Below are 144,179 nucleotides of genomic sequence, written 5' to 3' on the forward strand. Positions count from 1 at the left end.
GCAACTGTGTGGCTCAGTCGGTTAAGTGTTTGCCTTGGGCTCAGGTTATGATCCCATGGTCCTGGGATCGAGCCCTCATCAGGCTCCCTGCCCAGTGGGGAGCCTGCTTCTCCCTCTCCCTCTGTTCCCCTCATGCTCTCTCTCTCTCTCAAATAGAGAAAATGTTTTTTAAAAAAGGACAACTAGGGAAAAGAAGATGTATGCGATGCTTGCTGGAAGGGCTTCAGTTGATTATTACTCAAAGTTGCAGATAAAATGAGCTCCATTTTCAAATCTTTAAGTTAGATGTTTTCCACATCTATTAACCTCTTCCTCTGTTCTCTGAGACTTATTAATATGGCTCTTTGTAAGATGCTTGGAACATTTCAAGGAGAAAAGGAGATGTTTGTTATTCGGCATTGCAAATACCGTGTCGCCTTTGCCCTACATTAGCTGAGTTCCCTCAGAAGACGCTCAGAATGCCAGACGTGATTCTCAAGGCCACTATGAATAATGCTGTGCCAGGCATGATACTTAGAGAAAGTGCTTTTTTTTTTTTTTTTTTTTGTAAACTGTGATTCATGTCTCTATTGGACTGCAGCAGACATAAAGCAAATGCTGTTGGTGTCTCATCTAATTCCTCTTCACGGGATAGGGGCCCTCCACTCGCAGCCTGTGTGCTCAGGGGGCACAGCTGACCCCAAGCTGAGGTCATACTCCATCCTATTGAGCAGTCAAAGGCCCAAGACTGACCGACAAAGAGCTATGAAAAGCAGGTCTCCTGGCCCCAGGGGAACCAACTCCTTAGTACACTTCGTATTCCAGATCTCCCCAGGGGATCAGGCAGAAGCTAAATCCCAGTGAAAAATTACCTCTTTGCTTAGATTTCTTCCCCTGATTTGTCCTGCTTCCTATACTGCCCTTCTCCAGAGAGGAGTCTCCAATAAGACACTTGCACAGAGATACCCACTGGGGCTCTGAGTCTAGGGAACATGGCCCAAAACACACGGGGTCAACAATTTCAAATGCAATGAATGTTATGTACTTTCTTCCCCACAGCAGCCTCCTTCTCGCTTTGCTCCATTCCTATTGTTCCTAGCCAGGAGGCTCACGGAGACCCCTGGGCGAGTTAGAGCTCAGAAAGATAACAGAGAGGAAGCTGAGTTCTGCCTACTGATCAAAGGACTGTCTCTCCAAACTCATCCTTTTCCCTGAGAGGAGCAGTTTGTTTCCTGGGCCTGAAACTAGGCCTCAGGGTAATCACAGTTTTGCCAGATGCCCAACTCCCATCAAAGTCAATGGGGAAGAATTCCTTTTCACCTTTCTTGTTGAATTTATTTGTTTAAGAATGTCAGCACAAGGGGCGCCTGGGTGGCTCAGTGGGTTAAGCCGCTGCCTTCGGCTCAGGTCATGATCTCAGGGTCCTGGGATCGAGTCCCGCATTGGGCTCTCTGCTCAGCAGGGAGCCTGCTTCCTCCTCTCTCTCTGCCTGCCTCTCTGCCTACTTGTAATCTCTCTCTGTCAAATAAATAAATAAAATCTTTAAAAAAAAAAAAAAGAATGTCAGCACAAAATAGCCCATCAAACTTTGCATCTCTTAAAAAGACTCTCAGGGATATCTCATGTGAATAGATCATTTTCTTCCCTGATTTCTGAAGTTTTTGAGAAATAGCTTGACTTATTTATACTACTTGGTCCACAAAAACTGATTATGGTGACCAAATAATTAACAATTAAGACTGTTTCCTAAGTCTTGTTTTCTAAGCAGTACTTGGTGAATTCAGGGTTGTTTGTTGTTGTTGTTTTTCCCAGCATTGTTAGGTTAAATATATATATATATATATATACACACATTTCTAAGTCTAATTTTCTAAGTCTAATTTTCTAAGCAGTCCTTGGTGAATTCAGGGTTGTTTGTTGTTGTTATTTTTCCCAGCATTGTTAGGTTAAATATATATATACACATACATACATATATATATGTATATATGTATATATGAGTATGTATATATATGTGTGTGTGTGTATATATATGTATGTACACACACACACACACACACACACACACAGCTGTCAGGGTGTCTGGGTGGCTCAGTGGGTTAAGCCTCTGCCTTCAGCTCAGGTCATGATCTCAGGGTCCCGGGATCGAGCTCCGCATCGGGCTCTCTGTTCATCAGGGAGCCTGCTTCCCCCCCTCTCTCTGCCTGCCTCTCTGCCTACTTGTGATCTCTCTCTCTGTCAAATAAATAAATAAAAATCTTTAAAAATATATATATATACAGGGCACCTGGGTGGCTCAGTGGCTAAAGCCTCTGCCTTCGGCTCAGGTCGTGATCCCAGCATCCTGGGATCGAGCCCCACATCAGGCTCTCTGCTCAGCAGGGAGCCTGCTTCCTCCTCTCTCTCTGCCTGCCTCTCTTCCTACTTGTGATCTCTGTCTGTCAAATAAGTAAATAAATAAAATCTTTAAAAAATATATATATTTATATACAACTGCCAAATTAAAGGAAAATTGAAGATTATTCTCTCTATTCTGATCACACATTTCCAGAGGGATAATTTTCAGGCTAAGTAAAGACATGCCTTCATTTATTCACTTCTCAGGCATTGTCTAATCCCTTCTGTGTGCCAGGTGCTGTTCTAGGCACTGCAGATACAAAGATGAGCAAAACCAACAAAAACCCCTCCCCTCTTGGACCCTGCTTTCTAAAGGAGAGACAGGTAAGAGACAGAATACACCAAAAAATACATGTTATAAAATAGCATCAGATACTGATAAATTAGAGGAGGAAACATTGGTTAAAATAGCACCTCACCTTAATGAAGACGATGCTAATTTAGGTAAGAGGGCAATATACTGTTTCTCTGATCAGATGGCAATTTAGCTGAGACCTGAATGAAGCGGGGGGGTGGGGGGGACAAGTCATTCCTCCAGATACGTGTAGCAGAGTTTTGGGGGCAGGGAGCAACCGGTGCCGGATCCCTGAGAATGAAACATGCCTGGCACTTTCAAGGAACACTAAATACATCGGCTGGAGCACAGAGAGCAAGTGGGAAAGCAGGGTGGTCTGTGAGGCCAACACACCCTATCAGAGTGATGAAGTTCTTGAACCTAGGTGAGGTTTGGTGGGGTGAGGTTCGGAACCGACGGCTGAGAAAGAATTCTTAAGACATCTTTGGTGCAAAAAGGTGGTTTATTAGAACACGGGGACAGGACCCGTGGACAGACGGAGATGCTGCGCCGGGTTGTGAGGGATGGCAGGTTATGTACCTTGCAGTTGGGGGAAGGTGAGGTAAAGGGGGTGATGTTAGTCTCTAAGGAATTTTGGAAGCAAGATCTCCAGGACCTTGAGGGACTAGCTATTGTTGGGAGAAAGGTTATTCATTACTAGTAGTAAAAATCTTCTTGGGAGACCCTTTAGATGTATATCAGTGGGCCATATTCTTGGGAATGATTCTCGACACTATCTTAGAGATCTAGAGATAAAGTTTCACATTTCTCCTATCAAGTGTCCTTGTTAGTGAGATTTGGGTTTAGAAGAAATTTAACTTTATTTACGGCTTGAGGAACTGAGTCATTTGCCTCTGGAAATTGTGCTATTGTTAGATAGCTTCTTTGTTGTAAATCTCTAGGACACTGGTAAACCAAAGGGAGACTCCTGTCTTGCAGGACTGTGATCTCTGCAAGTTAACTATTTGTTTTTCTTTTAGGGCAACCAGAGGTGCCTGAGGAATGTCACACATATTACTGAGGGGAGTGGGTGGAGAGGGGGTGCAAGGTGCCAGCTTTTGCTTAGTCCTCAGCCAGCCTCCTGCTCCCTCATCAAGAGGTCCTCACAACTTGGGTAAGTCAGTTCTTGACAATCCTTCCCATCACTGGGGGATACATTTCCTGATGCGTTTCCGCCACCCCCAGGTGATGAAGTTTTAGGACATAATCGAGGTTTGGTGAGGTGACTTCTGGAGCCGATGACCAAGAAAGAATTCTTGAGATGTCTTTGGTGCAAAATGGTGGTTTATGAAAGCACAGGGACAGGACCCGTGGGCAGAAAGAGCTGCTGCCCGGGGTTATGAGGAGCGACTGATTATATACGATGGGATTGGGAGAGGTAAGGAAAAGGAAGGGTTTGAAAGAACTTTCATGTATTAAAGAAGACACTCAGGATACCAAAAGCTTTGCTATTTGTCTAGTTAAGGTTGTTTTTTCTTTTAGTAAGGCACTAACCGTTAGATAGTTGAGAGCATCGTGGAGGAATATCACACTCCTGCTACCACACGTCCTTATCCATGAGCTTTAGGTTTGGAAGAAATTTAACTTTATTTACATTTCCCTGTGCCTCAGCCTCCTTCAGTTTTATGGAGGGGAAGATGATATTAGGGCTTCAGGAACTGAGTTATGGTTCTTTGGAAGTTAAGCTATTGATAAGAAAGCCTCTTCCCTGTAAATCACTAGGACATTTTAAACCGAGGGAGATTCAGGTCTTGCAGGATTGTGATCTCTACAAGTTAACAAGTTAACTATTTGTTTTTCCTTTAAGGCAGCCAGGAGTAATATAGTGACACTATATTACTTAGTGTCACATATATCCTGGGGTGGGGGGATGCGGGGTGTCAGGTTCTGCTGTGTCCTCAGCTTGCCTTCTGTTCCCTCATCATAGGTATTAAAGTCTAATAGCTCCCCACTTATTATGACAACCACAAATATGCCCTACTCATTTCCAACAGCAGGCTGGGATATGGGACTCGTCCCTGTGGAGCCAAAGCCTTATGCAAAGAAGGGACAGGATCAGGTTTACTTTGGGAAGATCACGGTGACTGCTGATAGAAAACATTGAACAGATGGAGAGTTGAAGATTAACCATTTAGAACGTTGCAGTGGTCCAGGAGAAAGAGAGTGATGGCCAGGGCTGGGACGTGTCTGTGGAAGTGGCCCAAAGCAGCTGTTTTGACCATATTATTTGAAAGAGGAGCTGACAGGGTGTGCTGATGCTGGAAGTGAAATGAGTAAAAGAGGAGTGTTATGGAAAACTTGAAGGTTTTTCTGTTGTCCTTACCATTGCCATTTTGCTTATAAACAAGTGTTAAACATCATGTAGCTATCTTATCTTCTTCTCGCCATTTTCATGTTTATGCGAGTGTGTGCACAGGCATGCATGTATGCAAATATCGTTTATATTTTTTTAAAGATTTTATTTATTTATTTGACAGAGAAAGACACAGTGAGAAAGGGAAGACAAACAAGGGGAGTGTGAGAGGGAGAAGCAGGCTTCCCGCTGAGTTCAAAGCCCAATGCAGGGCTCGATCCCAGAACTCTGGGATCATGACCTGAGCTGTAGGCAGATGCTTAACGGCTGAGCCACCCAGGCACCCCTGCAAATATCATTTAAATGCTACTTCTATTCCTGGGTTTCTTAGCCTCATCACTATTATGCCGAGGAACTGTTCTGTGCACTAAAGGATGTTTAGGCGCATTCCTGGCCCTGACTCATTAGCTGTAAGTAATACCTTTTTCCTAGTTTGACGACCAGAAATGTATCCAGATATTCTTCAGTGTCTCTTAGGGGGGCAAAATTACCACCAGTTGAGTATCACTGCTCTAATAAGGGTAATGAGGCTGTGGCCCTAGTTCTGCCTCTAATTGAGTGACCTTGGGCAAGCCACTTACTGCTCAGGGCTCTCTTCTTGCTGTGCGTTTATCATAAGTGTAAGTAAGATGTCTGTTAACTCAAATTGGAAACTCTATAAATTGGTTAACCAACTACTTTCTGGGGAATTAGCTTCTGCTGAATTCCAAATGAATAGTGTCTCAAAAAATCTTATTAATATAAACATAAAATTAGTTTCTCTTCTGGGAGTGAAAAAATGTCCCCAACAATTATAAGACTGATTTTCTCAATCTAGGCCATAATTTGAATAGGCAAAAATTTTCTAATAAGCATTCCCAGATTCTGAAATAGTTTCTGCAATTTTCCTATTTGCAAAGTCAATTGAGGACTTAAAACCACAGCTGTCCGTGTGTGGTGTTCTGCAGGCCTTATTGGGCAATTTGGTCCAATAAGGTTTAGCTTTCAGTTGACAATATTGAATTACGGCAGACACTGCTAGGGATTATTTTGCTACATCACGTCTGCTCCTTTGCCCAATTAGAGCTGTCAGTAAATAAATGAAATTGTTGAAACAGACAGAATTCAGTGCAACCTCTCCTAAATTATCTCATATAATTTCCATGAATTTTGTGAAACTATTTCCTGTAAATCAGTGTGTGGTTTTTCTGATCCACCCTAAAATTTGAGATTGAGGAGTGTTCTTAGTCAAAAGGATGGCCATTCATTTGAACAAACAGACTGGGATAAGCTCACCTCTCACTGTTAACCAGTGTGGAGTTGGGACCAGATCCTATCTCTTCAAGCCCTTGGGTTTTGCTCACCACACCTACAGTGCCTGCTGTTTTGCCAGACCCTGGGCGAGCAGAACAGCATGCAGACACATAGTGGGTTGTGAAGGTGTGTTTACAAAATCATGGATAAAACAGAAAGTCAAACCCCACTGCTATGTATTTGTGTCGGTGTTGTAAGATGACTAAACGTGTGTCTGTGTCCTCTATTTGGATGACCTATATGCAGGTTCCTACTTTACGAGATCTATCGATGCTTTTTATTAAATGAAAAAGATAAATCAACTTTCTATATTTATCCCCACATTCTAGCTTCTCCAAGCGTGGCCACTTCCAGAGCCTTCTAAGGAAAGCAGAGTAAGCTGAATGTGCCTGCCTCTTTTTTGGCTTTTCCTTGAATTCTGGATGGCCAGAAACTTCCTTCCTGGCCGTATTCAGTAGTCAATGCTTGCAGCAAATTGGTGAGTTAATTTGTGGCATTGATTACTTTAAATTAATCAGTATATGGGGGCACCTAAGTGGCTCTGGGGGTTAAGCCTCTGCCTTCAGCTCAGATCACGATTTCAGGGTCCTGGGATCGAGCCCTGTATTGGGCTCTCTGCTCTGCAGGGAGCCTGCTTCCCCCTCTCTCTCTGCCTGCCTCTCTGCCTACTTGTGATCTCTCTCTGTCTGTGTCAATAAATAATAAAATCTTTAAAAATTTTTTTAAAAAATTAATCAGTATATGGATAGAGTGGTCCCAAGAGGGCTGGATCTGGTGACTCAGACCAGGGCAACCCTGAGATGACTTTCATTATTCTGGTGACAATCAGGTAATTAAGCTTTAGGAAAATGGCAAGCATGTTACCCACCATGGAGAAGACCCAAGATTTATTGAGTGTTTTGCCTCTGAAAACCTCTGTTGAGCAACACTCTGCCTGGAAAAATGGTTGGATAAGAAAGCAGAATACATTTATTGCCCAAGGCAGATCAGGAGCATACCTTTGAGTCTATTATAGCTACCTATAAGAGGTTCTAAAATTCTCATTGGCCAGAGAAATTAAAAAATCAATTACTCCTTTTATGCTTTCATTCAACAAATATTTGAGTATTTGTTTTGGTGGAGCTTAATGCAGGGCAGGAAGGGGAATAGAAAGGTCAGTAGGGTGTTGGGCCTACTTTTAAGGAATTCATGAAGTTGTATGGGTTAGATTGCTACAGGTAGTTCTAACTATACTACATGTATGTGACAAAATAAACATATACCGTGATAGAGGGGTGGTCAAATGTTGTGGAATAACAGGAGAACGTACAATTCATTCTAGCTATAAAAGGAGCTGTATGTAGTGAGTATATTACTTAGGATGCCTCAAAGGAAGGTAACATAATACTCTTTTAAAAATGGCTTAAACTGAAGCTGGGGATTTTATTAAGATGCAGATTTTGAGTCAGATTTTCTGGAAGAGTGCCTAAGATTCTGCGGGGGGGGGAGTTTGTTTGTTTGTTTGTTTTAAAGATTTTATTTATTTATTTGACAGAGAGAGAGATCACAAGTAGGCAGAGAGGCAGGCAGAGAGAGAGGGGGAAGCAGGCTCCCCGCTGAGCAGAGAGCCTAATACAGGGCTCAATCCCAGGACCCTGAGATCAGGACCTGAGCTGAAGGCAGAGGCTTAATTCACTGAGCCACCCAGGCACCCCCCCAAGATTCTGCCGTTTTAACAAGTTCCAGTTTACGTTGATAGATCTGATCCACGACCACCCTTTGAGTAGCAAGAACTTTTAAAACAAGGCTTTGTAGTGTTTCATAGAACAAAAGTTTGGAGGTAGATGGTTTCAGGGTGGGTTTAAAAGCTCAGATGACATCACTAAGGAATCGAGTTCTTTCCATTCTTCTTCTCTGATCCTCAGCATAATGGCTTCTGTCTTCACACTTTTCTCTCATGGTCTCAAGATGGCTACCACGGTTCTAGGCATCACACATAGGCATGACAAGGGGCACGCCCCTTGTCATTTAATAAAAAGATAAATATAATTTAATCATTATTTAATGATTTATAATTAAAATTTAATAATTCTATTATAAATATTTCATAATAAAAATTTAATAATTTTAATTAAAGATCATTTAGTAAAAAACAAAGATAGTAGAAACAGAAGAAAGATACTGGTCCTCTTGTGACTCTGTATAAAGAGAAAGGCCTTTACTAAAAAAGTCCTGGCAGCAAGCTTCGCCTCAGTTTTCACTGATTGCAGTCATGTCTGATGCCCACCCTTCACTGTAAAGTCTGCTGGGAAAAGCAGGTTTTCAGCTTCTATAAAGAGGTAAGTCCTCCACTCTAAGAATGGTGGGGAAGAGAAGGGACATTTGGTTGGGCAGCCAACTGCATTTGTCAAAATGGGGCTGGGGTTCTATTGGCCATAGAAAACTTGATGGGCTAGGAATACCCCACTGAGTTAGCATGTGGAAGGGGAAATTGGAATCCATCATACAATGTGTCATGTAGAGAACATCAGATGCCCTAATTTACCTTAGAATTATCTATGTCTCCCCATCCACTCTCTTGTTGTCTCGATTCTAAGCACTAACATTTCTCACCTTGATTATTGTTCTAGAGTCCTAAATGCTCTCATTATCCCCCATCCAACTTGCATACAGCAGTCAGACTGCTGGCCTGCAAATGTGACTGTGAGATACTTGTTCACAACTCTTCACTGGTTCCTGATAAAATATTAACTTCATAGTATAGTCTCCAAGTCTTGATATAATTTTCTGTCTGCTACTTGTCTTGCTTCACCTCCCAACACGCCCCACTAAAAGTCAGTCTTCGATGCTAAGGAGAATAAGAGAATAATTTTGCTGGGAGCTATGATTAAATCCTATAGGTAAAGTCATCTACTTAAGAATTCCTTTTAATATCTCTACAGATCATGAGAAATGATTACGGTATTCCCATTTGGAGCATCTACATTTTCTGATCCACTCCAAATGCTAGATTCTTGATAATCACAGCAATCCTCAAATACGCCCGCAGGTTAATAGTGAGAACTCCAGGGCCCTTCCACTCACCGAAGGAGTGGGAGTCCTTTGGAGTCAAAGTACTTATTTCCTTAATAATACCCTTAATTTGTTTTTCCTTCCATGATTTATTAAATTTTACCCAAGACTCAAGGACTTTCAGGCTTATTGACTTTTCAATATGCATGATTTATTATTATTAATATCTCTGCCCATCCTCTCATTATTTTTATCACTCTCCCAGATGTAAATCAGAGGCTGCTTACTTTCTCTTCCTATCCTGCACTTCCCCAAAGTCAAACATGGAGCCTATCACATCTTAGGTGCTTAGAAAATAACTCTTTCCATTCTCATCCTAAAACATTTATTGAGCACTTCTTATCTGGTGTGGTGATAGGGAGTTGAAAGTCTACCACATGCTCTTAGTCTTTAGATGATCACACTTGAATTCTCCCTGAAAATGCTAAGTTTGTTTATAGCCATATTGAAAGTATGTACATGGAACATTGGAAATGAGAAGGAAGTAGTCCTTGGTGTGTTAGGACAGGCAATTTGGGGAGGATGTTGGTGAGAGACACATAAAAGGTAAGGAGAGCCTGGAAGCAGGAGATGGGAGATGCCAACCATAACCCACCGAGAGGTACACAAGTCTGGTGAATTTGGGAGAACCACGAAGAGCTAAATTTGGGTGGACCCTTGAAAAAAAGGAAGTGCCAGAGGGTGAGGCTAGTGAAATTGGCAGGCAGATTACAGTGAAACTTATAGGCTGTATGATGAAGTTCAGGTTTGATTGGGAACCATTGAAGAATTTTGAGCAAGGCATGTGACCAACACATTCGCAGGCTAGGGGATCACTCCTGTTGCTGAGCGGGGAGTGTAGGGAGGCTGGGAGCAGAGCTGAGGACAGTGATATCTTTAGGAGGGTAGTACAGTACCTGGGTGAGAAATGATAACGTTCTGAATCAAAACAGCACTGGAGGAGGGATTGATAGTGTGGTGTGGACCATTAGAGAGATATTTAGGGGGGACACGTAGCTCTCTTTGGTGATGCATAAGGAGGCTGAAGGTGAATATGTGGTGAGTAGACAGAAGAATAGGATTTTAGTTTTGAAAAGCTCCTCCATTCCCCTTGCTGGAATTGTTGCGTGACTCTTTCTTGATTTCTTTGATTTGATTTCTTTCTTTCTTGAACTCAATCTTGATTCCTGCTAAATGCTAGCAGCGTCTCTCTCCATGTAACTCTTGAGGAATTGAGTGCTGTGGCTCAAAGAACTTTGGCCGTGTGTGAATACTGCCCCTCTCCTCTTGGGTATGATCTCTATTTTTATTGAACAACTGTCAGTAGCCCATGCAGCATTACCAAAACACTCCAAAAATAGAATGAAGGCAATTACCTCAGCAAAGATTAATGCAGAAAGTAAAATTGTACTTATGTAATACTCCTTTTCCAGGCACTGGGACCAGCCTTCCATTGCTTTCTCTGTGTTTCGGAATAGTAACAGAAAACCACCATCCCCATTCATGTTGGAGGCATCCACTCTCCCCACAATTCCTTCTTCCTGTGCTCTGTAAATCTGTTCTCAGACCAGACACCAGAACAGAGGGCTGCTCCCAGGCATGATTTCCCATCAAGACGCTGCAAACAGATGAGAGATAATATTAGCTAACAACATATCAGCACTCGTCTAGTGTTTGGCAACTACTTGTCAGTAAACTTCAGGAAAATGGCTTGCGTTGTGGAGAATGTCAGTCCTAGGAGGAACTAATAGTTACAGAAGAGATGATTTAGGCCAATCCTCTCATATTATAAAGGAGACACTGATGCCTGGAGAATTAAATGGTTTGTCTGAGGCTTCCTTTGTCCCTTAAATCTAGAGAAAGGACAGAAACCCCAGCCTCCACTACAACAAGGGCATTCCCCCTGCGCCCTTGGCTTCTTACAAAGAAACAGGGACCATGGGGAAAGCTTCCTTGTCACATCCCTAACACCCCCAGTGGGTGGAGAAAACTTTAATACAAAAGAAGAAAATCAACCCCATAATTAGATACAGAACTGACTCCAGACCAGCCAGCAGAAATATTGTGCTGGCTTCCATAAGTGCTACAGAAGGAGGAAAGGAAAGCCTGCATCAGCAACTTGAGGTTTACATGTGGGTCTGATGGAATGATACCATTTCACAAAACACAAGTAACAACAAAAATAGCTATGACGGGAGGCAAAAGGAACAAGAACAACTAATTGCTAAGGCGGGCCACTTTGGCATCCATGGTCAATGTCACCCAGCTTCTCTGCTCCCCCCACCCCCAAATCTTTGGCAGTGCAAAATGAGTTGGCTCATTATACCTGTTAAGTTGTGGTAATGAGAATGTTAACCTCTGATCACACCTTGTCAGGCCAAACCTCTTATCTGAAAAGTAACAAGGAGATAGGAGGATAATGGGGATAGTGGGGGGAAATGGGATGCCTGTTACACACTGACCATCTGCCTTATGCTCCTAGGTCTTGATGTTAGTTAGAAAGAGAGAGACGTTATTTGCCAGATATAGTCGTGTTATAGACACTATCTCAGTTGATCTATGAGATGATTATCCAAGTACTGTTCTCCCTTAAGGTAGGGAAACTGAGTCGGAGAAGTTTTGGAACCTGTCCAAGTTTAGACCCAATTTTAAAAACTTTATTTTGAAATAGTTTTACTTCTATAAAAGAGTACAGGGATGCCTGGGTGGCTCAGTTTGGTAAGCGGCTGCCTTCGGCTCAGGTCATGATTCCAGCGTCCTGGGATCGAGTCCCACATCAGGCTCCTTGATCGGCGGGGAGCCTGCTTCTCCCTCTGCCTCTGCCTGCCACTCTGTCTGCCTGTGCTCGCTTGCTCTCTCTCCCTCCCTCTCTCTGATTTAAAAAAAAAAAAAAAAAAAGAGTAGAGAGCATTCTCATATACCTTTACCTAGTCTCCCCTCATGTCAGTAGTTTGCATAATGGTCTGGACCTAACTTTGAGAGCTTTGTTGAGATATAATTCATATACCAAACAATTCACCTATTTAAAGTGTACCTTTCAATGATTTTTAGTATATGAAGAGATAGGGCAACCACATCACTCTACTCAATTTTAGAACATTCTGATAGCCTCAGAAAGAAACACCCTTCAGCTGTCTCCTCCCTTCCCCACTCCCCTCCTCACACCCTAGACCTAAGCAACCACTAACCTATTTTATATCTCTGCGGAACTCCTAGCCATTGTATATGAGTGGAATCATACGATATATGATAATTTATGACTGTATTTTTTTACTTACCATAATGTTCTCAATATCTATCTATGTTGTAACAAGTATGACTATTTCATGCCTTTTAAAAGTCAAATAATACTCTGTTCTCTGGCTATAACATATTTTCTCTATCCATTCATCAGTTGATGTTTATTGGGTTGTTTCCACATGTTGCCTTTTATGAATCATGTGAGTCTAATCTTCATGGAATCAAAATGTCCACTATATTGCCAATAAAGCTGATTGGAGAACATGAGTCTAGGTCTGTAAGAACCTGAGGAGTGTCCTAATACATCACTCCTGAATTAAACTGACTCATCCATCCAGTTGCTAACTGAAGACCTTCCTGTGAAGGCAAGTCTTTTAAACCCATGGCAAAGAGTAGTCTAAACATGCAAGTCCTGTGAACTTGCCCTCTTCAAAAGAGTTGAAGTATCAGACAGTGCTCAGTTTCTTTTTTTGAACTCATCAATCACATAATTTGATTCTCTCCATTAGGGATGAAGATGAAAGAGTCAAAGAGATGACTTAGCTTAGGCTAGCCCAGAAGTAGAACCTTGAGATAAATGTAAGAGTTTGGGTAGTTTATTTGGAAAGTTCTGGGAGATGTCTAGGTAAGTGAGACATGGAAGAGAAGGAAAGCACTAAAGGATTTGCTTTTGAGCAAATTAGTATTATGGGTAATTGAGGCACAGTCACACTGAGGACCTCTCAGAGACAGTGTAGAATATTCTGGAGAGTCAAACCAGCAGAAGAGTAGTGTGTCGGGTATTTATCCATTATTCCCATTAGTCGTGGGGGTAAGGAATAAGGCCCCTAACACTTCCAGTGTTCCCCTTTTAGGGACCAGGAGTAGCAGGAGCTTGCAGTAAGAAGCTGTGGGATCAAGAACAGTGATGCCAAAAGGTTGCAGAGAAGCACCAGTAGCTATCAGGGATTGGGGGTGTAATGAAGTTCCCTTATGGGAAGACAGGGGAAATAAGAGGAGAGCCTCCATCCTGATCATGAGACTTTCTAAGGAGATTTGGGAGTACTGGAGGCAGCACTGTAGACATGTACTTATTCGTCTATTAAATGAGGACTTAGTCTGTGTTCACTAAATCCTTGATAATTAGAGCTGGAATTATATATAAAGCAATACTCCAGTCCAACACTATCCTTTTTAAGTTTATTGCTCCAGGAGAAATCTCTGCCCTATATGTTAATATGTGAGTGTGGTATGTTAGAGAGAGCACACATTTTGGAGACTTATGCTCCAGAGTTCAAATCCTGACCCTCAGCATATAGAATCTGCATGCAAACTGGACAAACTGTTTAATCTCAGAACAAGTTCTTTTCATCCCTAGTGGCCTCCCACTCCAAGGTCTGGTAATAAACTAAGTGATGGGTCTGATGAGAAAAGTGACTAGTTTATAGGGTGAATTCAATAAGTAATAGTTTTTCATATTTTTACTAGGAGTGAGGAAGAGATACAACAAATAAATGCATTAACTCATTCAAAAAATATATATCAAACCCCTAATATCTACAGAATTCTATTCTGGTTATAAGTGTACAGTAGTAAAAAATCTAAATTTCTACTCTCATGAAGTCTACATGCTAGTAAATCACAAACACTGGGATAGGGTTCTAATTCTATTATTCACTGGGCTTTTAACTTCTCAAAATATAAGCCTCATCTCAAAGTGTCCCCAAGTGCTCTCTCTCCAACCTTTTAATCAAACATACTCTGAGAAGCATTTCTCTTTGATGTTGTATTTGTTGGAATTTTTTTTTTTTTGGGTCCCAAGTGGTAGGAACTAAATTTGAACTAGTTTAAGCAAAAAGGTGATTTCTTGAAAAGAGAGGATGAATAAAAGAGAGGATGAATAAAGGCAGAGAAAAGCAGAGACATTCTGAATTACCAAATGGCTGGACCCAGGGACTCAGACCCTACAAAGACTCACTCTGCCTCTCACCTCTGTCCCCTTGTGGCAGCTTCATCACTCCCGAGGCAGTGTGGCCTTCTCCAAATGGCAGATGTCATGCTTGGTCATGGCTCTGATGGTTTGCTTCTTGCAGTGTTAGCCATCAGAGAGATGAGCCCCGTCTTCCCCATTTTCTTTCCCCAAATTCCCAGGAACAGACGGATAGCTCCATCTGCTAGGATTTCTCTATTGGATCACTCAGCTTTGTAGTTACCAGACATTTCCCACAGAAATTATATAGCTAGGGGACTAAGCGTGCATCCTAGAATTTCCTAAGTACCCATACTACATATCAAGATGTAGAACATCCACAAGTCTGATTGTCATATCATGGGTACCTTTCTGGCAGGAAGCTCATATAATAGCAGTTCCGAAAGCTACAGAAATGAACAAACAGCAGAGCCAAAAGAGGCCACATCTTATTCAGTCCACACAAGGTGTCCATTAATAGAAATAAGCCAACAGTACATTACTTCTTGCAAATTTGTTGAGCATATTCAAAACAAACACATTAAAATGGATTATTTGCCATTTATGTGTCAGAGAAGTAATAATAATGCCTTTATTACACATATTAATGTTCTTGAGTGCTTCCAAAGTACTGTGGAACTTCAAAACATTTTCTAGTTTCAGAGAATTAATTAGCTCCCCTGTGGAGCAGCTCACGAGCAATGTTGCCATTTTGGAGATAGAATGATTGAATTGGAAAGGCAAGGGGTGTTGAATTATTCATCTTTTCAATAAATACGTATAAGCACCCACTCCTTGCATGGCTCGGCTGACAGTTGTGGGGGCATATACTGATTGGAATAAAGTCTCTGCTCTCAAGGAACTTTAGTGCCCTACTATAAGTCTACTAAGAGGGGCGAACTTGTCAATAGCTAGCCCGAATATGAGTCAACATCAGGCCCAGATGAGATGGATAAACATAAGAAATTAGAGGAAGCTATGAGATAGAGCTAGAATGAAAGTTGAATTGCAGAGGCCCATGAAAATCATGATAGGGAAATTGGTCTTTATTATGTGGAACCATCATTAAATATACACACACACACAGACACACACATACACAGAAGTTATTATGAATTTATAAATGGCTAGTCCTCCAATTCCTTTATTTTTATTAAACAGTAAATCCATTTCTCTCATCTCCCCCAACCCCCAGCTCTGACAACCACCAATCTGTTCATTGTACCTAAGGTTTATTGGTTTTTGGTTTTTGGTTTTGTTTTGTTCCTTTAGATTCTACATAGAAGTGAAATCATACAGTGTTTGTCTTTCTCTGTCTCTGGTTTATTTCACCTAGCATAATACCTTCAAGTTCCACCCATGTTGTCACAAATGGCAGGATTTCTCTCTTTTTCATGGCTTAATAACATTCGTGTGTGTGTGTGTGTGTGTGTGTGTGTGTTTCTTTCTTCATTCATCCATCAGTAGACACTTAGGTTGTTTCCAAGTCTTGACTATTAGAAATAATGCTACAATAACATGAGGGTACAGGTATATTTTGAGATAGTGATTTTGTTTCCTTTGGGTAAATACCCAGAAGTAGAATTGGTAGATCATGCAATAGTTCTATTTTTAATTATTTTTAGTAATCTATATATCATTTTCCCATAGTGGGTGTACTAATTCACATTCCAAATGATCTCAGTAAATGGAAGAAAATTGATCCATTAACCTAAATCGTCCAAAGGATGAGTTAGAGTCACTGGTTTACACTGTCCAGTGAATTCTGGATTAATATTTATAATATTGTATAAAGACTAGATTGTTTGTGTAATAGGCAATGATTAACTGTTCAGGTTTTCACTATCCATGCAAGTTCTGATTCCTTTTGGGACTCTCTCTGTGAACTTTAATGCCACGAAGTGAGGAAATCTATGAGAAACTATGGAGAGATGTGCATGGAGTGACCATGTGTAAACCGAGGTCCTTGACCCTCAGCTCCTGTTGAACAGCAACAGCAGCAGAGACTGCTGGGCGTGTGAATGAGTCATTCGGGAATCGAATCATCTAGTTCTGAATCCAGTGGCCCTAAGCTGACACTGAGAGGGCCCAAACTTAGACTTCCTTCCTGAGCCTTGTCCAAATTCTGGATTCAGGCCAATAAAAGATCGTTGTTTTTTGAGCTAAGAAATTCTAGGGTGGTTTGTTATGAAGAATAGTTCACTGGAACATGTTCCACAAAGGATTCAGGATATTAATGTCTTCTTGCCTTGATCCCATTCATTTAAGGTGCTCCAACTACTCGGATTTCAGAAAATCAACTCAGGTGCTCAGAGAAATGCATTTTTAATTTCTCTAGAGAGTTTCAAATGGAGAATACAATTCAAAATACAAGGGATTTCCTTTATATGCAAACTTACTAGACTATGTTGATTTTAAAACAATGCTGGCTCCTATTTCTAATGATAGTTAAACTGAAAACACATGCAAATGATATTCTCCTGGACATTTTTGCAATATTTGTGACACACACAGTAAGTTTTACAAAAGCTCCACCTTTGGCCCAGAGGGGTCACTGCTATAGATGTGAAGGTTATTAAATCCCATGGCCCTTCAATGTTAGTTTTCCTTCTTAATTCACTAATTAAGTTACAAATATAGCTTCTGATACCTCCTCTCTTCTCTTCTTCTTCTTCTTCTTTTTTTTTTTTTAATGGGCTGTTAACACAAGTCAAGGATAATAACCAATCAGCTCCTGGTATTAAACAGCATATTTTGCTGAGCTGGATTTGACTCCTGGTTGCTACAAAACAAATCTAAGTTTATATCAGAGGTGACAAACTCCATGCCCTGTCGTTTATCCTTTTTATAGCATGGGCGACACCAATGGTGAGCAACTATTGTTGATGATTATGTGAGTCAACTAGAGCAGAAAGCATCCAAATTTAGAGGTTTCCTGTGTCAATAGTTAGAAATCATTTGTTTTTAATTAAAAGAAAATGGAATTAAAAACAAATTCCTCTGCTTTTGATTATCCTATATTATTTGAAAGATACCTGTAATGCCTGTATTAACAGGGATATGCACTGTTAATACTGGAATGTATATTGCCTTTGACAAGAGCCTAAATATATGTAGGTGTTTATATTATACATTTAATGATTTATATTATACATTTAATGATTGCAAAGAGAAAAGCATATTGAGATTTTACCATGTAGTAGGCACTGTAGTAAGTGTTTCACAAATACTATTTCTTGTAAAACACAACACCATGAGCTAAATAACATTAACCAGTCACACAGTTGAGGAATTCGAAGTTCAAGTCTAAGATCACATAACTATCAAGAAGAAACGTCTAGCTCCACACCTACATCTGTTGACTCCAGATATTAATTTTTATTATTGCATCTCTCATCCTGTGCATCTGATTTTTTTTCATCTAAAAGTGTAACTGTCATTGTTGACAATATTCACTCATTCACTTACAACTACGGTTTAATGTCTGACCAGTATCTCACTTATAGACTTACAATATATTTCACCATTCCTATCTTGTTAGACATTTCCATTTGGTTTTGTGTATTTTCAGTTTTTCACTAGAATAAACAACACCGCAATGAATAACCTTATAGAAAAATCTTACTGTAGACCCTTATTTATCCCTAATGATGAATTTCTAGGAGTAGAGTCTTAGGGACAGTGGCATGCAAAAATTTCATGCTTTCAAGAATAACATCATATTTCCCTTCAGAAAAATTATACCAAATTACATACCTGCCATCCATATGTACCTGAGTCTGGGTCCTAAAACTTAACTTAAAAAAACAATAAGCAAAACTTAAGCTACAAAAAACTACAAACTTTCCAATCACAGTATCATCTTAGAAACATAGCAGTCATTTTCTCTGATCTCCTACCCATTCTGGACCCTTTTCATAAAGCATCCCTGAACTAGGATATCCATCCTACAATGGTTAGGAAGTGGGCCTCCAAAATTAAAAACAATTTTAAATATCCCTAAACTCCACAGCATATTTCTCACCTCTCAACAATGAAATACTGTCCAAACTATTCTAAAATGCATCCACAAGGAGATCCTCATTGGAAATGAAGACACCTTGACAGGCTTTCAACATATTTGACACAGGTCTTGAAATGATCAAAGAGGTTTTGGTCATTCTACACCTGGAAGGGGTTTGCTCTAGGTGTTGGCAGCTGAGTACGAATCTCTTGCTCTATGCATTTGTCCAACAGCTTAGTTTCCCTTGCTTCTGGGAATTCAGCAGACAGAGGTGGGCTTGTAATTGGGAGAAGAAAATTATTTAGAAACACAAATGAATTACATAGTTTTACATTTCTAGGTCAGGAGAGCTGTGAGTAGAACTCTATATGTGTCCTCCCCTGCTCCAAACTCTTAAAAATTTCATCACCCAAGTTCCTTTAATTCTGGAGACACTGGGAGTTAGCTGTGTTTAGAGGAGAAAACAGCCTTCAATTGGTTAAGCTTTCCTTGAGTACCCATTAGCTACATACAAAACAAGGCTGGATGTTGCAGGGGAATCCTGAAAAAGGAGGAAAAAAAGGTGAGTAAAGCAATAGAAGTCTATAAAAAATCTGTACTGTGTGAATTCTGCTAGTGATTGGCAAGTAGGATAGTGACAGCGAAGAGAAGGGGAGAAGCAATTCTGCCTAGAGTAAGAGGTTAGGGCTGTGGAAACGGGCTGTCAGAGAAGATGGTATCTGTAGATGCTGGAAAACAGATTTCATCTGGCCCAAATTTGTTTGTTTGTTTGTTTATTCATTTCTTTATTTAGGAGCAAATCTGATGAATAATTTAAATCATGACATAAAACTTCTAAAAGCAGTAATTTGCTTTAATCTTAACAAACACACACACACACACACACATACTTTCTTAGGGTCTATATACACTATACACTCCATTTTGGCTGTACATTCAGAGTCATCCCTGCTATGGGAAGGCAAATTCAATTCTCCTAGCACCTTCTGCTTTAAGAAACTGGACTGGTTGGGGGTGGGGATGAGGGGCCACAACTCATCCCCAAAACTTTGGGCTTCAGGAGCTGCAGGGGATCATTCTAGTATTCCATTATAGAGCCTTGGAGGGGTATATCTCACTTTATTCATCTTACCCCAGAACAGCCTAGTACAGTACTTGGCACCCAGTAGACATTCTTTTGTCAAATAGATTTTAAGCATCCGCCTTTTCTCCATTAGAGGACAATCAACCCATCACCATGTTACGCTGCCTCTGCCAGTTTTATTCAGCTTTGATCTCAGTAGTTATAAAAACAGGAGAAAGAATGGGGCCATAGCTTCCTGAGAGTGGAGCTATGCACCGGCGGGGCGGGCGGGAGGTGGTGGTGGGGGGGAGGGTGTTGGTTGCGAGGAAGGCAGGCATCGGAGGCGGAGGGAGCGAATACTCCCACCTCAACTCATCTCCTCCAGCAGTAAACGCTCAGCCCCCGCCCTCCCTCTCCATTCCGGACCCTCCACCCGGGTGGCGACAGGGCAGCGCGGGCGAGGCGGCGGCAGGTCTCCGACTGTCACGTTCTTTCCCTGCTGCTTTTCCAGTCCCCTGCCTCCTCGCCCCTCCTCCCTCATCCCCAGCCCGGGTTTGGAGGCGATTCCCCTTTAGTGACTGAGACGATCGCATCTGGGCGAGCGGCGCTTCGCCTCCCTCGCGTCTTTGTCTCCTCCTCCTGCGAGGCTCCGGGGCCGGGCGCAGGGTCTGCAGCAGCCGCCGCAGAAGCGGGAGCCCAGCGGTACTCTGCACGGCCGCCCGGGGCCGCACCCTCGCTCGGCGGAGGCGCGGGGGGACGCCAGCTAGCCACGCACTGCCCGCGTCCCGCGCTCCAGCCGCCGCGCACTAACGCCGCCGCCGCGACCCGGAACGAGCCCTCCCGGCCGGCCGGGTTCGGGGTGGGCAGCCCGGCTCACAGCGAGGTGGGAAGAGCGGCCGCTGCAGTTCTGGCAGCGCACACCCCCAGGCATACGCATCCAACGCCTCCTCCCTGCGCCACGAGGATGGAGCAGCCACCCCGGCCCGGGACTGGCGCAAGGTAAGGTGCAGCCGCCTGTTGCTTTTCGCAAAGCGCGGTGTCGTCCCTCTGCCCGGGTGCCTAGGCCCTCCCTTCCGTAACAAGTAGAGGAGAACTATCACTCTAGGTCAGAGCCATGTCCAAACCCCCGGTCCCCTTGGCGCCGACCCTGGAAGAGACCCCTCCTGGCGAGGGGGAGTCGACCCTCTGTTCGCGTGCAGTCGGCTGCGGTGCAATAGTCTGTAAACTTTTGTGCCCCCCTCCCTGCGCGGTGCTCACCCCGTGCTGTGCAAGTTGCACGTCTAGTTCTCGCGTGCGCCCTTCCCCCAGTCCTCCCCCACTACCACCCCCTGACGTTTGCATCTGCCCATTTCTCTCTCGGTGTTCTTGCTATTCGACTTTTCACTCTCTGCAGCTCCCGCTAGAGAGGCGAGTGTTTGGGACCCAGCAGTGCCCATCCTGCCTGTGGGGGTTGGATAGGACCAGAGATAATAAAATAGGAGGGGTGGGAAGTGGGGGTAGGAGGAAGGCTGCGGTTATCCTTGGGGCTCAGTCTAGCACGGCAGGAGCCGGTCCATCCTTGCGAATGCCATCCCCAACTCGGTAATGAAACCCTTGGAGTGGCTTGCGGCTGTGTGCCGCGGGAACGGCAAGTGCAGATCCGGGTGGGTTGAAGTAAGTCATCTGGGGAGGGAAATGTTGCTGGAGCGGTGGGGGAAGAAACCAAGGGTCGGGGGTAGATCGGGTTGAAAGGCTACCAAAGGGCTCTGCTTTTAAAGTGGGCGAGGGGCCAGCCCCGAGCCGTCACCTGACGTGCAGGAAAAGGGATTTGAGTCTGGAGGGCTCTGGCTCCGGTGTGTAAATACAGATGGGGGAGGAGCTGGGCACCTGGGGAGGCGCAGAGAGCCAGAATGGAGCCCTAGAATGCCAGGGCCCGAGGGGGACTTGGGAAGGCAGGCTTCTGGGTGCCTGGGATGGGGCGATCTTCCTTTCCAGGAGAAACAAACCTCCAGGCGAGATTCTGAATGCGTTGGCATCTTAGGCGGTGACTGAGTGGTCGGATCATGGACCAGGGATGCCTTTCCTGGCTCTAAGAGGACTGTCGTCCCCTCCTTTCTCCGGCACCCAGTTATACACCCTTCCACCTCCGCAGTCGGGTCCGTAGACCCACGCCCATCTTCCCTGCCAGGCGCTCGGAGTCAAAGAGGTCTGCACAGCCGCAGCGTGGGAAGGGGATTCCTGGCCCCCAGGGGAGGCGTGTGTGCTGGGTAGGGGGAAGTCCCCAGCGCCTGGCGAGTATACTGGGGTACGAACCGTTAGGAGGAGAGCGCAGGGGCGGAGGCTGCAGTGAGAGCCACCTCCCCCCGCCCCGCCCCTCCGCAAATCGCACCTGGGCGGAGCGAGGGAGTGGGGGAGTCCCACGCTGCTCCCGGAGGTTCCAGAGCGCAGAGCTGGAGGGCGTGCGGGGCAGGCAAGGGGGTGTGGGCATCAGGTGAGGGAAGACTTGGCTTCAGGGTCGGGGCCCTCGGGCCGAGGTGGGTCTGTCCACCTTTGGACACTACGTAGATCCTTCTGGTTGTTCCAGACGCTTTGGTGGATGCGGGAAAGCGAAGCTCATTTCCTCCTTTGCACCCCAGCAATCTGGAATGGAAGACCATCTGCGGGAGGGGACCTAGATTGCGGTTGCAAAGAACGGGCAGTCCCTGGGCTCCGTTTGTCCAGCTGGGGAACAGACTGGGCTACCAAAGGCCTGCAAGCACCTCTTTTAACCCTTCTCTCTCTGGGGGAGGTGCACGCCCCTCTCCAAGCAGCGTCTTTGGCTGAGAGTCTGGTTCCCGGTTCCTACTGGCCCATAGAAGAATTTGGAGGTTGCGTGGGTTCTGGAGCTGTTGAAAACCCTCTGGCCCTGCCTGCTCGGGCCTCCCACGTGCAGGCGTTTAGGGGCACAGCCATCTCTGCGGTCGCCCCGTAGAAGTCTGCTGCTCTCCTGTAACCAGCGGGGAGAGAGCAGAGCTCAGCGCAGTCCCTTTTTCCGGGCCCCGCGCCTTGGCCAGACCCTTCCGGAAGAGACGTCGACTCCTCAGGGCTCCGCGGAGGAGTCCTGAGGTCGGTCACTCCCCTCCTGGGGCACCCCTGGAGCAGTGAGCTCCCAGTCTCCCCGCGGCAAGCTTCGGAGCCCCAAGGAGCGGGACGGGGATTCCCTCAGCGCAGACTCCGGGTGCAGCTCCTGAGCACAAAGGCCACACCCTCACAGGCCAGGCATCGCGGGGGATAGAGCATTGGCTTCTGCCGAATTACCTGGATACCTGAGGTAGGATCCCAGAACTAAGTCCCTCATCCCGGGAAAGTTAGCTTCGGACACCCCAGGCTCCATTTCTTTCCGGATGCTTATTACCTGGGTTTGTGCTCAGACCACTTCCCTTTGCCCATAGAAACAGGTTGGAGCAGGTCCTTGTAACTCTTGAAGGGAGACTTGGACTCCTCACCAAAGTGTCCCTGCTCGCCCCCTCCACTGCTGCTGCGCTACCCGAGACAGGTAGCAGTCATAATCAGCGCTAAATTTATTGAGCTCTTACTCTGAGCCAGGCACGACTTGTGATATTTTGCGTGAAACTGTTTTTGGTTTTACTCTTAAAACAACCCTGAACGGCAAAGTCCAGGGTTTTTTCCCGTTTTGTGGGAAAGAAAACTAAGCTACGGAGAAATTAACTTATTTGCTCCTTGTCCAGCCAATAAGTGGTGAAACTGGTTAGTTCTTGTGGGTAGAGAACACTGGGTGAGCCCCCCAAGCTCTCAGCCCCATTTGGTACTAAAGTTCTTTTGTCCATGAGAGAGTATGGGTGAGGGCTCCAGCTCTTTACTCCAAACCCCAGGGGCATACTGTGTAAGTGTCTATCCTTGCCTGTGACGATGGGGAGCCTGATGGTGCATATTTGATCCTCTGGAGTCTGTTGAAGTGCATCTTGGTAGGATGAGATCCTGGTACTGGAAGTAAATTAGGGAATTGTCTACTGGCAATGGACTTCTTTTCTGGAACTTTTGGTAGACATTCCCTTTTTAAATATGAAGAGAAATGGCAAGATGGGGGAGATTCAGAGTTGTGGGGAGATTCTGTAGTCACAAACAGTAGGCATTTTTGGGGGGGGCAAATGAGTCCCTTTTTAGTTATTGAATGACAGAATATTAGAGCTAACAGGACCTCAGAGAGCACTGCTCTCAGTCTTGAGGCAGGAGATTCAGTGATGTGCTCAAGGCTACCAGTGTGTTCCCAGCATAACTAGTACTAGAAGCATTGTCTTCTGATTCTTGGTCAAAATAAACTATATTAATGCAAAAATAGATTATATTCACTGCTGTTGTTTTTCATTATCTTAAAATTAATTAGGGAAAAACCTGTCTATTAAAAAAAAGTTCACTTCTCTATTTTTCATTAATGCCTCAGTCTGCATAAGCAGGAAAAGTAAGGATCATATAATGGATAAACCATCACAAATATGCCGCATTTGCAAAAAATTGTAACCCAATACGTATACACCTTCAGATTAACAGAATCTAACTAACCATGCAAACCTTTAGATGACTCTAAATAAAATTAAATGGATTTTCAATCATTATAGCAGTCTTTTCGTCAAGTTGAATAGCTCGGTCTGGCCTCATGCCCAAGTATTTGAGAAAACAAGAGAAATCCTCCTGAATACAATGAAATGATTCGGGATTATCTTTTCTGGATTTCTGACTCTCAGGTCAAACCTCAGGTTGATGCAAATCTGAGGCAAAACAGTATCTTTCTGGTAGATATATTTGGGGCTCAGAAAGGGGAAAAATAGTTCATTGCTGCTTCCTACACTGAGCCCGTATAACAAAGGGATCCTCTCCAACAGCGTGAGGGTTCCATATACCTCTAGGCATTCTTGTAGGACAGAATTGTGGTTTCTAAGAACAACCCCTGTTTTTTTCTCTGTAGTAATAGTATCAGGATGCCCTGCCCCTGGAGACAAATCAAGAAAAAGTCAGCTGGAGTAAACAGAGAGGGGGACTGGGAAAAGCCTGTTTCTCAGAATCACATGAGGGGTAAGAGTTATAGGCAGACAGATGGTGGAAACTTGGTGCCTTTTATGTCGCCTGGAATAGGATTTCCATCCCTGATGTTGTGGCAAGCCAAGACAGAAGCCCAAAGGCAGGGAATGGGGGTGGAGGAGGAAAAGCTGGAGGTGGGGGAACAGTGCTGTCAAGAACCTGGGGTGGGGGTCTACGGAGGTTTGGCTGTTAATGGGCTTTGGGTTGACGGAATGGCCATGGACAGCCTGCACTGATGCTCTTCTGCCCTCTTCCCCGCCTACCCATCACTTAGTTTGCCATCTGTGTTGGGTTGACCGATCTAAATCCCAGAATCCCCAGTTATCTCAAGCGAAGCATTCACTTTCTAGAGAATTTATTAGAAATGAATATTGTTTTATGTAAGTCAGAAAAAAAATATGCATAGTTACCCTAAGCTTCAGGGAGAACCATGAAAAATCAAATTATCCCAGAAGAGTAGCCTTCTGAAAGTAGAGATGCTGGTTTAGTTAGATTACAGCAATGTGAGAGAGAAAAAGATAGAACTTTGAAATCAGGTATGACAAAATCCAAAAGAAATGCTCTCTCTTTTAGGAACCACAGGAAGAAGAATCCTTTTTGATCCAGGCAGACATCCTGGTTCCCAAATCACAGCTTTTCAGGGATGATAGGAGACTTAGCTGGAGTCTCATCCTGTTTATGTGTGGGCACTGCAGGCATCCTCCCTACCCAGTTTACTGTGGCTTCTGTGCGGTGTGGTTTTAAAGGGTCCACGCAGCATTTCTGCTGGGACAATTCCTTCTGCATGTATTTATCTTAAATCGTATAAACTGATGTCAGTTGGCAAAATCACAATTACGTGTTAAACAACATGTTCTGGGGGAAAGTTTATGAAAAAAACAAAGCTCTTTTATTCAGAACACAACGAATACACTCATTGATGCGATACATAGCATGCATTAAAATTCTCAGTCTGGGTTAGATATTTGAAAATAAGAACATAATCAAGGACCAGAGAATCTGAACTTGACCTAGTTTTAGTAACAAGAGAAGCCACATAATGAGTTTCTGTAGAGTTTGGAAAAAGATGTTGGCAGGGGGAAAAAAAGTATCTCTAAGAAGAACCTGAGAAGTTTTACCCTCATAGATTTTATTTTAAATAAATATCTGAAATCTTAATTTATATTTAAGTTTGAATATTCCATATGAGCAATAAATTTAATATTTTATCTTCAGATTGTGGCTTTGAGGAGCTTTATTCTACAAGTGGTTCGGAATTATGAGAAACTAAGAGCTAACAGGTTTGGAACAGATGATTCTCTCAAAAGGGATGAGTTCCATCGTAAGGGTGGTATAATTCATTTAAAATAAATAAATGAACAAATATTGAAAAAGAACCACCCTGATAAAAATAGATTTTCTTTCTTTAAGAGGATCAAAGAACAGATCAGTGAAGTTTATAAAATTTGTGGTTTCAATTTATCCTAAATTCTCTGAGCTGCTTTTTATGTTAGCAACTGTCCGATGAAGCGTCACTACACTCTCAGTTTTTAGGTTTTTTTTTTTTAAGATTTGTGTCTTTTCTTAGAAACAAATAAAAAAAAATATTGTGAGCCTGGTTCAAACACAAAGTAATAATAAGTATAAGTAATAAATAATAATAAATAAATAAACAGAATAACAATAAGTAATAAAAATAAGCATATTTTCAAATGCATAGGTTCTTTGTTTCTTTCCTTTATTTCTTTCCATTTTTTTTTCTTTCTTCCTTTCTTTTTTAGGCCATTGGTAGGATTTTCAGCCTACATGTGACATGTGAGTATTCAATACCTTGCTGGGAGAGTTGGCTATTTCAGGACAAATATTTCCCCTGGTGAGGGCTAGGAGGAGGTACAGTGCGCTTGTATGTTTGTCCAAAGCTAAAGCACAAAGGTCATGAAGTCATCCTGGCTTTTCCCCTGGTCTAACCGCATCACTTCTGATTTTGGAAAAGCGATGCTGGTCTAGGCCTGCTTACAGAGGGCTCACCCTGGTAGCAGTGACTAAGCAGTATACTTTCCTTTTGCTACTCTGGGAATTTATGCCCTGAGAAGACTCCTTGTCCAGTCTGCTGATCTTCCTTAGGCATATGGTCATCAGGGATTATCAAACATCCTCCTACAAATTATATTTAAGCTTGGGTTGGCAAAGATAGGATACCCCCTTACCATGGAATGTTTTGTTGCCCTTTGCCCAGGTGGTCAGTTTGTTTTTTGGTTGTATCTTAGAAACACACCCTGTAGACAAAATTAATTCCCTTCCCTAATGCAAGGAATAGTGTAGACTCTAAGTGCCCAAAGCATGTACTGCAGAACCCAAGAAGGAGGGATGACTGATAGCCAGCCAGGTCGGGAGGGCCAAAGAGAGAGGTAACCAAAATGCGGCAGAGAGTAGGCAGAGGAGAGAAAGAGGGGAAGGGAGGAAGACCAAGAGGGAAAAGAGACCACCTAAAGGAAGAGAACGCAGCCATTGGACAGAAAGACTAAATGAGATTTGATAGTAAGCCAAACCTAAAGGATAAGATTAAAAGGGCATAGCAATCAGGGGCTAAAGAAAGTGAATGGGAGTGATAAAGAGCTAAAGAAGTGTACAAGGAAAAATAATATGCCGAAATAATTCCTCAAGGTCTAGGTCAACACAAAGGCAGGCCGGCTAACTGCTTAGACAGAGGGCATGGTCTCGTACTCACATTCCCCTGTCCCTTGTTAATGTGGCTCCTCACTTACCAGGCCAAGGGCTCTTCATCTCGTTGATGCCTTGCAGCCCTTTGGCAGTCTGCCAAGCTTAGGGACCCAGGAATGATGTGTTTAAATGCTTAAAAAGCAATGCCGACGATTATAACACACATACACACCCCCCACTGTGACCTGCTAATGCATGTGTAACAACTTTTGATGGGATGGACAGCTACCATCTCTCCTAAGTAGGGAGCAGCAGCAAAGCTGCCTCGAGTTATCGGCAACAGCTGTGTTCTGATATGAAAATATCTGATTTATATCAGTGGCGAAATCGCTGGTACTGCTACTACATGTCAGGTTTGCAGCCTGCATTCGTAATGGAATGAAATACTAAATTGTAGTTCAATGTTAGTAAACAAAGTTGTGACTTTTTTCCCATTCAAGTTTGTAGATTGTTGGAATTATATTGATAGATGCCCCAGACATCTGTGACCCCCAAGTACCCCGAACCCATATGCTTCAACGTCTGCAACTAATACTGTACATGTGCATTGGAACAGATGTGGGCAAAGTGTAACAGGGTCCTCCTAGCTCCTTTTACCTCTCTGGACTAATTTTCACTTTTCTGGCCCAGGAAACTGACTTTACCTGCCCTATTCCGAGGGATGTGGTTGCATGGCTATTGGCAAGTAAGAACACCTTTAGCAGAAAGTCATAGGTCTGGGGCACAGGCAGGCTATGGGATGGCTTTGTAAGAACTAGAAAACGAGCTTCCTTGGAGCAGCAGCAGCCTCTGGCTCCTGGCTAGATGAATACTGGCCTGGATTTCAGTTTCCAATGGCTGCCTTGGCTCCATGCCCTGTAGCCTTGGCTACTTTCACCTGAAGTGAGGTTGAATTATCAGACTGCATTGCATTTCAGCTGAAAGTTTTAAGTTCTCCCCTCCGACGATTTTTTTTCCCCCCAAAGCAGAGCTGCCGCAATGGCTTTGAAAGGTTCACTTCCTTTCCCTGCCGGTTTTCTGATTATCAGGAAATGGCCTCAGTGCAGGCAGGTAGATGGAGATACACGGAAAAGGTCCAGATCTGGAGAATTCTTAAGCTGGATGATAAGGCTGGGGGTGATAGAGAGGGGACTGTGGTCATAGAGTGTTTTCTAAACAGATGGTTCATGTTGTCCTACGTGGTGAGAAGATGACAGGATGTCCCTGATCTTGGAGATCACCCTGTTTCTGCCTGTTCTCTTTGGTGAAGTAGAACATGCTCATGGAAAAAGCTCTCCTAAAAAAACCTTTGACTGTGCAGGGGGCAGCAACATTTCAGAAAACATCCTCTTGATATGCAGGTAGAGTATGTAACTGGGAACCAGGAAACATCATTCTGCTTCTAGCTTTGACCTTAACCAGCCTGATGTCTTTGGTCTGGTTATGTTGACTGTCCTCAGCTTTACTTGCCCAGTAAACTCGAGGCTTTCTAGAGCCCCTACCGGCTCTGTGGTCTTTAATGTCAAGGGCACATCCGACATGGTTTTATTTATACTCCCCATGATGGCTTTCCTGTTCACCTGGTTCAGGCTCACTTCTTTGCTTAGGCCTTCCGGCCCTGACATGCCACAGAACCCGTAGTGATAGGTAGACACTCTGCAATCTGAGAGACTGGTGACACTCAGAGCACTTCTAGGAGCCCAGAAGAAGGGGATGATGGTGGTTGTCAGGAGTAGTAGTAAAAGGAAGAGTAGCTGATGCGAAGTAGAACAGAGTAAGGAAAAGGGTAGCATAGTTGATAAGTTTCCTTGCGGCCATAACTGTCAGGAAAGTTGTAGGAAAGATGAAGGAGGGGTTCCTGAAGTTTTGAATGTGTGCCCATCTTCATAACCATGTGATATGTGTCACTTCCTGCTTAAAACTTGAGAATTACTCCTTGTTGCCCGGAGAAAGTTACATTCTTAGTATGGTTTAATAGCTTCTGCCTCACCTGGTCCAGGCTGTCTCATCCTTGGTTACTTTCCTAGGCATGTCCTGTCCCCTCGTGTGTTCCAGCTGAAGGGCTGGCACTGGGGAGTTCCACAACTGGTCACATTTCCTCCTTCCACCTCTACATTCAGTGATATCATGTTGGTAGCCCGAAATCCCCTCTGGTAGGATTACTGACACCACAGAAACTCACAGACACTACAACGCAGGGCTTTTTATTGCCAGAGAACCTGTTGTTAAAATTTGTCAGCACACCAGCTGCCCCTGCCCCCGGCAGCCTTGTAGCTCCTGCCACAGAATGTTCACCTGCCTGGTTCTCCCTCCTTCCCTCTCTTTCTTTTCTTCTGTCTCTCCCTTCCTTCCGGCTTTCCATCCACCCATCTGTCCAGAGGTAGCCAGACTTGGTTCCAATTCCTCTTCTGCCACTTAACAGCAAGCTGAGGGACTCCGAGAAAATGCCTCAAACTTTCAGAGGCCTCCATTTTCTCCATGTGAAAGCGTTGTGAGGCCTAAATGAGTTCCGATGTCTAAGGGGCTCGGAACAACGTCTGGCACATGGTAGGTACTACTTACTTCTTTGCTTTTATTATTGATCAACACATTGTTGTTTGCCTACCATGGTCCAGTACTGAATATGTACCGATGAAAACAGGTGTAATCAAATAAACAAAAGAAAATATTCAAGAGCCCTGAACAAAGGCCAGTGAGCTCTTCCAGGGATAGAAGGAACTGACCTTATGGAGCCAGAGGCCTTTGAATTGAATTCAGAAAGATGGCTCACCTACACCCCCCCAAACTGGCGAGACAGACAGATGAATACCGAAAGAGGGAAGTCACATGAGCACAGGCATGGACATGGGAATAGCACAACAGGCTAGCGGGAGCAGCTAAGCGGGAGCCCATAGAGGGGAGATGGAGTCTTTGATCATGTTTTGGTCATGGGTTTTCCACAGGGAACTGAGCTATGGTCTCCGCTTAGCTCCACTCCTCTGTTGCCTATGTTGAGGATAGATATGAGCTTTGATTTTCCCAAAAAAGTCAGAAATCCCAATTGTTAGGTGAAAGCTTCTGATGTTTAATGGTTGAACTAATTCAATTAAAAACAGGACAAAACAAAACAAAACAAAATGCAGAACACATCCGCAGACTGTAGCCAGCCTCCTGCAGAAGAATGGAGTTCTAGTTCCCAAGCTTGTGTGACAATGATAAAATCTGCACTTGGAATTCCTGATTTTGTATATGTGCTGCCGAAGCGAGCACTGGAATTCCTGATTTTGAATAGGATTCTGCCAGTAACTGTGTGACCAAAGGCGAGAGTCCCTTCAACTCTCGGAGCCCCATGTTTCTACGAAATGGCTGTCATATTTCTCGCCCCATGTAACTTGCTGTGAGGATGCTTCTGGACTATGGAGATAAAAGCCCCTGCAAAGAACCAGACATGCATTAGAATTATTCCCAGACCCTGAATGTGTGGCAGAGCCATACATTTGCACAGCCCCAAGCGTGGGTTAAGTCACCCAAAGATCCCTGAATGTCCTCACCTGCCTTTTAATTTTGACACTAGTTGAGGAAAGAGAAATGTGGGAGTGCTTTTCCCCCTTCTTTCTGTGAAAAACATGAAGGAGCTTGACATTCCATTCTGGAAGTCTGTATGTCAGAGACCCAGCTGAAAGTTATTGATTGCTTCTGCATAGAATCAGGACCCTGGGGAAAGGCACGTTCAACCTCTGTGGTTTGTTCTGGTTGTTTCTTTGAGGCGCAGAGGATCGTCGGAAAGGAAGTCAGCTGCACAAAGTTTTAGTCAGAGTCAAAACTGGCACTTGGATTTCTGGAATTTCTCCTCTTTGATCTTGTCTGTTCCAGGCTGGGTTTGATCATATGGGCCTTTAAGGAAATGATCCAGGCTTGGAAGAGTCAAAGCATTTCTAGTCGAGGGGCCGGGCTGGGTGGATGTTGGCTTTCCCTTAGCGGAGGGGTGAGTATGCAGCTGGCCGACTTCCTCAGGCCTGCTTAAAAGGGCTCTGGAATGGCAGCTTTATGAAAACCTCAGGCCTAGTATCATACATTGAATCTTGTCTTTACTCTGATTTTGTGTTATTTTCATTTGTTTTGCTGTATTGCCTGATTGAACTCAGCCATGGGGAGCTTCAAAGAGGCAGGCAGGCCTTGAAGTAAGGACACCTGATTTTCAGAAGCCTATCATTTCTGGATTTTTGACCTGACTGCAAGAGATCTTATGTTTTCTGCTTTAGATGCTGACCTGAGTTTGTGTCACCCTCCTCTAAACCCCAAAACACCTGGGTCCTCAGGACTGAGGTGTCTGGCGCTGCTGTGGCTTTCACCCTTTGTTGGTGTCTGGGTCCTCACCCCTCACCACAGTGACAGCCAAATCGTAGAAGAACCACAGTCCTGCTCTTCTGAGATGGATTTGAAACCGCTGTCTACTGAATTGACCTTGTAGGTGACAGCACATTTGATATTAAAGAGGTATTGAAGCCCTAACCCCTGACATGACTGTATTTGGAGATGGGGCATCTGAGAGGTAATTAGGTTTAGGTGAGGTCATGAGGGTGGCCCCATCATCATGAGTTAGTGCCCTTATAGGAAGAGATACCAGAAAGGTGGCCTCCTCTCTTTCCACCCACACCCACTGAGGAATGGTCTTGTGAGGATACAGTATTCATAATGTATACATACAGCATACATAATGTATCTGTATACAGAAACATTAAGAACAAGGCCATCTACAGCCCAAGGAGGGATCCTTCAAAAGACATTGGCCATGCTGTTCCCTTAGCTATAGTATTTTGTTACTGCAGCCAGAGATGATTAATACGGGGGGTTACTCTAGATTAGTCCGGGCACCTACCTACCTTGTGAAGCATTTCTTTGAGTCAAGACATGCCTGTGTTTAGACCTCTGAATGTGATGTTCTCTACCAGTCAGACACACAGTAGGCCTTCATTAATAGCTTGTCGAATTAATGAACTTTAATGAATGGACTGACCAGCATCCATTTTAGAAACAAACATTTGGAAGAAAATTCATTTGAGTATTGGGGATTTTCTGCAGTCATGGTTTGAGATGAAGGAAAAATAAACTCTTTTAGCGTATAATGTGTGTGGGGTGTGTGTGTATGTATATACCAAGCTGTTAACAGCTTGCGCTTTTTTACTAGCCCACCCCATGGAGGCATAATGATAGTAAAATAAATATAGTCAGCATGCTTTCCTATTTACCCAGCATGCAAGCAAGTGACTATTTCCAAGCATTTCCAATTTCATCAAGGTCTCCTCGAACCATTCTCCATAAAGAAATACTGAGTTGGGCTGCTGACCGACCAAAACCTAATTACCCAAAATTTAGTTTAAAAAAAAAAAAAAAAGACATTTAAAGAAAAGTCACAGAACCTCAATATTAGAAAGGACTTCTGAGATCCCTTTGGATTTCAAATCCCCGGTGGGCAAGTTGCCATGGAAGGATATGATTTTCCTGACAATATGGTGGCTTCAGGGTTCTTTCTTGTTCCCCTGAGAAATCCCTCAGATACTGTGAGGTGTTTGCTCTATGGCTTTTGCCATTGGAGTATGGAGAAGCTATTTCCTCAAGATGCTGTTCATCTTTATTCATATCTGGGTGCAGATGAGTTCAGAATGTGTGGGTGTGGGATTTGAAGAGTGAAGTGCTTAGGTAACAGTCGGTGTGCCAGTTGTGTAATGAAGAAAATGTATTGACAATATTAAATTGTGGGCTGAAGCTGGCTTTTGGTGTTATAAAAAAAAAAAAAAAAAGAAGAAGAACAAAATTTCCAAAAGTGGACAGCATTGTTTTTATGCCAGGGGTTTCTAAACGTTGGGACAACAGTGCTGAGAAATATGGGTCTTCAACGTACGTCACTTTCCTCTGCCTCGCCTGGTTTTACCCTCTAAGCCCCACATCGCTTTCTTTTAAACTGGAAGGTGTTGCAGTGTTTCTAAATATACATTCATATTGTACTTAACTGAGGGAAGTAGATTCAGTAATAACAGGCAAGGTTTTAATTCACTTTGCATATTGCTGGTGGAAGAGCCAACTGGTTTCTAGAAAAATTAATGGTAATTTATTGAGTCACTAAGAAGTTACTGTTCACTTCCCAAGCTCCAAAACCTCTAACACATCTTAAACTTTTAGGGTTTTAACAGGTGAAATTGTGCATCTTTACTTCTTTTTAAAAAATCGTGTTCTTTTCTCTACTTTACCTTTTTTTGGTGCTGATAATAGTAGAGACTAATACAGAGAAATCTTTCTTCTCAGTGTGGGTGGAGTGGGCAGGGGGAGGTGAATATGACTGTGACCAGTGCCAGCTAACATTTGTGGATTCCACCTGTAGCAGATATTTATAATAAATACACATGGGTGTTCAGGATCCTGGATTAGTCATGCAATGCCTAGTTCATGGGGTTTTAACCATTTTTTCTAGTTATGTATCCTTTTGGAAGTCTGGTTAAACCTATGTACTCTTTTTTATTTTTTTTAATGTAAAATTAACATTTTTTGTTTGTTTAAATTAAATTTAAAAATATTTTTTTTCTGTTCATATATCATATGTTTTATTAAACTTTTTATTTTGAAAAAAATTACAGATTTACATGCAGTTGTAAGAAATTTAACAGAGAGGTTCCATGTACCCTTCACTAGTTTCCCAGTAGTAACCCCATACAAAACCATGGTAACATTATATCATAATCTGGTTATCGATATCAATACAGTCAAAGCATAGAATAGTTCCATCATCAAAAGTATTTCTTTCACTGCTCTTTTATAGCCAAACACATCCCCTCTCCTACCCCCTGCCCATTTCTATAATTTGGTCATTTAAATTTAAAAATATTTTAAATGTAAAAATTAAAATATGTAAGATTACAACGAACCATAACAACAACAAAAATACCCATAAAACACTGATTCTCAGGGATTCTTGAAATTTCTGTCAGACTGAACTTATAATACTATGCATGACCTATATCACTGCCAAATCTGTCATTACTATTAAAAAAAATAACACTTCAGGAGTCCGCTTCACCATCAGATATGTTTGAACTTGCCTGGTCTAGACTTGTAGCCCACATACCTGTCATATTCAGAAGACAGTGCTAACTTATGAAGAATTAAACATTCTCATTTAGACTGTCCAGTTTTGCAAAACTATAACAAATAAATTAAATGGTTGACTTCTTTCTATTTATCCATGAAGAATAAATAAGTATAGATAGGGACAGCCATTAAGCAACCTAGGTGTCTGGATCACTGAGTGAGGAGATGCTCCTTTCCCTTTTGTGGCAGCGTGACTACCAGGTGAGAAGTTGACCAATAATTGTCTCTCTATATTAGGAGGCACTTTGGTCAGGAGAAATTAATTATTATGACTTTGAAGTTGTGATATGCATAAATGATATTTCAAGATTTCTGAACAACTGTGTTGCTATATATAAAAAAACAAAAGCTGTGATTTTTAGTGGTGATGTCACAGGCCCTGGTGACAGTCGTGTAGTCTGTTGCTTTTCTTTAAAACTGAAGAAAATACCAAATTTTGGTTGTTGATCAGTGGAGGAAATAAAAGTCAGAAAAGTCAGAAAAGGAATCCCACAGTTGTGAATTCCCTGCACTATAGTCATGACCTCTCAATGGGGGACCGTGGATCCCTGGAGACAGAGGACCTCATCCTCTGTCTCAACGTGCAAGTCAATGCCTGATAACATGGGAAATAACAATGAGAGCAGTTTTCAGACAGATGAAACCCACAGAAGGGGTTTGTAAAGAATGTCATTGTCTGGTAATTTGTTTAACAAGCATGCTAGAATTCGACCTAAAGAGTATGGTTGGCTTACTCATTAGTCTCTCTGCAGAGAGATGCTGTTGCCTTTATGCAGTAGAGCATTGGGTCTTCTTTGAGAGCCGGTGGCATAATGTTGTGAATAGTCTCATCAGAGAGAATTCTTAGACTATTTAAAGGTGGGTCTGGTGTTTTGAAATAAGCCAAAGTCATTTGAAGTAAAGCTGCTAAAGGCAGAGGGTGATCAGGTGTGTAAACAACAGCCTGGACCTTGAAAATTCTGAGGGTTCTTTTCAGCAGGGACTCATTAGTTGTCCTGGAAGACACTCCACCATCAGGGAGGCAGGAGGGATGAGATCTGGAAAAGATTGAGTTTCCAAAATGATAGCAGTCCCCGTGGTGACTAATTTATAAAGGAACAGTCATTTCCCTCTATAAAGTAATGTTCCAAGATGGTTTCATAATAGTTAATGACAATATTCAATAGTCACATTCTATACCATCTTGAATGGAATTGTGTTCTCCAACAGAAATATAATGCTATCTACTTACAGAATTTAAAAATTTCCAGTAGCCATATGAAATGTAAAAAGAAAAAGGTAAAATTGAGTTTAATAACATTTTTTACTTAACCCAGTATATCCAAATTGTCATTTTGACATATGCTTGAGTTAAACTTTATTGAATTTTTTTTTCATAGTGAGTACGAAACTAGTAGGTATTTTATACAGCACATTGCACTTTGGACACAGAATTTTCATCAGAAACATCTGACCTATGTTCAGATTTCACGAAACTGACAATTGAAAAAGCAGGTTCACATATCCATGTTGTTTCAAATATACTTGAATGTTCTCCAATAACTGACATATTGGGTTTTAAATATAAATTAATCACAAATAAAATTAAACATTTAGCTCCTCAATTATGGGAGCCACACTTCAGGTGCTCAGTAGCCACGGCAACTAGTGGTTGCTGTATTGAGTGGTATGGGTCTAGATTACATAGGGAGACAATGGGAGCAGGATCCGTAAGCATCGTGTGGATACTGCAGTTCTGGAAAACTTGGGAGATGCTCATCCTTCCAGTTTTTTGGTCCTTTCTATGAAACAGTTCTTTTGGTCTTTTTGTTAATCTAGTATTTTCCCAAAAGGTCCCCATCTTCTCTGTAGAATCCATTTATACGACCCTCCAAAGGTCTTTCCTTATGAGTATTTACCATTACATCCTGGGGCACCATATGGTCTGTGCATCATAGATGGAGGCTCAGGAAGGAATGGCAATGATTGAATGAATATAAGAAGTTAACACCCCCGCTCCAGTTCTTATGACTAAGCACTTTAACCACAGGAGTAAATGTTCCTGACTCTAAGCCCCACAGGATGCACCTCTGATTCTGATGATTCTGATTCTGATTCTGATTCTGAAGACTTGGGGCAAGGCTCAGGAAACCACATTTTTATCAAGACTTCCTTACTCTCCCTACCTCCCCCTCCCAGGTGATTCAGCCCAGCCTAATCTAGTAACCACTCCCCTGAGTGCCCCTCTCCCCAGTCTATTACTTTTGCTAGTGGTTCATAAAGTGTGTTCCAAGGACCCCCCCATCATCAGAATTCACCCTGTGTTTTGTTGAACCGAAGCGTTCTAGGCCTGCCCCAAACAAGCAAAGTCGGAATTGCTGCATCTGTAGAACTAACAATTTGCATTTTTAACAAGCTCCTTAAGTTATCCCTGTGCCTAGTGACTTTAAAAATTGCTGCTTCATGCAGACCCCTCCCCAGCTTGGACATATGATATTCTTTGATCCCACCGTTTCTCATTCATTCTCTTTGCCCTTGTCTGATGTTTTAAAATCCATTGTCACATTTATTCCACCTCCCCTGTGTTCAGGTCATTTAACAAATACGTATTTGTTCCAGGGACCAGGGATACAAAGATATAGATTGTGAGATTCTGTCTTTGACCCTTGAGGACTTGTGGATTTAAGAGGGAGAGAGAGATCTATGGAGAACTGAGCTCATAAAGAAAGCATTACAGGCAGAGTACGACATGTATGTGCTGGGAGCAATGAGGTCAGAGAGAAAAGAGTCATATTTTCTTGGGCCGCGAGTTGGTGAGAATGGCTTCAAAGGGGCTTTAGAGACCCTGGATGGATTGAGGGAAAGATCAAACTGATAATTGCACCTGACAGAGAAGAGAGGCAGAAGACCTAGAGATCTAATATGAATTAGGATATGAACAGGGAAGCAGAGCTATCATGAATGAGGGACTTACTGTATTTATTCTATACTGTATGGAGCATTAGTTTTTATGTGGATTATATTATCCTTATTTACCATATTAGAAATTAAAACAAAATTGATAAAATTTTTACCATTTCATTAAAATAATAATAAACCCATTACCTATTAACATAAAAGCACATATTTATGAAAAATAATTTATTTTCCAGAATGAAAATTCAATTAGAATAGTGACATCCTTATACATTTCTATACATCTCTAACATCTTGCTTAATAAAAGACAGTCTGATTCTCATGTCTGCTCCTGGTTTCACTCTGTTGTGATATCCCATGTCAGAAAACCTTTGGAAAACTCCCCAGTATACTCTTGATAGAATAAGCTTAGAAAAGGCAAGTCATATCTTTGATATTATATCTGTAGTATTATGGAAATAGTCTACATAGTGTCTATAGTCAAACCATGTCTACAGTATCACAGAAAGAGCCGTGTCTTCATGTAAGGTCTCGGGACCCCCGGAGTCTCTGGACCACACTGTGAGAGCCATTGGTGTAGAAGGCAGCTTGGTGGGCAGGCAGTGGGCAGGGATACCGGGGTGGTGGGGGTACTTCTGATAGCTTAGGAGAGGAAGATAAGGGCATGCACCAAGGTGTATCAGTAGGGAAGGAGAAGAGCGAATGGAGGAGACAGACTCTGGGGAGAACTTAGTAACCAATCGGATGTTGGGATGAAAGAGAGGGGAGAGCCCCTGAAAGCATCCAGGGCCAATGGATATGGTCATCTACCAGCTGCCAGTACAGGTGTGGGCTTTTCCCCAACCTATCCCTGAGCCACCCAGACCTTCTGCTCCACAAGGCCTTGACGTGAGGTAGAAAGCAGGTGGAAGGTCTAGAGCCCTAGAATATTTTTCTGGAGGTCTAATGCTGAGTTTCATAGTATGATTATACATTGGACAAATTTAGGATGGGTAGAACTACTAGAAGCATTTGAGTGTGGGCTGGCCTAGGCTACATGTTTCACATATGAAAGGCCACAGGGAAAGATGATTATTTTGTGAGTAGCCAAGATGACCGGGGTGAGGTTCAGAGAACGGCCTTTTCATGGGGGCTGGGAACATTTGTGGTTAGAAGAACTCTTAGGAGGGATTCAGGAAGCAAGAATGTGTGTGTGTGTGTGTGTGTTTATATATGTGTGTATATATATGTATATGCATGAATAAATATGGTTTTATATATGTAATGGTGTATATAGGTATGATTTTTATATATTTAACAACAACAACAACAACAAAACTATATTGGCTCAGGCCTCAACATGAGGTATGGAATGAACAGGCCCAGGGGATCTGAAGTTGTAGATGAAGTTCCTTATTTGCCATCAACGGCAATGTGACCTTGGACAATCCACCACCCAGCATCTCTGGGCCTCAGTCTCCTTCTGGGAGGCACAGAGGGGTATGTAACATCAGGAATTCTGCGATCCACTATGCATATTTCACGGGCCACAGAGAGTGATCTTCTGGAGGACACAGTGATTCCTTCCTTAGTGTCTAAATTTGCCTGAGTAGCATTTTCCTGAGCCTGTTTTCGATCTTGCCTATTGAGGGCCTGGGAAATGAATAGAGAAGCAATCAATCTGGTGTCAGGGGACTGGAGATAGCAGCTGTGCCTCTCAGGAACTGCAGGACTTGTCATTTATTTGGATGTTGTTCCTGGCTTGGCCTGACAGCCTTGGCATCTTCCTGTTTCCTTAGTTCTTGAGAAGGCCTTTTATGCCAACTCTGTCTACACACACACGCACACAACACACACAGCAATATGACTACACTCTACTCAGTATTTCCCCAAGAAGCCCACTGTGGGACAGGAAGTCATTTTAGATGTGCATAAGTTTGCTTTGGGTATTTTTGTGTACTTTGATAGGTATTAGAAAAATAGAGCATGCATAGCAAAACCATTTTTATGGATATTATTCCTTAGGATGATAGTTTAAATAAATAGACTAAATTAAAGCAAAAGATAGCACACATGCTAACACACATCAAACCTGGGCATAAAAAAATTCTTGAAGGTGGTATGTGTGAGAATGATATGTGGGAAGTACTAACTTGATTGCATTTATGAGACTTTTAACAGATGGAGAAGGCTTTTCTAACAGGTGAGATCTGGTACCTATGTCACAAGTGTTCTTATTCTTCATTGCTTTGGTGTTTCAGCCTAAATATTCCTTTTGGGAACCATAATTATTTCACATCTGCTTTATATTGGTCACATTAGGTTCTTCCAACAAGAGACTTTAACCTGGATATAATTAGAGGAAACAATCAGGTTATTTTAAAATGAAAGAAAATTCTGGAAAACAGCTGGCCCAGGACTCTACACAAATGTCAGTGTCGTCAAGGGCCCGAAATAAACAAGCAAACATGGCTGGGGAAGCATTCCAGATTAAAGGAGACTCCAGCAAGAGGACAACTAAATATAATGGGTGACACATGATTGGACCCTGAATCCAAAATAAGTTATAAGGGACATTTTGGGACATTTACGGGATTTGAAAACCAACTCCTTATTAGAAAACCATATAGTTATAAATTTTACATTTCCTGAGTGTGATAATTGCAATAGAGATGACTATTCTTGGTCTAAGGAGATTTATGCTGAAATATTTAGGAATGAAGTACATCAATGTCTGCGATGAAGTCTCAAATAATTCAAGCCAAATATACATTGATACTCACATATGCACCTAATGCCCGTGTATATGTAGACAAATATGTATTCACACACCACACACGTGTATGTGTGTGCCCATAGACACACATGCACACATCCACACAAGCAGATTCACATATGTACAAGAAGAAAGAAAATAAATGTGACAGAATATGGTGGCTCAGTTGGTTGGACAACTGCCTTCGGCTCAGGTCATGATCCCTGAGTCCTGGGATCGAGCCCCACATCGGGCTCCCAGCTCCACGGGGAGTCTGCTTCTCTCTCTGCCCTTCTCCTCACTCATGCTCTCTCTCCGTGTCGCTCTCTCAAATAAATAAATAAAATCTTTAAAAATATTTATTTATTTATTTATTTAGGGGAGAGAAAGAAAGAGAGAGCAGGGAAGGGACAGAGGGAGAGGGACAATCTGAAGCAGACTCTCTGCTGCATGTGCAGTCCAATGCAGGGCTTGATCTCCTGACCCTGAGCAGAAATCAAGAGTCCATTGCTTAACCAACTGAGACCCCAGGCGCTCCGAGACAGAGTATTTAACAGCTGGCCAGTCTACAGTGTTCATTGTGCAATTCTTGCACCCATTCTAAAGGCTTCGACCTTTAGATTTTTCAAGATAAAAAGTTGCAGAAAGATCTTAGACTTTGAGGTAGAGAAGTCTCAGAGATAATGGACGATTTTCATTGTCCAGCTCAAGAAGTAGGTGTTGAAGAGTTGGATGACATTTTCCTTGAGCTTACTTGGGTGTGGAGAACCAATACAGCCCTGCAGCTGTACCACAACGAAGGATCCCTCCCCCAAGGAACTGTCAGACATGCAGCCAATCTCTCATCTGCAGATGGTTCACGGTGACTGCCTGGATTCTTGCTTGCATAGGCTTCATGGTTACAGCTGATAAAACAACATGCTTGCACATAGAACAGCCTCTGCTTTTGTATAATGAGGTTTGTGTGAAGTCCACAGTCTTTCAGTTCATATTATTGAGTGCCTACTATGCTCCAGGCATTATTCTTAGAGGCTGGGGGAGGGTGGTTAAAATTCTACTTCTCGTAGAGATCATGTCCCATCTTGTAGGATGGGAGGGATGGAAGTAGCCAGTCAAGTAATGAAAATTAACTGGGCAGTTTCAAAACTTGTTTCATCTTATAAAGAAAAAGAAAATTATGAGGGTAACATGACAGGGAGTGGTGAAGCAGGGGTGGGGGTGGAGGAAATAGGATGGTCCTGGAAGACTTCTCTGAAGGGATGGCCTATCATTAAGATCATGAGGGAGAGTACTTTACTTTAATGTCTATGCTATTTATTCCTAATTATCCTGGCCTTTTAGTTGGCTGTCAAGGTCAAGGGTCTTTTGAAACCCTATTGTCCCTCCCCTGCGCACCCCCCCCCCCAGCTGCCACAGGGTCTGTGGTCCATGCCAAGTGACCAGAATGGAGCCAACACATGGATGTGCCATTGCTCTCACATGTGTCCTCATTCTCTGGTCAGTGAGTGCAGATGTTCTCTGTGCACTTTTCATCTGTATGGTGGGCTTTTGAACGGGGTGAATCCAAAAGCCACAGGGAGCCCATCGTTGGCTCACGCTGACACATGGTGATGAAAGTGAATTATTATCCCCAAATAATCCTGCAGAGGAAGCCTTCCATCCAACAATTTTCAATAATGCCACATTGGCACCCCTCTGAATTACTATCTTCTTTTGCTAATTCAATATGACAGGTTTCTAAAGCAATTTGAGCTCAGGTAAAAGCAGTGTCAGAGAGAGTATTCAAACTTGCTTAAAAGAAGGTGGTAGAAATAACTTATATTGGATCCTCCTCGCAACACTAATCAAAATCCATTTGGATTCATTTCCTAGAGGCATTAAATATGTTTTTTTTTTCTTTTCCAGTCACCTTTTTAGTTTCATCTGATAACTGTACTCTATCTTCAGTGCTTGAATTTGCCTCAGAGTGTAGAGACAGTCAGCTGATTCTTTTTTTTTTTTTAAAGATTTTATTCATTTATCTGACAGACAGAGATCACAAGTAGGCAGAGAGGCAGGCAGAGAGTCAGTGGAGGGGGGGAAGCAGGCTCCCCGCTGAGCAGAGAGCCAGATGCGGTGCGGGGCCCCATCCCAGGACTCTGAGATCATGACCTGAGCTGAAGGCACAGGCTTAACCCACTGAGCCACCTAGGCGCCCCACAGTCAGCTGATTCTTTAGACCAGAGGCTGCCGAAGATAGGAAGTGAAGACAGTATTCTTTTGCATTTCGATAAATTGCAACTTTTGAAAATTTGGGCCAGAATTATGCCCCTCCTAGGAAATCACTCAGGACATAGGCCAGCAGGTACAAAGGATCCTGTGTGGGATTCAGAATATTATTTTTTTTTTCCTTCCCTTTCTTGTTTCCACCTGAGTGAACCAAAGCTGGCCTTCCAGATGGCAGGGTGTGGGCCAGGGAGCATGGTGTGGTACAAGACATACAGGATTTGGCCTCAGGGAACCTGGTGTGAGTCCCAGCCCCCAACACTTACGACTGTGAACTGGGCTCAAAGCCTAGCCCGTAGTAAACAGTCAATAAATAGGAGCCCCGTTTCTTCCCCCTCCTCCATCTTGTTTCTTTATACATGGTCATGTACTTCCGAGGAGGGAGACCCTTCCCACCTCCCCAAACCACCTCTTACCATTCTCTCCAAAGCTCCTATCCATCGTGCTGGCCTTTCTGCTGTTTGCAGGACATGCCAAGCAGGTCCCTGCTTCAAAGTTGCTGCACTTCCTTCCGCTTGACACAACCCTCCCTCAGATCACCCCATCGCTTGCTACTCCCTTCTTTCAGTTCTCAACTTGAGCATCACCCCCGAGAACGGTCTCCTTATCTCTAACACATGGCCCTCCTGGATTCTCTTCATGGCTTCTCTCACTATCTTCCGTTATCTAGGTGATTCATTTGTGTTTGGTGTTGATTTATCTGCCTCTCACACTCAGCCCTGAGCTCCAGGGGAGCAAAGGCCTTGACTCTCACGGGCCTACCAGCACCTGGTACGCACTGGTGGCTCAATACGTGTTTATTTCATGAAACTCACTGGAGACTCCCTGAGAGGTGGAACGGCCTCACAGGGTTATTCTGCAGATCGGATGGTCCAGGTTTCTGAGAGTCCTTTAGAAACTTAACCCGATGCAAATAACATTGTGAGAATAGTAAGCCTTCTCTACCTCATCCATGAAGTAACCCTTCCAGTGCCCCAGCCTGAAGTACCCTTTTCATAGTCTCAGTAGCCTTCTCTCTTAAGATCTCGTGTTTGTGACATTGGCAGGAGTTTTGCATAAAACCTAGAGGAATTCAAAGCAAGAGAAAAAAAAAATTCCTCCAGCTTGGAAATTGGTACTCAGTGAACAGTTTACAGGTGTAAGCTTCGATCCTCTAGAGTGCACGGAGTGTGCCGCATTCAAACAATGGCCAGCTTCAGAGCGAGACTGTATCAGGAATTCTAGTTCCACACAGCTTCCTGGGCCAAGTTCAGCTTCAAGAAAATGGCATCCTACATCTGGTTCTGAGAAGTCAGGATAATGCAGAGGATTCAGCTTGGAGGCAAGCACAGTGGGGTCCCAGACCCTCTTTGTTCCTTGCATTCTTTCACAATGTCAGTGCAGTGGTGGAGGACAGTGTTGACAATGAGCTGCTGAGTACATCTTGCCTGTGTATTGATGGTATTAGGAGATTTTTGTTGTTGTTCATCTACCTACCTTTGTGGAAAATTTTCAACCTTTACTATTTATAACCTTTACAGGCTTCAATCAAGATGTAGTATGTTGGCTTTGAAAGAGCTTGATTTAAATTGTGGAGGGAAAGGAGGGGTTTCAGAAATCTCCATCCATTATTCATGATGTTTAGAAAGATGGGTTTTTTAAGTGTGAAAACCATCCTGATGGAGACTGAATCAGGCGGGGAACCATGCTGATTTCACGGTAAAAACCCCTCTTTCTCTGCCACCTTGTAGACACCGTTTATAGGGCTGCTTGCCTTTTCCCCTCCCGACTCTCTCTGCATTTCCCCAGGAAATTAAAAGGGCTTCTTTAAGTTTCAGTGGAAATTGAAATCTCTAGTTTAAGAAACTGAAACCAAATCTTTAAAAATGTTGGGAAAAATGACTTCACCTGTGGCTCTCAAAATGGGTATTCTACTCGCTGTTTCTCAAAGTGCAAGGATTTTGATAAACCGACTCAGAAAAGAAGATTGAATATCCAGTCTGTTTCTTCCTCTCCCTTCCCCAGAAGGTCAGAATCCTGCCCTCATCTCCTAGGATATGAGCAATTTTTCTCCCAAGAGAAACCCTCACACAAATGCTCATGTCTACTGAAAAAAAAAATTTTTTTGGTAGCACAAGGACTTTGATGCTTGATGCATAATATTTCAATTATATTATTTTGAATTCGAGTGACTTGAAAAATGGACATGAAATTTGTAATATGGACCATACCTTAAATTCAGAAAATTATTTATAATGAAAACCAAGATACCAACTGTCTATTCTCTCTTAAATTTACATCTCTCCCTTAAGACAGCTCACAAATGAAGAGCTGAAGATTTCTTGTAGGGAGCTTTATTTAAAGAGGAGAGGTGGATTAGCACAGGAGAAATCGCAAATTAAATGCAGCCCTGAAATAGAGCTCATTTGGAGGATTAATTTTGGTGTGTGTGTGTGTTTATGTGTGTGTATGTGTTTATAATTGAAGCCACTTATGTTTTCAAGAAAAGAATTAGAAATAGAAGGTAGATCTTACATTTCTGAAGGGTTTCATATTATATCAGCTGACTTAAGGCTGGGCTGTCCCAAGTGGGGCCAACCACCAGACAGAATTTTATTGGAGTTTCATGCGAGTGATTCTTTTGTTTGTTTGCTTGTGTTTGAGGATGGAAAGCTTCTGCTCATTTTTGTGGAGAAACTAGCGTTTGAGCTCTAGTGTTCAAAAAGAACTCTTTGCCCCTCTGACTTTTCTATATTGTTCCTGTGGGAATGTAGTTCAGGATCTTTAGCTCCGATAACCATGTCAGCAAATATAAGGGAATTTGACTAGATGCCAATTGTGTGACTATTTTCCCCAGACCCGTATCTTCATGTTCCTCAAATTAAAATTTAATACAAACTCTGAGTTTTCATTTTGTGATGTTTGACTCTTTGTCTAATGTCATATATTCCATTATATTTGAAGGAGAATTTCCACAAATTCTTTTATCACTTCATGTCTGTATCCAAATTTGCTCCTTCTTTACCCCCTTCTTTTACCTCAGCCCTTCATATTACTTCATATCGCCGCCAGATTCATTTTTCTAAAATACCACTTTGATGAGGTTACTGCCTTGCTTAAAGCATGTGGTGACCCTTGGCTGTCAATAAAGTCAAACTCCTTAACCTGACTTTCAAGGTCACCCTTGGCCCCACTCTATTTCCCCTAATAAATTTCATGGTGCATCTCAACGCTCATGTTGGAGATCATCAAAACTGTTGCTTGACTGTTTAACACACTGCATTTTCTACACCCCGATATAGTCTTCACTGAAGATTTCCTCTCTCCTCTTCCTTTTACTCATCCATGTCATTGCATCCTTTGTTTTAAAAGGATTTTATTTATTTACTGCAGATTGAAAGAGAGACAGAGAGTGAGAGAGAGTGGAGAGGCAGAGGGGCAGGGAGAGGGACAAGCAGACTTTGAGTTGAGTGCAAGCCCAACATGGGGTTGAAATCAAGAGTCAGACACTCAACCGGCTGAGCCATCTAGGCTCCCCTCATTGCCTCCTTTTGAGGCTTGGGTCAAACCTTAATGCAGATGTTTGCCTTGACCACCCCTAATTAAAGTAGTCCCTCCTTTTTAATAAGCTTCTGTTTCTTGAATTTTTTTGGTCTATGTTTTTTGCCTTTTCTAAACCATGTCCGATCTATGTCTTAGGTTCCAAGACCATGTCTCATAACTTTGTGAATCCCTATTTACTGCTTAGCTTGCCATCTTACATATTATAAATATTCAGTCAATATCTGTTGCCTGCTCTCAAGAGGGAGGTAATGCTCTTTCTGATAAACACAAAGACTGAGTGGCTTCATTTATATAGTCATCAAGCAGGCTTTCCTGCTGAGCCTCGGTAACTCTCTCATTTCACTCTACTTGCAAGATATGGACTGTTGTATTCCAGAGCCTGTAAGGCATCCATGAAGGAGTGTGTGAAACATATTTTGAAGGCAGAGTCACACTTAGATCTGGAAATGAGGAGAGAGGGATTACACGGCTCATCCCATCCGTGGCATGTCCAGAGTGGGACAGAGAAAGTAACACACCCTGGGGACAGGCATAAGCAGGTGCACAGAGGATTTGAAACTGTCATAAAAGCCACTGAGTTCTGCTTATTATTATCACCAAACACTAGCACGTCTAAACAACGTCAGTGATAAAATACTCTTTCTTCCCCAAAATATGTGTTGCTATGGCTACTGTTAAATGTTAGTAATATATGTAAACTTCAAATTAGCATATTATTATTATTATCTAATAAATGCTGAATTATACATGGATGTACATTTGGAGAAGTCCCAATATGCTGACTAGCACACATGGCCTCAGGGGTCCACTTAATAAAAAGAACTTAACAGATCTGGGATCCTTCCCTTGCTTCAGACAGACTTGTGTCCCCAGCCCCTATGGTATCATGTATTCCATATTTAAATCATAGATTCAGAATAAGCAGTAGAGAACAATGATCATAAGAATGAATAGATCTTAAGTTACCATAATTCTTTCTTCCTCTGTGAGCACTTGTGGTTTTTATTTGTTGTTTGTTGGTAACATTTGATACTTCAGAGTACATGGTTTTGTTTGGCCCGTGCCTATTTTAATACAGATTTACATGACACAAATATATTTGTCCCATTTCATAATTATCATTGAAAATCATTTTTCATGTAGAGAAGGAGTATGATAAGAATGGTGTAATCCCAGAGTCATATATACTGAGAATTCTTACGTGTCACATGTGTTTGTTTTACTGAAGAACAATTTCCTAGGAGGTCCCCAGAGAAGGTTCTACTCAATGTCACCTTATTAGATAAGATTCCTCTGAGCAAACATCTGCAATGAGCAGTCACTCCCCCGCCCCACTCTCTATCAGCTTACCCCAGATTGTTTTTCTCCATAGCACTCATCATCCCCTGACATATTATATGTGAGCATATTATATTTGTGTGTGTGTGTGTGTGTGTGTGTGTGTTAACTCACTTCTTTAGTATTTGTCTTCTCTGTTACTCTCAATTTCCAAGGGGCCAGGAAATTTGCTTTATCAGTGCTGTATCCTAGCCATCACGAAGATAGTCTGACATATAGTCAATGTTCAGTAAATATTTGTTAACTGAATGAATGAACAAAGTGTCATCATACACCCCACAGAGACCTTTCATTTATTTTCTTCTCTCTGGAGCTCATCTGAGTGGGGAGAATGAGCAGACCTTCAGATGGGTTACAGAAGTGCCTTTTTGCCCAGACTTGCTGTCAATGAAAATTGCCCCCAAATTTTCTACCCATTGATTCAGCCTAGAGGCCTAACTCAGAAGGGGGTATATAATAAAAATTAACATTTGTTGAAAATTTACTATGGTTAGGACCTTCAATATGTATTAGCTCAATGAATCCTTTAAAAAAAAAAAAGGCAATTTAATAGGTGAGAAAATGATAATACCAGTGTGACTCTCTGGTCCTGCCTTGTTCCTGGAGCCAGGGAGGAAGGACAGCTGGGCCCGGTGAGGCAAAGCCCGACCCTTCACGGGGTCCTCTCCGTTTCTCACAGACGCCACGGCTTTGGCACCTGCTCCTTCCAGCACATGCTGCGGGGAAGTGTTAGATGTCACTGCACAGCTGTGAAGCAGGGTGGAAGACAGAAGCAGAAGGAGGCGCACAGAAGAGCTGGGGAATTAAATGCAGGGCTTCAGAGGGTTCAGAGAAGAGCGTCAGCGCAAATCCCTTGAGAATGAAAGAGATGGTCCTTGGGGGAAGGAAGATGTAGAAACACGTTAGTTCATGGAGTCAAGTGTGCACAAGGAGGATGGGCGAGTTTTCTACGTCCACATACTAAGAATGCACTATTAGTGCAAAGATACGCACTATTTCCTGTCTCATTCTTTGAATTACCCACCCCCCGACCCCACTTTTTTTTTTTTTCAAACAACTCATGGACGTTTTAAAGACTTGAAGTCAACACTTTAAAAAGTGCATACTTCTTTATTTGAAACTTCAAATTTCTACTATAAAATACTGCCATGACAAAGTTACCACAACTCTAGGGAAGTAAACAAAGCATCTCCTGAAATTTCACCATGCCAAACAGTATTTTCAGGTTTTTTTCTGGGTTTTTCCCTTCCCAGTTTTTGTCCCTCTTTATGCACAATTTTATTTTGGCATAAGCCTGTATCTGGAATGTACTGGAATCTGCTTCTGGAGAGGGTTGCTGTTTCCATTGCCACTAGAGCAGGACATGGCCAAGGTCAAGGAGGACATGAAGGGATGAGAGCATTCCCACAGATTCACACATAAAGAGAGATCACCTCAAAACCAGAGGCTGAGCTTGTGAGATTAAAAAAAAAAAAAAAGAATGAGATGTCAGGGAATAGACTAAGGAAGAGAGAACAAAAATGCTTAACAGAATGTATTAAAAAAATAAACAAATACAGGTGGGGAAGGGAAAAATGAGCTAGGAAGAAGATATTGAGAATTAATGAAAGGAAAATGACTTGCACCTCCCTGACACTCAGTTCAGCCAATTTCTGTTAGCCACAGCCTGTATCTGGGCAGTTTCTCCATGAAATCTAGAATTCCTGTCATTTTTCTTCAGGTAGAGTAACAAAGACAGTGGAAAGACTGATTTGAAATATTCTTAAAGATGGGCTTGGATATACATGTGAGTTCAGATGTTGCAGAAATTGGCCTGTCATTAATAATGTTTTAGGAGAAACTGACATGCCATTTCTCACTGATTTAAGCCTCTGGGAGGATGAGAGAGATGGAGTATAAAACAAAACATGTAAACTGTCAGGAAGAAGAACTCACAGAGAAGAAAGCTGACAGTGTCCTTTAAACAACAGTAAGATAACCTGAGGTCTAGCAGAGATTTTGAGAGCTGTTGATCGTGCTGAGTGTTTTAGACCATTAAATCATTTATTTGATTACTGCTCTGAGCCAGGTGTTAGATTTTACTATAAATTATAATATAACCCACTCTGAGCTGTTTGTTTTTGAGCCAGGTGCGTGTCATGAAATAGTTACATGCGGCCATACTGAAAGCCACCATATTGAAAACAACAGTTCATCTCCTGGGTGGCATTTAGTTCATTAAAAGGCAAATTATATCATGTGGATATCGGAGAAAAAGTTTGTAGTGTCCATACTTGGTGGCACCAGATGGCTATTTTTTCCATGTCTAATTAAGAACCTAAAATAGCCTGTATGATACATTTCCTAGATGCAGAAGCATCCACAGCCTGGCTGAATTGCGATGCCTTCCTACTTCTGGTGGTCTGTTTTCCAATAATCTGCACAATAGTATCATAGGATCAGACCGAAAATCCGTCAGAAATGTAGAGGTTCTGGAACGAGACCAGTGTAGGCTTTTAGCCTAGGCCAGATCCATTCAGAATGTTGAAACGGAGGCTTGCCATCCCTCTGTACCAAGGTGGGCAAACATAAGAAGCTCACGGTCCAATAGCAGAGGCCTGGAGAAGACTGTCAGTATGTATATCAGTGGTTCTCAAACTTCACTATATGCCAGAAACTTCTGGAGAGGTTCTAAAATCCTCCAAGTTCCACCTACACTCTGCACACGTTAAATCAGAATTGCTAAGGCTAGGGCTAAGCCATCAGTAGTTTCTCTGCCAGGTGGTTCTGATACACAGCTATACGATAAGATTAGTGTAATACATGCTGCCGAGAAATGTGGATATCCTCTGGAAGTACTTCAGAGGAAAGTGAAATAGCAAAGACGTCCCCAGCAGGGAGAAAGGACGATGTTCCAGAGAGCAGGATCAGGGTAGGCAAATACAGAAATGAGAAAGCCTGTAGTGGGAAAGTGCAAAGATTGTTGTTGTTGTTGCTGTGTTTGGTTTTTTTGCTGTGGCCTGGAGGCATTCATGGAATAAATAACAGGAGATAATATCACTGAGGGTCATTATATGCTATAAAGGGGCTTGGCTACCAGGTGGATGAAATCTTAGATGTAGTTTCCTAGGTAAAGGTAACCATTGCAGACAAGTCTTTGTTTGTTTTCATTCATTTTTTGGATGCTTTATTTTATAGTCTCCCCCCAGATACCATTTCCCCCCGCTGAGAACCACAAGCATTGTAAAGATATCATCTAAATATTTCTTACAATAATAACCCTTTGATGTTCGGTTCACATAAAAGAACTCCATTTTATGGGAGACAGAATTGAGGTGATTATCCAGGTCATATGTTTCTTAAACTGTTGAGAAGTGGCATTTGGTTCACAAGTCCTCCTCTGGCTGGAAGAACTAATTTTTGTTGAAAAATGGGACCATTTTGTTATATTTTAACCTCCCCTCGACTATGGTAAAAGAGAGAAGAAAACTCTTTTCTTTCCCAGAGTCCTGTTGGGTGCCTTGTCCCCTAAGTATTTGCCTATGAGCCCAATTTCTTCCTGATGAGAGTGGGGTCCCAGGACAGGGACCAAGACTCTAGCAGGAGAGTGAGGAATACAGGGATAGTAGACCTGAAGTTGTCATTTGCAACTTGGCTGAGTGAGTGGTATGTGCACTGCCTTGCTGTCCAGGGAACCATTTTAGAGAGAAAAGAAAACAACCATCACCACCAAACCTATTATTTTTGACCTCTTAAAAAAAATTGCTCCAGGGCGCCTGGGTGGCTCAGTGGGTTAAAGCCTCTGCCTTCGGGTCTGGTCATGAACCATGGGTCCTGGGATCGAGCCCCGCGTCGGGCTCTCTGCTCCGTGGGGATCCTGCTTCCTACTCTCTCTCTGCCTGCCTCTCTGCCTACTTGTGATCTCTGTCTGTCAAATAAATAAAATCTTTTAAAAAAAGTTTGCTCCACATTCAATAATGCACATTATTGAATGGAAAAAAGCACATTTTCCTTGGACAAAGCAGCTGCCATTTCCTTTTTTTTTTTTCAACACTTAATTTATTTATTCAACAAAGAGAGACATAATGAGAAAGAGAACACAAGCAGGGGAAGTGGGAGAGGGAGAAACAGACTCCCCACCGAGCAGGGAGCCTGATGCAGGACTCTATTTCAGGATCCCGGGATCACAACCTGAGCCAAAGGCAGATGCTTAATAACTGAACCAACCAGGTGCCCTACAGCTGCCATTTCTTGCAGGATACCTGCCCTGCCCTTGAAGAGGGGCTACAGCCCCTGTGGCCATGGAGGCCATGTGGTGGCAGGTGAGCCTGGGCAGATGTGAGCCCTGGGCAGGTGCAGCTTGCCTTCCAGCCACTGTGGTTCTGCTGAAAAAGAAATGAGAGCTTGCACTTCAGGACTCACTTATCTCCAAAAGGCTGCTTCCTAAAACTGCCAATTGTGTATGTTAAACAGAAATCAGAGGCTCCCAGCAGCCTCTCCAACTCCTCTTTGCAGATGTTTTATTCTACTGTTTTTTTAATGAACATAGCACTGGTGGGCACCAAGTGCCCACAGGAAAGCAGAAACCACGACCCTCCATCACATTGGGAGGCTCATGTTGCCATTCATTTCCTAACTTTAGTCAGTCATTAGCTTATATCTTCATGATTTTTGAGTATAATTTCCTAATATATTTCTTTAAATGGACTTATTTTTTCATAGGTTTTATTTATTTGGAAGAAAGAGTATAAAAGAAAGAAAGAGCACAGAAGCATGGAGGAGGGGCAGAGGGAGAAGCAGGCTCCCCGATGAATAGAGAGCCCCATGAGGGTCTTGATCCCAGGACCTGGGATCATGACCTGAACCAAAGGTAGACACTTAACCAACTGAGCCACCCAGGTGCCCTAAATGGACTTATTTTTTACTTAAATATATCTATAAAGAATATATGTCCGTATGTATCTCTATCAATACTTACACAACTCCCTTAATGGAAAACGAGTAGTACTTCTCATAAATAGAAGTTTAACCTTAGGATCCAATACTATAGAAATAAAACAAAGTCATTCTTGTTAGTTACTTTCACCCTCTGATGATTCTGACTTTGAGGCCTGGACTTTCAGTGAAGAGGGAAGATTTGGTAGAGGTGTTAAAGACAGAACAGCACCAGGCCTGGCGGTGGCCATGAGTCTGGAGAAGAGGGGATGGAAATAAGACCACTCAGAAGCAGAGGCATCCAGTCTTTAGCCAGTGGCCCTTGTTGGCTCTGCTCTGGGGCAGTGGGCATTTTGTCAGTGTTGCCCCAAAGAATTCTCTCACAGCCGGCCATGTGTCAGTTTGAATGCACAAATTCCTACAAGGGACGTGGCTGAGAAACATGGTAAAAATGACAGCAACAAATCTTTGAGGATTCCTTGAGATCTAATCATTCCGTTTTATTCTGCGGGCAGGAAAGGCAACTCCCGATGGTTTGACAATCCCAAGAAGAATGTACTTGCTGTCAGTGTGAATGAACCTAACCGGTAACGTATAGTATCACTAGATACATTTGGATTTAGTGATTGTCATTTTTTTATAGATTTATTTATTTATTTTAGAGAGAGAGAGTGCGCACATGAGTGGGGGGAGGGAAAGAAGGAGAGAGAGAGAGGGAGAGAGAAAATCCTCAAGCAGACTCCCTGCTGATCACAGAGCCCTGGGAGGGGCTCAGTCCCACAACCCCGAGTTACGACCTGAACCTAAACCAAGAGCCAGCCACTTAATTGACTGAGCCACTCAGGCACCCCACGATTGTCATTTTTAAAATGCAGTACCAAATAAGAGAATAATGAGAATTTGGAATGCAATGGAACTTGAAAATCGCTTACTGCATGGCTGTAGTTTTATACGGGCACATTTTATTTTTGCGAAGGATCGATCAGGGTTGAAGTAATGGTATCACTGTGGTACCCATCTAGTGTCTGTGTGTCTGTGTTTTATATTCACTAAACATTATGGTAAATGGAAACTTTCCAAAGTAGTTTCAAAATTACTAGGCAGAGAAAGTAATGAGAGAAATAAGCCTGTAGTCATAGAGCAAACATTATGACCCTATCTTTAAAGCCAGTGACCAATGGAGAAGGAATTGTAATTCTTGCTAACCCTCTGGAGTTCTCTTAAAGCCTTTGAGAGGCATAATAATGTCCTTATCTTGAGCTACATGCTGCTTTGTTTATGAAGACTATTAGTAGAATCCAATCTAGAGCCTGCTACAATTGCATGACTCAGGCATTCTGCTGATAAATATATTTTTTTTTTTTTTTTTTTTTTTTTTTTTTTTTTTTTTTTTTTTTTTTTTTTTTTTCCCAATTTATTTATTTTCAGAAAAACAGTATTCATTATTTTTTCACCACACCCAGTGCTCCATGCAAGCTGTGCCCTCTATAATACCCACCACCTGGTACCCCAACCTCCCACCCCCCCGCCACTTCAAACCCCTCAGACTGTTTTTCAGAGTCCATAGTCTCTCATGGTTCACCTCCCCTTCCAATTTACCCAAATTCCCTACTACTCTCTAACGCCCCTTGTCCTCCATGCTATTGGTTATGCTCCACAAATGAGTGAAACCATATGATAATTGACTCTCTCTGCTTGACTGATTTCACTCAGCATAATCTCTTCCAGTCCCGTCCATGTTGCTACAAAAGTTGGATATTCGTCCTTTCTGATGGAGGCATAATACTCCATAGTGTATATGGACCACATCTTCCTTATCCATTCATCCGTTGAAGGGCATCTTGGTTCTTTCCATAGTTTGGCGACTGTGGCCATTGCTGCTATAAACATTGGGGTACAGATGGCCCTTCTTTTCACGACATCTGTATCTTTGGGGTAAATACCCAGGAGTGCAATTGCAGGGTCGTAGGGAAGCTCTATTTTTAATTTCTTGAGGAATCTCCACACTGTTCTCCAAAGAGGCTGCACCAACTTGCATTCCCACCAACAGTGTAAGAGGGTTCCCCTTTCTCCACATCCTCTCCAACACATGTTGTTTCCTGTTTTGTTAATTTTGGCCATTCTAACTGGTGTAAGGTGATATCTCAATGTGGTTTTAATTTGAATCTCCCTGAGGGCTAATGATGATGAGCATTTTTTCATGTGTCTGATAGCCATTTGTATTTCTTGATTGGAGAAGTGTCTGTTCATATCTTCTGCCCATTTTTTGATGTGTTTGTCTGTTTCATGTGGGTTGAGTTTGAGGAGTTCATTATAGATCCTGGATATCAACCTTTTGTCTGTACTGTCATTTGCAAATATCTTCTCCCATTCCGTGGGTTGCCTCTTTGTTTTTTTGACTGTTTCCTTTGCTGTGCAGAAGCTTTTGATTTTGATGAAGTCCCAGAAGTCTATTTTCGCTTTTGTTTCCTTTGCCTTTGGAGACGTATCTTGAAAGAAGTTGCTGTGGCTGATATCGAAGAGATTACTGCCTATGTTCTCCTCTAAGATTCTGATAGATTCCTGTCTCACGTTGAGGTCTTTTATCCATTTTGAGTTGATCTTTGTGTACGGTGTAAGAGAATGGTCGAGTTTCATTCTTCTACATATAGCTGTCCAGTTTTCCCAGCACCATTTATTGAAGAGACTGTCTTTTTTCCACTGTATATTTTTTCCTGTTTTGTCGAAGATTAATTGACCATAGAGTTGAGGGTCCATATCAGGGCTCTCTACTCTGTTCCACTGGTCTATGTGTCTGTTTTTATGCCAGTACCATGCTGTCTTGGTGATCACAGCTTTGTAATAAAGCTTGAAATCAGGTAAGGTGATGCCGCCAGCTTTATTTTTGTTTTTCAATGTTTCCTTAGCGATTCGGGGTCTCTTCTGATTCCATACAAATTTTTGGATTATTTGCTCCAGCTCTTTGAAGAATGCCGGTGGAATTTTGATCGGAATGGCATTAAAAGTATAGATTGCTCTAGGCAGTATAGACATTTTAACGATGTTTATTCTTCCGATCCAAGAGCATGGAATGGTCTTCCATCTTTTTGTGTCTTCTTCAATTTCTTTCATGAGTGTTCTATAGTTCCTCAAGTATAGGTCCTTTACCTCTTTAGTTAGGTTTATTCCCAGGTATCTTATGGTTCTTGGTGCTATAGTAAATGGAATCGATTCTCTAATTTCCCTTTCTGTATTTTCCTTGTTAGTGTATAAGAAAGCCACTGATTTCTGCACATTGACTTTGTATCCTGCCACGCTGCTGAATTGCTGTATGAGTTCTAGTAGTTTGGGGGTGGAGTCTTTTGGGTTTTCCATATAAAGAATCATGTCATCTGCGAAGAGAGAGAGTTTGACTTCTTCATTACCAATTTGGATACCTTTTATTTCTCTCTGTTGTCTGATTGCTGTTGCTAGGACTTCTAATACTATGTTGAACAAGAGTGGTGAAAGTGGGCATCCTTGTCTTGTTCCTGATCTCAACGGGAAGGCTGCAAGCTTTTTCCCATTGAGGATGATATTTGCTGTGGGTCTTTCATAGATAGATTTGATGAGGTTCAGGAATGTTCCCTCTATCCCTATACTTTGAAGCGTTTTAATCAGGAACGGATGTTGGATTTTGTCAAATGCTTTTTCTGCATCAATTGAGAGGACCATGTGGTTCTTCTCTCGTCTCCTATTAATTTGTTGTATCACATTGATTGATTTACGAATGTTGAACCATCCTTGTAGCCCAGGGATGAATCCCACCTGATCATGGTGGATAATCTTTTTAATGTGTTGTTGGATCCTGTTGGCTAGGATCTTGTTGAGAATCTTAGCATCCATATTCATCAGTGATATTGGTCTGAAATTCTCCTTTTTGGTATGGTCCTTGCCTGGTTTGGGGATCAGGGTAATGCTGGCTTCATAGAAAGAGTCTGGAAGTTTTCCTTCTGCTTCAATTTTTTGAAACAGCTTCAGGAGAATAGGTGTTATTTCTTCTTGGAAGGTTTGGTAGAATTCCCCAGGGAATCCGTCAGGTCCTGGGCTCTTGTTTTTTGGGAGATTTTTGATCACTGCTTCAATCTCGTTATTAGATATCGGTCTATTCAGGTTGTCGATTTCTTCCTGGTTCAATTTTGGTAGTTTATATTTTTCCAGGAATGCATCCATTTCATCAAGGTTGCTAAGCTTATTGGCATATAACTGTTCGTAGTAACTTCTGATGATTGTTTCTACTTCCTTGGTGTTAGTTGTGATCTCTCCCCTTTCATTCATAATTTTATGAATTTGGGATTTCTCTCTTTTCTTTTGGATTAGTGTAGCCAGTGGCTTATCGATCTTATTGATTCTTTCAAAAAACCAGCTTCTAGTTTCATTGATACGTTCTACTGTATCTCTGGTTTCTCCCTCATTGATCTCAGCTCTAATCTTGATGATTTCCCTTCTTATGTGTGGAGTTGGTTTGATTTGTTGTTGATCCTCCAGTTCTTTAAGGTGTAGAGACAGCTGGTGTGTTCTGGATTTTTCAATTTTTTTGAGCAAGGCTTGGATGGCTATATATTTTCCCCTTAGGACCGCCTTTGCTGTATCCCATAGGTTTTGGACCGAAGTGTCTTCATTCTCATTGGTTTCCATTAATTGTTTCAGTTCTTCTTTGATCTCCTGGTTGATCCAAGCATTCTTAAGCAAGGTGGTCTTTAGCTTCCAGGTGTTTGAGTTCCTTCGGAACTTTTCCTTGTGATTGAGCTCCAGTTTCAAAGCATTGTGATCTGAGAATATGCAGGGAATAATCTCAGTCTTTTGGTATCGGCTGAGTCCTGATTTGTGACCCAGTATGTGGTCTATTCTGGAGAAGGTTCCGTGTGCACTTGAGAAGAATGAGTATTCTGCTGTTTTAGGGTGGAATGTTCTGTATATATCTATGAGGTCCATCTGGTCCAATGTGTCGTTCAATGCTCTTGTTTCTTTATTGATTTTCTGCTTCGATGATCTGTCTAATTCTGAAAGAGGCGTGTTAAGATCACCTACGATTAGTGTATTCATATCAATATGACTCTTTATCTTGATTAACAGTTTTCTTAAGTAATTGGCTGCTCCCATATTGGGAGCATAGATATTTACAATTGTTAGATCATCTTGGTGGATAGTCCCTTTAAGGATTATGTAGTGTCCTTCTGTATCTCTGACTACAGTCTTTAGTTTGAAGTCTAATTTATCTGATATGAGAATCGCTACCCCAGCCTTCTTTTGAGTCCCATTGGCATGAAAGATGCTTCTCCACCCCTTCACTTTCAGTCTGCGTGTATCTTTAGGTTCAAAATGGGTCTCTTGTAGACAGCATATGGATGGGTCCTGTCGTTTTATCCAATCTGCAACCCTGTGCCGTTTTATGGGTGCATTGAGGCCATTCACATTGAGAGTGATTATTGATAGATACGTTTTTATTGACATCGAGTTACCTTTGAAGTCTTTCTTTCTGTAGACTGTCTCTATATTTCTGTTCAATGCTATTCTTGGGATTTTTCCTCTTTTATAGAACCCCCCTTAATATTTCCTGCAGTATCGGCTTGGTGGTTGCATAGTCTTTTAAGTCTTGCCGGTCTTGGAAACTCTTTATCTGTCCATCCATTTTGAATGTCAGTCTTGCTGGATAAAGTATTCTTGGCTGCATGTTCTTCTCATTTAGTGCCCTGAATATATCTTGCCAGCCTCTTCTGGCTTGCCAGGTCTCTGTGGACAGGTCTGACGTTATTCTGATGGGCTTCCCTCTGTAAGTAAGGAGCCTCTTTGCCCTGGCAGCTTTCAAGAGATTATACCTACAATTATAATTTCTCAATTTGACTATCAGGTGTCGTGATGTTTTTTTGGAGTGTATAATCTTGGGTGGAGACCGTTCAGCCTCTAGTACATGAACGCTGGTTTCATTCGCGAGATTCGGAAAGTTTTCATGAAGGACTTGTTCCACGACATCTTCTAGACTTCTTTCTTTCTCCTCCCCTTCAGGAATTCCAATAATTCTGACGTTGGAACGCTTCATGGCATCACTTATTTCCCTAATTCTGCTTTCGTGGGATCTAAGCTGTTTGTTCCAGGCTTCCTCCTGATCCTTTCTCTCTATCTGTTTGTCTTCCAGATCACTAATTCTATCTTCTGTCTCAGTTACCCTAGCTTTGAGAGAGTTTAGATTGGATTGGAACTCATTGAGAGCATTGTGGACCTCCTCCCTGGTAGCTTTAAGCTCCGCCCTAACATTGTGAACATCCTGTCTGGTCGCTTTCAGTTCGGCTCTAATCAATTCTGTTTGGTCATCCATGGCTTTCTCCAACCTAGCTATTGCCTGGATAATTGTTAGCCTGAATTCTCTTTCCGACATATTGTCTATGTTGATAGCCGTTAGCTCTGTTGCGGAAGGTCCATCCTCTGTATTTTTCTTCTGTTGGGCATTCCTCCTCCTAGTCATTTTGGTGGGAGAAGACTGAACAGATGTAGCTGGATGTATCAACTCTGGTGCAGTCAAGGTGCACCCTGGAACACTTCCTGATCTCCGTCTCAGAAGCCTCAGTCTGGGTGCAGAAGCTGAATAAATTCCCCCTTGGATGCTGGCAGTGCAGGTTCCAAGTTAAAGACCCTGAGGGCGCAGGATCTTTTGCTCGTCCCCAAAGCCAAGGCAGTGGCGGCTGTCTGGGAGCTCCTGACCGCCGGAGAGGTTCCAAGCAGCGATCGCACACTGAGATTTTGCCGCTGGCCGGGGCTGGGAGTGCCCGGCTTGCGCGCACCTCTTTTCAGAGGCGGCTGTGGGTCGGGCGCGCGTCTGGGGCACTGAGAACGGGGCGCTGGTCCGTAAGCCGCAGGCTGGGCTTTTGCGCGCCTCTGTCCGGGGAAGAGTTTCGCGGGCGCGAGGCTTAGACTTTGAAACAATGGCCCGGGTCAAGAAGCGCCCCAGGGCCTTAGAAACCCAGGAGAGCTGGAGCGACGTGCACGCGCATCTCAAGCTTTGTGGTAGGGCTAGCGCGCGTTCTGCAGACCGGCTCCCATCCCCTCACAGGAGCCGGAACCCCGCGCTCTGGGGCACGCTGGCGGCTTAGGGACCAGGAGCCGGTTTCTCCGCCGCACTCTCTCTGCCTCCGCGCCGGGGAGGCCGTCTGGGACCGGGGACTCAAGCCCCTGTCCCTAGCCGCCCCGATTCCCACAGTTTGCCCCCGCGATCCTTTGCTCTTTTGGAGTGCTTTCAACCAGTCTCCGAGTTAATGCTGGTCCCCAGACGCAGGGCACTCTCGCTCGTATCGGGGTATTACTTTCGCACCGGTCGCCTCTGGTGGCTCCCTCCCCCTTTTGTTTATCTTCCGATATCAGTCCGCTGTTCCCATTCCGCTTTACCTGCTCACTGGCGTCTTCTGCCCCTGTAGAGATCCAGACGTGTATAATTCTGATCTCAGGCTGATTTCATGGGTGATCAGAGTTCTTTGGTAGGTAATCAGCTCACTTTGGGGTACCAGCTGAAAAGACGCCTCTTCCTAGTACCCCGCCATCTTGTCCCCCCCTGATAAATAGATTTACTTGACAAGTTGACCTAGGATTATGAGTAAAACCCAGTAGTTCTGGAGACAAATATACTTGGGTTCATTTCACTAACTCATCTGCCCTGTTTGCATCAACAGCAGCTACCTGTATCTTTTAATGGTTTTAACTGTCCTTTGTAGCTGTGTCCTCTTGAGAATACCAAATGAAGCAGAACCCATATCTCTGCCTTTTTATTACTAATTACCCATGTTACCTTCAGCTGCACTTCTAGTTATGTTGTGGGGACAGAGAAGCCCAACAGTGCATGCACAAAATGTTCATGATGACTACTAGTTACTGGGCTTCCTGTATGGGCCAGGGTCTATGCCAAGCATATAAGTTAAATTGTGACATGGCTTAAAATTCACCATCACATCATCGTTGCATATCATCAGCATTTTATAGATGATGAAACCAAGACTCAGAAACTGAGGGACCAGCCAGAGCTTGCACAGCTAATGAATCATAGAGTGAGCCCGAGACTAAGGATTGCTCTTAGAGTTACTCTCCTCTGCTTCTCTATACTGCCTCCAAATGGCTGTGCCTGGTTGCCCATCTCCCCACGTTATTTTGGTTCTGTGATTTATGAGCACTCTGAACAATCACTTCAGGGGAGGATTTGATCGTCCCTGTGAAACACAGCAAGACTCACCCTGCTGCTGTTGCTGCTGCCCCAAATGAGCTGACATTCAGAGAGGCTGGTTGTGTATCATAGCCATGATAATCTCACCATTTGAACAAATTGGCCTAAACATGTCATGACTCAACACAACCCAAGTTTTATTTCTTAATCACATGTTGTCCAGGGAAGGTGGGAGAGAAAGGTAACTTGCCACGAGGAGTCGTTCAGGGACCTCAGGCGACTATGGCTCTATTACCACCAACACATGGCTTCCGTGTTTGCTACGGTTCACCCTTCCAGCCAGCCAGGAGCAAAGAGGTTTAGAGGAGTGTGCATGGGATACTTTTGTAGGCCGAGCTTTACGAGGGGCACGTATTCTTTGCATACCCATTCCACTTGGCCAGAATTCAATCAAATGGCTACCCCTCATTACGGGGAAAGCTGTGGAATATAGTCAACCCAGGTTTCCAAGAAGAGGAGGAAATAAATTGCCGAGAATACTCACATCAAGCAAGTAGAGGAGAAAGCTCCCCAGTCGGGGAACCCAAAGACTGGGTTTTCAGTCCTGGTGACCCATTACTGAGAGCCACTGGACAAGTTTCCCATCTGAAAATCAGAATCAATCACCCCTGCTGCTTTCTCCACAGGGTAACTAAAGATCAAAATTAGAGCGAGGTAAGTTATGTGGATATGCTTTGTATGCAACTTAGCACTTAGCATGGGATAGTAGACAAAGACCTAGATTGAGTTAACAGAATTGAGTTAACAGAATCCAAGTTCACATTCTTTTTCTTTTGCCAGTTCCAAGCTATGGAAGCATGACTCACTCATTTGAAGGCTCTGAGCTGCAGAGCTTTTTCTCTTCAGTTAGGAGGAAAAGCACCTCCTTACCTTCTTTGTAGGCTTCCAGAACATGCACAGATCAGTAGCTTATGTGAAAGTGATTGAAAAAACTTAAATGTCAAGGAGATAATTAAAGCATTTAATATTTCATTTTTTGTATCATAGGGGACTTCTCCTTAAGGGTCCATTACCTGACGAGTGCTTTCTGAACCCCAAACTCCATGCTTTGCCCTTTCCCCGCTGACTGAAGTAGGGCATTGATGCATGAAAATATTGGTTTTTTTCCCCCCAAAATTGTAATAGATGCTTGCCATAAACGCACACCATGAGCTCCTGAGGGAACAGAAGGAATCACCTCCATGGCTGAAATTCCCACCATCCACGTACATAATCACAGCCCAATTGGTGCTTACTGAATTACATTCAATTTTAAAACACATTTTCTGGCCCAAAACAGAGTGACCAGAGGGCTGGTACAATAGTAGTGACTGACTCCCCTGAGATACAACGTGTGTTCTTGCCGCTCCCATTTCTCTCTTTGAGAGTAATTTATCCTCAGGGATCCCATTCCAACTTTTTTATTCGCTAAATCGTTTTTCAGAATTGACAGTATCAGTCAATTAAACAGACCTGGACTTTCTTTTCTGCATTGAGTATTGCCACAACTAGATGGATTCAATAAGTTATTTTCCTCCTCCTCTTTTTTTTTTCTGTCTTTATTTCTTCTTCTTCTTCTTTTGCTGTTGTTGTTGGAATCTCTAGACACTTTTTTTTTTTTTAAGATTTTATTTGTTTGACAGACACACAGTGAGAGAGGGAACACAAGCAGGGGGAGTGGGAGAGGGAGAAGCAGGCTCCCCACTGAGCAGGGAGCCCGATGCGGGGCTCGATCCCAGGACCCTGAGATCATGACCTGAGCCAAAGGCAAATTGCTTTATGACTGAGCCACCCAGGCACCCCATCTCTAGACACTTCTTAATTTTGTCCAAGGAGCTCATGACATTAGAGTTTGCTTTCTAAGCCCGATTTCACAGAGGGGCTGATTGACCTGGGCCTTTCATTCATTCCTGGGCTCACCCAGCTTGAATCAAGGAGCAATGCAGCTCTTCAAACTGTGGAAACGGGATGACTCACTCTTTTATGGTTCTGAGTGGTGGCAGGTGAGGCCGCATCTGCTTTTTCAAGCTTTCATAAGTAAATAACAAGAGACAGTAGGGCAAATCAGGGAGAGACTGGCTGTCTTTAGTTCTAGAATGGTTGCTGACGTGGATCCTAGTTCTGACTATCAAATTTGGCCTAATCTTGACCTTACCTGCCCACTAGACAGCTAGGAGGTGTCATTCCTTCAATGGTCCCTCCAGTAAAGGAGAAAATTGCAAATAAATGTCCCACAGAGATGTCGCCCTGGGCCTCTCAAACTTTCACATGCATGGGAATCACCTGGAATCATTTTAAAATGCAGAGTCTAATCCAGGTGCTGTGAAGTGGGGCCTTTGGCATTTCTAACAAGCTCCCCAGAGCTGCTACTGGTCCAGCCACCACACTTTGAGGAGGAGGGAGGAGTTGATGCAGCTGAGACCGTTCTTACCAGGCCTTTGAGTGTGTATGTGGGGGGTGACAAGCAGTGAAGGGGAAGGAATACGCATTTATTGAGCATTTTCACTGACTGGCTGTAAGCTAGGAACATCACATAACACCTCATTAATACTTAATGCCTACAACTATTGTTATCTGTATCTTAAACCTCTGGCAAATGAAGTTATGATAATTCTAAAAGCAAACTCTAAGCTTCAGTTTTTTCAAAAGTATGTTGTTCATGTAGCACATTTCATTAGCTCATACAGTATGGCTATTTCCTCTGAATGTATTAAAATTTAAAGAGAATAATGACCATTCATCAGAAATAGCAAGTGACAACGAGCTCTCCAAGGAATATTTTGTTTCCAACGCTTAGTTTCTGGGAGTTGAAATTCAGTGTGATTAAGATGACCAAACTGGTAGGTTTTGCAAGGCCTCATTCTTTATAGAAAATATTTTCAGATGATATGGTCTCTGCAATAAAGAGTAATAACTAGGTTGCACTTGTGACAGTAGATAAAAACTGCGATCAGGAGGAAAGGGGAATTTTTATTTATTTTTTTTAAATCTACAGTATTCTGCAAAGTGCCTCTTCTGGGTCCGGATGAGTTGGCATAATTCAGGCAGCTCTTGCTCTAAGATTATGTCTACACTCTCAGTGAATGGGAAGGTAATGGAGCCCATTCCATCCGAGTGGTACTATAAGCATGACTACAACCCATTACCCAACAGAAGGGATGGTGAACTGTAAGAACAGGGGTATATCGGCATCACAGAGCATTGAGAATCTGACTTGGGATCAGATGCTAACTTGCTAATGATGTTGCATACATAGTACATTGGGAGTTTGGAGATATAAATATTGGGGACATAATTTCATAAAAACATTTTTATGTTTAAAAGGGGAGATGGAACTAAATATCTGTACATAGTTAATGATAGGACTTACTGGGCACCAGGCACTTTGGACATATTAAATCACTTTATCCTCACGACAGCCCTGTCCTTGTCTCCACTTTATAGGTAAAGTAACTGAGTCACAGAGAGATGAGGTACAGTCTCCAGTTCAGAAGAGCTCAGATTTTAAATCTGAGCAAACTGACTGCCGAGCAAACTCATCATGCTTGTCCTGGGCTCACGTATGGCAAGGACATGGGTGTTCAAGTTCAGATTCTGCCATTTGCAGTTAGCCTTTGAGTAAGTCCTTTGGTCTCTCTGTGTCAGTTCCATCATCCATGAAATGGGTCTAATGAGATCCTGCAACCTCCCAGGATTGCTGGGAAGTTGAAATAAGATAATACATCAAAATTGTGCAGATCCTACACGACCGTACGGACAGTTCAAAGATTAGATGGACACGTTTGAATTACCATTGGTAGATTTTAAACACTATTGTGTAAAGACCCAACTTATGTTTCCCGAGTCTTTCTTTTTGTATTTTTGCTGCTTCCTCAGGAAGAACTAGTTTTACCTGGACACTTAAACAGAAAACAACAAAGAGAAGTCTTTTTGGACTTAGTTTCTTTAGGTTTTCTGAAAATAGATTATTTTGCAGAGGCGAAAAACCAATAGAAACCCCATAAGCTGCTTTCATTCATTCCTATTTTGTGAAATATTTTTCCCTGTAGGTTCTTCTTTGAAGTGTCATCCCATCTGGATTGCAGTGATTCTCCAAGGCATCTAGAATTTAGCTCTTCCTTTGGAAAGGTGTTTTGTGATGAAATCCATTTCACCATAGAATTTTGCACTCAGATTTTGTCCATGATTTTTCGTGTTGCCTTGTCTTGTGCCAGCATATTTCTCATTCTGCAAAAGCCGTCACTTAGAGTTTTAGCGTTCCAGCTGCACACATTTTTTCTCCCTCTGAATTTTGTTAAGAGATAATGTAGGGCTCCCCTCATAATTGCATTACTATATCCCTCCTCCACCCAAGAATTCAGTGGACTTGAGAATCGAGATCACAGGGGCTTTGCTTGTGTTGCTGGGGTCAGGATATCTACGACTCTGGTTCCTGGATGAGCGTGGTGGAGGTGCCTCCTGATTATTAAGTTATAAAAATTATAATTAGAAATTAATTTTCTTTTCCTTTCTTTTTTTTCTTTTCTTTTTTTTTTTTTAGGTCAGAAAGCCACGGAAGTTAAGCAAGTGAATTTTAAACCAGAACATTATTCTATTCCATTTAATTTTTCCAGATCAGAATGTGTTTCCTTTTGGGCAGCAAGTCATGTTAAGTCTTTCAGAGTAGATGTTAGAGTTAGATATGATTAGCTCTCTTAAATAAATTAGCAAATTTGAAACAGAACAAGGATGGAGTGAATTTTATGTGTGCAAGGAGGTGACATTTTAAAGCTGATTTAATCAAAAGAGAGATATCAGACAATGATATCATCATTTTCTTTTACCTGTAGCTTCTACGATAGGGTTCATTTAGGTATCTGAAGTGACCAGTATAAGAAACTGCACTAGAGGGCGCCTGGGTGGCTCAGTGGGTTAAGCTGCTGCCTTCGGCTCGGGTCATGATCCCGGGGTCCTGGGATCGAGTCCCGCGTGGGGCTCTCTGCTCAGCGGGGAGCCTGCTTCCCTCTCTCTCTCTCTGCCTGCCTCTCCGTCTACTTGTGGTTTCTCTCTGTTAAATAAATAAATAAAATCTTTAAAAAAAAAAAAAAAAAAAGAAACTGCACTAGTTAATCTGTGTCTGGGTGTTCCTGAAAATGGCTTGACTTCTCTGGTATTGGTCTAGAGCAAACATTGACAGAGAAATTTGGTCTGTGAGGACTACTGACTTCCAAGGTATCTAGGTGTATATTTCTCCTGTCCAAAAATGCAGACAGTACAGGACATGGTCAAAGACACAGACCTTGATGTCAGAGAGCACACAGTTCAGATCCTGCTTTTTTTCCTTTCTTAATTGCATGGCCCTGAAAGAATTACTTATCTTGCCCAAGCCTCTGCCTCACCCTTACATGGAGTGAAAATATTTTCCACCTCAGTGATGCTATACCAACGTGTTGTGTGGATTACCATGTATTTCTTATAAAAAAGAATAAAACTTAGCAAGGTAAAAGTCAATTTTGAGATAATATTATCTTTGGCTTGCTATTAATCCATGTGGGACCCTAATAGCTGCCATGATTCGTCTTAGACTTTTGAAGAATCTCAAAAACACCCTGAATGAATCATGAGTGCCTTTTTAAACCAGTCCATGGAGATGCCACCCAGAAATGTGTGCATTTTTAAGAGAAGCCCCCTCACTACACAACACACACACATGCACATGCACACACACACACATTAACATTGGCCTTTTTTAAGGGAAAGTCTAAGAACAGAATACAAAGTATCATGACTTCTAATTTGAAGCCAAAGGGTAATTCGTCTCCGGAGACCACATTTACTACCTATAGAATCCATGTAAGTATGTGTATTTCATCCAAGACACATTATTGTTTTTAATTCATTATGTTAATACATGCTTATTTAAAGTAAATTGGGAAAATACTAATAAATAGGAGAGTGAAGGAATGCCACACCCAGATATTATTAATGTTTTGGTGGTTTTTATGACTGTAGGTGTTTTGTTGTTGTTAGTTGCCATCATACTGTACAGGTAATTTTATATCCTCCTATTCCATTATATTAAAAAATTACAGTGTCTTTACAAAGATTATCTTAGTGGCTGTGTACATCACGCTGAATGGACATGCTGTTGATTGTCCAGCCGCCTTCGTAGAGTAAAACACTTATGCTTTCCCAGTTCTTCGCTGTCATACTGACCCTTCAGTGTTTGTAACAATGGTCATGTGCATCCTGCATAGGCCAGATCTGTCAAGTCATGAGAGCTGGAACTTGGTTGATTCAGCTGCCATCAATGTCCCACACTGTATTTCCTGATGGTCTTAGATTCCTCCAGCTCAAGATCAAAGACCAAAGTCAGTCTCTGACATTTCTGTGTCTTTTAAGGCTAGAAAGTCAGCAAAGTGCAGAAAGGTCTGGAATGGAGAGAGGTTTCTCATCTTGCTCAGATAGACATGTTCTCCAGGTTACAGATTGTGATCTCTGTGACCCCTCAGAAACCTTTAGTAAATATCTGAGGATCCTGATGCTCTTCTGAGTGCTGCTGCCATTGACCTACTACCCTAGCATTCTGTTACAAGTCCCAGAAAACCAGGTATATTAACTCTTTACAGGAATATGAATTTCAGATCTTCTAGCCAAACCTCTTCTTTTTCCTTCTCTTGAGTTAAGATAATTGAAGTAATTTCTTCTAGCTATTAAAGCTAGCCTGCCTTATCTTCCCCCCCTTGATCATTATAGTCAGTTTAATTAATTACTGTCCTTAAATTCTCTGGCATGCCCTACCTGTGCTCCACATTTTGGAATTTAGAGAGTTTAATACAAGAAAACTGTTCTTGTAGCAACCTGGGTGGCTCAGTGGGTTAAAGCCTCTGCCTTCAGCTCAGGTCATGGTCCCGGGGTCCTGGGATCAAGCCCCGCATCAGGCTCTCTGCTCAGCGGGGAGCCTGCTTCTTCCTCTTTCTCTGCCTGCTTCTCTGCCTACTTGTGATCTCTGTCAAATAAAAAAAGAAAAGAAAGGAAAAGAAAAGGAAAGAGAGAGAAAGAAAGGAAGAAAGAAAAAAAAAGAAAAGAAAGGAAGGAAGGAAGAAAACTGTTCTGGGGCACTTGGGTGGCTCAGTGGGTTGAGCCGCTGCCTTCAGCTCAGGTTGTGATCTCAGGGTCCTGAGATCGAGTTCCGCATCAGGCTCTCTGCTCAGCAGGGAGCCTGCTTCCTCCTCTCTCTCTGCCTGCCTCTCTGCCTACTTGTGACCTCTCTCTGTCAAATAAATAAATAAAATCTTAAAAAAAAAAAAAAAACAAAAAACTGTTCTTGTTTGCTAGGACTGATACTCATCTGATCCACAAGGTACCAGCACTGCCGTCATTGAGTTATTGAATGCATTAGTACTGAGTAATAAATAGTTTCTACCGCTGTGTCCTCTGAAAGGGCCTCCTCTCACTCCTTAATTTTCTCTCTCCTCTGCTCTACCCCAGTACCCCCTCGGAAATATCTGTGCTATGTAGCTTCTCAGTTCTGCTATAGCTGTGGCACTGTCCACGCTGACAGGTTCGAAATCTTGCCATTTGCGACAACATGGATGGAACTAGAGCGTATCATGCTTAGCGAAATAAGTCAAGCGGAGAAAGACAAATATCATATGATCTCCCTGATATGAGGAAGTGGTTTCTGCTTGTATCTTAAGACAGACAGATGACTTCGCTTTATTCAAATTGGGTTTGGAGTCTTTATGAATTTCTTGGAAAGATGCAGCTACTTTGGTGTTAAGGACAGCCCTTGATTCCCCCCACTGCCTCTCACTCTTGCCGAACTCGACTGCTTCTTTAAAGGAAGCCTTTTCTAAGGTTGACTGAGGGGATGGTGAAGCTAACTGACATCTCCATTATTTCTACGGAAGCCTGAAGGTGGTGTTTCTTATTGCTATTTCTCTTATTGTGCATACGATGGAGTTGAAGTCAAAGGTTGTAGAGAGGAAGGAGAGGTGTGAATCTGTGCATCTGTATTACCCAGGGTCCTTTCTAAGAGCCCCAACACTTGGGCAGAAGGGGAGCTGGGTTCTTGTGCTGGCTTGGCCATTCCATCACTTTGGTCCTGATGAATCATGTGCAAAAGGATGGAGCTATACTGGGTTACTCAGTAGGCCCTCCCAGGTACACTGGCCTCAGTAAAAAAAAAAAAAAAAAACTCTTCCAAGTCAGTTCTACCAACTCCTTCCTTTTGCGGGCAGCAAGTTCTGGCTTTGAGAAAAGGGGCACATGTAATGGGAATATTTATGTACCAGTGTTAGGTGTTGTGTTTGTTTCTGTCCAAGTAGTAATTTGAAGGATTTCATTTTGCAGATTACTTTGTTGTCGGCTCACATTGATTATGTTTTTGCTTCCCACACCCCAACACACACACGTACATCTTCATTTGACTGTTGGTTCTCTAGAAAATTTTGCTCTACATCTAATTCTCTCCAGACTTAGAATTTTATTAATTACTTAAAAAATCCTGGGTAATTTCATAAACTTTCCATTTAAATAATCATGCCTAAATTGCATTTAACTGAAAGGGCTTGTGTATTAATTGTGCCCTGTGTTTTTGTTGATTAGGCAATTCTGTATTTGTGCTAATCAGAGTTGCCTTGTGTCTGTCGACACTGATGAAGTCTTCCGTCAACTGTGTTGATTTAAAATATTGTTGTATCTTGCTTTTCCAAGGTAGGGGAGCAGCTCTCAGCATGACTGTTTTAGTCCTCACTCTGAACTCACAAAATGGAAATGATTATGACTTGAAGTTAATTGCATCACTTAAACCAGAAACCTGGATTTGTCCTTGCCTCCTTGTTCCCCGCCCCCATCATTCAACACAACATTTATGCAGTCAAAATCCTTCCAATTTCCCCCCTTAAATATTTCTTGGGTTACATATTCACTTCTAGCTCAGAACCGTGGTACATCTTGCTTGGACTATCTATTTCTAGAGTCTTTGGCTTGGTCTCCTGATGATCGAATAGCTCCTCCTAATTCATCCAGGAGGATCTTTCTATGCACTTCTGAACAAGTTACTCTCATACTTAAAAGTTACCAGCAGATACCTACCATCTACAGAGAAAGGTAGTATTACTTTGCAGGGCACAGAAGTCTACTTGTGCTTCAGGACTTTCCCATTTTTTTCAGCTTCATCACCTGGCCCTTTCCAATTTGAACTTGACACTACATGAACACCAAATCTCATGCTTTTTTTTTCTCTGTTTCTCATTTTCATGTTTTGGTCCATGGCTTGTGATAGAATATTTTGTTCACTTTGCATATCTAGATTCACAAGTCCTCCCCCACACTTCAGCAGCAAGCTTGGCCTATTGCCTCTTTCAGGAATTTGGGGTTTTCCTAGCACTCTTGAATTTCAGTTTTGATATATTGATGATATCCATCCATGTGTCTGCTTCCCACCACTACTATCAGTAGGCCTACATTCTCTGAAGGCAGAAAGGGCTTTATTCTTCTTGTTATCCCCAACTTCTAGGACTCTAGTAACAATGACAATGTCATGCTGGACCACCACGCTATAACCAATGAAGTTGAAGTGTTTTTTCACTACAAGACATATTTTTGTATAGATCTGTAGAATCAGACTCTGAGATGAAGACTCATGTGAAAATGATTTATTACAAACTGGTCCTAGGAAAAAACTAGTAAAGGAGTAGGGCAGTGAGGCAGGGAAGTAAAGGAAAGGAAGCCAATATGGGAGTGCTACCAGGAGAGAATCACAGAGGGTAATTTTGAATCAGTTCTGCAGGAAACTGAACTTTGATTTGTCTCCACCAGGGTGGGGCATGTGGGGTGTTGGATACACTCATGTCTACCAACATTGGCCAAAGCTTGCCTCTCCCCAAAAATATAAACTCCCAGTCATTTGGCTTTCAATGTATACAGGTAGGTCCATGGAGCTCAAAACTGCACACAGGTTGAAATCATCTAGAAGTCTTATTAAAATACAGATTGCTGAGCCCTCCCCACAGTGGATCTGCAGTTGGGCTTAAGAACTTGCAGTTTCAACAAGTTCTCAAGTGATGCTGATGCTCCTGATTTGCAGTTCATACTTTGAGAAGCACTGATTGATGCAAAGTGAGCTATAGCAGCCCAAGGCCTGAGAGTCCTCCTACAATAAAGTCATGAGTACAGGCTGCCAGGAATGAAAACACACCAGAACCATCAAGGGATCCAAGGGAATATGGATAGAGCATCAGCAACATCTGCTTCCAGGGACTGGGCCCTGACTTATGCCCAAGACGATTTGAGCTGCCCAGAGCAGAGTGTTGCTGGCCCCATTTCTACTCCAAAGCCAGAACCCAATTTGAGGGACTACCGAACATGAGTATTTCAGTTCTAAATCAAATTTCACTTGGCTGTAATTGAAGATCACACTTCCTAAACTATTTCTTCATATCATCTTTGGTTCTCTTATCTTCCTCATTAATATCTGCTAAAAGTACTTTCTGGAAGCACTGTTGGACATTGTCTTGTTAACATGTCTTTCCAGTTGACTTCTTTGTGTGTTCTTTTTTATTATAATTTACCAAGACAAACTTCAAAGTACTATCTAATCAGAAAAGAGTAGAGTGTACTAATCTAGAAGAGAGTTGAGGCAACAAACTAAAAATACAGTGGTAGAAAAAAAGTATAGTGTAAGAAATGAGTAACTGGACACTAAAATAGGCTAAATCAGCAAGAAAGGACCTAGAATTAAAAAAAAAAAAGTAGAAATTAGTTTGTTGACTTGTCAGATGCTCTTTGGAAATAAGTGGAATCTTGGCAATTGTGGGAATTTGGGGACCCTTAGGCATGATACTATTTTACTAAAAGAGGATTTCCTTCACTGTTTTTATCCTGGTTGTTTGAAGGAGTTCATGGATCTCCCAGAGGCATCTGATTTTCACAGGAGTAGCTCATGATGTACTAGAAAATTTGTCTAACTTATTGTTTTGAAATAAATATAAGAGAGCTAAAAGTTTAGTGTTGTAATTAAATCTGACATCATGCTGGAATCTTTGCAAAGGTAATAAATCACTCAGGAAGCATGAAATGGTCCTTTCACTATACTCTTTGTTTATTAATTTAAATCAATTTAACAGAGACATACTGAGAACCTACTCTTTGTAAAATCCCAGGGAGAGAGAGGAGGGGGAGAACCATGGAGAAGGAGGCATTTGCCCTTATAAAGCTTATTGTTGGATGCCTTTGTGAGAGCACTTCGTGTGGCTTGACTCCTAAATTTACTCATATGTGTAAAACTTAGAAAGACTACGAAGAAAAAAGACTTTAGGGAAGAAAGAAATATAAAAGGAAAAGCTGATGACAAATAGGTAATTGACGGTGAAGAAAATGATCAAAAAAACCATCTTCAAATTTATGTAAGTTTATGATAAGAGAATAATTTTTTCAGGTATGCCTAGAGGGATGAGGTACATATCAAATAATTTGTCTATAATGAAAGGATTTCATTGATGGGATTTCAAGGGTTTCCTTGGAAGGAAGGATATTCCTACTTATTGGATCCCTTCTGTAAATCCATGGTTTTATACCAATTATTACAACCAATCTACCAGACTATTGAACAATAGATATTGCCATTTTTTAAGTAAAATTTTAAAATTTAGAATGATTTTAGATGAAAAAAAAGTAAAGGTAGAACAGAGTTCCTGTATGTCACAATGAAAACTCCAGTATTTGGTGCATCACTATCAACCAAGCTCTGGACTTGAGTTGGATGTCACCACAGTGCTTTTCTTTTCCAGGATCCAATTCAAGATCCACACTACCCTTATCAGCTTCTCTGGTACATGACAGTTTCTCAGTCATTCCTTATTTTCCATGATCTTGACAGTTTTGAAGAGTACTAGTGAGGTATTTTGTAAAATTGAGATCGCTATTTTTTAATGGAAGTTTATCAACTGTAACATTTTCATCAAAGAGATTTGGTTTGAAAAGAAAGGTATCAGTAATAACTTCTGCCAGCAGCAACATTAAAAACTAAGAATGCACTGTTTTCTAGAAATGCCTGGGCTCCTTAAATTCTAGGAATGCTCTCTTTGTGATTTTTTTCACTGTTACTAATGGCCCCTTTTTGAGAAAAAAGAAACATACTTTCATTTAGACCAGTATACCCAATCTCCTGGCCTTTCAGCTCCTGGAAGATTTGATAAGGATGCTAACCTTCTAAGTGAATACTTAAGGATCACTAACACTTTACTATTCACTAACTGAATGTAGTGCATTAGTAAGTTTATTAAGAGTTCTAATTCTTCATTCTGCTAAAATGTCTTATTGTCATACAAAGCTTCATATATCCTTTAATATTAGGTAGGGCTGTAAAGGCAGAGATTTGGAAAAAAATCACTAGTAAGTATAGAAACTTAAAGAAGGCAAACATTTATTTTTTTCTCTCACCTAGAAACAATTCAGAGTAGACAATTTAGAACTAGAATCAGAGGTATAGAAATTATCCACTCAGGGTTACATAGGCTTCCTTTGGCTCACTATTCTGTCATCCCTAGAGTGTGCTCCCATTCTTCTGGTCCAGAAGGACTGGTAAAACTCTGTTCATCACATCCACATTACATGCAAATGGATGGAGCAAGAAAAGAGTGTGCCTTCTCCCTTACAAGAAGATTTATAGAAGTACAACAGAATGCTTCCTCTTTATATTTCCTTGACCAAAACTTAGTCACTTGAATACTCCTTAACTACAAAGGAGACTGGGTATATGACCTATATTGTAGGGCATCATGTACCTAGCAAAAACTGAATATCTCTTATCAAAGAAGAAAGTGACACTGGAAATTGGGAAATAAATAGTGGCCAACACCACACTTGGCAATGATGTACCATCCCTCCCACATATGTAGACACAGATCACTGGGTTACTAACAATTTTCAGCGCACCATAATGGTTGAGTTTTCAGACTTAACATTGAACCTATCATTAATTTTTATGCAAACAGTCTTTTGGACTTGTATTTTTCAAATTACTAGATAATGGGAATGTATCTGGATTGTGGTTAAATCCTAAAGAAAATGGATTTGCTGTCTTGGTAATCTCATTTAGGAATGAATAGAATAGTGGAGCTGTCTTTTTCCCTCCATAAATGAATTGGAGAGGCTTCGTTCCAGAGTATGTGCTCTGGGAAATGACTAAACTCTTTCAAGAAGTAGCAAGCAAGATGGCTCTGGAAGACCATGACTGAGCCAAATTTGGTTACTCAACAGAGTGGTTAGGCATAATGCTGGAGAGGTTAGGGGGGCAGGATCAGAAAGTTCTGAGAACTTTGAAATTTTCCTCCAGGTCAATGTGGGAGCCATTGAAGGATGTAAGCAGAAGCACAGCAGGATTATTTTTGTGCTGAAGATGCAGTTGTTCTTGCCAGAAACTCAGTTTTTGTGGGATATGTTGTGGTAGTAGAATGCACATTTACATTCTCATAGCTTCCACATTGCTTTACAGGTCTGGCTATTAGGGACATTTTCCAAGAATCTGGGTGTTTTTTGTTTTTGTTTGTTTTTTTTTAAGATTTTATTTATCTGTTTGAGAAAGAGAAGAGAGAGAGCATGAGAAAAGGAGGGTCAGAAGGAGAAGCAAACTCCCCCTGAGCAGGGAGCCTGACACAGGACTCGATCCCCAGACTCCATGATCATGACCTGAGCTGAAGGCAGTTGCTTGGCCAACTGAGCCACCCAAACGCCCGCAAAATGCAGATTTTAAAGTTTATAGAGGATTGCTAGGGTCTTCTAATATCATAGCATGGGGACATTCTGTTAAGTTTTCCTTGGCTTTTTTGTTGTTTGTTTTTACTACAAAAGGGGTAAATAATTGCTGTTGAAAATTTGGAAAATACAGAAAAGCAAATAAACCTCCCTAAACTATCATAGCCAGCGATGAATACTGTTACCATTTTAGTGTATGATACTCTGGCTCTTTTTCAATGCAGATAGACTGCAAATTTTTGCAAGATAACATGCTGGAATGCCTTCTAAAAGTCTATTTTTAGTCCATGGAGTCTTTAGTAGAAGAGAAAGTGTTTAGTAGTTCCCATCTGGCAGCTGAGGAATCCGGGGGAGACACAAATTACTCATAAGGGTCCTCAAATCCGTTTATCAACGTTTATCAAACATTGTCTGTAGATTGAACAAATTAATATGTCACACACACATGTACAACCATTGGGTAAACATTCGAAGATGCTCTTCATTGAGATTAATAAATGGAAATTCATTCAAAAGCACTACTGAATTTAGAGTAGCTTACTGTCATTAGTTATTTTTTTCAGTCAATGAATATTAAATAAATTCAACTATCTTAGAGTAGGCCCACAGATGTACTGAAGTCCCAAAGGGGTCTTTGTGCTCGTGTTGAGGGGTGGGTGACTTGTGGAGCCATCGTTGTTTCCGCCATGTCCTACTTCAGTCCATGTGAGTCACACGCTTCCAGAACACCTCCTTTGCCTTTACTTTTCTTACTTTGCTCCTTTCATCAAGAAGAAGTGAATTGCTCACATTGTTGAAAGGTCCTTCTTCCTTAGTTTCATTAAGAAACCTGTACTGGGGGTAGGGTTATGGACATTGGGGAGGGTATGTGCTTTTGGGTAAATTGGAAGGGGAGGTGAACCATGAGAGACTATGGACTCTGAAAAACAATCTGAGGGGTTTGAAGTGGCGGGGGGGGTGGGAGGTTGGGGTACCAGGTGGTGGGTATTATAGAGGGCACAGCTTGCATGGAGCACTGTGTGTGGTGAAAAAATAATGAATACTGTTTTTCTGAAAATAAATAAATTGGAAAAAAAAAAAAGAAACCTGTACTGGCTTAAGTAGAAAATTAAAGCTTTGATTGTTGAAGCAAAAATACTGTCAAAATGTACCAACATTGGTAAAATAAGGAGATTTTTGCTCTTTTACCTCTGATGACTCCAAGATTCATGAACCCCAACTTTGACTAATTGCTTGATTCTCATTCCTTATGATTCACTCTCTTAGTGAAATCTGCCCTATTTGAAAAGAGTAAACCACTAATTTGGAAAATAAAGGAGGTTTCTTATTTGCCATTTTGATGAAAAAACTGTTTCATGCTTGATTACTTTACTCTGGCCAAAGTTGAATCTTACTCAAGGTCCTACGGTTGCTGGTGAAAGATGATTTCTTGGATTTTCCATAAGCAGTATGTGTTAACAGATGCTTTTTCCAAGCCAATTATTTCAGTTTGGTTTTGTTTGTTTGGGCTTGGTTCTGTTACTTGGGGGTGCACACTGGCTCCCACGCAAAATTTGAAGTCCTCCTCACCCGTTTCAGTGCATTCCAAATGTAATCACTTTTCCCAGAGCTTATTAAAATGCTTTTCCCCCACTCCACCCCACTTAGACTTCTCTTTTTAGGTGGTTCGAATTAATATTCCTGTCCTTTCTGCACCTGATTGAATTTGCCATCCGTTTAGCACTTTGTTCTAATCATTTCTATCCTTTGTCCTGTTCATTTTTATCCGTGGGTGCTGTTAATTAATCTATTTTTTTCATCACAGATAAAGGGAGGGTGGTTTAGGGAAGGAGCTGCATTTCCAGGTGGATGTTCAGTTCTGAAGAGAAATCATTTCATTACTTTGCCTTTCACAAGTGAGAAATGTGAAACAGTCTTCTAGAATATGGAGAGAAACAAGAGTGCCATGTTTCCCAAAATAACCAAAGGGATTAGTGTGGAGTCCCTTCTCTCCCACCCCATGGCTTGATAAAAGGTCTTGGTGGGTGATACAGGGGAATGTTTGTTGTATTATTATTCCGGAGGCTTGGATTCTGTCCACTATGCCAATTAGATCCTTGGGCAAATCATTTCTTCTTTCTGAGCTTTGGGCCTTCTAATCTATCAAATAAAGTTCCTGCTATTCCAAGGTTTTCTGGGATTCCCATGAAATACCATATATGCTATAAAAATATCAGGAATCACAGGTTTTATTAACAAGCTGAAGGCAAAAGTCATTTTGTTTTTTATTTTTTTATTGAGTCCAAAGAGATAATACACCTGGGTGAGAATTTCTAGTCCTACTCATGTGTCACCTTGAGCAAGTTACTTGACTGCTTTGTGTCTCAGTTTCCCCGAGCATAAAATAGAGTTGATCATAACTATTTACCTCATTAGATTAGGCAAGTGGAAAGCAATAGTTCACAGAAAGAGCTCATTGCGGTACTGGGCACATCGTAAAAACTCAGTAACAATTAATGTCTTTATCAGCACATACAAAGAACTAGCAAGGAGAATTCTGATATTTCAGTTCTTTCATTCAGAGTGTGTTCATCACATCCTATACCAGGGGCATCATAGTGACTCTGCATTGAGAGAGGTGAACTGAGTCCTTTTCTCATGTATCTTACAAAAAAGAATATCTCTATTTAAAGGACCAAAACTAGCTCCATTTTACTGACAGAGGAAACAAGGCTCAGGGATGTGAAGCAGATTATTTTAACCAGGTCCATTGTCTAGGTCTTCAGATTGTGTCCTAGAATTCTTTCTTCTGTATTTGCCAACCGGATATTGATATCCTTCCCTAACACAGAACTCTCCTGAAAGGCCAGGATATAAATGTAACTGAGCTGTTCATCTCCCCAAAAAAACCTTTGCTTTCTGGTTACACAACTGTGTCATTCTGTATATATTTTTAGATTTACAGGAAAAATATTGAATATAATTGTATCCAATATATATATATTCACATTGATAAGGCAATGTCAGTCTTTTTAAATGGAATCCTTAAATTTAAAATTGAGTAAGTTTTTTATAAGACAAAATGTATTTTGAAGAGAATATTCTTGATTTTTCAAAAGGCAAAGCTGAAGATATATCAAGGGAAAGGGAACACGGCTTTTAATGATATGATATCCTGGCAATCACAGTCAGTAATTTCGAGGGAGAAAGGTGGTGATAAGTCATTTGCAATATGGCATGCAGTTGTCAGCTGATTTCTTCTTTTCATTGTTCAGTCACAAAGTGAGTTCTTAACTCTTCGATGAAAGTTGTGATACAAGCATATGGAAATGTCTTCCCATAATGTCCAGTTAACTGTGAAGAATCAAAAAAGAAGAAGAAGAAGAAGAAGATCTGTGTCACCAGGTGACTCAGTTGGTGACGCGTCTGCCTTCTGCTCAGGTCATGATCTCAGAGTCCCATGTTGGGCTCTTTGCTCAGTGAGGAGTTTGTTTCTCCCTCTGCGTATCACCACACTCATGCTCTTTCTCTCTCGTGCACTCTCTTTCTCTCAAATAAATAATTAAAATCTTAATAAAAAAAAAAAAAGGAGAAGACTCTACTTGGGTGGTTACATTGGGATGACCACCCACCTTTTGAAAAAAAGAACATTAGATTTGTCATGCATTTCCTAGATGGGCAACTCATACTCAGTCTCTGCTCCCAAACTCCAACCTTGTCAGCCTGGTTTTAACATTTTTATTATTAGACATAAAATCTCAAATTGATTACCCAGTTTCCTTCAGAGGCTGAAACCTCGGCCTCAAGTCTGTTGTTCAAATTACTGTAGCAGTACTAGTAGTTACTTAAGATTTTTGCAGTCAATATATTTGATATTTTCTCCTTTATCATGTCTTTGAAATCAATCCATTTTGAATATCCACATTGTCTTTGAACATCTGAATTCAGAAAAAGCTTCATAGCATACTATTTTTAGGGGCCACCCTTTGAAAACATAGCAATATTCTTTATCATGTTTCACCTCAGTAACTGTACAAGGTGACTGTGAGGAACAGCAAGGCTGCTCATGAGATGAGAATGCTGGTTGCCAGGCTAGGTTTACTCGCTTTTCTAAAGTTTCACTCCATTTGCCCAGCTTCAAAGCATTTGGAATTCCAGTACTAGCTTCAGCAAATGTAAACGTTACCACAAGAAATGAATCTTAGAGATCGCTCTTGAATAGCTGGAAAGCAACTTTCTGTTGCAGTATTTTTTTGCACAATTGTCAAAATCAAGAAAAATTAAAGCATTCAAGGATGACTTTTTTGTAGCAATCATATCCTTAAAAACTCAGAACACAAAGGATCTGAAACTAAGTTTACGCTGTCTTTTATTTCTCTTATGCTAAGGTTTTCAGTTCAAGCAGCAACTATGGTTCTACATCTTTAGATAGTCCTTGAGTGAGATGAAACCCGGATGATATTGAAGGGGTAATTGCAAAATATGTAGATACGGAGAGAAAAATGGCAACAGAGTTGAGCCGCAGTAGAATGAAATTGTACTTCTATTAAAGTTTTCTCAGCTGTGTAGGGAGATTTTGAGGGACAGTTTTAGAAAATGGGACAGTGAAGGGGGGCTAGGGGTTGGATAGAGACACTTACTAGTGGTTGCCTGTTCCACACCTATTCCCAGCGTGTAATCCAGACAGAAGAGAATTCCAGTGGAGCTAGTCCCCTGGCACAGGATGGGGTAGAAGCTATGCCCTCAGTCTTGCTTCCTGGCATGGATATATCTGGCTGCTTTGCCTTCTACTGTGTCTATGGCATACTAGACACCTGGATAGGTAGATAGATACCATACAGGTAGAAATTTAAGCCATTTTGTTAAAATAAAAGAGAAACATGCTGGTGTAGTACATTCCTGAAAATGAACCATGGATTATGCACCACCTTGGAAAGCTGGCAGGCTGCAGGGGACCCAATCTCATCTTCTGGCATAGTGGAGATTATAAATAACAAATAATAAATAAGTAACAAGGAAATAAATAGGTTTGCTGCTGATGACATTTTGGACTAAGTCAATTCCATGATTTAATAGAAATTCATTTAAACCCCTTGAAGTTTTGAAACAAGCATACTCAGCATTTTACAAGAGAGGTTTGTGTTGGGATAGTTTGTGGATTCATGATGAAACCCTATCATAAATGTGGCTATGGGGCACCGGGGTGGCTCAGTCAGTTAAGCATCTGGCTCTTCATGATCTCATGGTCATGGAACTGAGCTCTGTGTCAGGCTCCGTGCTGAGCACAGAGTCTGCTTGAGATTCTCTCTCTTCCTCTCTGTCTTCCCTTCCCCTTGCTTGATCTCTCTCTCTCTAAATAAGTAAATAAATAAAATATTTAAAAAAAATAAATATGGTTGTGACTCTCAGCCTAAAGTTAATTTATGGAGGTATTTTTGAAGCCTGTGGGAGGTTGCACCACCCAATTCAACAGGTTACTATGAATGTTTGGTAAATATATTTTGTCATAGTGTCATAGGACAAAAGCAAACACATATACTCATGAATGTGAAAAATATTAAGATAAAATTAAATGAACTGAAATAAAATGTAGGCTCTTGACTAATTTAGCCAGATCAAAATAACAAAAGTAAAATGTTAAGATTATGCAAATGTTACAGTACTTGATTTCTATTCCTTTTTTCTTATTAAAAAAAAATGGAAGAAGAAAATAAGGCACATGGCTGGCTCAGTCAATAGAGTGTACAATTCTTGATCTTGGAGTTGTGAGTTCGATCCCTGCATTGGGTGTACAGATTACTTTAAAAAAAAAATGTTCTTTAAATTTTCCAAATAAATTATGTATTTAAAAACAAGATTTTTCGAAGAGTAAAAGCATTTAATCAGTTATTCCAGAAATTGTTCCTATTAAAATGTAGATTCTCGCACCGCCTGGGAGGCTCAGTGGGTCAAAGCCTCTGCCTTCGGCTCAGGTCATGCTCTCAGGGTCCTGGGATCGAGCCCCACATTTGGCTCTCTGCTTGGCAGGAAGCCTGCTTGCCCCTCTCTCTGTCTCTGCCTACTTGTGATCTCTGTCTGTCAAATAAATAAATAAAATCTTTTGAAAAAAAAAATGTAGGTTCTCTGTGGAAGCAGAGCCCATGTTCTTGTTTTAGTCCCTAGAACCTAGGGCATGGTTTGCCAGTCATTAATCACACAGTTGACCCTTGAACAACATGGATTTGAACTGCACAGTTCCAATTATATATTAATCTTTGCGGCAAATACTGCACAGTATTGTAAATGTACAAAAATGTACATTTGCATTCAATATATTTGATATTTTCTCCTTTATCATGTCTTTGAAATCAATCCATTTTGAATAGAATATATCCACATTGTCTTTGAACATCTTAATTCAGATGAATTACAGCTTAATTGAAGCCAAGGAATCTTCCTTATGATTTTCTTAGCATTTTTTCCTCTAACTTAGTTTGTTATAAGAATTCAGTATATAATACATAGAACATATGTATGTGTTAATCAACTGATTATATTCTCAGGGTTTTGGTCAACATAGGATATTCATAAAGCTTTTGAGGAGTTGAAAGTTACACACAGATTTTCAATTATAAGGGGCTGGTAGCCCTAAACCCTGTGTTGTTCAAGGATCACCTGTATTTAACAAATGGTTTTAGATGATTAAATAGATTATAAGGACATATGAGATCGCACAACCTGGAAGTCCCACAAGTACATCAAACTGAGCATTCCTAGAGGGGAGTTCAAATTTACCCCTTCCTTACCTGCTCTAACCTACAAATTACTCCTCTCATATTTTCTTTCTTAGTGAAGAGTCACCAGGTTCAACCTGTGACCTGTGACCTGTGACCTGAAACATGTTGACTGTCAACATATTTGACATCCTATTCATCATCCCTTCTGATTGTCTCTCAAAAAGCATGTGCTTAAATATAATCTGAAATGGATTTAGGGGCACCTGGTGGCTCAGTCAGTTACCTTCTGCTCAGGTCATGATCCCGGGCTCCTGGATCCAGCCCTGCGTTGGGCTCCCTGCTCAGCGGGAAGCCTGCTTCTCCCTCTCTCTCTGCCTGCTGCTCTGCCTACTTGTACTCCCTATCTCTCTATCAAATAAATAAATAAAATATTTTTAAAAATAAAATGGATTTAACATCATTTTATATTGGACTCTTGTGTTGGCATTCCATGACTTGACTTGAAGTCATTGGAAACACCCTAGGGTATCACAAGCAGAAAGGCCCAGAAACCCTTCTCTTAATGTTTTCTAGTCTTTGACTTACGTTTTCTCTATACTCTTATAGAATGTCTTCCCTATGGAGTTTTCCCACCTAATTTCTATTGCATATAGGAAGATACCCATGTAGGTAGATAAACACCATACAGGTAGAAATGTATGTCATTTTCTTAAAATAAAATTGAGACATTCAGGAATACCATGTAAACACAGCCAGTGATTCTTAAAATCAGATTGGCAGTGCAAGTGCCTGCAATACCCAAGTCAGATGATTTGGAGCAGGCAGGGTTTTGAGTCAGGCTTGTGCCTTTGGATCTGGGACTCAGCAGTGGCTCCAGGTGCCACAGCCCCCTTCCTGCGGTGCTTGCTACCTTCAGCCAGATGCACACCCTGTCAACTACCTCCCACTGTCTTCCTGGAGTTCCAGGGGGAGAAAGAGTCAGAAAAGCAGCTAGTGGCATAAAAACAATTAATTCTCATCTTCTTTCAGTTTGCCCAAAAATATTCCAAGCTGTGTGAAGAAGCCCTAGTGAGTGTCATTTCCATTTTTACCAAATAGTATGTGAAACTGGAGGTTTGATAATATTGATAGAAATGAAGTTAATTGAAATAACTGGTTTTCCTTCTAGTGCTGAATATATCTTGAGAGAGACACACTTGGATTGACAAACTGTGTCAATTAATAATTTCGTATAAAGTATAGTTAAAGGAAAATTGTTTTCATTTTTTCTGCATTTTAAATATGAAAATATAATCATATTTTTAAAAATAGAGTGGAGTCAAATAAAACAATTTAATGGTTGTTTTTTAGGCAAGACTAGCTCTTGTTCTAAAATGTTTTCCTTTCTATTTTTGTGGTGAACATGTCACTTCTTTTATGAAATAGTGGTGGTAGCTGGCATGATAAAATGTGACGGCACTATATCAATCCTTGATTTGTTTCATGCTTATGTTTTGCACATCCATGAGCATTGGTTTAGAAGCATGGTTTTGGAAGGTGGGAATCTTGGCTTCAGTGCAGGCACTGAGTAGATGTGCATATGGAATGGAGATGTTTGTGCTTCAGAATCACAACCTAAAGTAGGACTTGGGGGCAGCGTCATGGTGGAACCAAAAGGGCACTAGTCCAGGGGTCAGAGAGCAGGCTTCTCAGTCTAGCTCCATCACTGACTCGTCATGAAGATGAGCCATTAATCTCATCTGCAAAATGAAGATAGAAACTATGTCTACCTTACCCACAGGGATGTTGAATGATCAAAGAAAATAATGTGTATGAAGGATTTTGAAAATTTTATGGGACTGTACAATAATGAGGCATCATTCAGGGAAGCCATATATTCCTCTGGGGAAGTGGGAATGTGTCTAAGTTGATTTTGAGACTACTTAACCCCCAGTGTTGTGTTCTGCAGAGACTGCCCTTCCTGTCAGCTTCCACATGAGGGCAAATATGAGGGAGGTTGGGCCAGTGATGGGCAATTGTCACAGTGGGGGGGTGGTTGGGGGAGGTCGGGGGTGGGCAATGGGCCTATCATGGAGCTAGCACTGCTGCCAGGAGACAGGCTTCTCCACCGTGGTCCTAGCCCACTCTGGAGGAGCTCATGGGCTTATATGTGAATAAGAGATAGTCTATATGAGTCAAAGCAGATTAGCTAGTGGGCCTTCTACCAACCCCTACCTGAAATAACCCCTTTGCACTGCAACATGTTTTTCTTATCCTGCTTTTTTATTACTCAGAGTTACTCCCTGACGTGGTTTATGTTTGCCTCCTGTCCATTTTATTCTCCTCCACCCTCACTGAAGCTTTATGAAGGTAGGGACCTGGTCGGCCATATTCAGCGCTATACCCTCAATGCAGTCAGGGACAGTGCCTGACACCTAGGAGTCTTTTAGAAAAGTAGGCGCTTTGTTGCTTTGTTGAATGAGCATATATGCATGAATGAAAGTGAGTGACAGAAGGTCAGAGGTGGCGAAAAAGCCAAGGAATGCCACTTTCAGGAGAGAGGAGGGTCTCTGGACTTCATTTCTTCCATGGGCCACTACCTGCCCCTCTGCTGTGCTCATGTGCTCTCCATCAGTCTGCAGGCGAGGCTGAGGCAGGGTGAGTCACACCACCAAGGGCAAGAGAATCACCTGGACCTTGTGAAGGGTAGATCCTTATGCAGGAAGTCTGGGTTGGGGTCCGAGATTCTGTGTTTCTAAGAATCTCACAGGTGCTGCCAGGGTTGCCAGTCCATAGGCCGGGGAGGCCAAGGGTCATCAAAGCTGTCTCCTCCACACCACGGCACAGGTCCTACTGACCTGCCACCACCCACCCCCTTTCCCCACCCTTGGGTTTCCAGTGAGGTGGAGTCTTGTGCAGTAAAAGACAAAAGGGAGAACCTGAGGATGGTCGGAATCTGCTTCTCACACCAGGGCAGTTAAGGTAAAATCCCTCCAAGTGAGTTCTCCGGAAGATCTCATTCCATGCTCTTTTTTATTTTTAAGGAAGTTATTAAAGGTCAAGGAAACTATAAAATAACAAAACTCAAACTAGCCGGATTTGTGGGATTTACATTTTCTTAACTCTATGTGTTTTAAAAAAAATAAACCTTGTTTTCCCACGTGTTGTTTTGCATTTCAAGGGGGAAAAAAGCTCTTTTGCTTGTCCTAAATCCTCCTCCTCTTCCCTTATAAATTGCATAATTTCAATTTCTCTGTATCTCATCTTTGCTGAAGAGTCAAAATAACCTAAGTGCTTTTTAGTTCTTTAATGCATTTTTATAACAATTTATAAAGAGTTATTTATCTTTTTTACTCTGTTTCCACTGATCGTGGAAATGATGCCCACTGTGACAGACTGGTTACACATTTGATTTCATGCTAACATGACTAGATAATTTCTTTAACTGTTCAGAGTCCTGGGGTAGCCAGTGAAATACAGTGGTGGTTAATCTCCTCTAAGAAATGATGGCTGAGTGCTGGATAGTATTAAGAATTCTATATTGACAGTCCTCCTGAAGATTTTCTTCTCAGAGCAAGAATGTCACTTCTCTCTGCATTTCTTTTAAAATTAACAGGTAGAGACTAAAGAAGATACACTAGAGGCCATATGGTTTTACATTCATTTGAAAATAAATTCATAGAATTTTAGAAAGGTTAAGTCATCTGCCCAGAATCATACAGCTAACCCTGGACTCAAACTCTTTCTTCCTCCCCATGGCCCCTGTTGTCACTAAGATTGAGACATAGGAAGTCATGGTTAAATAGGGAGGTGTGTCCATCTCACTCTCATGGTGTCTGTAGTCCTTCTTGTGAGGTTAGGGGCTCCTTCTGTTGTCTTAATGTCTGCATCCATGGCCCTTTAATCAGGGTCTGGGACATAACAGACCCCCAGGAAATGGCTGTTGAATGACTGCATGCCATTACCTTTGTTAAGGCAAGAAGTCCATTTTGCGGAGACTTGTCTGGACTCCCAGGATGTGGTGACATCTGTGCTAATGAGAGAGCGGATGTTTCCCTAGTCACCTTCTTTCCCCCCAGGAGGATTTTACTCTCTCCTTGTCCTCTATGGGTTTATTCTCCTCTCCACTCCCAACTCAAGAGGCACAAGGTTGTGCCCGGCATCCTCATCCAGGACCCCTTACTTGAAATCTCTGGCCCTTTCTTGACCACCACCCTCCCCAATCAGATGCATGGAAGAAGCAAGGCATACCTTATGAATGATTTAGAGACTGGAATTTAGGAACCAGACACCAGTCTACCACCTATCCCTCACAATCCAGCAGGAAAGTCCATATTTATGTAACATTAAGGATGTATTACATCAGTACAGGTAATGATCGTGCTGTATTTGGCAAGCTGCAGAAGAGAACAGCTGCCCTGAAGATTCATTTCATTGTGAGTTTTATTTTGTTTTGTTTTTTAAGATTTTATTTATTTGACAGAGAGATCACAAGTAGGCAGAGAGGCATGCAGAGAGAGGGAGAAGCAGGCTCTTCGCTGAGCAGAGAGCCGGATGTGGGACTCGATCCCAGGACCCTGAGATCATGACCTGAGCCGAAGGCAGCTTTAACCCACTGAGCCACCAGGCGCCCCACAAGGTTTTTTTTGTTTTGTTTTGAAAGATTTTATTTATTTATTTGAGAGAGAGCAAGCGAGTGAGAGAGCACAAGCAGGGGAAGTGACAGAAGGAGAGAGAAAAGCAGGCTCCCCACTGAACACAGAGCCTGACTTAGGGCTTGACCTCAGGACCCTGGGATCCTGACCTGAACTGAAGGCAGATCTTAACCGACTGAGTCCCCCAGGCACCCCTCATTGCAAGTTTTGTTTTTTTTTTTTTCTTTTTTTTCCATTTTGGGAGAAGGGTGTTACGAACACTATCTTTGCCAGATTATCAAATGTTACTTGGTCAGCATGACATTCTCTTCTGTTTCACCTGCGGGCCTGGATCACCTGTCCTTACTGTTCCACCGAAGAGTCAGATGGAGAAGAGTAGAATGAGACTATGGAAGCAGATAAACCAGTCCTGAGGCAGGAACAAACAGTGTCCCCATTTTATAGATAAGGAAACTGAGTTACAGAGAGGTTAAAGCAACTTGATGAAAATTACAGTAGATAATCAGCTTTGTTTTTATACAACTTTGTACAAAACAACTTTTTAAACTTTGTTTTTATAGAAGAAATGTCAAATGTGCTTGATAGTTAAGCCTATCTTTTTCTTTTTTTTTTAATTGAGAAATAAACACACAGGGCTTTAGTATTAACTGTAATTGGTGGGAGATCCTTGGAAAAATTTCCATAAAAAGCTGAATCTCCTACTTCTTGCCATATCAAAGATTTTCCTACTTATGTTAATCCAAAGTTGCCAATAAATTGTGACGATTGTCCCAAAGTTTCAAGAACTTTCCCAGTAAAAATATTCTCTGAGAGAGAAAAAAAAATTATACGATAAACTCTCTTGAAGTTTCTAGGTTTAGGAATCCCGCTAAGTTGAACTTTTGAAATATAGGCCTTGTTAATCTACTTAGGAATGGACCATGTCTTTCTTTCACAACAGAAACAAAAGAAGATTTTAATAGGATTTCCCCTGGATGAAGTCTAATGCCATGGTCAGAAACTACAAATTTCCCAATGACCCAGAAATAGGATTTTCTGTCTTATCCAGTTGTTGGAAGATTATCCCAGAGATGTCATGCATAAGACACTTTTGTAGTTCCTGAACCCCAACTCACAAATGTGCAGTTTCTACCCTGGAGCCCAGAATTGCTCCAACAATTGATTTCTCCCACCTTCAAACAAGGCAGACAGCCTGTGGGTAATATGCAAAAATTGTTTGGGCTTGGGATTTGTAGAGGAAATGGTAGCTGTCTTCTCCCTCTTGGGCTCAACATCTTTTGTTTTACTGTGGTTAAAAGAATCAAAGTAGAGTCCAGCCCAGAGAGGGGTTCTATCTTGGTATGTCTTAAAACACAGATTTCCAAATATTTCAGACAAGTATCCTAATCCAGAAAGATGGTTTTATCTTTCCTATTTCATTATTAATCATAGGATTTACTTTTGGAAGCTAAAACCCAAAGGCTCTATTGGACAGAGAAATAAAAAACTGTTTTTTTTCTCTCCCAGATGTGTATTTTTGTCACATACATAATACACAAGACAGTTTAAATACTGTGATCTAGGTCAGGCTTTTTAAAAAATAGCTTTTGACAGAGCAAGAAAGCAGTAGGGAAAGTTTGGAAAGTGAGATAATTAATATATAGTTTCTGTTTCCATTGGCATTTACTTGTCCTTTTGTTATTGTTGTTCTTTTGTGCTCATATAAGTTCTTTTTGCCTTAGGTAATCTAATACCAATCCTTTTGGTTCCCACTAAACTGTGTTAATAAATGCAATTGTAGGTGTTGATTTTATGATTAATGAAAGGGTAATGTTAAATATGTAGCTGGAGGAGGGAACTTTTTTGAAAACTAAAGCTGAATTAAATATATGTATGAGAACATATTTGTGGCACATGAAACCCTTCCTCACAGTGTACAGTAGGAAGGAAGGAATAGATATAAACCCCATCAGTTCTGCCCAGCAAGAAATGAGGTCCCGTAATGTTGATGAGCTCAGGCTCTTGAACTGGCAGACCTGGGTCAAAATCCAACTGTGCCCGCCCCTGACTCAGGCATGCTTCTCAGAGCCTTGATTTCCTCCTCTGTAAAAGGGAACCATAGCGGCTCCCACATTTCCAGGTAGCGTGGCATATGAAATAAGATGATATGATGTATGCAAAGCATATAGCCCCAAGTAAAGGCTAGCGAAGTGTCAGCTACTCCAACTACAATCATCATTCTTATCACCATATTTTCATTAACGTCAATCACTGTCAGACACTAGAGTAGCAACCAGATGGTTGATGAACTTGGTATGACTTAAAGTATTTCTGCAACGGGCAAAGGCTCTTGAACTGAAAACTTACCAATGAAGTAATTCATATAATAAATCACCATGTGCAGTGTATTCACCAGATTTAGCCGTTAACCAGATCCATCTCACACTATAGCCAATTCAAACAGGGACCGCCCCCCCAAACCCTTCTCACTCAGGACTCACCGAGCACAGTGTTAGCCAGAATCTGCTCTTTGTCCAAGCCACTTATTTCACACTGACTTTGTTCTTCTTGCACACTGCCTAAGATTGAGACCCGTGCACATATAATGTGTGTTCCCTTACTGTCACCCTTTCTTCTCAAGTTTGCTCTCTCTTTCTGCTCCTATGCTCCAAACCCGCCAAGCACACACACATTGTACCCTGCAGAAGAGACGTCTTCGGTTGCTCTCGTCATCTGGTTTACTCTTTTACTATGTTTCATTTTCTTTTGTTCCTGGTGGGCAGAGCTATTTCTTTACCCCCAGGTAGTCCTGTCATTGAGACGGGAAAACATGTTTCTTGGCTGAGTGCCACTGGAAAGACAGTCCCCAGCCTAGAGAAAAATCAAACACTCCTTTTGGTGGTGACCTTGTTCACTTCAAAGCACTGCTGGACCTCTGAGCAGCCCCCACATTGGGACTCTCACCCCAGGGCATTATGACTGAAGTGGGATGGTGCTTCCCCTTCCCCCTTGTGCACCCACAGAACAATAGCATCAAAAGATTGCTGTTTTTCCTTCTTCTACATCAATTAGCTCTGTATTTCCTATTTCACTTTCCCATTGTGTTTACCCCAAACAATGCAACATCTGAGATTTCCTAATTTACACCCTGTATTTCTCTGCACAGGCATTCTGCAGCGTGTATTAAGAATGACACACAAAAACAATTCTGTCTGCATTTTTTAATACCAGTTAAACCCGTACAGCTAAACTCTGAGGTCTTTTGTATTCTAGTCATGCTTAGTTCCCAGGCCTGTGGGAACTACGGAAACATCATGTGGATACGGGAGGAGGGAGGAAAGGTCGGGATCCGGGAAAGCGAAGCTAAAGCAGCGATGGGGCTTCCCACACCCCATATGGGAAGGGGACAGGCGTTCAAATCACACTTCCACGGGCATGGTAAAAACTGGCTTGGTATAGATGGCACCAGCACCCAGCTGGCATCTCTAATCATCGGCAAAGCCAGATTTCAGTTGCGGTATTAGAGTTCCTGGGGGCCCACCAGTTTAGACTAAGCAGAAGCTCTAGCAAGGTCTAGAGAAATGAAGAAGGATTTGGCAAGGATATGCATGGAGCTGGGTCCCCCAGGAGCAGAGAGGTTCATGGCAGGGTCCCACCAGGGATTGTAGGATGCAGATCAGGAATGAAAGCTCAGCAGTTTTCGAGGGCCTGATCCAACATGGAAGGGCAGTGATCGTGTGGACACACATGTGACTGCAGCTCAGCAGTGAAACCAATCCCAGATTCCATCCCTGAAATACTGCCTTCTCAGAGCAGACAACTTCCACTAGTCTGTCTGTCAAGCCCAGAAGTTATCTGTTCTTCTGGCTCAAGAGAGCAGCCTCTCTGCATTTCCATGTTGTACCCCTCTGCTTCTCTGTGCAGAGCTGCTCACTTTTGCTGAGACACCTGTGGCAGAATTTCTTGTGAATAAACCTCTTCTGAATTCAAATCATGGTGCCTGCTCTTTGGGCACTTCCCTGAGTATAAGACATGCTGATGTCTGACAGAAGCCGACCCTCAGTCCTCGGAGCTTGTCTCTCTCAGTATTTCCTCAAGATCCTTCTGGCTGCATTGTCCACTGTGGCCTTGTCTAGTTCCTGCTGGTGCATCAGCCAGTTTGGAGGGTTTGGTTTGTTCATTATTCAGGCAGGATCACAGCTAGATGAACAATTCCCCTGGAAGCTTCCCCCACTTAAAAACAAAGTCAGGGGACACCTGGGTGGCTCAGTGGTTAAAGCCTCTGCCTTCGGCTCAGGTCATGATCCCAGGGTCCTGGGATAGAGCCTCATATCAGGCTCTCTGCTCGGCAGGGAGCCTGCCTCCTCCTCCTCTCTCTCTCTCTGCCTGCTTCTCTGCCTACTTGTGATCTGTCTGTCAAATAAATAAAAATCTTAAAAAAAAAAAAACAACAAAACAAAACAAACAACAAAACAAAGTCAGGAAAGTTCCAACTCTCTCTATGAAGGCTTTGCATTTTCTGATGGCAGCAGAGGGACCAAAGGTGAAAGCTGATTGCACAGAACTGGTGGGTCCAGCTGGTTCCCAGGAAATCAAGTCAGAATCTCAGTGCACGTGGCATTGAAAGGACCATGCAGTATCAGGAACTGGGCTATCTAATATGTTCGAAATGAACTCATTATTCAAATGATAATCGGAACTCTGACTTTTACTTTTCCTCCAGTCAGAATCTCTCTCTGTTCAAAAAAAAAAGGAATACTTGTAGTTGTTCAAATATACTTTTTTACCTTCTTGACTTCGCTAACATTGCTTTTCCTTTCTGAAATGATACTGGCTCTCATTCTCTGTTTGTCAAAGTGCTTCCAATCTTCCTGGTATGTAACTGTGCATGAGGTATGAGACTTCTCCGAGCCTTCGTTTCTTTATCTGTGGAAGGGGGATAAGCAGCCATAATAAACCCATATCTCAGTGGGGTAAAAAGACAGAAGTTTATTTCTCATTCACACCACGTGTCTAGCGTGGGTCAGGTAGGGGGTTTGCACTGACCCCAGAAGACAGAATTGGAGGTAGGGAGGCCTGAAAACTCACCTAAGTTCTGCTCAGAATTTATTAGTCAAAGTGATCGCATGGTCACAGCTAACCTCAGGATGGAGAAGTACAGTGCTACCACTTTCCAGAAGAAGGAGCCCTGAAAGTTTTGTGAAGCTCTGATAAGGCAGCCACATCTACAGAAAGCCCGTGATGAACCCATACAGATGATATCATTATACTTCCTCTCGGCAAGGTCCAGCTTCAGTTAGGTCCAGCTTCTCTCTCTCAGTGAGAGAGAGAGATATTTTTTAAACTAACCCCTAGTTAACCCCTAAACCCTTTATTTATGCAGGTCTGATAAATGAGAGAAAGCCTAACGTAGTGGTTAACATAGATTTTGGTTCAAATCCTGGTTTTATCCATTACCAACTTTGTGACCTTGGGCAAATGAATTAACTTTGCTGTTATTCAACTTCTTCGCCTGGTAAATGTGGACAATAATTGTACATTCCTCAAAAAGTGTTATGCCTGTTAAGTGAACTAGTAATTATGAAATTGCCAGATGTAGTATCTGGTGCCATAAAAGGATTTGGTGATTCAAAAGGAATTACACCATCACACACACTGTTCTATTACTGGCTTTAGAAATATATATATATATAGACATATTGACTTGACTCTATGAGTGTGCACATGTGCATGTGTATGTATGTGTATATCCACCGTGTTTTTAAAAAAATAGTTACATATTAGGGCACCTGGGTAGCTCAGTTGGTTAAGTGGCTGCCTTCGGCTCAGGTCATGATTCTAGGATCCTGGGATCCAGGCCCACATTGGGCTCCCTGCTCAGCAGAGCCTCCTTCTCTCTCTCTCCCTCTGCCTGCTGCTCTGCTTATTTGTGCTCTCTCTGTATCTCTCTGTCAAATAAATAAATAAATAAATAAATAAAATCTTAAAAAAAAAAGTTACTTTTTTCACTCAGGCAGTTCAAGTGGTGAAAAATTCCTATGAGACAATTCGGGAAGACCTTGTTTCATGAATCTCTACTCACTAAGCTGTTTCCTGCTTTATTCCTCTCAGATGGAGGGTCCAAAGACTGTGTCTAATGTCATTCAGTGGGAAAGTATGTTCAGATCTGTCAGTCATTTAGTCCAGACTCTCCATTATGGTCTTGTCTGGTGGCAAGCATGTTCTGAGACTGTACTGCCAATAATTCTCCCAAATAAAAGGTACCATGTTCTTAGGCTTCGGGGGAAAAAAAAGGTGAGTCTCCCATTAATGGACTCAGCTATGGTACAGGATTCATTCATGCAGACCCTGCCCTTTGCCTTGCTCAGGTAAGCTCAGGCTGTCCCCTTCCCTGTTCTCTCCCCGGGGATCCCCTGGTATGGATATGCCGTACACATTTCTTAAATAATGTTGTTGTGACTCCTTGGTGCCCAATATTTTGTATGGTTAATTCAAACCTGCTTCTTAAAACATTGAATCCAAAGCCCAGTCTCTTTATTCTACTCCCACTGGCTCATTCGTAGTCTTGTTCTCTCTGACATCCCCTACCTCCCCAACCTGGGTCTCTTCTTTGAGTGTTTCATGGCTTCTCTTCCTGTACATCCCGATCTCATACATAAGAGTAACTCTTAAGCTCAGAGAAGCGATCCTGCCACGTAGGATGAGGAATAGTAGTGAGCATTACACGCTGCGCTTCACAGGTAGAAGTCTCTGGAGGGAGGATTCTGTATAGGAGAGGTCCTTGGGAAGTACCCCGAAGAGCCACACTTGTGAATGGGATGGAATGGACTAGAGAGAGAACCTGAGGGGTGTGTTCACCCAACAGCAACCTCAGCCAACTCCTCAGGCAGCGCTGAGTCTAGAATGGCCCTTCAGAGCTGCCCCAGATAGAGCTGAGAAGGCCAGGCCTTTGTCCTCCTACATTGCTCAGTCACTGGATGTGGGCTGTCCCTGGAGGGCAGAGTGACCCTCTGCCACAGAGATGAGCCCCCAAGGGGCTTACCATGGGGAGTTCTCTGCCACCAGCACTCTCAGCAGGTGGGACAAGCCCTCCATTAGGGGAACATCAGGGTGGCACCTCCTAGTGCCCACCACGGACCAGGACAGGGCTGCTCCTTCCTATTCCTGAAGCTTAGAGAGGAGGGCATTGCCTTCTGCAACAGAGTTCCATCCTCTTCCTGCCATCCTCATTGTGTTGGGGAGAGTGGGTTTAAAGGTCTTACTGTGGTTTTCTTCCCTTTCAGTATCCATTAAGGTTTTCATACAGTCCTTGCTTGCTTCTGCCTTTGCTGTCCTTGGTATCATCTTTCAAGAATACTTTCTCATTTTCTTTTTGCTGCTATGACAATCAGTGCATCCTCAGCATTATAATTGCTCTAAATACGGTCTCAGCATCCCGTTTCCTCCAGTTCTGAGCGGATAAGATGCTTCCAAACATGAGTTTGTTTAATAAAATTTGGGCTACTCTGGGTGGCAGGCTGCCACTGAGCATATAATTCCTTTCCCTCTTATTTGAAGAAGCTACTGCTGGAGGCAGCTTCCCCCCCCCCTCCTTTCTTCTTTCATCCCACAAATCATTTCCATACAGCCCACTCGATATTGCCTGGCAGCACCAGGGACCAGAATAGCACAGAGGATTTGAAACCCTCCTCCCCCTTGTATACTTGCGAGCTAAGCTATTCCCAAGTGGCGGGATCGATTCATTTGAATTTCATCTCCCTTCATTTCCTTTGCCTTCTCTCTGGTGCTTGTGATAATGAGCAGTGAAAATGACCCAGAACCTAGGAGACAGATGGAAGTGGGTGAGAATCCAGGGCTTGAAGACTCAAGAGTTAGCTTTGGTTCCTTCTCCTCCCACAGCTTTATCTCAGATGGCCACTGAACAGAGCCACTGAACAAGGATCCGCTCCACAAGTGGCCTCTGGAGAGATTTCTGTCCGATCCTCCTTTTTGTTGACACTGCAAAGACACCTCCTTGAAGCTTTCATCTCAGTCATCTCACAAAGAGGCTCAGGTACCATGAGTGCACTTGGGGAGACATAACATGCGAGTTTTACAATCACAGGTTAATAGAAAAGGGATGATGCTTCAAAAATCTGTCCACAGCCCTTTCCAGACTCCTAGGCATCTGTCCTTCTCTGGTCAGCAGATAAGGAGTAAAGCACTCACCTGCAGAGGAGAACAGGGAGAAAAGATGGTACTTGCTGCGCCTTTGTGGGGGATGGGGAGAAGTTCAGCTTAGTTAGGGAGTGTCTGTCAGCACCAGCGGAGGATAATGACTCTTTCCATCCCTCCCGCACAATCCCTGCCCGGAATACACTTTTCTAGGACTCCCTTCTAGCTCTGACTATCACAGGGCAAGAATGGCATACCTCTGTGACGCTGCGGGGTCAGTGCCAGACCAAGGCAATAAAGCGAGGCAGATGACTTTTTTGGTGTCCCAGTGCATAGAAAAGTTACGTTTACACCATAGTGTAGTCTAATAAGTGTGCAGGAGCCTTGTGTCTACAAAACAATGCCTATGCCTTGTATTTTAATAATACATTAAAAATGACTGTATTGTTAAAAAAACAATGCTAACCATCATTGGAGCTTTGAGAGAGCTGTAATCACTGATCACAGTTCACCATAACAAATAGAATGATAACGAGAAAGTTTGAAATATTGGGGGTTCCCAAAATGACAAATGCCATTGGAAAAATGTCACTGATAGGTTTTCTTGACTCAGGATGGCCACAAACCTGCAATTTGTAAAAAAAAAAAAAAAAAAAAAAGCATTATCTGTGAAGAAGGACAAAATGAGCTACACCAGGATCTGTCCCTACTTGGTCAACAATAGTGAGCCCTCCCGGAACCTGACTTCCTGTGACCAGGGTCATCTCTGGTGTGGTTTGTGTGGAGTACAGGTGTCACCCTCCTTTATCCTGCTAGATGTCAGGTTTCGTGAACTTGTTGCTGTCTTTTCCGTGTCCCCAATGTGAGAAGCTCTGTTTTTATTCTGAACCTGATTGCATATTAGTGGCTCTTTCTCTCCTCCTCCATTTCCACATGGACTGCCATGCAGATAAGTGGGAAAGTCTGCATTGGGAAGGGGAAGGTGGCTCATCCCCAGGACGCCAGTCTCCCCCAGCCCAACCTCCTTTGCCAGGGCTTTAGGTCCTTGAGGAGCTAACGTCTGGCCCTTCATTGAGCAAACATGTCCCGAGCACGCCCTCTCTCGCTGGCCCAGAGATGCTCACAGCTGAGACACTCATAGGGTCCAGAGGCCTACCACATAGCGGAGTTTGGCTCTGATCTACCCAGCCCTTCCGTCTGGGACTTGAGGAATTGCTGAAGTGGAAAGAGAGAAGCAGAAAAAGAATGCCAGGGGCAGGGGTGAAGGGGCTGTATGCTCACGTTCAGACCAAGTGTCACCAAATCAGGGAATCAGGGAGACCAGACAGCCTCACTGCCTCTTCTGTTATCACAGTCTGAGACTCCGTGCAAAGCAAAAAGCAACAGGTTGGGTAAAAATAATACATTCTGTCCTGACCAAACATTTTTTGAGCCGAACATGCATAAGAACTAGTTAATACAATTGCAATTTACTCAAAATTCCTGAAACCATGCTGCAGGAAATGAAATTTGTGACTGCATGTCAATATCATGATAGCCCCCTTTTTTTTTTCTTTAATTGTGCAAGCAGTTAGAGGAGACAGGATGGGATTTTATATTATCTTTTCCTGGGAATGGCTGTCTCTTTTCTGTTTGACTCTCTTAGCTTCACCTGGACTGATTCTTACCTTTTTCTTTTTCTTTTTTTTTTTTTTTTAACTTCTCTTAACCTGGTTGGTTGGTTCACTGAGATGGAGTAAATACTGGGATGGAAAATACCAATTCCGTTTTATTTAAACTGGCATATGATGTCTGAGCAAGGAGATAAGGGAAGCCTTCCTGCATCCTGCAGACAATTAAATGAGTTTGGAAAGTTTTATTTGGTTTGTTGTTGACAAGAGCTCGGTCCCTGGGTGGCTGTTAATTTTTCCGGGTGATTCCCAAAGGAAAATCAAGCCAACTCAGGGCTACACATTTCCCTGTAGAATTTCAATGAACCACACAGTATGGAAAAGAGAAAACCATAGATCTCAGTTCTGATTTCCTTTTTTTTTCTTTTTTTTTTGATGTTTTGTTTTGTGGGTTTGGTTTTTTTTTTTTAAACTATGAAAAGAAGATTTATTTATTTATTTATTTATTTATTTGCATTTGAGAGAAGCCGATGTTTAACTGGAAAGATAAAGGGCTCAGGCGGAGAACAGGAAGAGGCAAGAACATTTCTAGAATAGATACAATGCATTGATCTGAAAAGGCCTGAGTCTTTCATCCAGTGGCATAATTAGGTAAATAGGAGGCAGCCTGTCTGATGATCCTTCTGTTAGAATAATTGCCATCAACAGTATCCCAGCAAGTTCTTTGTATGACTTCATTGTTCTACAAACACTGGTTTGTTTTTCCATTCTGTCTTCTTCTTTAGGGAGAACTTAAGTTTTTTGTTTGTTTGTTTTTTGAAAAATACATATCACAGGATGAAATAAATGAGGACATTTGTATGTTCCACGATCCCCACGTGGTCCCTGAGAAGATGAAATTTGAAACTGAACATTAGAGAACTTCACGGAATGAAGAATCGAAATCTGAAATCGAGGGTATATTACATGAAGACTGGGCTGATTTATACACCACTTAGTTTCTGCTAACAGATTGGAGGAGCAGCAGTTCTACTTTCTTTGATAAAACAGCAGTTCTGGGAGGGAGAACCTGAAGTTCTAGAAGGAAGGATAATATGGGTGTCAATTAATTGTCTGTTCACCTTTCATTTCAAATCAGAGTCCAGGGTCAGACTCAGGTCCTCGGCCTGGATTATCCGGTGAGAGTGTCTTTGAGGTCCCAGGTCTGGGCAGGCTCCCTAATGGGTTAATGGCCAAAATGAAATTAGAGGAGGTGGAGCCTCAGGGTTCTTCCTTTCAGCACTATGTTTTGGAGATTGGGTTCCATTCCATGGGAAACTTTTGCAGACCAAACAGCAGGTGAGAACCTCAGAGTGTCTACATGAACTGCAGATGTTCTTTAGCTTTGAGCAATTATAACATTCTTGAAAAATGTCCCTAGGATACTTTTACTGAGAAATATACTCTTCTATTAGTTCAGTATATATACAGTAAAAAATAGCAATCAGTTGTCACAATAAGACACATAGATATATTAACTTTCTTAATTGTTAAAATAGTCAGCTGACTCTTAGCTAACAAGCACCCCCAAACTCACTGTCATTTGTGTTGCTCACAAATTCATGGGTAGCTGGATGGTTTTTCTGGTCTTGGCTGGGCTCACTTATGAGTCCGTGATCAGCTACAGATCAGAGAGTTGACTCTGATGATCTAGGCTGGACTTTCTCACAGGCTGGAAGCATGGCCAGGTGTAGGCTAGAGTAACAGGCTAGGACAACTGCCCCTCCTCTCCTTTATCTGATTGCTTATCATCCAGCAGGCCAGGCAGGGATTGTTCACAGGGTGACATGAGGTGTTCCAAGACTTGAGGGTTCCAAGAGCAGAAGGAAGAGCATGTGTGGCCTCTTGGAGAGGCATAGGCTTGAGACTGGCATAAGGTCACTTTTGCCTCATCTGTGGTCAGAGGATATTCCAAGGCCAGCCTAGATCATGGAGTGGAGAAATAGACTCCACTTTTTTTTTTTTTAAATCTTATCTTATCTTCTATGGTTTTATCTTATCCTATTTTATTGTACTGAGAGAGAGAGAGAGAGAGAGAGAGAGAGAGAAGGAATGTGTGTGACTGGGGAGAAGGGCAAAGGGAGAGAGAGAACCTCAAGCAGACTCCACACTGAGTACAGAGCCCAACATGAGCCTTGATTTCAACACCCTGAAATCATAACCCGAGCCAAAATCAAGGGTCAGCGGCTTGACCAACTGAGCCACTGAGGCACCCCTAAACTCCACTTCTTGACAGGAGGGATTTAAGGTTACCTTGCAAAAGGACATGAATAAGACAGGATGGGGAATAATGAAGACCGTCTTTTGAAACAATCTACCAAAGCACGTGAAATTAAGTATTATCGTGCTCATTTTATAGATGAAAAAAATTGAGGTCCAGTGTTAAGTAACATGCTCTAAAAACTGGTAAGTAGTAAGTTACTACCAGTAATTCATAACAAGAAAGTGGTTGAATGACAAATTAGGCAAATTTAGGCATATCTAACTCCAAAGCCCTTTCTTTGACGACTCTGTAAGGTCTTTAAGGATCTTGTTACTAAATGACCTTATCAAAAATGAAGTTGGTGCCTGAGGATAAGGAAATAGGACAGTATATAATTCAAAGATAAAAATAATCCACTCATTTTCATTTACTTAAAGGCATGACTAGTTTTAATCAAGGGCCACTTCTTTAATTGAATAAAACCATCCTAGTGATAGTTATGGATTATTCATTTCTTCATCTCTGCCTACAATACATGTTAGTCGTCATTGACTCTTTCTCTGTAGTAATATTATAATATTATTGGCTTGACTTCTCTGTCAATATATAATATGTAATATTATATAGCCTGAGAGGAATCAAGTGCAAATGGAATTTTCATTTGCAAATCTTGTCACTATATACCCCTCCAAATATTCGGGTAAAGTGATAGTGTATTAGTCATAGAAATTGAGTAGAATTAAATGTTGTTTAATTAGATCTGAATCAAGCCAATAACTTCTGTGAGTGTTTACGCTATTAAAATACTGAGGTGTGGGGAGGCCTTTGGCAGGGGGACCAAGTATGTTGGCAAATTCTGAGCTAACAGGTTACTTTGCTGTAACTTCTCAGAACCTTTCACAGGCTCATGCCCATTGTGACTCTCAGAGAGGGTATCTTTCAGACTCAGGGGACTATAGAGTATTTACTTGCTAGAACTCTCAGATACCTGGTATTCCACAGGACCCTTGGAAAAGCTGAACTGGATTCTCATCCTTTTGTATTCAGAGTCAATAATATTGGTCAAGCATCTGCTATGAGTTGGACACTGTCAGAACCAGGCATTATCAGAAACCCATGAAATAGGTAGGTCTTTTTATTTATAGTTGAGGAAACTGATCAGTTAGTTTTCTTGCCCACAATCCCCCAGCTGGTATCATAACTGGGAGTTAAACCTGGTTTTATCTAACTTCGGGCCTGTAATGTTTCCTTTACATTATGCTGAGATTTGGAAAGTTTAAAGGACTGCCCATGGTAACTCCCCTGGTTAGTAGAGACAAATACTTTTATAATCCCTGTAACTCCTGACAGAGAAAAGGTTATCTGTCAATGCTTAGTGGCCAATCCCTTTATTACCTAGTTATTATGATCACGCTCATGGCAAAAAAACTGACAATAGTAGAAAAAAGTGTAAGATTAAAAAGTAAAAAGTCTTTTTCCATTTGTTCAGCTCCAGAACCATCCCTAGAGGATAAGACTATCATTTTTTTTTTTTTTAGATTTTTTTTTTAATTTTTTTTTTTTTTATTTATTTGAGAGAGAGAGACAGTGAGAGAGAGAATGAGCGAGGAGAAGGTCAGAGAGCGAAGCAGACTCTCCATGGAGCTGGGAGCCTGATGTGGGACTCGATCCCGGGACTCCAGGATCACGCCCTGAGCCGGAGGCAGTCGTCCAACCAACTGCGCCACCCAGGCGTCCCAAGACTATCATTTTTTATTGTTCTCCTATAACTTTTTAATTATACATGTTTGTTGTGTGTATGTATGTGTGTAAATCTATTTTGTTTTACACAGATGAAAATGTACAGTTTTCACCTAATATATCTTTGACATCTTTTTTTTTAAATCAGGGTATGTAGATTCTTCTTTGTTATCGGTGTACTATTTTTAAGCAATTTTTTTTGTGATGGATTTTTAAAGTATTTCTAGTTATTTTTGAAAATTCATTCTTTTTAAAAATTTTTCTGTTATAGCAAACAGTGCCCCAATGAAGGAACAATCTTACCCATACATCTTTGTAGTTATGTTTTTATTGGAAAACAAAACTAAAAGGCCATGCAAGGCATTGTTTCCCCTGGTGACTTCTCCTAGGAAAAATTGTGGACTATTGCCAAGAAAATATTATAGGGGCTGTAAATAAAAGGTTCTTTAAAATACAAATTTTGGACCAAATATAGTAGTCTACTTCTTTGGTCTACTCTGTTCTCCCCAAGGAGCAAATGGACTGAGCCAGTGGTCCTATCAGATGCCTCTGTGACTAAGATCCAAAATGACTAAAACCAAGAAAGGGTGACTCAGACTCTTCAAGCTCTTCTTGCACAGTGGAACAACTCCACATATTTTGGTTTTGATGCTATGGACATACATTCAACACAAAATGGACAGATGCAACCAACTCTTGGCCATTTAAAGACTTGCCTATCATTTTATGCAATTGGTCCTTTCAGTGATGTAGACAATGAACAGAATTCAGATGAGAAGCTTGACTCTAACAATTCCACCTCTAGGAATTTATCTTAAGGAAATGAGCCAAGGGGCACCTGGGTGGTTCAGTCATTAAACGTCTGCCTTCAGTTCAAGTCATGATCCCAGGGTCCTGGGATGGAGCCCCACATCGGCTCCCTGCTCGGCGGGAAGCCTGCTTCTCACTCTCTCAATCCCCTTGCTTTTGCTTGTGTTCCATCTCTCACTGTGTCTCTCTCTGTCAAATAAATAAATAAAATCTAAAAAAAAAAAAAAAAAAAGGAAGTGACCCAAAAGGGAAAATCTATGAACTAGAAATATTTATTTCAATTCCACATTTTTATGACAAATTATTAGCAAAAATGGGAGAAAATTAAAATATCTAGCAAAAGAATAATGTTTGGCTAGATTAATATATAACTCCATTTACTGGCACATGATGCTGGTATTAAACTAAGGAGGATCATGACCATTTAGAATCTTAAAAAAATAACAAAATTGTCACCTGTGCTAAAATGGCAATTAAAAATTACCTAGAAGAACAAAATATTTGATTTGCTAGCTCTTTGAATTCTAGGCAGTCTTTTTCACTTATAAAACATTATATCTATTTTATAATATTATTTGTAAATGTAATAAGTTAATAGTTCACAGAAGACAATTTATGTGGCTGTCTAGGAAGAATCTGAAGTTTGAACAAAAAGTCTGTTTTAGTCTCAGTCAAGGATTGACATATTCTTATAAAAAGACAGATTTGACTAGGCTCTGTCCTAACTTTTAAGGATGTTGCCTGTAAGCAACATAATCAACCACATGTCTCATTTTGCCTGGGACAATTCCTGTTTGAGCATGTTGTCCAAGCATGGTTGTTACCAGCACTGCTTTTCACTGTCAGAGGTGACTTCGCTTGCATGATAAACCTTGCGGACTCCGACACTATGAAGGAGATGCTAATCGCCCCAACTTTATCATGTATCTCTAGTAAACACCATTCCTATAAGGTAAGTTAGCCTTCTATGGCTTAGGAAGTCTTTCACAGAGCAATGACTTACATGATGCCCAAAGCCAAAACAGAATATACAGTGAAATGTTAAAGATCTTGCCCACCGTATCATGTGGTAGCCCTTTCACAGGATCGTTGAAAAATTCTGAAATTTGAAAACGTTTTTCTCTGTTTACTAATCATCTTTCACGATATTAATTAGTAATAATTTTGTAATTTGACATTTTTGTCTTCTTCCTTTGACGCCCAGGAAACTCAGAGCTACGCTAGGTCTTTAGTTGAAGCAAAAATCATTAATCCAGTGCAATGGATAGTCAGCCACAACTGACTCTGTGTTCTAGTCTCCACTTACTACAGAGTTAGTTTCCTGTGGCTGCTATAACAAATTACCACAAACTTTGTAGTTTGAAGCAACGCATATCTGTTCTATAGTTCTGGAAGCCAGAAGTCTGAAGCCATTTTGATGGACCCAAATCACTTTGTCAGCTGGGCCCATTTCCTCCAGAAGCTCTGAGGGGGCATCTGTTTTCTTGCTGTTTCCAGCTTCTGAGGACTGCCCGCATTACTTGGAGCCACATCCCTCCGATCTCTGCCTCAATGTTATATTTCCTTCTCTCCCATATCAACTCCACCTCTGTCTCCTTCTGATAAAGACATCTGTGATTCCATTTAGGGTTTACCCAGATAATCCAGGATGATCCCTGCATCTCAAGATCCCTAACTTAATCATATCTACAAAGTCTCTTTTTTCATAAAAGGTAACATCCATGGGTTCCAGGGATTAGGACCTAGATACTTCTGGGGGGAGGTAGGGGGTGGGGGGGCAGTATTTTTCAGCCTACCACAATCTGCCTTCTGCTCCCAGAGATTCACATCCATTCCCCCATGAAAAATATATTCATTCATATCACAATATCTCCCAATTCCCAACCTGCTATAACATCAAATTGAAATCCAAAATTTCATCTAAATATCATCAGCTCAAAAGCCCCAAATCTCGTCATCTAAATCATCCAAAGTAAATACAAAGGAGATGCTGGGCATGATACGTTCTGGGTTGAAATTTCTCTCCATCCTCAAAGTAAAGTGTTTGGTCCAGTGCTTTGCACATAGTAGGTGTCCACGAAATGTTAACCACCATCGGAGTTATTCCCTTTATTGCATTAAGGATAGGGTCACACTCTAGCCCTACACTCTCCTATCAGAGAGATGACGAGGTGTAAGGTTATGTTGGCGAGGACAGTAACAATAATAGCAGTGGTTGAAGGGACAGTAGTAGTAAACTCACATGGAGATTTTATCATGTAACAGAAATTTTTCTAAGTGTTTTATAGCTGCTGTCTCAATTCACCCCCATTAAATCCCTTTGAGAGAGAAACTATTACCCCCGCCATGTTCGATTGAGAAGACTGTGGGGTAGAGAGGTTATATAATTTATAAGAGGCTAAGCTATGATCTCCATGCTCCCCATTTAAAACCAGGTCCACGCTACACTGTGTTTCAGTCAGTGTGCTAGTCCTTTCATAGTCCTGGCATAGATGAAATACAATTTCAAAAATTGTTTTTCATTTCACCTTGGGTTTCTATTCTGTGTCACTATAAGGAGATAAGCCATACTCTAATGAGTATTCCTAAAACTCTCTTGCTTTATCAGGAAGGGATTTTTCTCTTGAAGTTCTATTGTTGTTGTTTATTTTTTAAGCATAGAATCTCCCATTCAAATTTTTCTTTTAAGAAACTTGAAACTTTCCAACAAGTTGAAAAATAGATACAATGAACACTTTTATATTCATCGCTTTCCATTTGCCAAGTGTTCATCTTTTGACACTTTTGTGTCCCTCTTTCCACATAAAAATATAGTTTTGTTTTTCCTGGGTATTTTGAAAGTTGCAATTGTCATTACATTTTACCCCCAAATACTTCAGTATGTACCTCTTAAGCATTCTCTCCTTCTGAGTCAAATCATGAAAAACCCCCAAAATTTATATTTGATACAGAAACATCTATTTTGAGTTTGTGTTTGAAAATTTTCCCTAATTGTTCCAAAATGCTTTTTTCTAACTTTTATTTTTTCACATCCAGAAGTCAGTCTTTTGCATTCCTTTATTTGTCACATGTCTTTTTCCTTTAATCAGTAATGGTTCTGCAGACTGTTTTGTGTGTGTGTGTGTGTGTGTGTGTGTGTTCATATTACAATATCTCCCAAATTCCCAACCTGTTATGACATCAAATTGAAATCCAAAATTTCATCTAAATATCATCAGCTCAAAAGCCCCAAATCTCGTCATCTAAATCATCCAAAGTAAATACAAAGGAGATGCTGGGCATGATACGTCCTGGGTTGAAATGTGTGTGTGGTGTTTTGTTGTCGTCGTTGTTTTGTTTTATTTCCTTTCAGTGACCCTTAGAAGCATCCTCATCAGTCACCTCCGAAGTGTCTTCTGAACTGGTCAGTTCCTTTCCTCTTGATTAGGTTCAGGCTAAATACATGTTGGCATGCATACTATTACAGGTTATGTGAGAATCATATCCCAGTTGGTTATGTTTAAGAAAAAGACATGTACATCTGTGGAAAAGGAATGATCTGATACTTGAGGAAAACAGCCAAATACTGAAACCCACAATAGAACATAATCTTTAAGTGTTCCTTGATGGTTTCTGAAGCAACTTTCACATATATTTATCTATTGTGTCCTCATTACTGTGAGACCAATGAAGTGGATATTATTGATTGTAGTTCTAGGACAACAAAGGCTTAGAAGTGTGAGTGATTTGCTAAATTCCTGGAATTCATTACTTAGAAGCTAGGGTTTGAATCCAGTTTCTAGACTTTGGTTTGGATCTCAATCCTGTACTTTTCCCACCAAGTCAATGGATAAGGCTAATCAAAACAAGGTTGTTGGTTTTTTTTTTAAAAGGGTGTAACAGTCACTCATCCTACTCAGAAATCCAACTGAATTCGACACAAGTTAGTGTTTTCTAAAAGCAGCTTTCAGGTTGCTTCAGGACCCTGGTGAGTTTTAGGGAGCCTACATTTATGTAGATTATGTGTTAAGAGCTTGCAAAGCTCTCACAGTTAAATGTCATAGGCACTTGCTGAGAAGTAATAATAGAGAAGCAGAAAGAAACTGAGATGGATAGGTTCCCACTCAATCTCCTTACAAACTTGGAACATGTTGAATAATAAATACAGATGTTTGCAAAGACAGTCTTATCTTTATTGTGTGTTTAGTCCCACAGAGAGATACATACTAGGTCCAAAACAAAAACAAACAAACAAAAAGGAAGTGGTTTTTATTTGTGTATTTCTTTGCTTTTCTCTGTTTTTCCAGTGGGTTCACTGGTGGGAAGAATATGTCAGTCCACCGTGGAGACCTATGGGCATTAGGTCATGTAGAAAGAAGGCAATGTGTTCATAAGAGTTGGTTTTTTTTTTTCCTTAATAAATTGAGGGTTTGCTTAAAGAATTATTTTGTAAAATAGGTTGAAAAGAGGAAAAGCAGTACCTGAACTGAATGAAATCTGGGACAGATGGATATCATGTCATTTTGATAAAAAAAGTTTTGTATGAATAGCCTTTAAAAGATTCTTAAAGGAAAAGGAATTTCTCTTCTTGTTATTAACTTTCCCCAAGTTTGTAGGAAGCAATCAACAGAGGACTGGTTTGGCATTTAAAACCCAGTACTTGTGTGTACAGACCCTCCGTATCAAAAAGTGGCCAGTAGTAAAGATACATAAACCGAAGAATGTTGAATGGGATCTATTCTGTAGAACATTGGCATCTAGGTTCTGACCTTCTGCTAACCAGCTGTATGACTTTAAACAGTCTCCATTCAGTGAGTTCCTCAACTGTACTAAAATAGAAACAGTGATGCTTATCATGTATATCTAAAAGGACTGGATAGAGATAATTACATGAGAGCATATCCATGGACTTGTCCCACAAGCATCTAATGTAATGGTAGTTCACAAATGTAAGGCAAATGTAATTTTAGAACTTTTGGTTTAGAAATATAGGGGAGGAAATTTTTTCTCTACATTTGTGGGTTCATTTGGCTGGTCCATTAATTAAATTAATGTAAGATGGGTGCTTGGGTGGCTCAGTGGGTTAAAGCCTCTGCCTTCGGCTCAGGTCATGATCTCAGGGTCCTGGCATCGAGCCCCGCCTCAGGCTGTCTGCTCAGCAGAGAGCCTGCTTCCCCCTCTCTCTCTATCTGCCTGCCTCTCTGCCTACCTGTGATCTCTGCATGTCAAATAAATAAAATCTTTTAAAAAAATAAAATAATAAATTGGTGTAAGATAAGTTAATAGGAAAAAAAATTAATTATATACAGGGAGTATGAGAGTCAGGCAGTTGAGTGTGCATGCCATTCTGAGCTAAAATGAAGGGGATAGGGGTCTGGGGTTTCAAAGGGAAGGAAGACCATTCCCAGAAAGATGGGAAGAGCAAATGTTTAGCAAACATATGTTTTTGGGGCCATGAAGAGACAATGGGACACAGAAAGGAAGTTGGACAAACGGGCCCTGCCAATTTCCACCTATCTCACCACACATCGTCCATACTCTTTGTAGTTCTCTCTGGTGCTAGCTGTCTTCCTAAACCAGGCCCTCTATGTGAGTTCTTAGAGGCAGTTAAGAGGGTGGTATAAAGCTCTTCCTGGGTCTTTTAGGATTTGATTGTCTTCAGCTCAAGATAAGCATCACGCCAGAGTAGTGCTCCCTGGAGAGACCTGTTCTAAGCCCCCTCAGAAGCATATGCCAGCTGTTCTCCCTCCTCCCCTCCTGCCGGTCTTCCTGTCTAGCAATATTTCTCCAGTGTAAAACACATTATGGTCCTTACTCCTCATCTTAGTGGAATCAATGGAGGAGGAGGAAAAAAATTATCGTAGTTCCTCTCTAAAGAGGTGTGTGGTGTCATGTCTGACCATATGAGCTCTGGAAGGCAGAGGATTTGAATTTAGATTGTGCCTCTTGAACTCAGCATCTATGTCTAGAGGAAAAGCTACATCACCTCTTTATGCTTCAATTTGCCCATCTGTGCAAGGGTCATAATTGCTACCTTTAATGATAGAACTGAGGATTATACAAGGTGATATATGTATATCCAGAATAAAATGCAACTCATTTTCTGCTTCCGCCATTCCTTTCATCTCAGTTCTGTGCAGATGATCATCTTCCTCTAGTCCCTGAATGAAAGCATTGGTCAGCCCCCATGATTTTGTGCCAGTCTCAGGTAATAGATTGTCTTGCCATTACTTTAAGTCACAAACTCATTAACTTAAACCAAAGTAAAAATTAAATATGGTAATGGAAATGTCTCATTCAAGAGATTAGCCAGTACTCTGAATTTCATCTAATATTTAGCAATTCTCCCCTCTCCTTGTTTCAGCCATAAAGGAAAGGGAAAGAAGGTATGGTGGGTAGCTTGATTTCTCCTCTCTGCCCCTCCACCCCACACCTCTCCCAGGCCTTCAGTGTCTGAGTTTCAGCTACTCCGCTTGGAGGCTCACTAGAAGGTGGAATGAGATGCACCTGGTACTTCTTTCCCAGGGCTCCTTCAAGCCCTCTACCTACTCATATGACTCTCTTTGTCCCCGTGGTGGATATATTCCAGATAGTCACTTCCCCCAAATCTAAGCATCTGCCCTTCATTTGCTTGTTGCTCAGGACCCTCTGCCTTATCAAGGAATCCTATGGGACCATGAAAAAGGACTTGAGATACTTTTCCTGGGAATCTCCTTCCCTCGCATGGCCAATCTGACCCATAGGAAATAGTTTTCTATCCTTTTACTGACAAATTTTGGGAGTGCGGTCTCACCCCAACATCAAAACATTACCCAACTCTACCGCCAAACAATGGGTCAACCTTGTTCCTGTTCTAGGACATTCTGCACCTCCACATAAGCTCCAGGAATCCTGTAATAACTCTCTCCTCTCCTTGGGGAGATGACAGGATACGTACCTCTTGATGCCATTTACCCTCAAAGTGGGCAAGGGCTTACATGTGAGACTCAAAGGATGTTGTCAGCAACATGGCAACCTGAACCCTCACTTTGGAATTCTATGTGCATTTAACCAGGGACCTAGTCAGAACTTCAATTTTATCATCCATTATTCATGTTAGATGAGTTCATCACTTAATAAATACTTGGCATGGAATAAACGCCAAGTAAACAATAGCTATTTTAATGATGAAATGAGAATGGCTCCTAATGATTTTGATAAGAATTTATTAAATTCTTACCATGGGCAATAAGAGAATATAAAAATGAGTAAGAAATTGGTCCTACCCTCTGAAAACCCATGGTCTGGTAGCAAAGATAAACGGATAGCTTTAATTACAAAAGCAAGAGTTTTGAGATTTCAGGAGCTCCTGATTTTAAACATTATGGGTCTGCAAGCAGATTAAATTCCTTCTAAATATAAGGATCCTTAGTTCCTCCTGTATCCATCAGCCTTATCAGTTCATATCCTTAACTAAGTGATGATAACTGCTCTTATAAAGCAGCTACATAAAGGACTCCCGCGCCAGATCTTCCTCGGCTGGAAAGCGATTCCAGTCTGGAGAGGCCTTCGCTTGGGATGACTTCTGATGAATCTCATATTTGTGGAACAAAGTGCTCTTCATCATCACTTTTGGAGTTGCTGATCTCTGTTTATTGAGCTAGGTTTCTGTGTCTGGGTGAGGAAGCATAGTGGGACGTAAGATTGGAATAGGAGGATTGTTATAAACCATAGGGGGGTCATAAAAGCTTTACAACCACTGGAAATACGTGGTCAGAGTGTTATTTTAACCTGAAGTTAGAAGAAGAATAGAAGCTGCATGTGGGCAGTCCAGGAAGAACACTTTTGCTTCCTTTTGGAGCAAAAAGATAGAGGTTTAAACAGGAAAGTGGGGACCCAAAGCTCAAAAGAAGGGGGACAAGGAGGATGAAAATGAAAACTGTTCTCAAAAAATCAGGAGGGAAGAACTGGTGGTGTATGGCAGAGGAGGAAGGTAGTTGGGTGGGGATAAAGGGTGAAAATTTTACTTTTAGAGATACCCATTTTGAAGCCTGGGCTGAATCTTGTGGTTGTGAATGGAAGGGTAGAACTGAAGCTCCTTGCAGAACTCAGCGCAAAAGACCTGAATGAAGGTGTTGTCTCCGTGAGCAAGATCTCAAAGAGCAGCAATAGAGAAAATATCTATACAGTTCATTCGCCTCAATCACTCAGATCCCAGTGGTCCTTAAGTTTTCGGTCAGGAATTACACATTGATGTCTTATGCAGCCCATACGTAGTCTATAGAAAACCTGAGCATATAAAGAAATCCTTATATATTCTACAATGGGTTATAAAGCTAATTTTGGAAATACTACATTGAAAATATCACATACTCAAACTGTTGTCTTTATGGAAGTAAATGAAAACTACCCAAATAAGAAAAAGCAGAGGCCTTTTTCCCCAAGCTTTCTATAGCAAGGGAGCCAGCCGCCATCCCCCGCATTTGGCAGAGACTCACAGGCAGGCAGGGGAGTGGAAAAGCTTGGTAGTGGGAAAAATTCTGGAAGGCTTCAGAAGTGTCCTGGTTGGGGGCTCCTGGCATAGGGAAGTTGGAGGCAATCTAGCTAGAACTAGAGCATCCCATGCAATTGGCAGATTTGGCTTTCCCTGGTTAGTCCTAAATAGGAAGTAGGAATGAAAATGAGGGAAGCTGGCAGTTACTGATTTGGCTGAATTGGGAAAATTGCTATTGATGTAGTTCGTCTTCCTGGGCTGGTTGCAGCAAGTTGGGGGTTCAAGTTCTTTTTTTTTTAAGATTTTATTTATTTATTTGACAGAGATCACAAGTTGGCAGAGAGGCAGGCAGGGCGGGGGGTGGGGTGGAGGCTTGGGGGTGGGGGAGTGGGGAAGCAGGCTCCCCGCTGAGCCTGAGACCGATGCGGGGCTGGATCCCAGGACCCCGGACCATGACCAGAGCAGAAGGCAGAGGCTTTAACCCACTGAGCCACCCAGGTGCCCATCAAGTTCTATTTTTATGTACAGTCTCACCGTTGTCCCTTTGTGTCTTCAGTCTCTCGTGTCGAAACATGTTCAGCTTTTTAAAAATTTTTGTAGTTATTTGCCCAACCTTCTTAGTCACTGTTGTCCAACTGCTTCACATGCTCAAAAATTGCCTTCTGAGACATCATGTTCAGATTGTTTTTTTCCAGTTTATCCCTGGTCCTTTTGTATTAACTTCTCATTTTTATGTAAACCAAAACAAACAAAACACCTTTTACCACAGAAAGTTTAATCCATCAGAAGGGTATTAAAAAACAAAAATGGAGAACAGTGTGGAGATTTCTCAAGAAATTAAAAATAGAGCTTCCCTATGACCCTGCAATTGCACTCCTGGGTATTTACCCCAAAGACACAGATGTAGTGAAAAGAAGGGCCATCTGTACCCCAATGTTTATAGCAGCAATGGCCACGGTCGCCAAACTGTGGAAAGAACCAAGATGCCCTTCAATGGACGAATGGATAAGGAAAATGTGGTCCATATATACTATGGAGTATTATGCCTCCATCAGAAAGGATGAATACCCAACTTTTGTAGCAACATGGACGGGACTGGAAGAGATTATGCTGAGTGAAATAAGTCAAGCAGAGAGAGTCAATTATCATATGGTTTCACTTATTTGTGGAGCATAACAAATAGCATGGAGGACATGGGGAATTAAAGAGGAGAAGGGAGTTGGGGGAAATTGGAAGGGGAGGTGAACCATGAGAGACTATGGACTCTGAAAAACAACCTGAGGGCTTTGAAGTGGGGGGGAGACTGGGGGAACCACGTGGTGGGTATTAGAGAAGGCACGGATTGCATGGAGCACTGGGTGTGGTACAAAAATAATGAATACTGTTATGCTGAAAATAAATTAAAAAATTTTTTTTTCACTGGGAAAAATAAATTAATTAATTAAAAGGTTAAAAAACAAAACAAAACAAAAAAAAACACCTCCTTTTCTCCCTCTGTTGACCCCGAGTTCCACGCTTCAGTTAGGCACAATTAATAGTTTCTTATGCATTTCCTTCCATATGGATCCTTTCAGAAATGATCTTTTTAGAAATTTTGCACAAATAAGATGATGTTATAGGAAACCCTTTGTCCAAGCTGCTTTTTGAGGTCATCTTTGGAGACCTTTACATCGGTACAATTCAGTCTAAGTTGTTCTTGTCTTTTAAAATTTGAATAGCTATTCCGCAGTTGCTCATAGGAGAAGAGAGCCCCAAGTCTCCCCTTGTCAAGTTTTGAGAGTGTTCTTTACACCTTTACTGACAGTGGATATGCTTCCTCATTTTAACCAAGATGTTAGGTACTTTAACTTGAATTTATTTTACTGTCAGTGAGAGCAAAGATCTATTCATGTGATTTATTGATCATTTGTGTATATTGCTTTTCTGCCCATTTTTCTGTTGGATCAGGTTCCCATCCCTTTGTACGAAATTCTTGTATACTAAGGAAATTAACCCTTTATTTTATCTCCTGTCCTTTCATTTTGTGTATGGTCTTACTTTTTGCCATATGTAAGTTTTAATCTCAAGTACTTAAATTTATGAGTTGTTTGGTGTTTTTTCCCATTGATTTGAATTTTACCTCCCAAATCGAAAGGCTTCCCTGTGTTGCTCTGTTCTGCTTTTTAATCAAATCCTTGTGGGTAGCAGAGTTGCGTGGAATGTAATTGGGAGAAATCGGTGTGCCTGGTATTTCTTCCTGAATTGGTACACTCACTTATCTCAGAAGAGTTAATGAAAGCTTTGGGTTAGAAGCCCTGAGTGTCCCTGAGTGTCCCCTAATGATGGGAAGAAAGGAACAGGAAGCAAGATAGAGTTGTTAATCAGCCACTGAAAGATCTGTCTTCTCAGGCTGTCTGCTAAATGCACTTTTTTTTTCCTTCTGGAAACAGTACTTGATGGTTGCCACACAATCTAGGCATTAATTGCTGTGGCTCGGAAACCTGTGTGACAGGGAAATGTGAGCAAGGCATGGTCTGGGGATAAAATGGTCCCCCTTGGGAGCACAGCTCATACCTAAACACCACATCCAAAAATACCATAGTGGCCTAGTGTCCTGCCCTAGACATATTGGAAGGGAATGAGGGAATGAGGATAGGGTAGTGTAATGAGTTGAGAAGTTGGAGAGGGGGAATCAAGAGGTAGACGAGATGCTGTTCAATTTGCTCTGCCCCTTTCTCAGGTCTTGTTCCTTATCAGGAGGACAGGAATTGATGCTGCTTCTGTTCTTGCCATTCTAGTGTGACCCCTGCCCTTCTTTGTGCTCTGTATCCTCATTCTGAAGTTAGTAAGGAGGCCCTCTCTTTTCCCAGCAGGATAGTTTGTTTGCTATTTTGCGTTTGTGGATAGACCTGACTGAAACAGAACAGGAGGATGTTTGAGATTTAGAATATTTGTTTCAGAGTTCGCTGCTCTTTAGACCTGTGCTATGCTGGGTGATAACCCATGAATACCCACATTTTTACTATGAGGCACATCTCCCCATGTCTTCCCTTTCCAAGAAACCCTCTTGACCTAGCAACAATATAAGACAATGTCAAGCTGCCAAATCCCTTTGGAAAATAATAATTTAGCATAAGAGAGTGGAAAAGCAGTTCTTCCATCCTCCTTGCTGAAGGTGACCTTGACTTAATAACTTTGGGCCTCTATCTGCCTCCTGGACATCGAAAGGCTCAGTTCTCTATTTCTTACCTCTCTTCTCACTTCGTCTTGGCTGAGGGAGGAGGCTCTAGGGGCTGAGTCATAGCAGCCCAGTCATCTAGCCAATCCCAGAGCTTTTATTTCTCTTTTATCAAACATCATAGAAAGAAAAAGGATACTTAGTTTGAGTCCAACCTCTCTGAATACAAGAGACACTCTGTATTTGTGTTCCTAATAGGCATTCTACTCATTGTCTAGATAGATCATTTGGGCATGAAGAGGTATTACACTCTGATGTTGAGAACTTACAGTGTGTCCTAATCATTTCTCAGCTGTTACCATGACCATTGGACTGGTCATTTTGGAGAAATCAAGATTAAGTGTCAAGGAGCCTACTGAAAAGAAGCTCCATTCTTTCTTCCATCAACTAAGAGCCTGCACTCATGATTTTTTCCAAAGACTGCCATGTCAACATATAAAATCAATAGACATTGGATGAACCAATGTTTATATTAAAAATAAAAATAGTCACCATAAGGAAGAAAAAGCATAGCTAAATCCTTCAATATTTTATTGGACCATTCATCTTATAGACATTTATTTAGCCCTTACTGCATGCCAAGAACTAAGGTAGTGTTTGAGAATATATCTGGAATAATAATAGTAACTGTAGCCAACAATTTTGAACTCCTTACTGCTTTTTGAGGCATTGGGCTAAATACTTTATGTAGATTATCTCATATGATTCTCAAATCAACTCTGTAATTGGGTTCTTTTATAATTTCTTTACAAAGATAAGGAAAATGAGGTTTGGCAAGGTTAAATAACTTGCCCAGGAACACATTGCTAACAAAGATTACAGCTGGAACACAAACCAGTGTAGTTTTCACTTTTTAATTGTTTGCTGTTGTTTCTTCATGAGGTAGAAACAAGATCCTGCCCTCCTAGAACGTTTAGTCTCAATTGGTGAACATTTTTCTTCAGATAGACTCGGAATCGGTCTCTGGAGAGATGTGGAGTATCTCCCAGAGAAGGCCTTTCATTTTTCAACAGGATCTGTGCTGTTCACAGGAGTTGGTTGATTACATAGACTCTTTTTATTTTCTCTATTCAAGTTCATGTTTCCCATCTCCTGTGCCCTTCTGTGTTCTCATCCTGGCATCCTTTGCCTTATCCTTCTGCCCACCCTCTTTCCTCTCTGAGTGCCCTCCTCTCCACACCTGTTTGTTTTTCTCTCTCCTATCTAGACAATCACCAGAGTGCCCAAAAATCATGCAATGCACTGTTGAAGAAAAACATGGAAGGGAGGGAAACTCACTGCAAATGAAATGAGCTATTGATGGATGGCTTCATAAGCCTAGGGGTCCTTCTTTAGCGTTCTCTGGCATTTAAGGGATTCAGGATTCCAAAAGCACATCCACTTCATTCTGCTGGTGCTAATCTCATTTTTTCCATGATTAACAGCCCCGTTCATTATGTTTTCAGCTCACATTAATCTTCTCTTCTGTGAGTTTGGTAACATTTGGAGTCATTTCCCTCTGTATTTATCCATCTGGGATCTTTAGAGAAGATAAGTTTGCAGAGAGTCATTTGTTACTTAGAGCAATGAGAGGAGGGAACATTCTCCTTATTTCTCACATCCTGAAAGAGGACTCTCTGAATTCAGACATGGAGCTCCCTCCAACTCCCTAGGGTACTCAATTTGGGATTGAGCTGCAACATAATAGCATCAGAAATCACAACAAGCAATGCTCCATGGATCCTAAGTCCTAGGAGGACCCCTAGAATGGACAAGATCGGGAGAAAGTTGTGGGGGTAGTGGAGAGAGTTAGGAGATTAATAAGTCAGAGCAAAGCCTTTGGCCTGAGTCCAGTCTTTACCAACTACAAGCTATTTGACCTTGGGCGAATCTCATAATCTCTCCAAAATCTGCTCACTTCCTCTGTGAACTGGTCTCAAAGATGCCTATCTTCTCTACATGAAAAAGGAGGTTTGAGTGTTCACTTATATTCTCATCTCCGTTTTTGAATAAGCTTGTATCCTTACTTATATCACTTAATTTTTGTCATTTTGGAAGCCTTGTCCAACAATGTTGTATGTTTGTATATATATACATATATATTTATGAACAATATATATATTTCAACAATCATATATTTACGATTAGAAAGAAAAAAATAGGCTATTGGGAAAGTTTTAGAGGCTAATATATTTAAATTCTTATCTCATATTTTATTTTAAAAAGTCTTGAAGGGGCGCCTGCGTGGCTCAGTCAGTTAAGCATCGGACTCTTCCTTTCATCTCAGGTCATGGTCTCAGGGTTGTGAAATTAAGCCCCATGTCCAGCTCTGTGCTCAGCGCAGCATCTTCTTGGGAGTCTCTCCCTTTCCCTCCTCCTCCCCATCTGCCCCTCTCTCCACTTGCTCTCCGTCTCTCTCTCTCAAATAAATGAATAAAATCTTAAAAACAAATAAATAAATAGATAAAAATAAAAAACCTTGGAGGTGTGTGTCGTATTTGAAGATCTACTGGGAAGAGGATAGTTCCTTTAGAAAACAGAAAAACAGGGAGAAAGCCCTTTTGGAGAACCTGGTCTATCGGACCCTAGGGACATTCTGTCATGAAAGTTGGAATGCATTTATTCCTTTCTTAATTCAAGTAAGATGTTTCTTTAGAGAAAATATTCCAACTGGACATCCATTCAAAAACCATGACAATTATTGCTACCTATGGTCATTAACCATGAAATATCGATGTTATTTCTCATTGCTACTGAAGAGCAGGTCTAAATTGCATTAATGCATCTGTTACTATAGAAAGGGGGGAAGGTCTAGTTAAATTTTATTGCTGTCTAATTTAGAAGGGGTTCAGGACACTGAGAGGACAAGTAGAGACAAGAGAAATCTGGACTGTTTGCTGTAATTCTGCAGAACTATAACCAAGGCAACAGGATTCGGAAATGTCATTTATTGACAGTCCTTTTGCCCATCACCTGGGATTTGAGCAAGAGACTCCCATTATGCAGATAACTCCCAGTGCTATCGATGAAAATTAACTACATAACCAACTCTCCTGCCCACATAGAACACCAGACGCCTGAGAGCACTTTTAATTGCAATGTACCTCCCTCTGCAAAAAAGCTAATTACATCTGCTTCCCTTTCCTTTAGGTACCCAAGCAAGGACAGGAATAATGAAGAGACACGTGTGTTAGTTGCAACCTTTTGAACCAAGCAAGGAGGAAATCAACAGTGTGGACAGGGCCGGAACCGTTGCCACACTTGTTTGTTGGAGTGAGTGAGGAATGGGCTTGTGATTATGCTGACATTTCAGCATGAATCTGGTAGACCTGTGGTTAACCCGTTCCCTCTCCATGTGTCTCCTCCTACAAAGTTTTGTTCTTATGATACTGTGCTTTCATTCTGCCAGTATGTGTCCCAAGGGCTGTCTCTGTTCTTCCTCTGGGGGTTTAAATGTCACCTGTAGCAATGCAAATCTCAAGGAAATACCTAGAGATCTTCCTCCTGAAACAGTCTTATTGTATCTGGACTCCAATCAGATCACCTCTATCCCCAACGAGATTTTTAAGGACCTTCATCAACTGAGAGTTCTCAACTTGTCCAAAAACGGCATTGAGTTTATCGATGAGCATGCCTTCAAAGGAGTGGCTGAAACTTTGCAGACTCTGGACTTGTCTGACAACCGGATTCAAAGTGTGCACAAAAATGCCTTCAATAACCTGAAGGCCAGGGCCAGAATTGCCAACAATCCTTGGCACTGTGACTGTACTCTACAGCAAGTTCTGAGGAGCATGGCATCCAACCACGAGACAGCCCACAACGTGATCTGTAAGACTTCTGTGTTGGACGAGCACGCCGGGAGACCATTCCTCAATGCTGCCAATGACGCTGACCTTTGTAACCTCCCTAAAAAGACTACTGACTATGCCATGCTGGTTACCATGTTTGGCTGGTTCACCATGGTGATCTCCTATGTGGTATACTACGTGAGGCAAAATCAGGAGGATGCCCGGAGACACCTGGAATACTTGAAATCCCTGCCGAGCAGGCAGAAGAAAGCAGATGAGCCTGACGACATTAGCACTGTGGTATAGCCTCCGAGCCGACCAGCGCCGAGAAAGAAATGTGTTGGCAGTTGCGATAGGATAAGTGGTTTACTTCTCCCATCCATTGTAAACATTTAAAACTTTGTATATCCATTTCTTTTGACTTATGCCACTGTTGAAATTTTAACAAACATGACAACATAACGAATCATTTTAGTTTAGGTGACCTACCCCTTACTTGTACCCCCAGTGGTATATTCCTTGAGTAAGCTACTCTCTGAACATAAGTTAGATCCATCTCACTATTTAATAATGAAATTTATTTTTTTAATTTAAAACCAAATAAAAGCTTAACTTTGAAACATGGAAAACAGAGTGACTTATTGGTCCAGAAAACAGTATGGCCATTCCGTTGCTTTCAAGAGGAACAGACAACCCTTATGACCCTAAAGAACTATCATAATGAAAGATGTGTTATTAAGTCCTACTATATACCAGGGAGCCATAGCTGAATTATCGACCAGGGAAAGTATCTGTCAGACTTTAAAATACTAGCCTTAGCAAACCCAAGTGATAATGCAGTGTGGCATCCTACAGAGACTTCAGTGGGGATGCTGCTAGGTGCTTACTATCCAAAAGTTGAATATATATATATTACATAAATATATATATGTATATATGTCATATAGATATATGCATATCTATCTATATATACATAGCTATACTGTGTTTCACAATATAGTAATATAATATAATTAAGTAATATAATATAATATAGTACACAGTATTTTTACTCTATATTAGAAACATGTAAAAGAAGAGGACAGTGCACATTCTGTCCTTAGGCTCACCTTTTGTGGGCAGGGGTATATGAGTAACACAGAAATAGAGATGCTGAAAAGGAAGATGCTAATAGTGTAGCACACACTGTGTGAGAGGCATTTTTATACTATGATTATGGCTCTCAACCCTCACTACAAAAGGAAAACGTGACAACTGCCCCATTTAGGGGAGACTACAGGTAGAAGGAGTTCAATGGCCTACCAAGTAGAAAGTACTAGAACATGCATTTGAAGTATATCTTTCTCTCTCCCAAAGCTGGGACCCTCTCATTATGTTCCTACTAGGTTGGTTTGTAGTTACATAGCTAAAAATGTGGCCATGTTAAATGTATAGTTCCACAAGTTTTGACAAATGTATATTCCTGTATATCAAGACATCATGCCTCTGCTACTGTTCAGAAATAGGAGAAAGCTCATTCAGTTCTTGAGTAGGAAATTGTGTGGGATTCTGGGGTTTGAGGTGACATTACAGATAACCTTTGGAACTTGGGTAGGATCTCATCAGAAAGTAATATAGGCAAGGAAGGTAGCTGACCCAGGGGAAGCAAAGAGATAAAAAGTGTAGGCTGGTATTTGGGATGAAGAAGTCTATGTAGGGGAGTAATGAGAGACAAAGCTGGAGGCCCATCAGAAGGATCTCAATTCTTGGGAATAAGAATGACTAATAGAATTTATGGAGCACCTAGGACGCACCAAGTACTTTCTTTGGGTTGTATTAATTAATCCTTCCAATTAGCTTATGAGATAGTCTTTTGCAAATGAGGGATCAGAGACGCCAGAGTTTTGGTAATGAGTTCAGGATCCTTGCCTTATAAGAAGTAGAGCAGATACTGAAATCCAGTCCCTTAGTTTTAGAGCCTTAACCACTGTGCTGCATTACTTTACAATCATACACTTTACTACTGAAGTTTCAGCTTCCCCAGACCAAGAGGTTTGCAGATTATCCAAAGTGATGGTCTCATTAACAGCAAAAATAGCCCTTTGTGGGGCTTAAGTAGGAAGGATTGATCCTTGGCAATTTTGACCCACAGATCCTTCTCCAACCCACATCAGGTTGTCTTTGGGACCTCCAGGAATCACATTTCTGCCCTTGGAAAGCACAGCAGCTCCTGTCCATATCAATAATCTCTTAAAAGCTTACTGGCATGGACCATGAGAGTCGGCCAATCCAAGACCTTCAGTAGAGCATTCAGAGCAACGTGGCTAGGCTACACTGGCATATACCCCAGGACCAGAGGATTGGCAGACCCACCCTATCCTTACTGAAAAAAATGTAAATCCTCTTCTGAAAGTCTGGGATGTGAAGTTCAGAATATGGGCACTTCGGCATCCCAGTGAGAAAGAAGCCAGACTGTCTGCTTTGCTAACTGGGTTTGAACAGCTTCCAGAGAAATCAGAGCTTTGCTGAAGATTTAACGCCCCCTGGAGGACAACTTTAGAATATATCTCGGGTAAGCACGACCACAGAGAGATGCCTAACTGAAAGCACATTTTTATTCCCCTAAGGTATAGGAAAGTAGAGCCATTGCTAAGATAACACTTTAAAAAATTAATTGCGTTTAGAGTGAGTCACATACGTTTTAGGAAAGTGTTCACAAATCACATAATCCATTTCAGTTTGCTGCTTCCAAAATAGCCTTTATATTCATATTTGTAGGAGTTTATTTTCCTAATGGTTAATTGCATTAGTCAAGTGGAAGTATCTAAAAAAATCCCCAAAGGGTGTTGTAGGATAGTCATCTGCTGGTTCAGAGGTGGCAATGTGAAATTCCCACTTTTGCATTGGTAACTCTCTGCATACATAGAGGTAAGAAGTGGTTAGTAATCATTCCCCTGCCTGGATTCTGTGTGTAGATTTTCAGTGAATGGTGCTGTAAGTGCAAGTTAAGTTTAAAAACAAAACAAAATAAAAATCCCTGTAACACAGGTTGCCATGATTGGAGTAGTCACACCATTGAAGGAGGAAAATTAATTCTTAAAAAACAAACCAATAACAGGCTATAAGACACCTTCATGAGAAGAACTGGAAGGAAACACACTTCCCATCAGTTTGTAGGGATGTTCCATCCTCCTGGACCAACAGCACACGATGCCAAGGGGTGGTTTTCTAAAGCCCACAGCTGGCTGAACAGAAAAAGCCTTAAAATACCTACTTCAGTTTCAATCCCAGTACACTCCTTAAGTTTCTGAACCTTGTGCATATTTATATACATGGAGAGTTACCTATTTTAAGAATCTAAGGTTTTTGAAATTCACTATCAGCTTATTATCGGAGCTGTATCCGTACCATCTTGCCTTTTAAATATTTTAAATAACAGCCTCTCTGCTTAACCCCCTACTTTGGCGTCTCTCTGCCAATCTCAGCCTCTTCAGTTCAAAAATACCTGGGAAGTTTTGTCTCGTCATTGACAATGGGCTTATCTCTGAAGCAAGGCAAATCATAAAAAATGCCAGCCCAACTGGAACGTTTTTTAAGAAAGTGATAAAAAGTTATGTAATGGAAGATATAACTTTCAAGAACACTTTGGCAAATTGCAATGCACTGATATACAAATTCTGCCAGGTACGCGTTGTTCTTTTTTACGTCCTTCGATGATTACCCACAATAATTCTTGTTCTGATATCAACAAGCAGAAGGCAGTCTGAGATGTGGGTAGGTTTTCCTTATTGGCTCGAGATTTCCAATTCATTCAGTAAGTTCTCTCATCTATTGGCACAGCTAGAGAATGGAAAATTCTGCCTAATGAAATGTTCGGGTTACTAGAAATAGGCGAACTCCTAGAATCTCAGGGCTGGAAGAGTCCTGGAGAGGATCTCATGCGCTGATTTTACAGGTGCTGAAATGGAAACTCTTTAGGCTTGGGTGTTGGCACACGTGTGCCCATATTCCCCACCCAGTGTTGTTCACAGGTCACCAACTGCCTCTCCCAATGCACTGTTCTGCAGTCTTCTAGGAAACAGAAAAATGTAACAATATAGATACCATGAAAATGTCCTGGCTCTCAGCAGCAGTTTCTTTGAGGATTCAGAAGGCACTTGAGGTTCCTACATTGTCACAGAGTTGTCATGAAGAATATCTGTGATTCTAAAAAACTTCTTGCTCCTTCAAGATAGGATGAAATCATCTGTTTTCTTTTCACAAACAGCCCCCAGATAACATGCTCAACACTAGGCGAGATCTAGCTTCTCTGGGGAGAGATGGAGAAAATGATGTGGTGCAGCTTCCTAGGGAGGTAGGGTTGGTTAGCAGGTATTTCCTTGAGTAGCAGCATAAACCCGAGTGGTCAAGTGCAGCCCTGCTGGCGGGAGGGGAGCCCCTGCCTCTACCTGATGTTGTTCCTCTTCCCAAAAGCCGTGTCCCTGATTCTTCAATTTGGCTTCTCTGACCCAGACAAAACAGACCAAAGGCAAACTCATTTGCCATAGATTTGGAAATGCCCTCCCCAACCCTTTTCCAAATCCAAATAGGTGAATCAGGATTTAGGGAAGAGGAAGACCTGAATTCCTTATCACACATTTGCCTACATTCTTGTATGGATGGTCCCAGATGCACCAAATGAATTAGTGGATCACATGGATTCATCAGGGGGCACTCCTTAAGGTTTAACACCTTTTCCTGCCAACTCAGGGAAATTACGATCTTGAGGCCACAAGATGGACTTAGGGTCCAACAGTATCATGGGTGGGAGACAGTAGAAGAAAACTCATCCCTATTTTATGGCTCTAACTTATTTAATATTAAAAGAATCAGAAGCTAGTGTAAATTGTTTAAGAAGTGTGTGTGTGTGTGTATGTGTGTGTGTGTGTGTGTGTCTGTCCATGTGTGTATGGGAGTAACATGGTAGGGAATTGGTTTCTGAAAGCATCAGGAAAAGAGGTAGTGAGATCACTAAAAACAAAGTCTTTACACAATCTGATCTAGAGATGGCAGAGCTTTGGGATTTCCAGGGAAATTATTAGATGTATTTTCAAGGCTGTCCCCAAGTTCAGAGAAAACATGTATGCTTGTCACTAATGGCAAGGTTTGATTTGATCAGGTTTGAGTAGATCAGGTTTGAGAGTTATGTTCTTTCTTTGACTGACAAATGTTCTGCATTTTGCTCACTAGTTTCAAAAAAAAAAAAAAAATCAATGCATTTCCTTTCTTCGCCTTGAGATAGATGAGCATCGAACCAACAAAAATTTGCTGAAGTTGACCTGAAAAGCTAGGCCTGAAATGAATATGTTGTATGTCTCCCTGGGGTTGAATCAAAACTTTTTTCTTTTTTTTTTTTTTTTTCCTTTATATTTCATTTACTTTTCCCTTCCGAGAAGAGCTTGCAAAATGGAAGACAATTTAAAGTCTGGCTGTTGCTCTAAAGATTAACAAGCCATCTGTTGAGCTAATGGCATTGATTGTTGAATAGATTTTAAAATAAAATGGTCTCCAGGGATTGGGATGGGGCTAATTTACACAAATCCAGCTTTCTTAGACTTGTCCACATTCCTTCTGGAAGAAAGATATATGAAAGATGCTGGTCTGCTCTGAGAGTCTTTCATCCTCACAGACTGTCTTGCCAATTCCCTGGCTCTCCGCGGAGCAAGCTGCAGTGACGAGAGGAGAATGTGAAATGAAGAACTGAGGAGAAAAACCAGGGAGAGCACTCCCTGGAAGAAGGCTCTGGGGAAACAAACAGGACTGACCTAAACAGACGTTTTCAGCATTTTATCATTCACGAGAACTTCTATCTTCCCATTACAACAGGAAATGAGGAATCCCTATGTATAAGTCACCGATAAAGAATCCCTTTTATCAAATAAAAGAATGTTTTGTCATATAAGTCCCCCTTCCCTAATAACAGTTATCATTTACCTGGCATAGTGCCAGTCTCCATTTCTCCCTTCCCTAGCACTGACAACAGCTCTGCCAAATTGATATTATCACTATTCCCATTTTACAGATGAAGGAACCAAGACTCAGAATGTATCCCGCCCAAGTCCTCACAGCTAACGTGCAATAGCGGAACGGATCTAGCTGCCTGCCGTCCTTTGCTCTACCTAAGCCCCACTGCCAAGTTTTCGCTTCACCCTTTAGTTTTATGAGGTCTTAAGTCTCACAATAATAAATGAAGAAAGATAGGACGAGTCATTTTTTTCTTAATTTGCAAAGGAGAGAAAGGAGGTGAAAAAAAAAACCAAAACAAAAAACAAAAAACAAACAAACAAACAAAAAAACACAAGCCTTAGCTCACTCACCCAGGTCACAGCGCTGGTGTTTGGGGACTACAGTGGTTCATCGCCATTTTCCACCCATCCCTCTGTGCCCAGCTCTGAAATCCCATGTATACATAAAGTAAACAACACTCCCAGGCAGGGCCAATGTGAACATAGCTCTAGCGGGGATGATGACCACGGTTCCACAGTTGCTCCCAGAAGGGTAGTATGGTGGGTGTCCATTGTTTTGTGGCTGCCATATTTGTCCTCAACCCTACCATTTTCGTGTCCATCCACCAAATTTCAACTGGCACTTCCTGCATGCATTTTCCTGAAGGTTTACCCTGGCTGGCACTCACACAGAAGGTTCGGGATACTGGGGAACTTCCAGCCTCTAGCAGCAGCCCTCAGCCCCTGACTACTTGCACTTGTTACATAAATGCCCAGCTCCCTTGCTCTCAGAAGCATAGGTTGCACTCTGTGCTACTGTTTCCCCAGAAAGATGAAGCGCCCTGGCCCACTGTGCCAGTGGACTTCGTGACACCCTCTCTACCTTTGCTACTTTCCCTCTCTTGTCTTATTTCTCTACTGCCCTGTGTTTCCTTCACCTCCCAAATAAACACTCTGTACTCAAATCCTTGTCTCACTGTCTGCTCACTGGAAAAACCTAAACTAAGATCCCTGAGTATACCCTAGACCAGTACTTTCCAAACCCCACTGAGGATCAGCAGACTGACAGTTCTTGAACAATATAGATACCTCTGTCTCACTCAGACCTGCTGAACCAGAATCCTTGAAGGTGGGGGCTCTGATCTCTTCCCTGAGAGACCTAGAATGACCAGTCAGGGTAGTAACTCCGACAGAAAGGACATTCTGCACTGGAAATGTCTTCTCAGACGTTTTGCTTGGTGAAACTTTGTTGCCATACAAAAGTGAACAGCTGTCCCCTCGCGGAGAACGAATGTCATGTGAACCCTTAATAAAGTTTCCGGTTTTTGCTGTTTTTTGCCTTACATGCCAGAAAATTAAGAGGAAAAAAAGTCTGCACTTCTATTTTAGTAACACATGTGATCTAATCTATCCAGCTGGAGTTTAGTTTCTTCTGCTTTTAACCTGCTATCACATGTAAGTAGTAGGTGATCTGATTGTTTTAAATTATTACTCACATGTTTCTATTTTATTCCAACTATGTCTTCAAGACCCCTCAAACCCTTCATTTAGTGACACAGGGAAAACATTTATGTTTGTTTGCTACCTTTTACATTGCCCGCAAATTTAGAGATTGTTTCCAACTCATTTCCCATTTGGTACTGCTTAAGTTCTGATTTTTTTATAATTTGTTTCCCCTTGCTTTTATGTGCCCCAAATGTTTGATACCCAATCATCCTTTGCTGTGAAACTATGCCTTAATTAACAGGATTCAGGATCAAACACAAGGTCAAGCCTCAGAATCCCACAGGCCTCCAGTGGCCTCTGCTCATGAGATCCCCTCACCCACCATGGCAAGAAGGAGGTGGAGTGTATGATCGTATCATTTTCCAAATGTGGGGACTGAGACCCAGAAATGCTAAGTGACTTCCCCAGCCTGTCTCTAGGTAATAAGTGAAAGAGCTCAGACTTGCAAGGAGTTCTCTTGACACTAAAGTTCATGCTCTAGCCACTTCTTATTTCTGAGGCACGAACACATTTAGAGAAGCCTCAGATAATTGTAAGGAGAAAGGGAATAATCTGGTTCCAGAAGACACTTGGTTTTAGGGGATAAAAAAAATCCCATATTCATCTCTACTTAAACTTGGCAGGTAATATTATCATTGTTGCTGGCATTATAAAACCATAAGCAATATTTTAGTGTTTTATTGGTGTTTTTTTTCCCCCTCCATTTATTGTTTTCAAATGATGCCACATGCTACCGGCTAAATTGAGTCCCCTCAAAAGCTGGATGTTGAAGTCCTAATCCTGGTTATCTCAGAAGGTGTCTGTACTTGGAGGTAGGGACTTAAAAGAAATAGGGGTGCCTGGATGGCTTAGTTGGTAAGCGTCTGCCTTCAGCTCAGGTCATGATACCAGGGTCCTGGGATCAAGCCCCACATAGGGCTCCATGCTCAGCAGGAAGCCTGCTTCTCCCTCTCCCACTCCCCCAGCTTGTGTTCCCTCTCTCACTGTGTCTCTCTCTGTCAAATAAATGAATAAAATCTTTTTCAGAAAGAAAGAAAGAAAGAAAGAGAAAGAAGTTAAAATGAAACCTTTAAGGTGGGTCCTAAACCAACATGACTGGTGTTCTTATAAGAAAGAGGAGGTTAGGACACAGAAACACCAGAGATGCTTATGTCCAGAGGAAAGGCCATCTCACATCACAGCAACAAGGTGGCCATCTACGGGCCATCTGGGAGAGGCCTCTGAAGAACCCAAACCTGCAGACATCTTGACTTCCAGAACTGAGAGAAAATAACTTTCTGCTGTTTCCGGCACTCAGTCTGTGGCATTTTGTTATGGCAGTTAGGGGACTAATACGATATACTAACCCTTGATTTCTGGGAGTATTTTGGAAGGTTTCCTTATGAGGCAATGTAAGAAAATTTTAGAAAATACAATTAATTAATGCCATCCCATATCTGGATCTTTTTTGTTGCCCTTAGTTTTTAGAAACAATTTTTTTTTTTTTTTAAAGATCTACCTCTTAGTTCTGGAAATGCCCCATACTGAAAAGTAAGTATAACAACTCTGAGAAATGAGGACTTTCATGTAGATATATGAGAACAAAAGAGACAAAATGAATAAATTATCAGATAGTGCTTCATTTCCAGCTAAGACTATTTTAAAGGGGAAAATGGCCATAGGTAATAAAACATCTTAATTGGAAGAATGATATAATTATCAACGTGTCCTATATTTAACTTCAGCCCAATTCCTACTCCACCCCTTGCCCTAGCTTCCTCAGAAATTTTCGTCAGAGCAAAAAATCTCAACTACTCCATTATGGTAAAACTTGAAACTGGGAGGCTTTATCAATTCCTTTCCAACAATTTCACAGTAGATGGGTTCAGTTTACAATCCAATGATCGCTTCTCTGATTAGGGGCTCTGAAAACTCAGACCAGCATGGTAAATGAGGACTCTTGCTTCTCACCTTTCAAAGACCAATAAAAACACTGTAATTAGAGTTGGCTGGCCATTTGGTGGCTGCGGTACACAGCTGGGTCCCCTCAGCAAGCACTGACTGTGGTTCGCCAGTAAGAGACTCGAAAGACTTCGGTAGGCAAGAACCTTCAAAGCCAGCAACTGTGGGAAGCCTATTAGAACACCGTTCCCTATGCCACAGATTCAGCTACTGTGAAAGCCTACGTGTAGAGAGGTCCAATTAACCCAGGGTTTTAATTGGCCTTGTGATGTGGTTAAAAAAAACAACAACAAAACAAAATAAAACAAACAAAACAAAGACGTGCTTTCTTTTGCTGGCAAGACGAAAATAACCTCAATGTTTAAAAACCTGAAAATACAGAATCACGTTGAAAATGAGAGTAATTTAAAGAAAACAAGGAAGAAATAGAAGTTCCTCCAAACCTCACCACTCAGAAGTAACAGGTCAACATTTTGAACTTTATTCTGGACCTCTCTCTCTTTACACACACATAGAAAACTCTGTAAAAAAGCGACATCTTATGCACCCTTTTCAGACACATTGAACGGCTCCCTGTTTTCCCTTCTGTAATGCCCAGGCCAAACCCCTTAATGCCAACATAGTTTTTTAACCTGTCCTGTCCAGTTTTCCAGAATGTTCTCTTACCTCCACCCCCTCACCCCTTAATGCCAACATAGCTCTTCTTGACCCATCCTGTCCAGTTTTCCAGAATGTCCTCTTGTCTCCACCCCTATCCCCCAACTCCATGAGGGTCCTGTCTCTCGGCTCATGAATTCCTGAAAACTTCCCTTGCCTCTCATGAGGCTCTTTGAAGAGTTCAAAGCTGGTATAGAGTGTAATCAGCCTTGCATTTCTGGTAAGGCTGGAATTGCAGGGGGGAGGGTGTGAGGCAAGGGATGGTCGGAGACAAGGAACCCAGATATTTGTTGCACAAATTCAGGTGGAAAAAGCTAGTCATCTAGGTAAGTATTGTGGCAGTAGTGCCAGAAAGCAGGTGAATTTAAGATCTGTTTGGGAGATGCGTTCAGCAGGCAGTAGATGCGGCTCTCCTGCTCCTCTTCCTCCTCCTCATCCCCACTGTCATCAAGTAGCTGTTATTACTATAGCTGTGCTCCATCCCTAAGATTTAATGGTTATACATGAAAATAATGGACTCAATGAAAATACATGGACTTAACGAAGCTTCAAGAAACTAGCTTAATTGTTCTAGCCAGGCCACATGGTTTCATTGTCAGGCTCAACCTGATGTAGCCAAAAATAGGTTTGATTTCAACTTCATTACAGATGACATGACCTCCTATCTTTTCTTCTGGTTGTCAGAAAAGGATAAAGTTCATTTTATTTGAAGACCTCTTCTTAATGAAGGCTTTAAATAAAAAACCGCAACTGCTTATCCCCTTGCAGGGAAATGACTCAGCTCACGTTAATGTCATTTATTAAATTTCTTGTCTAATCCTTGACACGAGAATAGTAGTCAGCCAGATCTCCATCCTTCTAGTTTCTCCCCCATCTCCACATATGTAGAAAACTGTTTTTTGGGAGGCCCGGGCAATCTCTGCACTTTCATTCAGGAGATTAGGCTGTGAGATATTTGTACCCTGAACTCACAAAAGGAGATGTTCTTTAATGGCGGGTGGAAACAACTGAAATACTCTTTCCCATGCCATTCAAAAGACGCATCATGGTCCAAACCAATAAAAAATGGTGTATTATCAAAGGATTTTTGTCAAGTTGTCAAAAATAAGATGAAGTACATTGCTTTTAAGACAGAATATAACAAAATATTCTCTGGGACTCTGGTCTTGCGGAAATTTAACATGTTAACTCCACAAAATAATGAGAACAACTATTTATTGCTCAACATGTATTGAACAATTACTATGTGCCAGGTATCTGGCTTAGCACCCTTCATGACTTTCTTGACTACTCTTCAGAGCAGCCTTCTGAATTAGATACTATTCTGATTCACATTGTACAGATAAGTAAACTGAAGCATGGAGGGACAATGAACTCATGTGAGGTCACACCTCCAATGTATAGCAGGAACATCAGTGCCAGCCACCCCCACACAGGTGGCCACATAGCCATGTGCCGGCTTCACAAGGCTGCTCCACGCCAGGAGGACACGGTCTGTGTGTTTTCATCATCATGATAATTAACACTTGGGTTACATCATCTGAGCCTGAGAACATGATAAATCATTATGGTCCTCATTCTCTAAGTAAGAATGTATACCAGAAGAACCTTCAGTGAGTGACCAGGGTCCCTGAGTTGGTAAGAGAGAACAGGGACCGCGACCTCAGTCTTCTGATAGGGTGCTGCTGCAGGTGCATTTCTAGGCCCCAATAACAGCCCATTCCAAGATGTCAGTGCTGTCACACCAGATGTTAGTTATCCTCTGGCATGGGGAGATGAAGCTGGACATTCTTCACATTAAGGGACATTGGATGTCATCACAATTAATCATTTGTACGTCTTAGCCAAGCTGCCATGATTTAATAACTCTTGTTCATCATAAGTAATAGGCTATGCAATTTAATAGCTAGATGAATGTCTGGTTATCACCTAGATTACAGTACTTTGCCAGTACTGAGAAGCTGCCAACCATTTTAAAAGCTAATAGCTATAGGGCCTGGGTGGCTCAGTCAGTTAAGTGTCTGTCCTTGGTTCAGGTCATGATCGCGGGGTCCTGGGATCCAGCCCCATGTTATGCTCTCTGCTCAGCAGGGAGCCTTTTTCTCCCTCTCCCTCTGCCCTCCCCCTGCTTATGTTCTCTCTCTCTCTCATTCACTCGCTCTCTCTCTGCATCAAATAAAAAAAAAAAAACCTTAAAAAAAAAAAGAGTTAGTAGCTATAGTCAAGGTAAAGGGTCTTCCTGAAGACAATAAATTATAATTTTTTATGTGATGGGTAGATGCTGAATCCAACTTATGAATGTTCCAATTTCTTCTCTATGACAGGTTGGGTGCTCTAACCATACATACACTCTTCTCTTTGAGAAAGTATGCAGTATTTTTTTTTAAGATTTTATCTACTTATTTGACACAGAGAGAGTAAATGCAGGTAGAAGAAGCAGCAGGCAGAGTCAGGGAGGAGAAGCAACCTTCACACTGAGCTGGGAGCCCTAATGTTGGCCTCAATTTCAGGACCCTGGGATCATGACCTGAGCTGACGGCAGACACTTAATGACTGAGCCACCCAGGTGGCCCTGCAGTAAATTTTTCTTACACATGAGATTTTTTATTTTTCCTAAACATGAGAGATGTCTCCAAAACACAATTTTGTGATTCATCTGGGAAAAAAAAAAATCTAAAGTAAGAAAAATAACAGCTTTAGGAATGAAGTAATCCTGTATGATTTAAGTCTTTTTTTTCCCCTAGAGATTTCGCCCTGCCTAAATTAAATGACATTTTGAAGTGCCTTTTCATATATGTATATATGAATTAGAAGGTATAATTCCAAAAGTGAATAGGAGGGAAACAAGTACTCCTGTAATAGATTGGTCCACACTCCCATCACATCTTACCTAGGATTAAGTGATTTGCAGTACCTTTTTCTGGACAGAAGTAGCAGAGTCCAAGCCTCTAAGGGGCATCAAATGCTTCCCCTCACCCTTCTGTGCTTCTACTTGCCATGAGAACAGCATATATCTCAGCCATAGGGCTAAGGAGCATGATAGACCCATGAAACAGATTTCCTGAACTTCCTGAAACAGATTACCTTGTAGTTTGAAAAGAGTCACCCCTGCTGACTTTCAGAACTGTGAGCAGGATAAACAAAAATATTTCCTCCTTCCTCAGTCTGTTCAGGCTGCTATAACAAAAATACCACAGACTGGCTGGCTTAAAAAACAAACATTTCTTTCTCACAGTTCTGCAGTCTAGGATGTCCAAGATCAAGGTGTCAACAGATTGGGTGTGTGATAAGAGCCTACTTCCTGGTTCATAGATGGCCATCTTCTGGTTGTGTCCTCCCATAGCAGAGAGCACAAAGAAGAACATTCTCTTTGAATTCTTGTAACAACACCAATCTCATCCATGAGGACTTTCCCTCATGACCTCATCTCATTTAATTTCCTCCCAAAGCCCCACCTCCCCAAACCATCACCTTGGGTGAAGAGGGTGAATATAGTCTCAACACATGGATTTCAAGAGGACACAATTCAATCCATAACACTCTTTTAAGCCACTGAGATGGTTTGTTTGGTATACAGTAGATGGCAGCAATAGCTGACCATTATAGTCCCTAAGAAATAACATTAAAGTATACCTACAGGTAAAGGGCTGAGCAGAAAAGTGCCCCCAAGATTCTGTCCACTGCTGTAAGTTAATGGCCCTCAACCAGGGTTACTGCATTCTAAGCCTGGAATGCATACTTTATTTTAAGAGGAAACACACTGTGTGTGTGATGTGCATAGAAAAAAAAATCCATACTCTTCCTTTGTAAAAATTCTTTGGGCAAACCCTTCTTCAATACCAAAATGCCACCTTCGTGTGTCAGTCTGATTCTCACATAAAAGCAAATAACTGTAGGGATGAGTATTAGAAAGTGTTTTGCTTATTTCTAAAAATTAACATATATAAGATTGATTAGAACAATGCCAAATCATATGTCTACATTTTATTGTAAAGTATCTTCCTGAAATTGGCTTGAACAGTTCATAAAACTCAAAGGACACATAGTCCATAGGGAATGAAATGTGTTGGGGTTTTGCAAGGTAATTAGCACTTTGCTTAAGAACCAAGATACTCACTGTACCCAAGGGTTTCCCATCTATGGAAATGCAGCTCATTGAGAAGATAAGTATGTGGCAGGAGAATCAAGAACTTCCATTTCACTTTCTTATTCACATTCTGATATCGAAATTCACTGTTAATTGGAAATATGGTCTGTTATGATTTGCAAAGTATCCCTCACAAGTTGAGTCACTGTATGTGTCACAGCTATAGAGTAAGATAGAACCAGCTTTGAATCCTGAATTTTCCGTTTCCTGGGAATCACTTGGGGTTACTTAAATACTATGATCTTCATGTTTGTTTGACCATAAAGTTAGAAATAGTAATAACTATCTCCTGGGCTTATTATGAGGGTGAAATGATATAGACTGTGTCAAGTGCATGGTATGACACCTAAGTAGAAGACCTAAGATTAAAGTTCAATATTGTATGTTGCTTTGAGATCTGGCAAAATGGGGAGGGACACAAATGGCCTAAGTGCTAGTTCCCCTCTCCATTGCTCCACTCCCATGGACAAGATCCCCTAGCCCCTTCTTATCATGGGGACAAGACAAAGTCCTTGCTTACCCCAGATAATGAGCTACAGTTTCCTGACTGCTTTTAGAATTATTCAAGCAAGCCATCACTTCCTCCCAGGGGAAGGAAGGGCACCTCACTCTCTTGATATTTCCAAACCTTCCTCCCACAGCCCATGATGCTTTACTCCCCAAGCACAACCCTGTGTAACCCTGCATGGCACACAGTGTTCTCCTGCCCTGGGTGTGCATATAGGCAACACATAAGTAGCTGTTGACCCTATTCAGTGTTGACTGTCTTGTGTTTGGCCATCCCTGTAGTTCAGGAATCTCTCCCTTAGCAATGTGGTGAAGAGACTATCAAAACAAATATATAACACGTTGCAAATAACAAATGGTAAATGATGGTATAATTTTCAAGAAAAATAAACCTTAACATTTTTCTCTAGCCTCTTAGAAACCCCTTAAGTTGTTTTCCCTCCAAGGAGAGAGGTGACCATCCTCTGTCTTTTGTTATCCAGAGCTGACATTTGGACACTGAGACCAAGGGAGAGGAGTGAGTACCACAGCTGGAAAGAAACCAATGAGCCTTTGGCATGTATGATTCCTGCTCAGTGTGACCCATAAAATAAAGAAAGCAGGAATGAAAAGTCAGGTTCCACAGTCACTGTAATTCTTTCAACATTTCTAAGATGTCTTGCCCAGCTCTGAACTCATGGGATGACCCACAACATGTCCCAGTTGTTGGCTATATCTCAGCACCCTGAGCGTTTCCTGGGCAGCCCAGTGGGTGAGGAGAAGCATGAGTGCCAGAGAAAACCTCTGAGAGCTCTTAGGAAGCTGGAACTGAAGATCTTACATCCTCAGTTGCTGGCTGCCACTGCTTCCTAAGAAACATTTCACCCTGAGCAATCAACCATTACACTAAATACCATTACACTGTTTCCTGTTGCCTTCAAAACACTTGGTGTGATGTCTCACAATGACAGGGCTCCCAACAAACATGGCTGAATGAATTATTGACTGAATGAATGAATGCAAATTCAATGAATTTACTATGCACCTCATACATGGTAAGACTGTAAGGATTATAAAATATGGTCCCTAAGCTTAAGGAGAATATGGTATACTTGAGGAGATAAAAGCCAGAATCAAGGAGCAAGAAGGAACTCAATGTGGAAAGAAAGAATTGCTGATGGCTCTGTGAATAAGGTGGGGAGAGGAGGTATTGAGGGGTAAGAGGAGTCTGAAAAGAGAGAACTGGACAAAAAGAAGTCAGCTGGTGGTGGAGTGGGGTGAACAGATGCCTGTGTTTTCTCTTTGTGGAATACCTTCCATGTTTCTTGCAACTTATTTCCAGAAGAAACAAGAAAACAGGAAGCGGCATAGGCACATAGATGTCCTGCAGGAAATGCTTATGAGCTTTGAAAACAAATAGCCTTGCTCTAAGTATGCAAATTAAATGAAAGGATTTCCTGTGAAAAGAGTGAGCAATTTTATCCCATTTAGCTTTCTTTTGAAGGACATTATCAGTTTTGCATGTTCTCATCTCTGAAATTTAGTGTACTCAGTGTGACACTAAAATATCTTTGATACAATGGAAATGAAGCCCTACGTCAGAATAAATTCAAGAAAAGTGTCAGTTTCCCCTTGACGTTCTTTTTCATTATGTGCAGAATAAAAAAGGGAGCCATGGTGTAATGAAGACTTGACAAAGCAATGTTGAGATGACAAATATCTGAGGCACAGAAGTTGAAATGTGACATAAAATACGATTACTAAAAGAAAATAATGGTACCTTTCAAACTGGCAAAAAAAAAAAAAAATCCTATTATAGAAATAGGAAACCAGGAGTCATGCTTTTAGGAAAAGGCTTGAAGCCAAATCCTTTCACTCCCTCTCTGGGGGTGTGGTTCTATGTCAAAATATTGGAATCAGAAGTTGAAATATAGCCTGAAAAGCTTGGCTTAATGGACAAAATCACATTAGCAACCTAAAAGGAGTCGATAACCTTAAGAATAAGATAAATTTTTATATTTTGAGAAATCATCCCAACTCCATTGTAGATAGCAAAGATACAAGCTACTTACTGATATTTTTCAAATGTTTTATGGCTGATGTAAATAGTTTTTGAGTACCCATTTTTAACCTATGCATGCACACACACACACACACACACACACACACATACCGTTCCCTAGTTTTATTTTGAAATAGAGGCTTCACTTTTAAACCAAACTGACAATATCTGTTGGTATGTGATGAATATGCTTCAATATCTCACAATTTCTAAATAATCTGAAGTATTTTCTTTCATTCTTCAGCTAGAAACCCAAGATGACTAACATTGTGTGGCATTGACTGAGCCTTTTCAGTTTTTAGGGATTTGTGATTTGGGTTTAGAAAGTCTCATTGTCATGGTAATGTGAGATGATTTTATATATTTATATATCTAACTCAGGGAAAGCTCTGAGTTATTATTAGTCATTATAAGACCAAGTTATTAGTTTTTAAGAAAGAAAATCAAAATGAAATTACTATGACAGATAGTTTTGTTTTGTTTTCAAGTTGTCCAAACTTAAGAATCTAAGAAGGAAATTCAGCATTTCAGTATGACAGGTTTGGATTTAGGTATTCCTGAAGAGAACCATCCATTCTTGGAATAAAACATTCTCTCATCCTTTCCCCTCCTGACTTTACTGCTTCCCCACCCTCAGTGCCTAGGAGTCGAGCGCAACCCCTCACTGTGAGATCCTTGGACACCAAAACCAGAGGATAAAGAGCATTATCAACCAATGTCCGAGTTGCAAATTGTATGGGACATTAGGAGAGACAGATGGAGACTAAGATTTGATCTGATTCTTGGTAAATCTGGCAGTTCCCAAAAATAAAAAACGGACAGTGGAGAGCCTTGAACAAACAAGTGTTAATGGGGAAAACTTTAGGAAGTGGGAAGAAGACAAAAACGAACAAGGAAGTCCATCACTAGCAGCTCCTTTCAGAGGCTTACAGGGTATATATTGCCTGTAATGTACATGTACATTACCTACAACTGGGTGTGGGGTGGGCTGCTGTGCACCCATCCACCTACCTCAGCTTTCTATTCCTTTGGGGTAATCCCTCAAACCCCTTCCATGAAGGACTATTTAAGTCCTCTTTTGGATCCACTGAGTGGAGAAGCTCTTCCCTTCATTCCTGATCACTGCTGGGCAGAAATAGCCCCCTCAATGCCAGCCCTAGGTAAGGGAGCTTTCTACCTGAGACCAACTACCCAGTAGAAAATACAGGTTGAGGGCGCTGGGGTGGCTCAGTGGGTTAAGCCGCTGCCTTCGGCTTGGGTCATGATCTCAGGGTCCTGGGATGGAGTCCCGCATCGGGCTCTCTGCTCTGCAGGGAGCCTGCTTCCTCCTCTCTCTCTCTCTGCCTTCCTATCTGCCTACTTGTGATCACTGTCTGTCAAAAAAAAAAAAAAATGCAGGTTGATTTCCACCAACCTGCCAATGTCTGTTCCCACAGATCACATGTAGAAGGCCAACCTGTGAGCAAGGAAAGGAGGTGGAAGGAGTTCCTTCTGTGGTTAATATTCCAGTTATGTTTTCAGTTACAGAACTGATTGGATCAATGTGAAAAAGTAAATAGAGGAAATCAATTGGGGTCTGGTATATAGGCAGACCGATAAGTCAAATAGATCATGGAAAACTGCCTTGTGTCAGGCCCTGAGAGTCTGAGACCCAAAGAATGGGTGCTCACCTTACTCCAAAGGGAGAAGTCTCTGTGGATAGTCCATCTTGTCAGCGCCTGCAGAAATTCCACAGGAAATGGAGGTGGGGGGAAGAAAAGAGGGACTAAGGTGAAATGTTCTATGCTCTGTGGCCTTGAGAAAGCCCAGAGAGTCCAGATCTCAGCTGCATGTTTGAAGCACCTGGGGGAACCTGAGATGTCTTGATTCTCCCGCCACATCCTGGACCAGTTAACTCAGCATTTTGATGGGTGGGACCTGAGCATCAGTCCAGGTGATTCTAGTGTGAAACCAAGAGTATGAACCACAGCACAGGGGCACGGTCATGTCAGACAGCTCCTAGGAAGCATGGATTCAGTTCCTCCGAAGCTTCAGAGTTTGGGGCCAGCCTATAGTAACACACAGGCCTATAGTAACACGCAGACCTACAGAAACTCTGCTATTGATGGGTCTCAAACTGGGCTGTGTATTGGCATCACCTGGGGATTTTTTTTTTTTTTTAATCCCACCATTCAGGTCACAGATCAGACCAGTTACAGAATTTTATGGAGGCAGAAGACAACCATTAGTACTTTTTGAAGTTTTTTGGGTTATCACAAGTCCCATTCCTGAGCTCAAGTGCTCCCCATAGTTCACTATGCAGAGAAATCATCTCTGGATGCTGATGAAATGCAGACTCGGGCTCATTAAGTCTGGCCTCGGGCCCATGATTCTATCTAACAAGCTCCTGGGGAATGTTGATGCCGCCAGCCCATGGACAATACTCAGAATAGCAAGGTTTTAGTCTGTTTTCTTGTCCGAAAGCCACTGGGGCGACACCTGGGTGGCTTAGTGGGCTAAGTGTCTGCTCAGGTTATGATCCCGGAGTCCTGGGATAGAGCCCTGCATCAGGCTCCCTGCTCAGCTGACAGTCTGCTTCTCCTTCTCCCTCTTCTGTTTCCCCTGCTTGTGCTCTCTTGCTCTCTCTTTCTCTCTCTCTGTCAAATAAACTATACACACACACACACACACACACACACACACACACACTCCAGGGGGCATATATACTAGTCTGTAACTGCCTTAGAAATTTTGGAGAAGCCCCTGTACTCTTGCCGATAATGACAGGGAGAGAGGAGAGAGAGAAACAAAAACAAAAACTCACCATTTCATGGTATATACATATCAAACCACTCTTTATTAGAAGGTTATGTGTCAATTATACCTCAATAAAACGGGGGTGGAACCGTGTCCCCTCTCAATACCACACTCATTCATAACCAGGTCTAAATCCCCTGTTTACAAGGAATAAAATGCGCTCCCATTTTTGTAGTCTGTGTGTCCTTGTAATATTTTTGCGTTTCCGTCCCACTTTTGCCAATTTTTCTGTGAGCAACAGAGCAGCTTCTTCTCTTTAAATGACCAGACTGAATGGACCATACAGCACTGAGCTTGGAAGTCATCTTTCAGAAGGTGTTTGTATGTGTACATAGCAAACATAAGGGAAGGGTGAGATTCCCAGGAGTGGAGACGTGGTTCCGAAAACAGAAATTAAAAGGCAATTCATGTTTCTCTAGCTGTCAACTCTTCCCAGGAATATACTCCTTCCCATGTCCTACTTTCTTTGATAAAACTGTGTAAAGAGGGAAACCAAACCATGTCTAGTCCACACTTGCCTAGCCAATGAAATGGGTTAGACCATTTGGATCAATAATAAATGGAATAGGGACGCCTGGGTGGCTCAGCTGGTTAAGCGGCTGCCTTCGGCTCAGGTCATGATCCCAGCATCCTGGGATCGAGTCCCACATCGGGCTCTTTGCTCAGCAGGGAGCCTGCTTCTCCCTCTGCCTCTGCCTACCACTCTGTCTGCTTGTGCTCACTCTTGCTCCTCTCTCTCTCTCTGACAAATAAATAAATAAAATCTTAAAAAAAAAGATTTATTTAAAAAAATAATAATAATAAATGGAATATTCCACACCTTTGGACCAAGAAATTAACTGCACAAATTTTGGTTGGGACGATTTGATGTAATAGGAATAATTAAGGTAAAAGGTGTATATATTTTCACTGAATGCAAGCGCAAATTAAGTCAGTGGGGTGAGGTTGCTGTTCTTTATTCATTAAATTATTCAAAAAACCTAGGTCAAGTCCAGTGCTAAACTCTGTGCAAGCAGAAAATCAGACAGGGTCTCTGGCCTTAATGAATTTATCATCTAGCGGTGAGGAAATTATAACTTCATCAGCTACAAAATGAAACCTGAGTCTAGAGCCGAAGCCATATTTATTTGAAGTTAAAACTACATCAGCTACAAAATGAAACCTGGAGTCTAGATCCGAAGCCATATTTGTCTGCCTCTCCCTCACTGCTTGGTTTTCATCTGGAGTGTGTTCATCTCTGGGACAAAGATCTTAAGTGGAACGTTAACAAAACACAGATATTCAGAAGGGTGCCATTAGAAGAAGTCTATAAATAAGATTAAGTTTGAAAAAGAGGAAAACCTAGGAGAAGCTGTGCTGTGATTTTCAAATATGGGCAGAGTGTTTATTCAGAAGTGGGTTGGAGCTAATTTTATGAATCTGTGGAAAGATGGCTCAGGGCCACTGGGTGTCACTTAGCAGGAGGCAGATCTGGCTTGGAAAAGAGTGGCCCCCCAAAGGAAGGCATTTGCACAGAAAACACCACACCACACGTGTTTGGAGTTCACTATGCCCAGTGAGTTCCCACCTGCTAGGGACCATCAAGCTGGTGCTGGCTGGCACTTTGTCAGGAAGGATATAGGGAGGACCATGGCTATGAATAGGAGCACAATATGATACTCGAGAGAAAAGCACAAATTTAAGATGCTCTCGAGTTTCTTAGACCCTCTTTTGGCTCTAAACCCACACAACTTAAAGGAAAAAAAAAGGCAAAACACAAGGGGCACAAATTTAAGATGCTTTCAAGTTTCTTAGACCCTCTTTAGCTCTAAATCTACACATTTTTTAAAAAGAGAAAAAGAGAGAGTGGGCTACAATTGATAGGCTTTCCCAAGGGCCTTGAAAGTAAAATGTTCCAGGGGACTGCTAGAGTAACTGACAGGAGGAGACTCCAATAGGATTGAGGAATGACAAGTAAAACTGAAGAGGGAAATGAGGCTGAGAAATAAAATATAAGGGGCAAAATAAAGCCTTGGAAACATGATCTGTCCCACCTGGGTTAGTGGACTGGAAGATGATGGCACATAGGAGGTGGTTCTGGTAAAGGATGTTGAAATAGACCACGGAATGTCCTAGGTTTTCACATGCACCTGCATTTGCTATCAACTGTGACTGAAGCTATCCAATCATTCTGGAAAACCAGACTCATCAGCTTAGCCAAGATCACGGGACTACCCGGTAGGCCTCACACCCACGAGATGGGGACAGGAGTGAACTGCCTTTTCTGCTCTCCCTCCAGGGGAAAGGTGAGAGCACAGCTTGTGGAAATGCCCTCCTTCCCTGAATGACAGGACTGGTGAATCTCAGCCAGTAACTAGTGCTGAAACCCACCCAGCAGGTTCTGGAGAGGACAAGGCTTGGTGCTGGCCTGGGTAAGCGGGGAGAGCCATGTTTTTGCAAATTTCTAAAACATCTCATCTTATAAATAGCATCTCTGCTAACTCAAAAGGGAAAGAATTTTAAACTTTAACATCCTTCTTGTCATTTTCATACTTCACTCATTCCATGCAAGAGAAGCTTAGGTTCAGTTTCCTAATGAGATCCTATTTCGTTTTATTTCTCATCATAATTACATGCTGATTTCTAGTGATGCTAGGAACCATTTGCAGAAGGTTACTTTCCTTAAAATCACTGTCCTACTGTTCTGGAAACAGTCCCATTCGCACTAGAATTAGTAGTGAACCCTTCACCCATCCGCCAGCCTTTTTAGGATTCTTACTGAAGCCCAGATTGGATTCCAAGTCATTGAAATTTTCTCCTTTAAATCACCAGTCAACAAATTCTGCTTGAACATTGTAGGATTTGGGTTTAAACATTAGGTTTAAAAAAAAATCAGGATAGGAGAAGAAACCATTCCTTGGCTCAGCAAGTTGATCTGGCTAATCCAACTGCAAATCCTCCTGTTAGGGGCAGATTTGCAAAACTTCAATCAGCACAAAGGGAACCTTTCATAGAAGCTTTTCTCTGCCACATAATGTTTGGCTGCCTTATTCTCAAAAACCCGTCTTTCCATCAAGATACATAACACACCGTTGATTTAAAGTCTTTTTATTCTGTTTCAAAATGTTGTTGCATTAAAAGGTAAGATCAAGAAAGAGGAACCATTACAATAATAATATGCATATACAGTTTGAAAAAAAATGTTTTATGCCTCTAATTGCGTATTTTGCCCTATTACTTCCTTTCTGTATGCTTATCATTATCCTTTTCTATTTCTAGCCTCTCTCTTTGCTGTCTCTTTTACCGGCCTGTCCTTCCTTTTTTCCCTTTTGCTTCTCTGTGCAGAGCCTCCCTAGCACATATTCCATATGAAATTTCTTGAGAAATGTTTCCTTTTTTCTGAATTTTCAAAGAGATGGCTCCTTCTCATGAAATCCTATCTCCTTTGTGATGGGATGTGGTGTTTGGGTTACAGGATGCTTCAAGGCTTCTCAGCTTCTTTGGATCTGGAGATGAAGGGGGAAAATGGAAACTGGCGACTGGTGGAAAGTTTTCTATTTTTGTCTGTGAAACTTCTAGTCGACCGACTCTGCTTGTAGGTCATTTTTACTGGGAGGACAAATCCACTTATCCACTTTCTTTTGAAAGAAAAATATTTACAGCAATTAGAATAATTGTGTAGAAATAATGCCCTCTTAGGGACAAATTACGTTCATTTGAGAGGTTTCTGGGATTTACAGTATTCTTCTGACAGATTGACTGGGTGGTCAAAGGATGGAGATTGGTGTAACACAACTGGAGATTATCCATCAGGAAAAATAAGTGGTCATCTCCAGAAAGATCCATCGTGATAGAATTTGGCACCTGTAGTCAACTTCCCCAAAATCTATAGCTCAATTCAGGGTCAGTTACAGCCAATGTCCCTCTTTGTGAAACCATGTTGCTGGAAGGAATTGTTCGTGTCAACTGAATACATTGATTGAGTTACTCTAAATGCTATCTATTAATTTTACATCAGCAGTTATCACATTGTACTGTGAGCATGACCCTAGGGTGGTTTTTTCCCCCTCTCCTTCAAATAACTGTTCATTAATTGAAGTCAAAGGCCATTTTATGTTTATCTATGTGACCCATACCCATTATATAGGAGACATGACATCAGTTAGGCTTTTTCTTTAGTGAAAGATTTTAGTGAGATTTTTCTTTCCTGGGGAGAACATTTTTTAAAATTGTGTTAAATCATGTTAGCTAGATGCCTGTGTCTCATTGGTATTTTTTAGTTCTGCTTGAAGGTCTTGGATGGGGATTTCAGTAAAGTCCATTTTCCAGTCATTCTTGAAGGAGACACACCATTGGGTGGAGGGACCAATGGGACCAGAGCACCAGAGTAAATGGAAGAGCCCAGCATGCTACAAGTTAGGAAAAAAAAAAAGATTTTATTTATTTATTTGACAGAGAGAGAGAGAGAGAGAGCATGCAAGCAGGGGACATGGGAGAGGGAAAAGCAGGCTTCCCGCTGAGCAGGGAGTCTGATCTGGGGCTCGATCCCAGGACCCCAAGATCATAACCTGAGCCAAAGGCAGATGCTTAACCAACTAAACCATCCAAGTGCCCCAAAAGTCCTCTTTTAAACCAGCAGATGTTGATTGCAGCCTCGGGAACTGTTCTTTCACCAAAAACCCAGCAACTGTGCACCAAGACGTGTTCTTGCTCCTGCAATACAGAGTAGTTTCTTTACAGGAATGAGAAATAGCATTATCAAACACACTATGCCCAACTGGGTCTCATAGAGCACTGGCCCAGCACACTGTCAACCAAAGAGTTCTCTGAGGCTAAAGAAGTTAAGATTTTGAGGTAACACCATGTGGTGATGACAGCCTCTTGGGAGCTCACTCACTTGTTAGTTCATATGCTGTTTGTAGCCAATTGCTTTGATGGAACAAAAAAAGTAAATGAAGGAAATAGACATAATGGTGAGAAGCCAAGGTCCAGTTGTGTCTGAGACACATTGCCTCTTAGTGGAATTTAGCTACAAACCACCAGACATTTGGGAAATAATGTGAAGGGCATGATACAAAGCAAGAACAGGAATCAGAGCACCTGGGTCCTTCTTATAGCTACTAATTAGTAGTGTGGCCCACACAAATAATTCTTTTCTCTGTCAGTGAGTTTCCTCAATGAAACCAAGAGACAAGGGCTTATCATTCTGGAGCCTTCTACCTTCATGGAGGTCATAGATTGTCTATTCTTAAGTCCTATCTTCTTCCTATGGTTTATGAAATAAAGTTCAATTTTATGACTTTGACCCCAGCCTATATTCATGTTTTCATACCCTACCCACACTCAATACACAATCCATTCTAAAGAAGGCAAGAGGTAAATACATTCAACCTGAGATTCACAAAACCAATGACATATGCTGGTGTCTCTACATAAGTCCTTAACAGGAGTAAGTCTTTTCTTCTCCTTCTTCCTCTTCTTCCTCTCCCTCTCCTTCCTCTTCTCCTTCCCCTTCCTCTTCCCCTTCTCCTTCTCCTCTTTCTTTGAGAGCCCAAGCTAGCCCAGAGCCTGGCATATTTTAAGTGCTCCATAAATACTTACAAAATGAAGGAATACAATGTGCTGCTTCTCCCAGGAATAAATGGAAATGCACAAAGCTTAAAATTGATTTTCAAGTACTTGTAGCCAGCGCATTTGTGAAGGCTGAGGAGTTTGCTGGTGCACTTGAGCATCTATCTCCTAGATGGCCATATGCTCTGTGTAGCTCCCAAATGCTGTGGTCATTCTGAGCCTGAGTCTTATGTTCAAGCATTTTCTGGGGCCTGGCATGTCTTTCTCTTTGCCTTTAATTTTTCCAAGTCCTGTACCATCCATGAAGCCTTCTCAATCGATAGCCCCGTATTTGTCTTTCCTCTTCTAAAGTCCTGTATTGTTTAACATGTCTACTTTTATTCAACTTTTATTGATTAGTATTTAATATGTCACAGGTAAAAAACACATGCATGAACTCAGGAGACAAATTCTTGTCCTAAGTCAGCACCGACCAGCTCTGAAATTACTAGTAAATCTCTTAACTTCCCTGGAACTAATGAGGGAATTTGATGAATCTGGCCCTCAGTTAAGTTTCAACATTTGTACTTAGTGATTGGTAGGGTCTGTCTGGAGCAGGGCTCTGTAAAGATTTCGAAGGCAGTCCTTGGGATCAGTGGGGAAGAGTCTAACTGGCAACGGTTGCTGTGCTCAGAGCAGGAATTACATCTAGCCCTAGAGCTAGGACTAACCTCTAGGAGTCTGTGGGCACATGTATCTCCTTTCTGAGATCCTAACATTATCCTTGTCTCACACTGCTTGCTTGTAATAATCTACAGCCTTTAGCTCTGTGTCTTGCACATAGTAGTTGCTCTATGAAGATATTTTCAATGAATAAATGAATACTTAAACTTTGAACAATTCCAAAAGTAAGCCATTTAAATTAAATCAAAACATGCTGACAGAAATACACAGATTTCTTTCTCCAAAGCATATTTTATCAAGACTTTATTTTTACTTCCCTATCCTAAGACTTAAAATGTGGGTTTCTCTGGAAAGAATTCCGTATATACAGTGTGAGGATGAAAAGCTTTTAAATGCCACTAGAGGGTTATAGCCATATGCTTGATGTATTCCCTATGATTAGGCAACTTGGATATCAGATATTTCTTTTTTTGTATGCAGCATTTATTTTTAATTTTTTAAATAACAGCTTTATTGAGATATAATCACATATCATAAAGTCTACCCTTTTAAAGGGTAGAATTTAGTGGTTTTTAATATATTCATAGAGTTACATATCCATCACTGCTATCTAATTCTAGATATCTATCATCCCTAAAATAAACCCCATATTCATTACTGTTATCCTCAACCTTGCATACCCCATTGCATCTACTCTCTAGCAACTGCTAAACTATATTCTGTCTTGATGGGTTTGCCCATTTTGAATATTTCATATAAATGGAATCAAAGAACATGTGATTTTTTTCTGTGTTGGGCTTCCTTCACTGGGCATGTTTCCAAGGTTCATCCATATGTAGTACGTCATGTATCAGTACATTTCTCTTTATGACTATGTAATATTCCACTGCATTGAATATACCACATTTTGCTTGTCCATTCATCAGTCAATGGGCATTTTGGTTGTTTCTACTTTCGGGCTATCATGAATAATGCTGCCATGAATATGTAAAGCTTTTGTATAGGCACTTGTTTTCAATTCTCTTGGGTATATACATAGGAGGAAAATTAGGTCAGATAAGAAACTTTTTTTTTTTTTTAAGATTTTATTTATTTATTTGACAGAGAGAGAGATCACAAGTAGGCAGAGAGGCAGGCAGAGAGAGAGAGAGAGGAGGAAGCAGGCTCCCTACTGAGCAGAGAGCCCGATGCGGGACTCGATCCCAGGACCCTGAGATCACGACCTGAGCCGAAGGCAGCGGCTTAACCCACTGAGCCACCCAGGCGCCCCGATAAGAAATCTTTAACTTGTGGAAGAATTCCCCAAATTGAGGTATAAGAGGGTTATACAGGTATCATCATATTTTAATTATATTGTTCCTGAATGATAAGCTCTAGCTTATCCCTCTCCTTTTATAACCAAGCAACTTAGTGATATCCCTGGTCAGTAGCAGGGACACTGAGGAGGAAATTGGACGTGAACTTGCATAAAATGAACTAGCATGGATGGGAAAAGCCTCACCACATCTCTGTTCCCCACACACCTGGAGATCATGGTGTCAGTTTCCAGAAATCAGTGGGGCAGGAAATGTCAGCCAAGGCAGGTGTTATCTCAGAGAATGAGACCTGCGACTAATATGCACAGACAGGCAGGTACCAATCCTTGGATGATCTGTTAACAATTCTTCCTCTTTCTCTCTTCCTTTGCATTTTCTTGGAATTTCTACTTTTCCTTCTCCATCTCATAGCCATGTTATTTTTAATAAGAATATGGGAGCAAATTTCTCAATGGAGATTGACCGACTGTGATACAGACTCTGGGATTTATCTGTGGGATATTCTGAGCTGTGTCCTTACTGGAACAACACCAACTGCAGAGCATTGTTTTGACCAAATGTAAGATAATAAATGAAAAATACCCAAGATGGCGCCTAGTGCAGAGAAGATCCTAAGTTAAGTGTCACAGGTGCCACCTTTTCTCTTTAATAGGAGGCAAATTTGGGTGATCCAAAGAGCAGTAAGCTTGTAGCCAAAATATATGGATTAGGATTTTAGTTATGCTTTTGCTAGCTTCATGAATTTCAGACAACTCAGTATAAGCCTGAGTTCTTCTGACTAAAATGCAGACAATCATACCTCCTTTCCCTTGCAACTGCCTACCTCCCAAGACACTTAAGAGTGTATAAATAAGTGCTTTGTAAATGTATGAGTGTTCCATAAATGTGTGTATTAATAGGATTTACTGACCTTCCATCCTGGCATTCGATGCCAAACATATGCCCCTGCATGTTCCATGAATGCTTTATTTTTAGGGGGAAAAAAAAACTTCAAAGAGGTAAGCCCAATACTTATGGCTTTGGATTGCTTGACAACCCAAATTCTAGCCTGTTTCCTTAGCTATAGAATCTGCCAAACTAAAAATTACACTCTAAAACTCTCAGGAAGGTAGAAATCCACAGGAAAACTTACATTTCACCACACAATTACAATCCCACATGTCTTAGAAAGCAAAGGAGAAAATTGAAACTGTACCTCACACTGGGAAGAACCAATTTTTGGCCAGCAAGTATATGGGTATATCAGGCCCTAGGAAACGTTCTAAGGTCCTGGCTTTGGTATCATGTTGCTGAGTGGTAGGTGGTATCAGCAGTTGTGTCTGGTAGAGAGCTCCATGGTATGTTTTGTTATATTTGGCTACATTTTTCTTTATTGAATAGTGTCCAGGTCTGACTCTCTGTGAACTGCTTAATACCGTTTCAGATCTCTTTCTTATTAAGAGCTAAAGTGGATTCTGCTGTCGGTGATTAACAACCCTGACCAAGAATATGCCATCATGGCATCTTTATGAGAGTGAAAAGAACTCCTGGTTCTTTTCTTTCACTCACAGATTTAGCCAAATACTTAGAAAAAAAGTAAAAAAGAGGTGTCATCATTTTGAAATTAGTTTTACATAACCTTTATATTATGAAGTTGAGAGAGAGAGAATTAGGAGTTTTTTTT

At 41.6% G+C, this 144,179-nt stretch overlaps 1 protein-coding gene across 2 annotated transcripts; it reads left to right on the forward strand.

Annotated features, from left to right (window-relative positions):
* The first annotated feature begins 20,586 nt into the window (after window positions 1-20,586).
* LRRC3B (leucine rich repeat containing 3B) lies at window positions 20,587-116,058 on the forward strand. 2 transcript variants are annotated; one of them, XM_044255192.1, is made up of 2 exons: window positions 20,587-20,639; window positions 114,792-116,058. In XM_044255192.1, exon 2 carries the CDS (start codon window positions 114,956-114,958, stop codon window positions 115,733-115,735), a length of 780 nt encoding a protein of 259 aa, XP_044111127.1. In that variant the 5' UTR covers window positions 20,587-20,639; window positions 114,792-114,955; the 3' UTR covers window positions 115,736-116,058. The 2 variants fall into 2 exon arrangements, with proteins under 2 accessions (XP_044111127.1, XP_044111128.1); XM_044255193.1 differs by lacking the exon at window positions 20,587-20,639 and adding an exon at window positions 22,903-22,929.
* Window positions 116,059-144,179: the final 28,121 nt, after the last annotated feature.

The sequence above is a fragment of the Neovison vison genome, chromosome 6 (assembly GCF_020171115.1).
Source record: "Neovison vison isolate M4711 chromosome 6, ASM_NN_V1, whole genome shotgun sequence".
Classification (NCBI taxonomy): Eukaryota; Metazoa; Chordata; class Mammalia; order Carnivora; family Mustelidae; genus Neogale; species Neogale vison.

What these genes read in the sequence shown, in the direction of transcription:
- LRRC3B (XM_044255192.1), top strand. Translation starts at nt 114,956, where the DNA reads ATGAATCTGGTAGACCTGTGGTTAACCCGTTCCCTCTCCATGTGTCTC.